Below are 144,179 nucleotides of genomic sequence, written 5' to 3' on the forward strand. Positions count from 1 at the left end.
CTTAGCAAGTGTGGCCCTTAGGACATCAGGGTAGGTGTTGGCGCAATTGAAAAATAGAAGGATGGCAAACTAAGGCATAGGTAGATGGGAGACTCACTCTGGAATAATGTTTATATGAGGTAAGGAATATCCCCATTCCCACACCCATCCCCAGTGTTAGAGTAATCTCTGCGAAATCATTGATTTACAGTATCTTGGATCTCTCGAAGTATACAAACTTGTATTTTCCCCTTGACTTGACCAACTGTAATGTCATATAAATAATTTACTGTCTTATCTGCTATAAACTTTTAAAAATACTAATTCATAATATTGACAGAATTTTGTGCCATACTTCAGGATGTATTTAATTTATAGGTAAACAAAGAAACAAACAATCTAACCCTCAGGAAGATAGCTTTCCTCTACCTGGTGATAAGGAGAGAATTAGGGTAGAGCATGGGACCATAAATCTATGCTCAAAGTCAGCTCCTTATCTCATATTCAAAGCTTGATTGAAGGATGTTAATCCTTAAAAAAAATTTTGCTAGAAATTATAAATTGAAACCTTGGATGGATTTTGCTAAACAACCCAATGATCTGTGAACATCAAAGCAGTAGAAAATAAAAACAAATATTGTTTTCAGAACTTAGCTAACCTCATGTGAGTTCAAAAGGGACAAGCTTAACAAGAATTATAATGTATAATTGTACATTATAAATATCCCTACTATCTTAGAACTACAAAAAGCCTTCTTGAATATCATTATCACTAATTAGCTTATAATATTATCAATTTAACACTGATTATCAGTAAAACACTATAATACTTCCATGGAATGGAGATGAATATAAAATTTGCCCTTCTAACTTTTTAAAGACACAGTAAGCTTGATTGAGTCACACACTACTTGGGAATATTTTGAAAGTTATGCATTTCTTCTTAGAAAACATACATTTGAGCAGTCACTCAAAATTTTACATTCAGTTTCTGGGTTGTGGAGGTTTTCCAGAAACCTTTTCATAGATCCTCTTGGGGTGAGTCATGCACTTCAATTGCCCATCTTCTACGTGGGAAGAAACTAAGTAGGAGTTAAATATGCCTTAATTTCCCATTTGATCTTGATGAAATCCACTCAGTACCTTCAGGACTCATTTTCCCCATCTGTAAAAAAAGAAGCATGGACTAGAGAACCTCCTAGATATACCCTCCCTGTCCTTCAGGGCAGAGAAGATAAAATGAATAATTATGGAAAATACTCAAGGCAATATTTTTTCCAACATTTATTATGAAAAATCTCAAAGAGAGGAATGGAAAGAATTTGAAAGTGACCACCCATATTTCCATCACTTAAATTCTACCTTTCAGTTGTATCAGCTTTTTATCCTTTTAGTCATGCCTCTATTTGACCATTAATTCATCTATAAAAAAAAGGCATTTCAAAATAATTTACATATATTCCTACTTTCTCCCTAAGTTCTCAGTACACATACCATTAAATGGAGTTTAGTATTTGTTTACATTTTCTTTTGGTGCACGACTTACAAAGGAATATACAAGTTTTAAACTCACATTTGCTGATTTTTGACAAACTGCACAGTCATTCTGGGACTCCATCCCTTGCTGTTCCCAGCTTTCATGCTCCTTCTGTCTTTACTGTACTCACCTGGAGAAACTAAACTGGGCTTAAATACAACTCTCCATCCAATAAAAATTTATTTGTGCTGTTGAATAAGAGAAGACATAAACAGCTAGGATTCCTCTGTGTGACTTAAATCATGATTACTAACATCAAGTTCTGTGAGGTAGGCCCTAAAGCTTCCAGCTCTACTTGCTTAGTTCAGTCTCTCTCCCACATTTTAAACTATCTGTGGTACAGAGCCAGTTTCTTATTTTAAATCCATTCTTGAGATAATACTTTAAGAAAAAAAGAACAAATGAGTTATAAGATCAATAAAATAAAACAAAGACATGTAAATTGCGAGTCCCAAATTTTTATTATTAAATTTATCAGTCATAAAATTACTGTTGAATCACTACAAAATTTTTAAAATGCTTACTCTCAATTTCTGTACCTTTCACAGACAACGAATAATTTACAAAAGAGGACTGGTTTCTAGGATACTCTTTGAAAGTAGGACTGCTCTAAACCACTAGACTATTTTGTAGGTTCTCTCTCCTCAAACCTCCATAACTTTGCTCCTCCCTCCTAGAGGATGACTTTGCCTTGCCACAACATGGGAAGAAATCAGAGAACAATTTTTTTTTTAATTTTTATGTAGAAGAACTGGGGTACAGGCCAGAGGCACGGGGGACAGGGTGAGCAGTGAGAGGATTCACCAGAGACAGAGTGGGGAACAGAACAGACAGACTGACTGATTTACACTGCTGAGGGGAGCAGCGGGCAAGACAGGAGAGGTCTGCTTGCCTTGTGGGTCAGCTCCCTGGCTGGGGATGGAACTCATGCCATAGTGGTGATAGTACTGAAACTTAACCTCTCCGCCACCAAAGAGGCCCCTGTATTTTCTGTGTGCTCCCTACACAACACTGAAATAGGTGAGATATAAACTCTGCTTTAAAAAAATCCCAAAGGGCCTCCCCGGTGGCGCAGCGGTTGAGCGCTGGGTTGTGAAGCTGCCCGCAGCCTTTGCAGCACCGGTTCGATCCCCGGCTGCTCCCCGGCCACCGGAGGAGGGTCCCACATGGCGCGCAGACCTCTCCTGCCGCCCGCTGCTCCCCTCAGCAGTGTACTTCGGTCCTTCTGCCTGCTCTGCTCCCTGCTCTGGCTCTGGTGAATTCTCTCACCCTCCTGCGCTTCCGACTGACCCAGTGCTTGCATAAATAAATAAATAAATCCTAAAATAAATAAATAAATAAAAGTTACGCTATATTAAAAAAAAAATCCCAAAGTTCACATTTTAAGTATGTAATGGAGGAGTAGGCCACAAACACTAGCAACAAGATGGCTGAGACAGCTCCATTTATTTTATTTCATTTTTTGAAAATTTTACTGATTTGCCAAAAGTTTACATAACTATATAATTTCAGGAGTGCAATTTCACCCCTCCGTATGTGCACAAGCTTCACTCACCCACCACCAAAGCTCCAGTGCCGATACCTTATCACCTTCTCTATCCCCTCCTCGCCCCCCCACCTCTGTCTGGTAATCACTTTATTATTTCACAGTCTAAGAGTTACTTTTGTCATCTTTTAAGATAGTACTTTTTAAACAAAGCTAGACTGTTCAAGTTGAAAGACCAGTGATTTAAACAGGAGCAAGCACCATGAGAAATGACTCAGGCTTTGAGGGGGAGGACGGTGTCAGGAGGAACATTCTGGAAGCACTCATCACCCTACCTTGGACCCCTCAGCCATCTCCACACACACAGACAGTAACTGCTATCATGGGGCATCACCCTCTGCTAATGTACAGTCAAAATATGACATGCTCAAAGAAAAAAATTAAATATTTATATCTGTACTTTAGAAATATGAGTGTTTCATAAATACAAGGCATTAAAATGATTTATATTCTACAAGGCAGGCAGGGAACAGGAACACTTGACCAGACAGGTACCATAAAGCTCATCGATGCCAAAACAGTGCCAAAAAGGAATTAGGTACAGACCACTCAGGGAAGATTTTATAAGGCTAGCTTGAATTTTTCTTTTCTTTTGTTACCACCAAAGCATGTTTTGGAAAATCTATGTATGTATCCTATTGTATAGAGAACTTCAAAAGACTAAAGTGGACCACTGCAGAAACCTCAGAATACTGTCTTGAGAATACTTCAAATAGTTCCAAAACACATCAGTATAAAACATCTGCACTATAAATTAAAGATGCCAATTGGGTTGCCAGTAAAGGCAAAGTTTAATATTCCCAGATGTTATTATACAGTATCTATGATATGTGGGCTGAGTAGGGTATGCACATTTGTGCACCATGGTGTTTTTTTCAAGATGTAAATCTAGTCCCTGGAGATATAACAATAGCAAGACCGAATAAATTGTCTGAAAAGTAAAATTCACATTTCTTTTTTGTTAGTTTAAAAGATAGGAGAGGGAAAGAGCAAGAAGCTAATTATCCTATTGTATTTTTTCTTATTGAGATAGTTGTCTCAAATTGTTGGTAAGCATAGAGCTGAGATGAGTAGTTTTAAATTTTGGCATTGATTTTTTACCATTGCTATAGTTTTCAGAGGAAGCAGCAGAAGTAAACTGCTCAATTACTTAATACACTCTCTTTTTGAGTGTCATAATGTCATAGCCTACTTTTAAAACATCTTATTTAAAAACATTTTTTTTTTGCATGGAAGAACAGGGGTGTAGGCCGTAAGTGGGGTGGGGAATGACAGGATTCTCCAGAGACAGAGTGAGGAGTAGAACGTGTGGATTTACTGAAATGTACTGCTGAGGGGAGCAGCAGGCGAGACAGGAGAGGTCTGCTATCTGTATGTGGGTTAGTTCCCTGGCTGGGGATGAAACTCAGGCTATAGAGGTGATAGTGCTGAGACTTAACCCCTAGGCCAACAGGGAGGCCCAGCATCCTATATTTTAAGATGATTGGATTCTATCTAGGGTGTTCAGAACAAAAAGAAATGTGACAATTTCACGGCATCAAGAAACCATACCTACATTGTAGGGTTATTTTGGAAGAGTTAGTAATTCATAGTATCCTTTTCCTTGTTAGATTTGGTAATAAGGATAGAATAGTGGGAGCTGTTTCATTCTGGAAACTTTCTTCACTTTACTCCATCTGCAGTAGAGTTTAATGATGATAGTCATAAAAAACATTTTTAAGTGCAAAGTTATTTTGGTTAACCCAAGGACAGTTTTTATTCAGTCACTGTCTAGTTCAATTATTCAAAAGATTTTAAGCTCAAAATATCATTATTAAAGCAGAAAGGGGAGGTTATCAAGTATGTATATCCTTTGTGTAGGTAATACAGCTAAGGTATCAATCTCCAAATACTTTGGCAGCAGGCAAAAACCTTCAAGGTAGGGGTCAGTAAACTATGTGTCTACATCTATTATTAACCAGTTACGTGACCTTGGAAAAATAATTTAGTCTTTTTGGGTATGCTTCTTCATTTTCAAAATAAAGAATTGGGGTGAGATCAGTTATTTGACCTGGTTCACAACCAGAGGACCTCATTTCTGCGGTTGTCTGGTGACTCCTCATTAGGACTGCCCAAGTAGGGGATTATACAATTTGGGGGCAAATTCACAATGTCTGGGATCACTGACATCCCAAAATTTCCTTCCAATTCTACCTAACAACTAATGATCCCATGACTTATTTGGTACCTATCCTTTAATCCTCATCAACAACATTGATTTATGGGGTACCTTTTACTTTGCCATATTGCCCTAGGAAAGAGATATTCTAAAATCTTTAAAACATTCCTTTTCAATCTGCCTGGGAAGATAGGTTAAAGAGCTTAAATTAAGGAAAAAAGATAATGTGCACTCGCTGGGAATGATAGCCCGGAAGCAGTGTTTAGGAAGGTCTTTCCAGATGGGACTTAAGAGAGGCTACCAAAATTGGAGAGGGTGGGCCTGTGGAAAGGTATCGTCAGGTGAGTAAATGGAGTCATCAGTAAGCTGGATGCAGAAACATTTCATTCCTGTCCTGGAATAATGGGTAGATCAGTTTGGTTGGAAAGAGTTGCATTATTATTTAATGAGTCTTTAATTCCAAATTGTGTATAGCAGTTTAACTGTTATTTTAGCGAATGTGGTAGCTATTATTGCTATGTTTAGCCAGCCTGTGGTACATCAGAGTGTCCAACTGCTTACAATTACTTTTATTAACCCTAGGGAAATTATTGATGTGTCTTAGAATCTAACATTGACACAGTGGAACAATCAACAAATATTTATTGAATCCATATAGTGTGCCTATCTTCCTGGGGTGTAAAGCTGGACTGGAAAGGGTCTTGCCCTAAGGGAGCAGACTTTGTTGCTGTTATAAAAGGCCCTCAACAAAGAAACTACATGAACTACAAACCATAAGCCAACTTAGTACTTTAAAAAATAACGCTTCAGTAAACTATACTTACAAAAATTATCTTATTCAGATCTTTGATGAAAATGATTAACTTGGTATACTGAGGATGTCATTTTGGATATCCAGTACCTCTTTTCACCATAAGCTCTAAAATAATATCTCCATTTATGGATCTCTACCTACTTTCCCAGAAGCATGTCAAATATTAAGTCCTAACATAATACAAAATCTCCCAAATATACCATCTCTACTCCAAACAAAATACAAGAAAAACAGGAATATGACGCTGGAAGGGATCATGCTCAGTGAAAAAGAAAAATACCGGATGGTCTCACTCATAGCAGGGATCTAGAAAACTTAAATAAGGGACCAGGAAAATGAATAACTATAAGAAAGTGAAAATCAAAATCAACAAAAACTATGAACCAGAGACACTTTTTGGGGGGTGGGGGGCGGGAGGGGAGGGATTGGGGTCAGAATGGGGGGATTGCAATTGAATGGGGAATATAAAAATAAAATTTATTAATTAAAAAAAAATAAAAATAAATAAAAAACATTAAAAAAATAAATAAAAAAAAAAAGAAAAACAGGAATCACCTGCGTCGCCACTACCATCACAAAAATCAGTCACCAAGATATTCCAAACTAAACCCAACGCAACCCATCCTTTTTCTGGCAATTTTTGGTATTACTTCTTGGTGAATGGCATTACTCTAACCATTTTGGTGAATGACATTACTTCTATCATCTAACCAGTGATCAGAAACTTTGGGCCCTGGGAGAAGGGACAATGAGATAGGGGAGCATTGCAAACAAGAAGTTGGTAGGAATAAAGGATAGGAGGCCAAGGGTTATTTCTGTTTTGTTTAATGTATTTCTACGGGACCGAAGGAAGTAAGCACTTAGTAATTACACAATAAATATTTGTTAACTTAGAGAGACATTTTCCCCATACACAAAAATTACTGCTTTCTCAAAATGGGGGTAGAGATATAGAAATATTCTTCCTTTTGCTTTTTTCTGGACAGCATAAAGTTTGACCCACAAAGGAAGTGCTTCTCTTAACAAATGTCTTAACAGAAATAATGATGGTAGAAGCCAGATAATAGAGAGAGATGGATTTATTATAATTCTGCTCATTGAGATTTAGCATTCATTTAAATAGACGTCATGTGTACAAAAAGATCTTGCATGATATTTTGTAGTAAATAAAAGGAGATGACAATTGCTTTATTACCAATATTAATGAAAATTCTTCATTTTTTTATGTGCTAGTGGCATTACAGTCGAGACATAAGTGGATATGTAAATATAGTCTTTTACATTGGTCCCTCCATCATGGAACTCCACCCAATTTAGGTCCTAACTTTATTTGCTCAAGTTCTGAGCAAGTTCTAACCTAGCCTGGCAGCATATTGCAAATCTCTTTCCTATCAGTATGTAGGGTCTGGAATTAATCTTGTTAATCTAAGACTGGTATCTGGGCACTCTAGTTCAAACCCTGAGCTGTGTCTTCTTTGCTTCCTATCTTCTTCATGCCTGCCTTCCTTCCCTTTGGTATTTGCCATGGAAGCCCACTTTACCTCTTTGGATCTGTCTTCTTTCTAAGCCTTTGTGACTTCCCTTATACTGGTTTTCCTCCTACCTCCTCTCTCTTTCCTAATGTGAATGTTCTCCAAGACCAATCATTTTGCTGGTTTTTGTTTGTTTGTTTGTTTGCATTTAAATATCTTTCTTCCTGGGTTCTCCCTGGTGGCGCAAGAGGTTAAGAAGCAGCACTGTGAAGCTATCCACAGCCACTGCAGCACGAATTCGATCCCCTGGCCAGACAGGGAGCAACCCACATGGCACAGCAGACCTCTCCTGACTCACCTGTACTTCTGTCAATCTGCCTGTTCTGTTCCCCACTGTCTTTGTTGAATCCTCTCACCCCCCCCCACCTCTGGCCTGTACCCCAGTTCTTGTATGCATAAATAAATCAATCTTTAAAAAATAAAAAATAAATAAATATCTTTCTTCCTTTGGGATCACATTCTCTCTCCTAGTTTCAAAGATCACCCATATACTGACTTTAAAAAGGTCAATCCCTACTATCTCTTCTAGCTCTGGTTTTGCATCTCAAAATGTCTCCAGAATATTTTCATTTTTATATTGATGTGACACTTATCTTTTCTCAGTGTGCACCCCTTTCCATGTAAGTATACAAACAATACCTAGTTACAGTCTTTTTTTTTATAGAGGCATGTTATTTATTTATTTATTTGTTTGTTTGTTTGTTTATACAAGTGCTGGGTACAGTCAGAAGCGTGGGAGGGTGAGAGAATCCACCAGAGCCAGAGCGGGGAGCAGAGCAGGCAAAAGGACCGAAGTACACTGCTGAGGGGAGCAGCGGGCGGCAGGAGAGGTCTGCGCGCCATGTGGGACCCTCCTCCGGTGGCCGGTGGCCAGGGAGCAGCCAGGGCTTGAACCGGCGCCGCAGAGGCCGAGGGCAGCTTCACAACCCAGCGCTCAACAGCTGTGCCACTGGGGAGCCCCCAGTTATAGTTTTTAAAGGTAGTAAAAAACCCAGTTTAGTAGCAATAAAGAAGACTAAACATTGAGGAAAAAACAAAACAAGAAATTTGCAAAACCTGGATGTGAAAATTTTAAAACATTCCTGAAAGCCAAAAAAGTAGACTTGAGCAAATGGAAAGACAACCCTTATTCTTGGATAGGGACATCTCCTGTTCTTGGATAGGATGAGTCAACTATATAAATATGTCAGATCTCCCTGAATCATCTTATAGATTTAATGCAATTCCCATAAAAATACCAACGAGCATTTTTTCTAATGGAGTTATCTATATAATTTGATACTTAAGTTTATGTGGAAAAGTAAACATGCAAGAATATCCAGGATAACATTTGACAAGTATGAGAAAAGAAAGACACTGAAGAAGATAAACTACCTTGTCCAAAAAGAAGATGTTAAGAAAATAAACATCTACCTGCTCTTTTGTGTAAAAGAAATGCAGAAAGGATAAACCAGAAATAATGAGAGTGATTACCTGTAGGGAGTGGATGGGAATGAGGTAGAAAGAATGTCCAGCAGGAATGCATGCGGGGGAGCTACACTTCTCTGAGTTTGTCTTTTTATATTGCTTTCACTCTTATAACCATGTTAATGCTTTACACGCTCCCCTCCCACATAAATACTTAAAATCAGCCACGACTTGGGGGAAACTCATATGGAATATGAGGAGTAATAAATGAATCTAAGTTTATTAAATAAATACCATAATTACACTAAAGTGGGTGGGGAAGAAAATAACTAATGTTGAAAAATTAGTTTGACTATAAATGGTAATACCAAAGCAAAAAATCCTGGACAGAAATACTGTTGTTTCTCTTGGGAATATGGGTTTGCAATTCTGAAACTACTTACTGTTTATCTATGATTGAACAAATAAGAAAGTACATTTTGGGTAATGAGAGCCAGGTCTTTCACTGTCAGAAAAAGAAGCTACAAATAGAGAAAGGGGAAGGTTACAATGAAGTTTGTGGTTCAAATTTGAACATAATGGCACAAATTCATGATATATATATATATATATATATATATATATATATAGTATTCAATCTGGAGGTGAGAACATCGAGGTAATTGTCATTCTCCTCTGGGACTAATATATGGAAGTTGGGCTTGCTAAGGTAGGAAGTTGTCAAGATTGTGCTGCTGGAAGTTATTTTTCCTGCCACTTGGGAGAGGGTGAGTCTTGAAGAGAATGAAGTCGAATTGAGATGGGAGGTGGAGAATGGCAGTGCTGAAGAAGTGAGGTCTGGTTCTTAAATTTAGTTTTTCTGGTCTCTGAGTTACACTGGTACCTTTTCTGTTCCTATGAGCCAATACACTTAAACTTGCTTAAGTTAGGTTTAACTGTTTTTATGACTTGCAACAAAAAAGTCCTAACCAATACAGTTCTTGTAACTGTAGATAAGACATTTATCACCCACAAGTAAATGACACCCTAAGCAGTTAAAAGACTCAGCTCACGGTAATACTGTAGCGCTCTGAAAGTAAGGCAGCATACAGACCCCAAGATGGCAGACTATTTTGGAAATATAACATTTTGATATCTTTTAGTTTTCTTTGGAAAATGAATTAATATTTGATGACCCTAGGACAACTACAATCACTCATGTAGATACTTCTCAAAGTGTGGTCAAATATGTTTATCGCTCATGTGGGAGTGTGCAAGTCTAAAGTTCAAGGGGATTGGATTAGAAAGTGTGAAAAAAGTAAGAACTTAGTTGTCTTGAACTGATCATCCAGAACAAAATGGAGGACAGAGGAGTTGAGAGATATAAGAACTAATAGCTACCACATTTCTGTATTCTTAAAAAAATGCTTTTGCAAACCCCATATATTATATCACTCATAGCTGTTTCTAAAGAAGTAAAAATTGTGAACAGAAAAGTTCTGTGGCATAACTTGGTTATCTCAGTTTTTTAAAACTGTATCAATAGTATTTGAGTTGACTGAATTAATCACAATTAATTCTGTTGATTGGCAAGGGTTAGGGATGTGGCTGGGACCAACTTGATAAAAGGCCTGCATTTATTATATCATTGTCACATAAATAGTATTATTTTGAAGGAATCCCAGTCCCAAATTTTCTCTCACAGGCACTTTATTAAAAGAAAACATTTACATTTAAAGTATTAACTTTCTGTCAGAGAAAAATGAAATGCAGATAAAATGCCTTAGTATTTTAATCTTAATAAAGTCTATATCCATCATGATAGCTGCATATTTTCTATTTAATATAGTAATACAAAATCCAGATTAGTGAAAATAAAATATTCTTATGACAGAACATTTTTGCAAGAAAAGTGCTTTTATTAGGACAAACAATAAGGCTGTTAATGGCATTCATTAATATTTTATTTTAAGTAATTGCGTGATTATCCTTTTAGTAACATATGGATCCCCTAGCACTTTTGTTTTATAACCTCATTCTTAAAAATTCCAGTGGCTTGTTTTCTTGTATTTTCCTTAATTGTGGTGATCTTAAACAGATCTTCAGTTTTAAAACTGCCAGTTGTTCTAATACAGATGCATAAATATATTTTCTCCAGTTGGCAATTTATTATAAAGACAGCTTGTTTGTGGGCACCGTCAGGACATCTGCATTTTATTGGATTTAATTTTTGGTAATAAAGACCTCCCACATTATAGATTCTTTCCAGCCTAAATTAGCCTGTGTGGGAAGCAAAGGAACTGTCAGTCAGGGAGCAAAAGTGAATCCATATGGTGCTGATGATTCTGTTACCCTGACTACAATGAAGAAAGGGTTGAGGAGAGCAGTGCCCCCAACAGATCCCTGTTTTTTCTAAAAAACTTGCTAGTACTGGGTGGATGTCAGTTCCAGTCCAAGCCCTTTGAGGCAGCCCTGTTCATCTATGTACCATGCATCAAACCACAGATACTGAACTAAAATTTCCAGGGCACATTCTCCTTTGCCTCTATTCTTGCCCTGTTTCTCTTGCATGTATGTGCAGTCCTTGACTCTGGCCAATCTCCTTTTTGGCCTTTGGACATGTTTGATTTTGTTTTCCTGTCCAATCCTCAGTAATCTCTAAGGATTATTCTTAGGTTCTCACACAGGTTCTGCGATATGGAAATATCTTTAAAAATCCAACATGTGTCGAAAAAGTAGTCAAAACATTTTATCTTCAGCTTTTTAAAGGTGGCAAACCAAAGTTGTAACTGAACTCTAATAGATGACTGATTTTCTTCACTTTGACAAAATACATATACTTCTCTGTGCAGAAAAGATAGGAATTGAAGGCCTCCCTGGTGGCTTAAGGGGTTAAGACACAACCTATGAAGCTATCGTTGCCTCTGCAGCATGTGCTGGATCCCGGTGGGCCAGGGAGGAGACCCACCTTGCGCAGCAGACCTCTCCTGACTCCCCCGCTGCTCCCCTCAGCAGTGTATTGCAGTCAGTCTGCCTGTTTTGTTCCCCACTCTGTCTCTGGTGGATCCTCTCACCCCCCACATCTCTGGCCTGTTCTCCAGTTCTTGTATGCATAAATAAATAAATATATATATTTTTTAAAAGATAGGAAATGAAAGCTTTTCTTTTGGTTGACACCAAAACACCAGAACAGTTCATTTTTCTTGGTCAGTATCACCCATGGGATGAGGAGGTGGAAACTGGCCACAATATAAATTCTTTACTATCAGTGTTAACTCCCTTAGCAAGAACAAGAAAAAGCCAATCCTCCATGAATTTGTGCAATCCCATAGCCTCTTGTCACCTCTGAGTCTTAGCTAGTGAGAAGATGCTACTTCCTAAAACACTGCTATGTTTATGTTCACATAAATTTTGGGGTAAATTTAAACTTAAAAAAGTTTCCTATGTTCTGAGGCTGATGCAAATTCTGAAGGGACTTACCTTAAAAATACTTACGATCTGGCAGAGTGGGTAGAATTAGTCTCCCCCAGGCCCAAGGTATGTTCAAGTTCCTAACAACTATGAAAGTGACCTTATTTAGAAATATGTCTTTGAAGATGAAACCAAGTCGAGTTAAAAATGAACTAGAGTGGACCCCAATCCAATAGCTGGTGGCCATACAAGAAGAAATTTGGACAAATACATGCATAAGGACAATGCCACGAGTGATGGAGGCAGAGATTTGAGTGATGCATCCACAAGGCAAGGAAGGCTAAAGATTGTTGGCAAGCTCCAGAAGCTACAAAGAGAGAGTTTGTTCCTACAGCATACCCCTGTCCACCTTCACTTTGGATTGTTAGCCTCTAGAACTATGAGATAGTAAATTTCTGTTGTTGTAAGGCACGTAGTTTGTACTAAACTGTTATGAAACTAACACTAGTCAAGGCAGCAGACATATGAACAATAAACTTAGGCTTAGAAAGAGATGGAAGCACACAGAAAGGAGACATAGCTTCCTAACTGTCATGGGCAGTAGTTCTTAGAACACCAGGTTTTCTTTTCAAAAACTTAGTAAGCTATCATTTTGATTTACTGTGTGATTGAAAAAGAGTCACCATCTCTCTGAGCCTGTTTCTCATTACCAGATGATCTCTGAAGTCTGTATCACTGCTACTTCTTTGTGCCTCTATAACATAGTCTGGTTTTTCTTTAATTGTGTATATAGGTACACAATATACACAACTGTGTATATAGGTACACAATTTTCTTTAATTGTGTATATGTAATTTAAGAAATTATTAGGGTAAGTGATTAAAAAGTCACTTATAGGATTTAGTGTCTCCTTTTCCTGCTCCTCTCATGCCTCAAAGGGGAGAAGTATGTGAAACTCAAGTATCTTACGCCCCGAGGTAAGCTTCAGTGCGGGTCTACAGAGTCAAACGGTAAACCATCCCTGCTTCAGCGACGCTCACGCCTCCTTCCCGGGGTAAGCTTGTCTGAATAAAGTAAACACTAAACACTGAGTTCCAATCAACCTAGCAGAGTAGTGGGACAGAGGAAATGAACCCAAGTTTGAATGGGGGCCTGAGTGACTCCCGAAGCGCCAGATGAAACTCTTTAACCCTGTTTCCTTTATGTAAAAGGGCAGTGACAAAATCATCTCTTTGGGTTGTTGAATATATCTTGTGTGTATACAAGGCTGTATATATCTTGAAAAGTGCCAGGTATCCAGAACGCACTTAGAAATGTTACGTGTTTACAACATCCCCGCTTACAGAAAGGGTGCGAAAACCTTCGGACTTGCAACCGCCCGCCCTGGAGCCTGGAGGCTGGAGGCTGGAGGCTGGCGGGGCGAACCAGGCACCCCAACCCCGCACACCCCAGCCCTCCGCCAATAGCGCCCCACGGCGCGGAACGCCGAGGCCGGCGCGCCGGGAGGCGGGGGCGGGGCCGGCGGAAGGGCCTGTGCGCCGCGGCGGCTGCGCCGGAAGTTCCTGCCCAGGCCTGGCGGTAACCTTGGGGTCCTCGCCGCCGCCGCCGTGGCCGGGGAGTGGGCTTTGCAAGTGTGAGTCTCAGCCAAGTCCAAGCCTGTTCGGATCCCGGAGCCGCCGGGGTCGCGGAGGAGCCCGCTGAGAAGCGCCGGCAGCGGCAGCCGCGGGCCAGGGCCGCCCCGCCGACATGTCTCTGGTGGCGGAAGCCTTCGTCTCCCAGATCGCAGGTAGCGCGCTTGGTGGCTGCGCGCGGCGGGCCGGGGCCGGGGCCGGGGGCGGCGCGGGGCGGGCGGCAGGAGCAGCCTGGGGTCCAGGGTTGCTGCTCCTTCCAGCCTCCCTAACCTTGTGGCCTTAGGTGCCGAACGCAGGCCTCGGGATGGAGGCCGGCACAGTAGGAGGCTCAGTTGAGAGTTGGACTCTTGGCCAAGGTCATGCCGCAGCGGCGGGAGTCTCCTGGGTTGGGGCGCTAGGGACTGTGGTGCGTGGAGGAGGCGGTGGGTTGGAATTGAGGGGGGCGTGGCCGCAGGAAGCTTCAGAGCTAGAGTGAGGCCGCTTCTGTCGCGGGACTTGAAGTTTAAGGTGACTTGTCGGTAATGAGTCGCCCCTGTTAGCTGTTGTCATTGAGGGGCCACCGAAGTTTTTGCTTCCAAGTAATACAATACTGCTAAGTCTCTAGGGTTTATTGAAATCTTTAACACTGCATGTCCTTTTTCTTTCTTTTTTAAAGATTTATTTATTCATGCATACAAGAACTGGGGTACAGACCAGAGGTGTGGGGGGAAAGAGGATTCACCAGAGACAAAGTGGGGAGCAGAACAGGAAGACTGACTGAAATACACTGCTGAGGGGAGCAGCGGGCGACACAGGAGAGGTCTGCTGCGCCATGTGGGTAGCTCTCTGGCAGGTTGGGGATTGAACTCATGCTGTAGAGGCTGCAGATAGCTTCATAGTTCTGTGCTTTAACCCCTTGCGCCACCAGGGAGGCCCTGCATGCCCTTTTTCGAAGCAGCTTTTATTTTTTTATTTTTGGTGTAAACTCTGTGTTATTCAGAGGTGGAGGATCACACCCTTTCAGAGTATGTTACCACACCACATTCACCACCAAAACACCCATAGTTCTTTATCATAGTTCATTGTGCTTCCTTCACTTTGCTCTCCACCAAACCTCTGTCCCCCTGCTAGCCTTGCTTCTACAGTCAGATTTCTAGGGTTTGTTATAGGTTTAGTTATATATGACCCTTTGTTTCATTTCTCTACATTCCGTATGTACTTGAAACTATTCAGCATTTGTGGTTTTTTTATTTTGTTTTTGTTTTCCTTCTCACTTAATTCGCTTAGCTTTATCCCCTCCAGTTCTATCTTTGCTGTGGCAAGTGGCAAGTTTTTTCATAGCTGAGTAGTATTCCATTGTGTATATATACCATATCTTAATCCAGTCATCTGTCCTTGGGCACTTGGGTTGTCGAAACACCTTTGATCTGATGGACGGACTGTGTGATTGATCGTTAAGTTTATAATATGTTTTGCTATTGAGGTTCCTATTTACTGTAGTGAAATAATTGAGAAAGTGAGACTACAATACATATTTTAGGTATAGGTCATGATGGATAATAAGTTAGTCTGTGAATAGTCTTAACTTTCTGGCAGTGTTTTCTGTATGAGTACAGTAAAGAGACAGTCACTTGGATAAATAGGTGCATTGGAAATAAGGTAGTATTTTGGAAATGGAAAGTACTGAATGTATCATAAATTTTACTAGAATGTTTTTCATTACATTGTCTTGGTGTGAACACTCATTTCTCTCGTTCCTAGATACATTGTTTTCTAGAAGCTTCATGAAAGCTAGACTACAAGCTTCATGACAGCAGGGAGCCCTTGTCAGTTGGTGCTCAATAAATGTTTGTGATCTCACTCAATGAGTAATTTTGATATTTCAAACTGTGGTTAATTCTATTTTTACCTTTTTTTTTTAAGATTTATTTTTTATTTATTTATACAAGCACTTGGTACAGTCAGAAGCGCGGGATGGTGAGAGAATTCACCAGAGCCAGAGCGGGGAGCAGAGCAGGCAGAAGGACCGAAGTACACTGCTGAGGGGAGCAGCGGGAGGCAGGAGAGGTCTGCGCACCATGTGCAACCCTCCTCCGGTGTCGGGGAGCAGCAGCCGGGGATCGAACTGGCACTGCAGAGGCTGCGGGCAGCTTCGCAACCCAGCGCTCAACCGCTGCGCCACCGGGGAGGCCCTCTATTTTTACCTTTTATGTTGGGAAAAAAAAGGCTTAGGCTTATATAGTTAGATCATTGATTTAATTTAGGTTTCTGCTATGTTTAAGAAAAACAACCATTTTACATTATATTGGTATAGTTGATGCTTGTGTCCCAATGTATGAATTTTAAAATTCATGTATATATTTTTAAAGATTTATTTAATTATGCATATAAGAACTGGGGTACAGGCTAGAGGTGTGTATGGGGCGGGGGTTGGTGAGAGGATTCACCAGAGAGAGTGGAGAGCAGAACAGGCAGATTTACTCATACACAGCTGAGGGGAGCAGCAGGCAAAGTAGGAGAGGTCTGCTGAGCTGTGTTAATTGCTTCCTGGCTGGGGATAGCTTCATAGCACTGTCTTTAACACCCTGTGCCACCAAGGAGGCCCCAAAAATTCATATATTGAATAATATTCAGTATTCCTATATTTAATAATGAGTAAACATTGAATAAATTTGGAATTTTACCTGTCATCTTAGCTATCTAAGGAGGAGGCATTTAAAAATGGATAATTCAATAAATGGTGTTGGGATACTAAGTTATACATTTCAAATGAATTAAAGATCTGGATATAATGTCAGAACAAAATCCAAATTATAGTAATTAGGAGAAAATACAGATATTATTTTAATAATCTTAATTATCAGATGAGGCCTAAGCAAGTTATAGAATCCAGAATTCATGGGAGGAAAAATTGAATGATTTAATTGGAGATTGGAGACAAATATAAAAAACTTTCTATGATGAAAGGCCCAAATTTCTGCAAATTAATTAGAAAAGACAACTGAACAGAATCAAGGGAAGAGATAGGAACAGGCAGTCCACGAAAGGGAAAATGCAAATGGACAAAGAACATGTACAATAGATTACTTTCCCACCTAGTCAGATAAGCAAAAATGAATATGATAATTTATCATACCATAAAGGGCCTGGGGGAAAACACTCTCAAACTATAGATGAGGCTGTAAGCTATTATTACTTTTTGGAAACAATATAGCAATATTTTTTATTTTTTATTTATTTTTTAAATACCATTCTTTCATCCAGAAATTGTTCTTCAGGGGATTTATTTGATAGATCTGTAAGGAACAATATCTAAAGAAATATATAACAATATAACAATATTAACTATAGCATTATTTGTAAGAGCAAAAAACAGAAATGTCCCCAAATATATCAAATTATGACATGTCCACATTATTGCAAATACTAAAAATGAAGATATTGAAACCTGTTAATCTATGATCACAAGTTATAGAGTGATATATATATTTAATATGAACCCACTGTTGTTAAATAAACCTTATGTAGGCATGTTTATATAAACAAAGAAAAGCAGGGATTCAAAAATTTTTAATAATTACAGGGTAAAGAGGATAGGATTTTGATGGAGGGTAGAGGAACTACATTTCTGAATTGTGTGAAATGTTATAATGAGCATATGTAATTTAAATGATTGTAATTTAAAAAATTTAAAAGATTGCATTTTGGAAAGCAGCGATAAGAGGGCAGCTAGAATAATCTGTATGAAACTATGTGTATTTGACTTGTAAGTGACTTTTAAGTGTGACTGAAATCCAACACTGTTTAGAGTATTCTATTTCTGGCAGTAGTATGCTTTTCTTGGACGAAGTCAACCGCAAGAGATATGTGTCTACATAGTCCTATTATTACTTAATAGTTGTGAGTCTGTTTTGTAGCTGAAAACTCTGATTTTTAGTATACTAACCAGTGTCGTCGTTATTTGTCTTTTCTTTGGGCATGAACAAATATACTTTGATATTTCTCTTGGAAACATTTAAAGGAATCTTGCATTTGTCTTTGATATTCATGAAGGTCTCTTCTTGAGAGTCTTACTCACAAGGACGCCCTTTTTGGAAGCCTTCTCTGAACTCCCTAGTTTAGGTAAACCACTTCTGTGTCTAGTACTATTGTATTCCCCCATCAAGTTCAATGGCATATTCTCTCCATCTCTGCTGCTATTACCTTCAATCCAGGACTTTGTATTAGTGTAGTAGTCTCTGAATTGGTTTTCTTGCTTCCAGCCTGGCTGCCTTCCAATAGTGTTGCCTTCACACTGCAAGCCTCCTTGGGTTTTGTATTATTTTTATTTTTCTAAAATGCTCATGTGACCATGTGACTCCTTTTGTTTTAACACCTTTATTGGTTACCCACAGTCAATAGATAGCATGAGGGATAAGACCCACCATAAGTTAGTCCAAGTTTCTCTCTCCAGCCTCTCTTGTCACATATTTTCTTGAACTCTTGCCTTTTTAAACTTCTTGTGGTGTCCATCTTTGTCTCATGTTGCTTTCTGCCTGAAATACCCACTTTTCTTGGATTGTATCTCTTTGTCCTTTAAAAAACCCTGGGCACAATTTTAACCTGGAGATCAACCAGACATTTTTCCTGTCAAATGAGAAAGGTTTATTTATTTTTTCCTGATTAATGAGAATATATGTCATTGTAGAAGATGAAAATAGCCTATAAGAATATAAGGAATAAAGTAAAAATCACCTAAAATCATAATGGTCAGATTAAAACTTTAAACTCATATTAGTAACTTTGGTGAACAATGCTATCGTTTTCTCATCCTAAATTAAAAAAAGAAGTTGGCGTACATATGCTATATGCATTTTTTTTTTTTTTTTTTTTGGTAATCTTTTGTCATATAACATTGGGGTCTTTTTCCATGTTTATGAATGGAGTTCTACATCATCAGTTTTAAATGGCTGCATTGTTTTCCTTGTAATGAAGAAACTATAATTTACTTTTATAGTTCTGATGGATACTTAAGGTGCTGGATTAATCAGTTCAAACAAACAGAAGCTGTAGCATCTGTATTCTAGTGCTCTCTCTTATCTGTGCGCACATTCACATACACATGAACTTGACTTATACTGTGGGGGTTGGCCAGGTAAGTGCCAAGTCCACAGAAGGCAGAGAGCCAGCAAGGGTGGTCCAGGAGGAAGAGAGAACGTGTGCAGCAGGGGCTCCTTGCAGTGTCTGATTTCAGGCTCTCTGGGAAAGGATTATCAACTGATTGTCAGACCCATCAGGATTATTTCCCTTTTGATTAATGTAAAGTCAACTGATTACATACTTCATTACATCAGCAGATTTCCTTCTGAGCATTGCCTAGATTGGTGTTTTGAATAACTGGGAGAAGGTGTTTATATGCTACAAAATAGCTATTACCACAGTTGCCTGCTACAGACTATCCCTTGTACCTCCCCCTACTCCTATGGGGTAGAAAAGGAATTCTAGTAGTTGTAGTTTGTGATTTTTCTGATGTAAACAGTGCTTGCATATACATATTTTTGTAGCTATTGAGTACTTACCTTTGGATGAATTTCTTAAAATGGAAGATTTTGAACTGTTCTTTTTACTTGGTAATATGGAAGGGAATGGTAAATTATGAGTTTGAATTAATGTCTTTAATCTTTAGATAATAATATGCTGGATTTAAACTTTCCAAGGAGGATAAAAATAGTTATGGCTAATAAATATTTTCAAAATCTTTTATAACAGCTGATGTATTTTAAGTTTTCACTTGCTTTTTTTTTTTTTTTTAAGATTGATTTATGCATACAAGAGCTGGGGTACAGGCCAGAGATGCTGGGGATGAGAGGATTCACCAGAGACAGAGTGGGGAACAGAACAGGCAGACTGACTGAAATACACTGCTGAGGGGAGCAGCGGGCGAGACAGGAGAGGTCTGCTGCGCCATGCGGATTGCTCTCTTGCCGGCCAGGGATCGAACTCATGTTGCAGAGGCTGTGGATTGCTTCATAGTGCGGTGCTTAACCCCTCAGCCACCAGGGAGGCCTCACTTGCTATTTTTTTAATGACAAGATTTTCTATTAAATTACTTGAGTTTTTGGTTAAACTTTTTTTAACCGTCATTTGGTTATAAATATATATTTATAATCTATAAATAAATAGGGGAGGATTGAGTAACCCCATTTGGGTCATGTGACCACATTTGGAGCAGTCACTCTAGTCCAAAGAATGGAATTCTGTGATGGACACCTGACTCATTGGCCCATCCCTGTCCCAGGAGTGGCTTCAGGCTTGAGAGCTCCACAGTGTTGCCAGATACACACAAAAGGAGAGAGAGGTGCACTTGCATTGCTTAGCAGGAATCTGCAGTCTTTTTTTTTTTTTAAAGATTTATTTATTTAGGACCTCCCTGGTGGCACAGCGCTGGGCGGCCTCTGCGGCGCTGGTTCGATCCCCGGCTGCTCCCCGGCCTCCGGAGGAGGGTCCCACATGGCGCGCAGACCTCTCCTGCCACCCGCTGCTCCCCTCAGCAGTGTACTTCGGTCCTTCTGCCTGCTCTGCTCCCAGCTCTGGCTCTGGCGAATTCTCTCACCCTCCCGCGCTTCTGACTGTACCCAGTGCATGTATAAACAAACGAACAAACAAACAAATAAAACGTGCCTCTATTAAAAAAAATTCTATTTATTTGTTTATACAAGCACTGGGTAGAGTCAGAAGTGCGGAAGGGTGAGAGAATTCACCAGAGCCAGAGCAGGGGGCAGAACAGGCAGAAGGACCGAAGTACACTGCTGAGGGGAGCAGTGGGCGGCAGGAGAGGTCTGTGCGCCATTTGGGACCCTCCTCCGGTGGCCGGGAGCAGCCAGGGATTGAACTGGCACTGCAGAGGCTGTGCGCAGCTTCGCAGCCCAGCACTCAACCGCTGCGCCACCAGGGATGCCCAGGAATCTGCAGTCTTTATCACTTCCTTTACCATGTTTTAGAAAATTCTGTGAACATTGATGTGAGAGTCTAATTGTATGATCTTGGGCAAATTACTGGCCTTTTAAAAATCACTTGCAAAATGGTAAAGATAATTATAGAGTATTTAAAGATTAAATGAAAAAAAGATAAAATGCTTGTCATTGTGTCTTGTGCATAGTAAGCACTCAGCAATATTTATTATTAATTTTAACTGTTTACCTCTCAGTTTTTTTCTTGTACTGAATTTTGACTCTAATTTCCTGTGTACAGATACAAGTTTGGTAAAGCTTTTTAAAGCTCCTTATAAATATGATATATAAGTCAATAATACAAAACATCAATAAATAGTTATTGCAATATTAAAATTATTTCTATAACTTTTTTATAAGATTTTTTTTTTCAAGATTATGTATTTGGGAAGCTCTAGCGATATGTATCTTTATATCCCTTGTCTTTTCAGGGGAGTACTATTTATTAGGTATCACTGAAAAATTTTAGCCTTAAAATCTTAGCTGATAAATATCGGGTTACTTATAATGATTAAGTATTTCTAAGCCATGTACTTGATGATTACTTACATAATTACTGATATTAACACTGAACTTTTTAGATATGTGTTACTGTTTTATGTAGAAGAAATTGAAGCTCCATAGGTGATAGAGTATAAAGGTTAGGAATGAGACAGTAAGTTGGAGTCAGAAAAAACTGAGTTCTAAGTTCAGCTCTGCCTTACTTTTTCTGCGATCTTGTGTAGACTTTTCTAGGCCACAGTTTCCTTACTTGTAAAATTATAATGTGAAATATGTATTAAGTACCTAGTGTAGGGTGGTACATAATAAATGTTCAAGTTTCTATAATTACTTTTATTGCCTAAGAGCCTTTAAGGATGTTACATTTGTAATTTATCCCATTACCATTTTGGACAGCAGAAAATGTCCAAAGTGTCTTTATTTTTATTAGCTCCTATACCATCTTTTCTGAATGATCTTATTCACCAATGCCTTGGTGTATTTTAAGCATATTGGTTAATTTCATCATACTGTAATTATTAATCTTTTGAAATCAGGACAATATCTTTTCTGTTCTTTATTTAGCAGCTCAGTAAACTATATAAAGGCTTAAAAAAGAAGACTTAGAATATTTCATTTATCTCATTTTGGGCATATGGGTGCTTAATTATTTAAATTTATTAATAACTTAATTCTAGGAGTAGCATTAATTTATAATACATTCTAGGAAAGTAATTTTAGAGGATTCCATGAGACCCATGTGTAAGCATCTTAAAAGTAAGTATAAACAGTAAACTGTCAATGTTAAAAAACTTTGTTTTTATGTCAGTAAGAGTGGTTTTTTTTTTTTTTTAAAGATTTATTTATGCATACAAGAGCTGGGGTGTAGGCCTGGGGTGTAGCCTGTAGGCTGGGAGGGGGGTGGGATTCACCAGAGACAGAGAGGGGAACAGGCAGATAGAATGAAATACACTGCTGAGAGGAGCAGTGGGTGAGACAGGAGAGGTCTTCTGTGTCATATGTGGGTTAACTCCCTAGCTAGGGAGCTGCAGGGGTTGCCCATAGCTTTATAGAGCTGAGACTTACCCCTTGTGCCACTTGGGAGACCCAGCAAGAGTGCTTTTTTAATTCCATTTCTTCCACATGGGTAATGGGGAATCTGGACTTTAAAGGCATTTCAGAAGGGTTCTAGAGGCTCAAATAAGTGGAAAATACAGATTTAATTCTTATAAAATAGATGTTATACTGCTGCTGATAAGGTTTATTGAGAATGAGAATGATCCAGCTCATACATCTGCATAATTAAATATATCTATTGGTAATAATTGCCATAGGTAATTGAAAAAATACAATATATTCAATTCTTTTGTTCTTGAAAATAAAAGATATTCTGATTTTATACTCAGTATTGTGCGAATTTGCCTGTACTGAGGATGATACTAAAGAAATGCTAAGAAGTTAGTGAACTGGAAATTCTTTTTTCATTCATATTAGTCCTATGATTTGTCTCATATTTAAGTGCACATGTGAAGTTGATATTGAAGTGGCAGATGGAGAAGCAAAACAAAAACAAAATTATACTTCAGATTATAGGCAAAGTGTTGTGGTTAGAGGCAATGTTCTGTTGCTTTTTAGGAAACTTAAAATATGATGTTAGGACCATTTGAAAGGCTTGCTTTCTGAATTTGAAACAATCCAGAGTTAAGCATAATGTGAGATTTAATTTTCTTGTATGCTTTATTAACATGTCATACTCTGAAATTAATTGCTTTTTAATTTTGAACTGGAAAGATTTTGGTGGCAACTGCACCATAACATTTGTCAGTCTTATTTCTCTGAAGACTTTTGAGTTATTAATGTTAGCTCAAGCCTTCCATATTTGAGTGAAAATTAAACATCTTCAAACTTCCGAACATTTTTCAGGCTCCTTGATAAGCAGTTATCAGATAGATGGAAGCTATCAAGTAGAGATGAGATATTAAATTCAAACTTCACATTTTTTGTTCAAAGACAGAAGTTATAAGATTCAGCAAATCCAGCTGCAGACACTTCTGTGTAGAAATATTTGCCTTGCCAGTAAGAGAAATTCGAGTTTTAATTTTTTATTGCTTTGTAAATGATCTACTCTATTCTCGAACACTTTTCTTATTTTTGTATGCTCTATAAATGAATCATGGTTTTGAACTTTCCAACATCTGTAATAAAAATGAAATTTGATTGGTTAGTAATAAAGAAGGTTCTTTTCATGGAAGCAATCATTTTGTGCAGCAATTCCCATTAACTATAACCACGTTAGCAAAATAGAAGCCATAAAAAAGCTTTCCATTGTGCTTACACACTTAGCTATGTTTTTGTGCTGATTGTATATTTTTACCTCTAGGAACTTTCATAAGTGTAAGAAGTTTCTTTAACAGTTTGCCTTAAAAAAGTTGTTTGTATTTACTCTAGTGGATACAGGTATTATGACCTCCTTTTCTTTTGATTGTGAGTCTTTATGTTAAAGGAAAATGTTTTGGCATCATGAATTATAAGAAATGTTCCTAATTTTCTTGTTTTATAAATTTAAAAAAGATTACTTATCAATGAGAAATTGTGTAAAAGTAAAATTTACTGTGCTTTTATTAGACCTTATTATCATGTTTTTATTACTTCTCAATTTAATGTTCTGGTTTAGCTAGTGGATGTGAACTAGTTATGTTAATTGTTTAAAGGTAATTTTAGTTGAGATTGTGAATTATTCTTGATGTATTTTCTCATCAAACAGATTTCTTCTTGCCATATCTTTTACTGATTTTCCTATATTGTCATTGGGTTGCTGTTTTGAGAAGGTAACATAATTTAGATAAAAAATTGAGTCTTTAGAAAGGGAAATATGTTTTAGAAATCATGGAGTGTGGTTTCAAGACATATAAAGTAAGTTTCGTTATTTATTATTTTGGATTTTCTATCATAAGTAATTGACCTCACTGGTCTGTTCTTTTGTAAAAAGATTGTAGTAATATTTGAATTTTACTAGCATAATTGAGTCATTTTTCTCTTAGATTTTCGTTTTTCTCATTTGCTCAATTCTTAGCAACTACCATCAGATTGGAGTTTAAGTGATGAGGGCTAAGCCATTGTAATCACTAGGTTCTGAATTCTGGGGACTAGAAGCCAGGGAGCAGTGATGTGGTTAGGAAGTTGGAGAGTGAGATTTCAGGAAGGTAAAGTTTCAGGGTAATGGGTTTATAAAAAGAAACTGTCTGGAGGGAAGGTGACAATGTCATATTTTATGCATGAAGCAGGAGAGTAGAATTGATAAATGCAACTTGATCAGGGACCAGTTGGTAGCTGATGTAGATGAACAGAGGGAATTCTGTGACTTCAGATGAATCCACATTTAATTCTGACTTTAATGATAAATCTGTAACTAGTAACTTTTAAAACTAAAGCTGTTCAATTACTGTTGAGTGTAAAAAGACTACCTTACAACTCAGGGGTGTAAAACATCCATTTTGTCATGTTAATGTCCTGTGGGTCAGTAGTTCAGACAGGCTGCAGAAGAGATAGCTTGACTCTACCTCATGGTGTCAGAATCCTCAGCTGGAAAGACTCAAAGTCTAGGAATGATCCAATAGTTGAGGGCTGGAAACATCTGGAATCATTTTTACTCACATGTCTTGACAATTGATTCTGGCTAGGAATATAGCCAGGAACATAGCTGGAATACTTAAACTTGACTTCTCCTTGTGGTCTGGGCTTCTTAAGAACCTGGTCGCCTCAGGGTAGTTAGGCTTTATATATGGTGGCTCAGTGCTCCAAAGGTATGTGTCCGGGCTGACAGAAGAAGCTGCATGGCCTTGAATGAGCTTGCCTTGAAAGTCTCACAGCATTACTTCCATTATATTCTGTTGGTCACAGGCATTACAAGTCTGAGCAAATACAAGGGGAGGGGAATTAGGCTTCACCTCTTTATTGGGGTGAAGGGGCAAGTTGTAGTTCTAAAAGAATTTCTAGGACAGGAGATATTGTGACCATCTTTAAGAAATATAATCTGCCACCATAACCAAGGTGGTAATATTCTGGTCTTAACTGAATAAGTTTTTTTTTTTTTTAAGATTTATTTATTTATGCATACAAGAGCTGGGGTACAGGCCAGAGGTGTGGAGGGTGAGAGGATTCACCAGAGGCAGAGCAGGGAGCAAAACAGACAGACTGACTGAAACACACTGCTGAGGGGAGCAGCGGGTGAGTCAGGAGAGGTCTGCTGTGCCATGTGGGTTGCTCCCTGGGCTGCCGGGGATTGAACTGGTGCCGCAGAGGCTGCAGATTGCTTCATAGTGCGGTGCTTAACCCCTTGCGCCACCAGGGAGGCCCCTGAGTAAGTTTTAATTAGAGCTGAGAACTTATTAGCCCCATTCATGACTTAATAGAGGTTCTAAAATGGGATGGGGTAGAGGGAGAGGGGGGTGGAGGGAGATGAGGGTAAGTAGAATAGTGTAAGATTGGTGGGGTTGTTTGCACATTGCAGGCAGTTATGTGTGAAGTGCTCAAATCAGCCATGCCTGCCTTGCGTTGCCCTTCCCAGTTTGCGTACAAATACTTGCACACGTTCCTTGTCTTTTTATTTTCCCTTACAAATGCCTGTATTGTGAAGTTGAGGGTAATTATAAGGCAAATGTATTTAAAAAAAAATCATTGGTCTATGCATTATGGTTAAGAACCACTGGACCATTTGGAGAGAAAGTGAGTCCATGAGTTTACACTGTTCAGTTTATTGAGATTTACCATTAATTTGTTTTGGCCATTTTATTTTCAGTTATACTTTTTTTTTTTTCCGTCAGATGTCTTTCACACTTTAGACAGCGGAAGTACCTGCTTGTATTTTCCACAGAATATTTTTTGTTAGGTTGAGCACCTAATTTGTGCTTGGTACATTTTTGGGTGCTGGAATATAAAAAGGAGTAACATAGTTACTGCCTTTATGAACTTATATTTTGCATCCATTCTGCACAGTGAATGTGTGGGACATATTCATGGAAACAGAACATTGAATATGAAGTCATGTACCCTGTATTAGAGATAGTAATTTAGGCGGCCTTAACTGTGTACATTCAGAATTTTTTTTTTTTTCAATTAGATTTTTAGCTTTTCAGTTCCTCTCCCTTCTCACCTTTTGTTTGGCACAATTGAGATTATTTTTCAAATCTAGTTTAGATTTCATCTCATCTTGTGACTCTTTCATATCCTCCAAAGGAAGCGACTTGACCAAGGTCACTCAGTAAGTTGTAGAGTCAGGAAGGTAACTCAGGGGTGTCTAACTTCAAGACTTGTTTTTTCCCTTTGCTACCTTTATTTACTTATTGAAATAAGTAAATATTGGATATAATCAATGATTATGTGTTTCTGTCTCTCCCCTGTATGCTCCCCTTAACAAAATTAGAGAGCAGTGAGTTTTGTATTCACCTTTGTCTTTTTCTTATAGTTCCTAGTACATTTTGAAAGTTTATTAACCTATGTTCAGTTAAATGCCTTTCAGATAAATATTTTCTATATCTCTGAGGATTTTCTGCCCCGGCACTCCTATTGTGAAGAGGTTCTGTGATGATTAGGCTGTTATGTTAGTTCTTGTGTTTTTTGTTTTTTTGGATCTTGGGGAACCTTGCAGTTTTTTGAGGAGCTGTAACCAAGCTTTGAAGAGATGTAGCAACACATCTGATCCTCTGTAGGGACTCATTTGTTCTGTGGTTAGCTTGGAGGAGTGAGGAAGGAGAGAATTCTTTGGTTATATGGCTTGATGTGAGAGAGCCAGTATGTGTAATTTGAATAGTGAACGCATAGAAGATACAAAAAAAGATAGTTGCTGTTATTGCACATACTGTATTTGGTTTAGAGGAGTAGGGAGGCATCTATTTTCCAGGATTAGATTTAGAGAACTGTTAAACCGTAATTAAGGTAGGTTAATGTTAACATTGTTGAGGTCTGAGGCTTGTGTGGGATTGTTTGTCTTCTGTTGTTTTTTGGCCAGAAATTGCACTTTTAATCTTATCCCGCTGTTTTTGTATAGTTCTGCTGCTGATCTCCTATTTATTTCTGTTTCTCAGAGACACTCAGACATGGTATGAATGTTGTCTCTTCTTTATGAATTTCAGATTACCATTTTAAAAAGAGAATTCAAATTTTGAGTCCTAGCTACAAGGTTCATATCTATTCAGTCATATATATTTGACCTGCTTTTTATTGGAAAATAATGAAAAATGGTACATCATTTTTATAATGATAAAGAGTCTAAACATTATTGTTTGAGAACATGACACACACATGCTTACTAAGAGAGAATGGAAGATTTTAAATTTTGCTTGTATTCACTTTAGCCTGAGTTACTGACACTGTGAATTTGTTTTCTCAACCCTTGTTAGCCTCCAGTAATTTGTCAGTTTTATGAAATTGATCTCTAGTTTCACATAGGTTTGGATGGCTTGTGTTCAAGTCTCATAATTACTTAATTTTACTTTCCATATTGATTACATTTAATGGAAAAACTATTATTTAACTACTTTGGTTCCAAAATAAGTGAGGCTTCAGTTCATTAATCGTAAAGGCTTGAGAACATAATAAAATTGCAACATGTTACTGCTAAAACATGGCTTTAAGCCATATCCACAACTACTTAAGTAGAATAAGATAGGCAGAAATCTTCTTGAATAAATGGAGTCCACACAGAAACTCACTACATATTCTCTGAGGCAAATGAATGAAGAAGTGAAAAGAACTTAATCTTATTTCAAATACGTTCTGTGTTCCAGGAACACGTGTGTGTGTGTGTGTGTGTGTGTGCACTCACAGACCTTCTGTGTCACATTTACTGAGAGTGCTTGTGACGTGTTTGGATTCTTGGTCCTTATCTGTACTATGTCAGAACCTCTCAGTTTAGAGTTTGGAGAGTGTATTTAATTTTATGAAGTCCTGAGTTGATTCTCATAACACTAAATGTTGAGAACCACTTTTATAAGATGATTATAATTGTTTTATTTTTAGTTACTTATTGTTACCCAAGAATTTTATTTGTGGACTCTGTAAGAGGGTTAGCTAATATGGTTGTCTGTTCACTGACTCTGGAGCCAGACTCCCTGGGTTCAGACCTCAAGATTTAACATTTACTTGCACTATAACTTTGGGTAAATTACTTAGGTTTATGCCTCAATTATCTTATTATGAAATAGGGATAATAATAGTGACTTAATTCATAAAGTTTTGAGATAGTTACTGTGGCAAGCACTTTAGTGCACAGTAAAATGTATGAGTCTTAAAATTTTTTACTTATCTCAGATTTACTAAGGTATAATTTATGCACCTTTTTTAATGATACAATTCAGTGTTTTTTTGTGGTATGTTTAGAGAGTTGTGACTGGCTTTTTCAAACATTGAGCATAATGCTTTTAAAGTTCATCCATGTGAAAGCATGTATCAATATTTGGTTCTTTTTTTATTGCCAAATAATACTGTTTTGTATGGATATACCACATTTTGTTTATTCATTTACCAGTTGATGGTCATTTGGTTGCTTCCATTTTTTGACTGTTGTGAATAGTGTTGCTGTGAACATTCATGGTAGATACCTTCAAGTGGAATTGTTGGGTAAGATTGGTAATTCTGTGTTTAACAATTTAAGAAACTGCCAGACTTTTTACATTTCTACGAGTAGGTGTGTGAAAGTTCCGCTCTCTCCTCATTCTTGAAACATTTGTTGTTATCTGTCTTATTGATTAGTCATTCTAGTGGATGAGAAGAGATATCTCATTTTGGTTTTCATTTTCATTTTCCTAAAGACCAATGGTATTGAGTATCTTTTTCATGTGCTTATTGACCATTCTTATATCTTCCTTCAGAGAAATGTCTGTTTAAATCCTCTACCCATTGAAAAGATTGAGTTATTTGTCCTCCTTTTTATTGAACTGTAAGAGTTCTTTATATATTTTGGAAATAAGCTGTATGAGTCTTGGGGACTTTTAAGTGCTCTATCATGACAGAAGTTTTGATAGAATTTGACCATCAGGAGATGGACTCTCATTCTTCTCTAGTTATGTTTGGGCCCCAACTGAGGGGAAAGCTCTACCCTCTTCTAGTTATTCCTAAATTTTCAATCTGCTTTGTTCTTTGTGTGCTTCCTGAATGATGAGAGTATTAGAACTCATTTGCCTGGGACATTAATTCTTTATCATTCACTCATGTGCCCCTCTTTGGGTCACTTTAATCTTTAGTTTACACTTTGTTACAAATGAATGGGTGATTGCAAATATTGAAGAGGTATTTGTGGGTTATGATTTGTTTGCCATGGGCTCAGTAAATTGGCATTCATTTGGCATTTTGGAGATTGCACACTGTTGCTCATAATTTTTCCTCAGTTCTATGTAACATAGATCAAGTGTAACAAGATCAAGTTATGGATATATCAAAAAAAATTTATTGTCATAGTCATGTAGAATCCAGTATTTGTCAGAGTTCTTCACTTGAAATGTAAAGGTAACAAATATGGAGACAGGCTACATGATACTACCAAAGTCTGTACCTTGAAGGTAGGCACTTGCTTTTCTTTATAATTTTATCTGTAGTGCTTTGAATAGTGTGCCTGGTATATTATATTCTGTGGGAAAAATCTCACTATATATTCTGTGAGTATTTATTGAGTGAATAATAAAACAGATTTGTAGATTGTGGCTAAGTTTACTTTCTAAAAATGGGAACCATGTACAGTTTATATATTTGTATACAACAAGCAATAAAGACTACTGTGGATTTTGATGTCAGTCAGCACGCTTCTCCATGAAGACTGATAATAACTTGTAGCCAGGCAAATCATTTTGGTCTGAATCTTCTTCCACAGTCCAGAATTCCTTTGTATTTGTGTCTTATGTTTATCTAGTCTGTCTTAGCATGTCTGCTTCTTGCTTCAGGGCTTTTATTTCTAGCTAAGGTAGGTAGTCTTTACTCTTTGTATCTGCTCTTGCTTGTGGTATATTCTTTAGGTATCTGCTGATTTGAATGTTTGTTGCCCTTCTTTCCTCTAAATTCATGTATTGAAATCCTAATTCCCAAAGTGATAATATTAAAAGGTGGAGCCTTTGGGAGGTGATTAGAGTATGAAAGCTAAGGAATTAGTGCCCTTCTAACAGATTCCAAAGAGCTCCCTAGTGTCTTCCACCACGTGAGTACATTGCAAAAATTTGGCAGTAAGTGAAATCCTTTAAGGGAACTTTATCATTCTGGCACCCTGAGTCACACACTACAACTATAAGAAATAAACTTCTGTTGTTTATAAGCAAACCAGCCGTGGTATTTTTTTGTTTTAGCAGTCCAGTGTACTAAGAAAATAGCCTTCCCAATGTATTACTAAATACTACCTTCCATTTATTATTTTAGGTTTATGGAAATGACAATGTGAGTCTGCATTTCTACATTTTCCCACCTGAGCCACTTTCTGACATGAACATGATATCTGACAGTTGAGGTGGGGGGAATGGTTTTATTTTTATTGATTTTTTTTTTTAAGTCAGCTTGCTTGTTTTCTTTTTTTAAAAGATTTTTATTTATTTATTTATACAAACACTGGGTACAGTCAGAAGCGCAGGAGGGTGAGAGAATTCACCAGAGCAGGGAGCAGGGCAGGCAGACTGACCAGGTACACTGCTGAGGGGAGCAGCGAGCGGCAGGTGAGGTTTGTGCGCCATGTGGGACCCTCGCTGGCGGCCCGGGATCAAACCAGCGCTGCAGAGGCTGCGGGCAGTTTCGCAACCCAGCGCTCAACCACTGCGCCACAGGGGAGGCCCGGGGAATGATTTTAAATTCCTTTTGTGGGAAGAGATACTTTCTGCTTAAACATCCTATGTAATACAATTGAGCATCCCTGTGAAACAGTAGCGCGGGGCCATTGCTGTTTAATCATGTCATAATCAATATTATCTGGGCTATTGTGTTATTTTTTTAATTGTACTATAGTTTGCAGATTAAATTGCTTTTAAATCTGATACATAGTCCCGTATCATATTTTAAGTCTAAACATCTTAAAAATATGTTTTAAATTAAGCCTTCATATCATAACAGCCTAAAACTTGATAGGTTTTGAACTTAGTGTCTGTGTTGATATCATTGAGATCATCAGTATAGTATTTATGTCAAGCTGGTAAATTTATTTCCTTCTTTTTTCTGAGTGTTTTGCAGTAACTTGTCTATGTTTAAGAACTGCCAAATGCTCTTTGAGCATTTTGTTATATCAGTAGTATTTGCATTTACACCTTTGGCAGGAAGCCATCCAAATTTGGAGATAGTCTACACATGTTTCTTACTCCTTTTGTGTAACACTGTCTAAATAGTCTTTGGAAACTGAAGAGATGACATCTATGAGCTTTTGGAATCAAGCTGCCTAAGGATAAACTGGGTTTGACTTCATTAGTGCACAAATGATAGGTTTGTGTAGAGTTATTATCGCATTAATCAATTTGATGGATTGGAAATATGACAGTACTGAGCAGTGTGTAATATTAGTGCCTATTATTCTGCAAATTATGTCTTCACCTACATTCTTATGCCAGAGGAGTCATGTTATACATTAAGAATGCAGAACTTAAACACACAAATACACACACACATGTACACACACAGAGCACTTCTTTTCATGGCCTTTTCTTGTCCTCTTAGATTAGATCATCAAGAGATGGACTTTGGAATTAGACTTGTTTATTATTAGGTCATAGCAATTTCATACTGTGAAATACCTTGAATGGAATAAATAAATCATCTGCCACCAGAATGACTAATCACTTGATACTTGAGGGACTTTTCAGGCAAAGTATAGGGTCTTTAAGAGACCTAGGGATATCTATATGTGAATTTACTGACCAGTAATCATTTCTGTAAGTCATTTCATCTCTAATGGATTAATAGTAAAGAATATTGATTTTCTTCTTGCATTGGTTGATAAAACTTAAAACTAGTAGGAACCTTAAAGATAAGTATGCAAATAGTGTATTTTTTGGGCTGTGGGTATTATTTTATTTACCATGTGTGCCTTTCTAACACTATGTATTTTTATTTTATCTCATGGCTTTTGAAAGTACAAACATGTATCCTTTCTCATTTTTTTAAAAAACTTTGATCTCTTCCAACATAAATACTTAAGGTAATGGAGAATGTTTCTTTGAAAAATTTAAAAGCACTCATTTGGATAAAACAAAACAACCACCTCTCCATTCCCCTAAAGACTAAAACTTTTTAAGAGGTAGTTCCTGTGCTCCTGGTAAAAGAAACATTAAATGTAAAATATTCAGGGAAGTTTTGTCTGGACAAAACTGGACAGTAGGTAAAGAACTTAGTGGATAAGAGACTTATAATAACATTAATTGGATAGAAAGTTATCAGGTGCTTTGATATTTGTTTTTATTTCTAGATGTTCTTTATACCTACAAAATATAAATGTATTTCTTTATAAAAGTCATGAAAATTTTATAGATCTTTTGCTAGGACATAAGAAGTAATTCTAATGTTAGAGAATGAATTATACTCAGTGAGACTATCCTAGGGTAAGTTATCATTTGATATGAAAATAATGTAATTTCTTACTGTGAAAGAATTTCTGAAAGGTGGGTAGCTTTACTTTGAAACTCTTATAATAAAGATATTAGTTTAAATGGTATTTGGACAAAGAACATTTAAATTTCACACTTTTGACCTATATTATAAGGACTATATTTGGTTTGGAAAAATTGGAAGGCAGCTATGCTAACCACTATACCACCAACGCCCCGGCTGGTTTGGAAAAATTGGGAAGCCAAGTCAATAAATAATCTCATGACCCTGGAAAATTTTCATATTCTAGGAACTTACTGCCTAGAAAGAGAGATAAGAAATTGACATAATAGTAGAATAGAGTAGAAAGTACAAACTGCTATGGATAGCATGGGTAAAGGAGAAATTAATTTTTTTTTAAGTTTTTTTTTTTTAAAAGATTTATTTATTTATTTATACAAACAGTGGGTATAGTCAGAAGTGCGGGAGGGTGAGAGAATTCACCAGAGCCAGAGCCGGGAGCAGAGCAGGCAGAAGGACCCAAATACACTGCTGAGGGGAGCAGCGGGCGGCAGGAGAGGTCTGCGCACCATGTGGGACCCTCTTCCAGTGGCCGGGGAGCAGCTGGGGATCGAACTAGCGCTGCAGAGGCTGCAGGCAGCTTCGCAACCCAGCGCTCAACTGCTGCGCCACCGGGGAGGCCCAGGAGAAATTAATTTTAATTACAAATCTTCTGGATGGAGTTGGCATTTAATGTTGGTCTTGAAAAGGCTATAAGATTTGTGTATGTTGCAGTGAAGTAATATCCTGGACAGAGGGGAACAGTTTGAGCAAAGTTACAAAGGTGAGAATGTATGAAGTATATGGGAACAATAGAAATTACTCTGGTACGATTAGAACATCCTGTTGTTTGGTAGATGCTATTCCTAAGTGCTGTTCCTGCTGCTTCTCACTAATTGGTATGTTCTTTTCTAGCTTTTTTCTGTGGTGAAAAAGATGTTTTCATTAGAATAAAGGAGGAAGACTCCTTGTTCACTGGTACATGAATGACTGGATTCCCTGGTAAAACTTTGAATAAATAGTTATTTAATTAGAACAGCGTGTCCCAAAGTGAGATGGGGTGCATATATCCTGCACCATGTAAGATCATTCTTTTAGGGATAGGGAGACAGTAGAAGAACTCAGGTTTCAATTTATTTTTTTAACTCTACATCTTCTTTAGTATGTTTTATAATGTGCATGATTTATTAGCTCAATAGCACCAACCATGTGATAGCTGAATCTATTTGGCGTTCATACTAAAACATTTTATTGGTTGATCATTGGGGTAGAACCATTGGATGTGGACAGGGGAATAGTGAGATGGCTTTCCAGATATTTGAGGGACTTATGCTAGACCTAGGAGGATTACAGCAGTAGTATCTCATAAGATCTATGTTTGATGAAAGCATAGAAACACATTTTCATTTTCAGGGTCAGTGCATAGCTAAGTTTATAGAGTTAGATTCTGCCATATATTTCAGGCACTGTTTAATATTTTCACAGTTGTGTTATTCGTTGTGTATTGAAGTTCTCTGGCCACAGTTTTCTTTTTTGGGCCATGTTGTGTAATTTGTTTCTCTTCCTTGCTGCAGTCTTAGCCTAAATAGTACAAAATAACAACAATAATAGTGGTAATAATAAACATTTATTCAGCTAACATTTACTGATTGCCTACTAAGTGCTAGGTTCTAGGGATGAAGTGGCAAGAAAAACTCAGACATGAATACTGGATTTCATGGTGTTTCTGTTTTAGTGGGGGAATAAATAATCAAAAAGTTCTGAAATTATAAAAATGTTGACTGTGATAGATGGTACGAAGGCGTATGTGTGCCATTCAAGCTTGTAAAGGAGTGTTTTAACTATTTAGGAGGGTCAATGAAGACTTCCCTGAGGACAGGACTTGCTATATATAATTTGTAGTATCCAGTGCAAAATGAATATGTAGTGTTTGTGTTCAAAAGAACTTTAGGGGCCTTCCCGGTGGTGCAAAGGTTGAGCGCTGGGTTGCGGAGCTGCCCGCGGCCTCTGCAGCGCCGGTTCTATCCCTGGCTGCTCCCCGGCCACTGGAGGAGGGTCCCGCATGGCGTGCAGACCTCTCTTGCTGCCCGCTGCTCCCCTCAGCAGTGTACTTCGGTCCTTCTGCCTGTTCTGCTCCCCGCTCTGGCTCTGGTGAATTCTCTCACCCTCCCGTGCTTCTGACTGTACCCAGTACTCATATAAATAAATAAATAAATAAATAAATAAATAAATAAATAAATAAATAAATCTTAAAAAAATTATAAAAAAACAAAACAAAACAACAACAAAAAAGAACTTTAGGACTGTGACAGCAGAACATTTAATCAAGACCAAAGCCCTTAGTGTAGGCTCTGTGCGTGCCGCTGCTCAGGTTGTAGGTCCATGAAGTTGGTACAACCTGAGGAAGTGATGTTTGAGCTGAGATGTGAGAACACAGTAGGAGGGGAAGGTTATTCCATGCCAGAGGAAGCAGCATAAATGAGTCTCTGGGGAGGAAGGAACATGGCGCATTCAGAAGCTGGATGAAGGCTAGGGTGGCTGGAATACAGCGAGTATGGGGTGGAAGAATGATGTAGCCAGAGAGGTAGAGAGAGTGTTTGGCCAGTGTTTGGTAGAGAGATGTAAAAGGCCAAGTTGAGGATTATGATTTTTATTCCATAGCTGTGAACTATTGTTGTGTATTAGACATGGTGGTTACTTTTGTTATGCTAATAATACCACTAACTTGTACCTTTATTCTTTTAAAGATTTATTTTTATTTATGCATGCAAGAACTGGGGTATAGGTCAGAGGTGTGTGTGGGGGGTGAGAGGATTCACCAGAGACAGTGGGGAGCAAAACGGGTAGATCTACTGTAATACACTGCTGAGGGAAGCAGCCGGCAAGACGACAGGTTTGCTATGCTTTGTGGGTTAGCTCCCTGGCTGGGGATTAAACTCATGCTGTAGTGGCTGGTGATAGATAGTGGTGAAACTTTACCCTGTGCCACCAGGGAGGCACTGTGTGTGTGTGTGTGTGTGTGTGCGCGCGTGCGCGCCGGCACACACAAGAACTGGGGGGCACAGGCCAGAGGTCAGGGGAGTGAGAGGATTCACCAGAGACAGAGTGGGGAACGGAACAGGAGGACCGACTGAAATACACTGCTGAGGGGAGCAGCGGGTGAGACAGGAGAGGTCTGCTCGCTGGCCGGGGATTGAACTCGTGCTGTAGTGGCTGCAGATAGCTTCATAAGCTGCGTCTCAACCCTTTGTGCCACCAGGGAGACCCTGCACCTATATTTTTTTTAAGGATAATAAAGTATCTTATTCCTTGGAAAACATCAATGTGATGTACAGCAGTGGAAGCAGTGAAGTCTGGAACCTATGTACTTAGGGTTCTCTGGATTAAAGTCTCTGATAGACTACCTCTCATCTTTAAATTTCCCTAATGATAAACTTGAATTTTGAATTTAAATTTTTTTTTCCCCTACCACCATCCCTATACCCCTTCTCTCTCTTTACTCCTTCTTAATGGTAGAAACCTTACTTCCTTTATTAGTATCTGTTAGGTTTTTTAAAAATATTTTGCTTTGTTGAATTGTCTTATATAAATGGTGCTATTTTTCTTTGTTGTTCTGACTTGTTGTACTACACATAATTCCCTCAAACACCTTTCATTTTCCTGTAAATGGCAACGTTTCATCTTTCCTTCTGGCTGAATAGTATTCCATTGTACACATAAACCACATCTTCTTAATCCAGTCCTCTATCAGTGTACACTTAGGTTGCTTCCAGGTCCTAGAGATTATAAATTGTTACTTGTTCTTTAGATAGGTACTCAAGATTGGAATTGCTAGGTCATTAAGATTTCCGTTTTTAGGGCCTCCCCGGTGGCGAAGTGGTTGAGCGCTGGGTTGTGAAGCTTCCCGCAGCCTCTGCAGTGCTAGTTCAATCCCCGGCTGCTCCCTGGCCACCAGAGGAGGGTCCCACATGGTGCGCAGACCTCTCCTGCCGCCCTGCTGCTCCCCTCAGCAGTGTATTTCGGTCCTTCTGCCTGCTTTGCTCCCTGCTCTGGCTCTGGTGAATTTTCTCACCCTCCCGCACTTCTGACTTCACTCAGTGCTTGTATAAATAAATAAAAATCAATCAATCAATCAATCTTTAAAAAAAAATTCCATTTTTAGTTTTTTAAAGTAAATATAAATTGCTTTCCAAAATGGCTACACCAATTTTGATTCCCACCAACAATGTGATAGAGTATCTCTTTTCTTTACATTCTGTATAGCACATGTTGTTGGGGGTCTTTTTAATATGTTTCATTCTCATGGGTATGAGATGATTTCTCATTGTGGTTTTAACTTTCATCTTCTTTATTAAAAGCAGTGATGAACATTTTTCCATGTATCTGTTGGCCTTATGGATATCCTCTTTGGTGAATTATCTGTTCAGATCTCCTACTCATTTATTAATTATGTTTTAAAAAATTGAATAAATTTTTTGTATATCTTGGTTATTAACCCCTTATCAGTTGTGTAATGTGTGAATATTGTCTCCCATTGAGTAGGCTATCTTTTTAATTTACTTATATTTTCTTTTGCTGTATAAAAGCTTTGTAACTTGAGGTAATCCCAATTGTTAATTTTGCTTTTATTTCCCTTGCCATAGAGATAAAGTCTCCCAAAACATCTTTGTCATTGATGTCATGGAACATATCATTACTGTTTTTGTCTATATATTTAATTATTGTAGGTCTTATATTTAAATCTTTAATCCAGTTTGAATTTTATGTATGGAGTTAGTGATTCAACTTTATACTTTTATTTATGATCATTTAATTTTCCCAGCACTATAGTTAATAGACTCTCCTTTTCTCGTTGTATGGTTGTGGCTCATTTTCGTGAGTTAAATATTTATGTATATGTGAATTAATGTCTGGGCTTTTGATTCTGTTACACTGAGCTGTGTGTCTATTTTTATTCCAATACTGTACTATTCAAATTACTGTCGCTTTACAGTATATTTAAAGATCCTGTACCATAACATGATGCCTTAATTTCTCTCCTTTGTTCTCAGGATTGCTTTAATTATTCAAGGTCTCTTTTGGTTCCATATAGATCTTAATTTTTTTCTATTTCTTTGAAGAATGTTTTTAGTATTTAGTAAGGATTGCATTAAATTTATAAATTGCTCTTGGCTGAATCATGATTTTGACTATATTGATTCATCCCATCCATGAGCATGGTATGTTTTTCCGTATGCTTTTGTCATAATCTGTATCCTTTAATGACATTTTGTAATTTTCATTGTAAAAGTTCTTCTTGGTTAGGTTAATTCCTGGTTATTTGGTTCTTCTTGATATGATAATGAGTGGAATTATCTTCCTAATTTCTTTTCCTTTACTTTTTATATAAAAATGCAACTGATTTTTATTATTTATTGTTTTTGACCTGCTACTTTGCTGTATTCATTTAATTTGTGGAGTCTTCGGGGTTTCTCTATAGTTTCGTCTGCAAATAGTGATATTTAATTTCTTTTCCCACCTGTATTTCTTTTTTCTGCTGTTGTTGTTTGATTGCTCTAGTTAAGACTTATAATACTAAATAAAATAAGAGTGATGACAGTGGGCATCCTTGTCTTTTTCCTGGTCTTCAGGGGAAAGCTTGCAGTTTTCTACTATTATATTATATTGGTTGTAGGTTTGTGATATGTGGACCTTATTACATTGAGGTAGGTTCCTTCTATTCCCATCTTGTTTGGAGATTTTATCATAAACATGGGTACTGAATCTTATCAAATGCTTACTCTGGTAACTTGCATCTTGACAGGCGAACAATGTCCTCACTCAAAGTAACCTCCATTTTCTACTAAGCACCTCTTCAGAAACTTTTAGTCTCACCTTGTGAATTTATTCTAAGCCTGGCTCTTCCTTAGATAGGTTTAAAAAGATACTTTATATCAGGGAGTGCTTTTGGTGGTAGAAATTGAAAAATAGGATAGGTGAGTCATTGTATTTTACTCACTATTGAATTAGTAGTCTGTGGTCTACAACATTTTGGGTTGACTGCAGTAAAATTAGTAAGAGATGAAAATGTTTTGTTTTTGTTATAGAGAAAGTTTTCTTTTTAAATGCCTCATATATTTAAGGTCTATTGTCAGTACTATGATTTTAAATTCTTAATCTCCACCTCTTTTATGCATGGTCAGGATCAAGGGGAGGGTGTTGATTTGCCTGATCTTGGGAAAGAGGCGTGGGGAAGAAGTATTTCTGGATTTTTGTCTTGCACATAATAGGTATCCTTATAGAAAGACTTTAATATTACCTTAACCAGGAAATAGGTTTTGTACTTTTTAATGTTATGTTAATGTTCTGTGATTCCTGGACTTACTAAAATAGCAGGGTTATATAAATTTATATCAGCCTACTTGCATTCTCTCTCTCTCTCTTTTTAAAGATTTATTTATTTATTTATTTATTTATTTGCTTGCTTGCTTGCTCGCTTATTTATGTATGTATGTATGTATGTATGTATGTATGTATGTATGTATGTATGTATGTATACAAGCACTGGGTACAGTCAGAAGCGCTGGAGGGTGAGAGAAGTCACCAGAGCCAGAGCAGGGAGCAGAGCAGGCAGAAGGGCGAAGTACACTGCTGAGGGGAGCAGCGGGCGGCAGGATAGGTCTGCGCGCCATGTGGGACCCTCCTCCAGTGGCCGGGGAGCAGCCAGGGATCGAACTGGCGCTGCAGAGGCTGCAGGCAGCTTCGCAACCCAGCACTCAACTGCTGCACCACCGGGAAGGCCCGCATTCTCTTTTTTAATGATATGTTCTATATACAAAAGTAACATCGGTGTTTTTTGAGGAGTTACTGCTTGAGAATTTATTTTCAGTAATTCTGAGTTCAACATGTTTGTATCTTGGATCAAGGAAAAGTATCCCCACTTTATTTCCAGTTTAGAGTTCTGAATAATAGAACTTGGAGTATCTGTAGGCAACTTCTATATTCTTATTTGGGGTCAAGTAATATGTTGCAGAATTTCTTCTACTTTCATGTATGTCTTTTGTATTACATCTTGAAGGTGATCATAAAGTAACTTTTAACAGGAATTACCAAACACATAAATTGCTGCTTATATGAGAATTCTGTGGTAGAGTAGTGAAGTAGCTTTTGAGTTATCAAAACCACTTAAATTGTATTCCTCGTATATTTAATGTTAAGTACATGTTACTTCATTGTTTTGAAAATTTGTAATACGTATCTAGTGTATATACAAAAACAGATTACCAAAAGTTGAAATGACCAGAATATTTAATTAGAATACTTCATTACTTTAACATAGTTGATAATACTAATTCAGTAAAAGTTTAATTAGCCAAAAGGTTTTGGGAATAGGATTTAATCATATACCCCTTTTCTTTCTACACACAACTAATGAACACCAAGTATATGTGAAACAGTACAGTGTGGGCTACATGGATGCATAAGGTACATTTGTGCCTTCAAGGAACTTAGCTTCAGTATCTTTGGAATTTCTGTGAATTTCATTCCTGTATTTTATTCTTTAATAAGAATAATATAATGCATATAGTTGAATCTTTGATGATGGAGGATCTTCTAATAAATGAACCTTATATAGCTAAAAAGGTGTAGCTGTGCTGATGATACAGTTTATCCTGAGAGGTTATTTTTGACTAATTTGCTGTTGTTAGCTTTTGTTGTTTCCCTGACTTTTCTTTTTAAAATTGTGTTACATGGGTTAATTGGATTCTTTTTGAAATTTTACTTTGTTGAAAAGTTTATAGTAGCATATAATACATATTTAGTTTTACTGCCTTTTTGATATGTGAATTGAAATTCAGTAACCTTTATGTATAAAATTGTGGGTAACAGCATACAATGCTATGCATGGTCCATGATGATTTCTTGCTATTACCTGTAAGTTTGAGTTTAGTTTTGTAGTCCAAAGGTAGCATTTGTAATTTATAGTAATACTGCTGTGCTTTTCTTTTCATTCTAAAAGGTTATTAAAAGCAAATTAGGGGTCTCTCCCTCACTGTGGGGCCTGTTTTAGTGTATCTTTAATGATCAGTGTTAAGGATTACAGTGCTTCACATACATAACTTTTTTAAATTAGCTATTATTTTTAAAAATTTTGCTGCTATGTCATAGAGACTGATTTAAAGAGTAAAAAAAGAAGAATTATCAAGTTTTCACCTAATTTGTTTTTTTTCTGAGAGAAATTGTAGTTAATGTATTGGAATTGCTGATTCTGATATTTTATGGCTTTTACAAAGTATTTAACTAATTATATCCCTGTCAGTGGAGACATTGTTTCTTAAGTGCAGTTGATTAGACAAAATTCAAATTAGTGCACTAACAGGTTGTTGATATTCTCTTTGTAGCTAGATGAAACCTCAAAAGTCAGGCTCAAGCTTTCAGGCCTAAAAGTAGCTTTACCAGCTTTAGGTTAGTCCCCATTGTTTTTGTGAGGTGGTGGGGTCAAGGCAAGGCAATGATCTAAAAGTACAACAGGATTCCTCTGTATGTTTAAATGCTACCGGTTTATAAGGAAAAATGCACAGCCCAATGCAGATATATTTGATTCTTTTATATAGTGTTGCCTATTTGAAAATTTAGTTTGTTAAAAATGTATGTGAAATATTATAAAGTTTCACTATTTTGGGGGCTTCCCTGGTGGCGCAAGGGGTTAAGTCTCAGCACTGTGAAGCTCTGTGCAGCCACTGCAGCACAAGTTTATCCCTAGCCAGGGAGCTAACCTACTATGGAGCAGCAGATTTCTCATATCTTGCCCACTGCTTCCCACTCTATCTCTGGTGAATCCTTTTGCCCCACCCCCACCCCCACCTCTGGCTCATATCCCAGCTCTTGTATGCATAAATAAATAAAATAAAAAAATAAAGTTTCACTATTTTTTTGGTACTGAGTTGAAGTTCTGTATCTTTCTATATGTATTATTAATACTTTGGTTATGTATGTGTTTGAAGGAGACCAAGGAAAATTAGCATATAGGCTGTTTTGTTTCTTAAATTCTCACTTTTGATTGGGCAGTGTGTCTTCTACATTCTTATAAAAAACTACAACCACCAAACAATGAACCACATATGCTTTTAAAACAATTCTCTTATACAGGTTACTATATAATTTCAGACAGTGTTATTAGTTGCCATATTTAAGGCAATCTTGGCAATTTTAAATGCTCTAGGCAAGTATTGATGCTTATTAATTTAGTCGGTTAATGATGTTTTTGCCCCGTGTGCCTAATTATCACTGCCCTGTTTCCACAGCTGCAGAACCTTGGCCTGAAAATGCTACGTTATATCAACAACTGAAAGGTAGGTACTTGTTCACAATTAAAAATGATTTTTATATCAAAATATATTTATATTAAAACATCCCCTGAATAATATAATTTATTGCAAAGAGAACATAAAACATAGAGAAGAGATCCCCTTGTATAGTTTGTCTAGGAGATTTTACCTAAACTTTTATCTGCTAGTGTAAACCAACTATTCATGGCCCATAAGGTCCTTAGTTTATTATTGACTCATTATATTGGCTGCTGTAGGCAGTATAAAATGATGTGGTTGCAGGAGCAGTTGGCAGATTTACTGTATGAATAGCTGACACAGCAGATTTTTGAAGTCCTGTGGTAAAGTGGGCTCTCAGTAAAAAGGAACTGTTAAAATGTATAGGCTAGGATGGTTCAGGCTCCCTTTAGCAGCTCTTCATATATCATCAGATCACATTATGGACCCCATTTGGGGCTCAGCAGCCTGCTACAGTTGTCAGAAGACTGCAAAGTAATGAAGACTAATAGGCAGCAGCCCCAGTCTTCTAAGCATGGAATTTTTATTGCAGCGAACTTGTCATCTTTCTTTTGTGTGACAGACCTAGACACACTGTGCAATATTAACTGCAAGCTGTTTTTATATGATTTTGAATGCTTTTGCTTTTAACTAGAGAGGTTTGAACAGATACTATTTTACTTAATTTTAATGAAGAGGGTTATTTCTTGAAAACTTGAAAAATGGATGTTTTTAATGAGTGAGTGTAATTGCTTATTACTGACAAAATGCAATAATTGATCTTTCCCTACTATGATAATGTAATCAAAATTATAATACCACAATAGTATTGATCTAGAATTTTCATAACTATGTTAGTGAAAGGTTATACTTAAAGTTTTTTAGCTAAAAATATAACTAGTAATATGACAATATACTTTTGATGCATACCTTTCATTGTATTTCTACAGGGGAGCAAATTTTGCTTTCTGACAATGCAGCTTCTCTTGCTGTGCAGGTAAATGTGTAAATGTATTTATTTTCACTTTGAGTTACAATTGTTTTTTTCCTCTCAAACAGTGTGATATTGTATGTTTAGAATTTATCTGTGTGATGTACTGTATCGATGTGATATCTTCTCTTTGGAATGCAATTTATTGTGTAATATTCAATTAATTATTGTCAGTATATAAAATAAACCCTTTTTATAAATAAACCCCTTAAATAAACCCCTAGATGTTTCTGTTTCTTAGTAGGTATTCTTCTGGCTAGATAGGATGGTATGTTTATTTGGAATGATCAGTTCTGTTATGGACACAGAATTCTTTTCTAACTTATTTGAAAAGATTTACTCACTTCAAACATTTAAGCATCACTGTCTCATTGTACTCATTCTAGCCTTTCTCCATTGGTTATCTTGAAGTGGACATTTTCTTTTCTTAACCACGCCTTTTATATTTATTGATTACATTAACATTAACTACCCCCAAAGCATTTATTGAATGCAACAGTTCTTCAGGTTGTATAATCCAAAAAAGATTAGTCACCCTACGAACTTTAAACTGTACAATATATTGGAAAATAGGATACTGGGGGCTTGTGCTTTAAAAAAGAGAGAATGTTTACGTCGATTATAGAATCTTAATTCACATTTTACATATTTACCTGCTATTTACTTAATAGTTATATGGTTTGAGTCACAAAAAGTATTTTATTAAGGAATACCTAAAAGATAGCTTTAAAGAGAATTCTAAGACATGACATTTATTGGAAATAAAACTGTGAACTTAAGGACAGAAATAAAGGAACCAAGAGCTTTTATCGTGTTCTGGGAATGATGGGAAGTGCTTCATTTGATGATCTCATTATATTTTTTTAATTTAACTTGTTATTCTTTGGGCTTAATCATTATATCTGATGCAAAATATGTCATTCAGTACATTTTCATTTTATTTAAGGCAGGACAGGAAGGAAAGGTGGGAAGAAATGTACAATATTTTGTAAAAGTATTTTTAAGTTTCTTTTTTAATTTTTAATTTTTATTTATTTATTTTAAGAAAGGATTTATTTATTTATTTATACAAGCACTGGGTACAGTCAGAAGCGCGGGAGGGCGAGAGAATTCACCAGAGCCAGAGTGGGGAGCAGAGCAGGCAGAAGGACCTAAGTACACTGCTGAGGGGAGCAGCGGGCGGCAGGAGAGGTCTGCGTGCCCTGCGGAACCCTCCTCCAGTGGCCGGGGAGCAGCCGGGGATCAAGCTGGCGCAGCAGAGGCTACGGGCAGCTTCGCAACCCAGCACTCAACGGCTGTGCCACTGGGGAGGCCCTATTTTTAAGTTTCTTTTAAAAGATTCATTTTATAGCCTTTTATCAAGAATATAAATTATGCGTATTTTAGTTAACTTTGGCACTAGTAGTCTAACCAAGTGTACTTTCTTTTTTATGTTAATTTTTGAGAAGCAGAAATTGTCAATTGGCTATATACTTAAGGACTTTATATTGCTATTTGTTAAATTTTTTTGTGAGGCAGATGTGATTTAAGTTTAGCTTCCAAATACTAATAACTTAGTGTCTGCATATAGATGATACTTAGTAAATGTTAAATGAAGATTTCTAAGTGTGATGAAAGTAGCTTTATCTATAACTAATAGCACAAGTAAATTATTTGTGGTGTGTAAAATGGTATTTTCAGTGTTTATACCTTTGAAAAGATAGCTTCCGGGCACAGTGAATATTTTAGATCATAACTATTTTAATTGCCATTTTTGGGTTATGAAAGCTGTAAACGTATCTCCAGAAGAGATTCTAGTGCACACAGAGAGATAAAAACACACCCAGGCTATTCTGAACATGGTTTCAAGTTTAATAATGTCCCTGCTGAAATTACCTGGGGGCCCCTTATAAGGCCCCTAAAACTTAAGAATGGTAATTTGGGAAGTACTAAAGTAATTTTCACTAAATTGGAAGGTATTTTGGGTAGCAGTAGACCAGTGGTTCTTAACTGTGGGACATTTCTGCCCCACAGAAGACGTTTGACAGTGTCCAGACAGTTTAGGTTTTCTCATTTTTGGGGAGGTTGCTATTGACATCTGTGGGGTAGATTAAACATCTTACAATGCATAGCACAGTAAACATTAAACATTAAACATCTTACAATGCATAGGACAGTCCTTCCACAACAGAGAATTACCCAGCTCCAAATGTAAATGGTGTTCATGTTGAGAAACCCTGCAATAGATGGTTTAACTAGCTTTTAATACCAAAATAATGGCATATTACTTGTTAAACAATGTTAAAATTGTTTAAAATAGTCTGGGGTAGAAATCTTAACAAATGTTTTATTTGCTAAGCAACTCTTTTTTTTTTTCCCAACGGTACTTACTAATTTGCTTACTCACCATGGCTTCTCAAATCATAGTTGCACTTAAAAATAAAACCAGAAAAAAGGATCTTAAAATGTAGAATTTTGCTCACTATTTCAATTTTTTTGTTATCCTACATATGTCACTTAGATGATAAATTAACCAGCATTTATTAAAAATTCTTGGATTTCTTCAATATTCTTTGGCTTGACAGCTGATAGTAGCCATGACTATAAATGTGACTTTTCCAGATTATCTGATATAAACTTTATAGAGTAATATTCTTCTATATAGTGAACCAGTATCCATTTAGAAGACTCAGTTAAATGTATAAAATTGATTAAAACAATGTGATAGGTATCCATAAACTGGATATTTTCTAGAGGATACCAGAACCCTAAACCCAGATATTTCAACTGTCTGTTAGTTTAGCCATCATGAAATTTAAATTTTACTTAACATATAGATTTGATATTTATTATATTTCTGGAACTAAGTGGTTAGATCTTTTTTGATTAAAGAAACCTTTATGATTTCAGTTTAAATTAAATTTTCTTCTCAAAGCTGTTATTTCCTTTAGATTTGCTTTCCTTCCCTCATCCACTACGTAGTGGTATGACCTGAATCATTTGCCTGATCACAAGTAAGATTGTATATTGACTATAGTCAAGTGTTAGTGTAGTGTAATATGTCCTCTATTTCTGTGTGTGTGTGTGTATACATGGGCGGGGCAGGGAGGGAGAGAGAGAGAATATAGATGTATCACTTGGAAGGACTTAAGCTTATATTGATTGGGAAAAGAACTTTTATAATAATTCTGATCTACCCGCTCATCCCACAGTTAAACCAGCTGTCCAGTAGGTATCTGGTCACATATGTGGTTAAAATTTTCTAGATGCAGCAGACCTCTCTTGTCTTGCCCACTGCTTCTCTTAGCAGTATATTTTAGTAATCTGCCTGTTCTCAGAAAAATTTCTGGTAGCTCCATTTAAAAAAGTAAAATGAAACAGGTGAAATTTATTTGATAATACATTTTATTTAACCAAATGTATCTACATATTATTTTAACATATCAGTACAAAATTTAAATGGGTTACTTTAGTTTTTTATATTTAGTCAAAAATCTGATGTTTTATACTTATGGCACATCTCAATTTGTGAGTCACATTTAAGTGCTCAATAGCTCGATGTAGTTGGTGTTTCTTGTATTGGACAGCACATGTCTAGAAGAACTCCACAATTCTCTGAGAAGTTTTATTTGATTTTCTCTAAGAATCTTGTCTTTACTGACTCAGTATATGCTGTTTTTCATAGCAGATTTCACAAATGAAATGGGCAGTTGGTTTTGGTTCCAAATTCAGCATACCATAAAGAGTAATTTTTTGTTGCAAGTTTCCTCATCTGTAAAATGGGGATATAATAGAAACTGTTCTTTTGGGTATTGTGAGGATTGAATATATTAACTTATGTAAAACATTTAGAAAAGTCCCTGTCATATTGTAACTATACAATGAATTTGATAGTTATTTCCTTCTCTCCTGATTATTTGTCATAAGCATGCCTAATAAATGTCAGCAGGAAGTATAGATGCTTGAAGCTTTTTGATGCCTGAACTAATTAAATATTTTTTAGATGTTTTTGAATTTGCATGAACATTAATTATATTTTAAAATTATTTTTTCATTCTATACCTAAGGAAATGTTAAGCAAATGCTTTATTTATTTATTTTTTTAAAGATTTATTTATGTATGCATACAAGAGCTGGGGTACATGCCAGAGGTGTGAGGAGGTGAGGGGATTCACCAGAGACACAGTGGGAAACAGAACAGGCAGATTGACGGAAGTAAGTTGCTGAGAGGAAGAGCGGGCGAGTAGGAGAGGTCAGCTGTGCCATGTGGATAGCTCCTTAGCCAGCTGGGGAATCGAATTCGTGCCGCAGTGGCTTTGGACAGCTTCATAGGTTGTGTCTTAACCTCTTGCACCACCAGGGAGACACGTGAATGCTTTAAATCAAACAAAATATTACTTTAATAATACCGAGTAAGACTTGTTTTAAAAGTATTTATTGAGTACTTTACTTTTTTTTAATTTTCTTTTTTTAATTTAAATTTTATTTTTTATATTCCCCATACAATTACAACCCCCTTATTTTGACCCCAAGCCCTCATTTCCCCGCCCCCTGCCCTCCATAGAGTATCTCTGGTTCATAGTTGTTTGTTGATTTTGATATTTTCTTTCTTATAGTTATTCTTTTTCCTGGTCCCTTATTTAAGTTTTCTAGATTCCAGCTGTGAATGAGACCATCCGGTATTTTTCTTTTTCTTTTTCTTTTTCTTTCTGGCTTATTTCATTGAGCATGATCCCTTCCAGCGCCATCCATGTTGCTGCAAATTGCATGTGTTTATCTTTTTTGAATGCTGAGTAATATTCCATGGTGTATATGTACCACATCTTCTTGATCCAGTCATCTATTTTGGAGCATTTGGGTTGTTTCCAAAGCTTAGCTATTGTAAACAGTGCTGCTATAAACATAGGGGTGCAGGTGCTCTTTGGAATTGATGTTTCTGTGTCCTTTGGGTAAATACCTAGGAGTGGAATTGCTGGATCATATGGAAGCTCTATGTTTAGGAGGTCAAGAAATTATTGAGTACTTTTCTTAATAAGGGTCTCTACTGACAACTTTTACGTGAAAAATATCCTTCAGTCTTTGTCATAATTCTAGTGTAGGGCACTATTATTAATCTCATTACATAGACGTAGAATCTAAAGCTCAGAAAAGCTCTTCTCTGGTCATAGTACTCAAAAATTGTGGCGGTAGGGCCTTCCCGGTGGCGCAGCGGTTGAGCACTGGGTTGCGAAGCTACCCGCAGCCTCTGCAGCGCTGGTTGGATCCCCGGCTGCTCCCTGGCCACCGAATGAGGGTCCCACATGGCGCGCAGACCTCTCCTGCCGCCCGCTGCTCCCCTCAGCAGTGTACCTTGGTCCTGCTGCCTGTTCTGCTCCCTGCTCTGGCTCTGGTGAATTCTCTCACCCTCCCGTGCTTCTGACTGTACCCAGTTCCTGTATAAATAAATAAATAAATAAATAAATAAATAAATAAATAAATAAATAAATAAATCTTAAAAAAAAATTTGTGGTGGTAAACAGAAAACAATAGGATTGATTGAGAACCTTCTTGTGTTCATCACTGTGCTGAGCACTTAATTCTCACTAAGTTACTTAATACTACTGTATATGGTAGGTGCTATTACAATCCTCAATCAGATAACGTTAGTAAAAACAGTAATAATAGGGACTCCCCTGGTGGCGCAGTGGTTGAGCGCTGGGCTGTGAAGCTGCCCATGCCTCTGCAGCCCCAGTTCGATCCCCAGCCACGGGTGAGGGTCCCACATGGTGCGCAGACTTCTCCTGCCGCTCCCGCTGCTCCCCTCAGCAGTGTGTTTCCTCGGTCTGCCTGTTCTGTTTCCCGCTCTGGCTCTGGTGAATTCTCTCACCCTCCCATGCTTCTGACTGTACCCACTGCTTATATAAATAAATAAATAAATCTTAAAAAAAACCAAAACAGTAATAATAATAATTGTAGCTAAAATTTACACAGCACTGAATTAGTGTACCAGACTTTGTTATAAATATTGAATTTCATAGGTAGTCCTCATGCACATCAACATTATGAGGTGTAGGTAGTATTATCCCCATTTTACAGATTAGGAAGTTGCAGCAGAGAGGTTAAACAGTTGACCTCTAAGAAGAGCAGGTTGCCCAAAATTATATAAATAGTTCTTAGCAGGACTGAAAGGCAAACCCAGGGGAGTCTGAGTAGAGAATCTAAATTCATAACATTTTGCTGTTCGTCAGTACAGTTCAGTGATATATTTTTAGATTTTTATCCAGAAATAGTGGAAATTTAATTCAAAATTCATTTCTCATGTTTTCTATCAAGTTATGTCTAAAATACAAGTTACGTTAAAGTGTGAAAGATATACTTGTTTCAGTTTGTGAGTCAACTGTGTGATTATGAGTGTGATAATGGTAGTTTTAGCTTTATGTTGTGTTACTGTGAACCACAAGTTAGGTAATAAATGGAAAATTCTTTTGAAAAAAGTAAAAGCAATAGAAATACAAGGTGGTCTTGTTACCTTCTCTTAAGTTTGAGAAAGGGTTTTTGTAGTATTTGACACCAATTTAAAAGAAATCTGTTTTTCCTTTTTTATATGGCTTAATCTAAATGTTGCAAACACTTGAATTTAATTTTAGAGAATGCCTCAAACTGTTGAATATTAAATACTGCATGAGGACCTCCCTGGTGGTGCAGGGGTTAAAGTCTCAGCACTGTCTATCTGTTGCCAGCCACTGCAGCATAAGTTAGATCCCTGGCTAGGGAGCTGACCCACATGGGGCGGCAGACCTCTCTGGTGTCGCCCTGCTTGCTCCCCTCAGCAGTGTGTTTCAGTAGATCTGCCTGTTCTGCTCCGCACTCTGTCTCTGGTGAATACTCTCACCCCCCACACCTCTAGCCTGCACCCAGTTCTTGTAGGCATAAATAAATAATGTGAATCTTAAAAAATTAAGTGCTGCATGAAAGAGAAATCTTACCTTTTACTTTTTACTTTAAGAATAATATTTAAGTTCAGGGTAAGAGAAATATCTTTTTTCTGTTTAGTGTTCTCAGTTCTTCCTACACTTTATGAATAAATACTTATATCTCTAAAAGTAAATGGGAAGAGAACAAGAAAAAAAGACCATTTTCTTTGTTGAATATGTTGTATCATTGAAAAAAAATCAGCATTTTTATAGGTCCCATTAATCCTGGGTCATGAACAAGAACATGTCAAATCTGCTGATAGTTAACCCTTTCTTTTTCCTATTAGCAAATGATGCTTTTCAAGTGAATCTATTAACTAGCAGTTAGATAGTAATGTTCTAGTGATAGGAGAAGAGCAGGAAGAGTATCTCCCTCCTTTGGGATTGCAGGTCAGTTGCACCAGCGAAACAACTGTGATGATGAAAGTAGCCCCTGTAAACTAGTTCTGTCATTCAGGAGGCCACAGTCAACAGCTTACATCAGTATTTTAGGGGAAATGATTTTGAATTTTCAGTTTGGTTGGATATAATTTTGTTTTAAACAAGTTGTTCATAGTTATACACAATATTTTAAGTGTCAGTTTAAACCTGGTACAAATTCAAGTAGGATGACTTCAGGGGATATATCCTAACAGAGAATTGATAAAATACTATTTTGTGAAGGGCATTTAAAATATTGATATAAATTCCTTAAAGTGTCATAGGTATATAATTATAGCTTTTAGAATTTCTTCATCATGCCCACTTTTATCACCCTCTGCAAAATGAGACATAGGTAAAGGAGTAGAGTAAGGAAAAGAAAGCTAAGAGGTAGAGAGAATTTATTGAACATTTATTACTTAAGGGGGTTGTAAAATTCTTCTGGTATTCTAAAATGAGCAAAATAGAGGCTACAGATGTTTCCTTGTTATTACTGAATTTAAATTCTTTGGATTGAATGTCTTTTATTAAATCACCTTTTATATACCAGAATTATTAAAGCACTTTGGTGATTTTTGCTCCTAACTCCTGGAATGATGTAAATATATAAAATGTGATCTTTAGAAAAGGTAACCATGAACTTAAATTGCAAACAGAATTAGCAGATTAAAAAATTGTTTGAATTCTTCAACACATTAATGGTATAGTATATATAAAACATTTAAATTGGTCTTAGAGGATTTGTGAAAATAAAGTACATTCAGAATAGAAGTAAGTGGCTGTTAGAGTTGTCATTTTTAGTAATTAGTGAAATAATGTAAAATGGTTTCACAGAGTAAAGGTTTTGTAATATAAATATCAATTTAACTTAGCAAAAATTCACATTCCTGTAGTTCTGAGAAATTGTGAGTTATAATTTCAACTATATACTTTACTGTTTAAAAAGTAAATAGCAAGCAGGATTTTAAAATTGTTGCTGTTAAACAGTACAATAAAGACATAGCGATAAGATGAAAAATGAGTCTATTTTTTAAACAAAAAAAGTCTAGAATTCTTCATTATTAGATATACAGTATCAACATAATTGATCTAACAACATTATATTTAAACTGAAAATATGCTTAAATTTGAGGCCAAACACTATCGTGTGAGTGAAACATCTTTCATATAGTTCTAAGATGGAATTACCCTTGAATGAACAGCATCTTCATTTATCTTCCAACCTTTTCTGTGCTTTTAGTGAGTCTACTCTTTCAACATTCTACAGGAATTACATTATACCATTATACCAGAGTACTTCTGCAGTGTGAAATAGATTGATTTGGAAAATGAACCTGGCTTTGCTATAAATTACATTTCCAGGTACAAAGGAATTTGTTATTTTGTTTAAAATAGTCACAAATATAATTAAGGTCTTAATTTATGTTAAACCACAAATATGGGTATTACTTTAACTGGATTAGGAACTTAATCTGTCACTTCAAGAATGATACCTAACACTTTTCATTTGTAACCTTAGATACATTATTTCAATTACAGGGTCTGCAGCTGTTTGATATAAAAAATGAATTATTTTGTAGATAGATTTGTTCATGGTTTTTAATTTTACAACATGCCTCTTCAGTAAGGTAGAAAATAACTTCAGTTGTCACAGATTTTCCTTTGTGTCCTGGTAGAACAAGATATGAATTAAAATTCTCAGAACCATTTTTATTTTGTCTCCTGAAAGTGGCATTGGATGCTTTAGAATTTTAGTATATGTGCTGCCGAAGCAAACACAACATTGGATGCTTTAGAATAGTCTTTAGTGAATTCTTACAAAAATACTTCAAATTTAATTACAAAATGAATGCAAGCTTTTTTCTAAAGAAGAAACCTGAGATCTACTGTTGAAGGATAACTTTATCTGGTTGGACTGAAAATGTGTTCCCTGCCTAGATACTGGATACCTTTTGTTAATGTGATTTATATACATTTAGAAACTGTTTATAATCCCTTAAATTCTACAGAATTAATCATTGTAAAACACCTAATCTTTTAAAAATTTATTAAGGTCAATTCTTTAAATTTTGAATTGTTTTTATGTTTTTATTGGTAAGCAGTGTTTTTATTAAGTGCAATTAAAGAGTATTATGTATTTCATTTAAACAAATGTTCATTTTCATTTTGGAATAAAGATGAGGAAAGAAGGTGTAAATGGGTAAATAATTAAATAATGAGTTATTAAAATGCAATGAATACATTTCTATCTCCACCATCTGCTATTTAGTTTATCCTAAGAATTTTGAATTTGGTGGATTTTTTCCCCTCACTTAGGATTTTTTTTTTATATATAGATAACAAAACATTATGGGAACTAAAAAAAAAATGTAGTTTCTTTACTCTCATAGTATTAAGTGTCAGCTACATAACTGGTATTGGATTGGGTTCTTGGGTTACAATAATTATTCTTTCTGTGCCTTTGACTATATTATCTCTTTTGCTTAATTTTGACCCTACAACTTAATTTTGTATATATTTAATTCTAACAAGGGGAAGCTTGAGTTTTTTCCTATTGTGGTTTTTTGTAGTTGTTGTTGTTGCTTTCTTTCTGCACTTGATTTTCCCCTGTAGTTACCAGATATTGATGTAACTAAAATTGAGTCAAATATTTCAACAGTAGTTTTCAAGGTCAGAGTTATGTTCAAGAAGTTCCTGTTCTTTGATGTGATATTTCTTCATTTGTGCTTTCAATAGCATTTCATGTTTTTGGTAACTTTTTTTTTGTTTAAAACTTTTTTATGCTTACTGAATTGTAGTTTCTGAATAACTAACTTTATTTTTTTATTTATTTTTATTTATTTATTTTAAAAATTTTAATTATTATTATTTTTGTGGGACCCTCGCCGGCGGCCGGGGAACGAACCGGCACTGCAGAGGCTGCGGGCAGCCTCTCAGCCCAGCGTTCAACCACTGCACCAACAGGGGAGGCCCTAACTAACTTTTAAAAGTTGAATTCCTGTTACTGTTTTTGAAAATACTATCTGCTTGTTTTTTTTAACTTTATTAATTTTTAAAAATACCAATAAATTTAGTAGGAGTTACATCTTTTTTTTAAAGCAGTGACCTTTTGTCCCATTAAATAACAAAATGATAATCTTTCATCTAAGTTACCTAATTTTCTATGAATTTAAGTATGTTGTGCTTGTTATTATGAATATCTGATGCTTATTCATTAAACAAATGTTTGTTGAGAACCCATTGTGTGCTGAGGATAAAGTGGTAGGCAAGGTAGATATGGTATGTACTAACACAGCATACAGTCTGAAGGGGAGGCCTTTTTATCAGTTCATATCAAGATATATTTATTCTCTTGGTTTTGATTTGTTGAAAATATTTTATGTATTAGAAACATTTAATACTCTATTCTTAAAAAAAGCACTTTTGGCTATGTTTCCTTTATCCTTGTAATATATATTCAGAAATTTCTCTTGGTGTGCAGTTTTGCTATTTTGCTAATAATCACAGTATATAATTATTTACCTTTTTCTCTTAAGGATGCATTAAAAGGGGAAATAAGTGAAATCAGCTTTCTTTTGAAGTCACCACGTTTCGTCTTTCTTCTGTTGTGTATGGATAAATGAATATTTTCCAATATCATCATTACTAATTTTAATAATACCTTATATTTATTGAACCACTGTGTTGCAAATGGTGTGTAAAGTGTTTTATATATGCTCAGTTTTCAGAAGGTATGGTTCACAAGTACTCACTGAAGAAATAGAATTTAGAATCCTCATAGAGTATTGTGTCATCTTCTAGGACTATTGCTATAATTTCTCCAATTAATAGTTCTCAATGTTAGTTCTAAAGAATTTAGTCAAGAAAATTGTTTTAAATCTTTTATATTTACTTTTTCCTTTCTCAATAATAGCAGTTGGTGATATATCCTTTATAGTATTGGATTAGGAATTTTAGAGTCAAATTTGTTGAAGTTAATAGACCTTTTAGTTGTTACCATTATTTGATAATGCAGCTCAAGCTGCTGTAGCATTCTTGTACATATATATTAGTGGCTACATACTCATTTATTTCTGGGAGTGGAATTGTTGAATGCTAGGTTAAGCATATGCTTAGTAATAGATATTACTAAATAATTTCAAAGTGTTGGAGTATAGTCCAACCAGCAATATATGAGACATAAAAACCAATCTACTGTCCTACCTCCTAATCTTGATACCCAGAGATTATTTTAACTTATTTTCCCAGGTACTTAACTCTGTATTTCTAATATGCTAATATGTATCTCTGTATTCTAAGATGCTTGTGTTGCTATTTCATTTTTTAATTTTAAATTTGTCTTTTGAATTCCATGATGAAATTTACCTGTTAGAGCTTTCCTTCTCCATCTTTCCAACAGTTCCCTCACTCTTTTGGTTAAATTATTATTCATTGTTTACATTATAATTAGAATGTACTTTGGCTGAGTTACTCAGTATACTATGAACATAGTATCTCCATATGATTTTATCCCCTCAGATAAATAATTGTCTTATTTAATTCAATCAAGTCGTTTCCTCTTCTAAACTCTTAAAGCTGAACTGTGAGATTTCTCCAGGTCAAACACAGCAGGTTCCTTTTTTGTTTCATTTTGGAGATATGACCTTTGAAACCACTGTTTTGTTTCTTTTATTTAGAATAGTTCCTTTCTCTGATAGTTCCAGAGCTATTTTCTTGTGACTTACTCATTGTCATCCAGGGAATTTTTTTTTGCTTTTCTTTTTATGTTGAATCTTTTACTTTCTGGGTTCTGTGTTCTTCTTAATTTTTTTTATTTTGTGCAGTACATTCTTTATTAGCTTTCTGAGAGAGGGTACATGGGAAATAAAATTTTATTTATTTTTAAAATTTTTTTAAAAGATATTCATGCATACAAGAACTGGGTGTAGGTCAGATGTGTGGGAGGGTAAGAGGATTCACCAGAGACAGAGTGGGGAACAGAACAGGCAGACTGACTGAAATATACTGCCGAGGGGACCAGCTGGCAAGACAGGAGAGGTCTGCTGCACCATGTGGCTATCTCGCCATCCGGCCTGGACTCAAACAGGCGCTGCAGAGGATGTGGACAGCTTCTCAGCACTGTGCTCCACCACCTGTGCCACCAGGGGAGGCCTGAAATAAAAATTTAAAGACCTTGCTTGTGTGGCACTGTTTTGTCTTTGAGTGATACCTTGGCCACATGTAAAACTAGGTTAGTAAGATTTTTCTATAGCATTTTGAAGGTCTTGGGCCTCCCTGGTGGTGCAAGGGGTTAAGCACCACACTGTGAAGCAATCCACAGCCTCTGCAGCACGAGTTTGATCCCCTGCCGGCCAGGGAGAAACCCACATGGTGAGGCAGACGTCTCCTGTCTTGCCCGCTGCTTCCCTCAGCAGTGTGTTTCAGTCAGTCTGCCTGTTCTGTTCCCCACTCTGTCTCTGGTGAATCCTCTCACCCCCCGCACCTCTAGCCTGTACCCTAGCTCTTGTATGCATAAATAAATAAATCTTTTTTTTAAAACAAAAGGAGTTTTGAAGGCCTTGTGTTATCTTCAAGTTTTGGAGTTGCTGTTGAGAAATTCAGTCTCATCTATTTTCTGTCTTTTGTTTACTTCACTTTGTTCACTTTTCTTTTTTCTTTTCTCTCCTTTTCCCCCTTCTTTCTTATATGCCTTTATCAGAATCCTTAACCTCTTTGTTACTTCTGTTTTCTCATCTTAAAATTGGAATTTGTTGTACCTACCTCATAGGGTCAAACTTTTGTGTAAGTACCTGGCACATGGTTGGTATTCAGTAAATATTAGCCATTATATTTTTCTTTGAAGTTGTCTTCTCTGCATTTTCTGTTCTCAGTTGCTTTTTTGTGGTTTGTTTGGCTCTATATTTTATATTTGAGGCTTTCTTCAAATATCTATTGATTTTTGCTAACATTTTATATTTAAGAGTGAGGCACTAAAAAGCTGATGGGGAGATGAGGGACTTTTTGACATGTGGCCTTACTGTAGACTGATTATACAGGTGAGCTGCCATTTTTGTTGGCTCCTATTCCAATCCACCCTTAATAGAACCATCAGTATTTGTAGGTCTTTTCTCCAGAGAACTATCCTAGAATGACTTGTTAGCTGCCAGTTTTGGGTAGCTGAGAGGGAGAAGAGTACACTGGTTCTCTTCCGTTAGTGTGTACACTTTCCTTTAACTTTGTTCTTTTCAGTGAGACACCCCATCCGGTTACCTTTGCTCAGCATGGGTCAGGAGTCTTGCTGGTTGGGTTTTTCTTGAGAATAAATCTGTTTTCTTCCAGGTTAGGGGCAGGATAGTTATCTGATGTTTAAAGGCTTTTGTCCAGTTTTCCTATTTTTAGTTTTTTACCTCTGCCTTCTGTGGTACGTGGTGCCTCCAATTTTGGAATCTTGTTTTCTCTGATGCAAATGTATTGATTTTCTCCTGTGTATGCTCTTAGGTTTCAGCTTCCTCTCTGCCTTGCTAAGTCTGCTTTCCATCTTACAAAAATGGAATGACATTTCTGGCCTGCTTTGGTCTCCTTTCCCATTCTTTGTGTTTTTCTGGATTTATAAATTTCTTATTTCTTTATTGTTATTTTAGTATTTTTTTGAAAGGTTGCAGAGATAAACATGTAAGTTAAGTTCTTCATGTTTAACCAGTTACCAATGATCTGGCATTTTCTTTTTCCTTTGAAAAAAATTTTTTTAGGAAATAAAAATATACAGGCACCTTACCTCTTCAATTAATTTTTTTATGTTATAAATTTAATTTATTCAGTACACTGAAACCATATAGGCTTATTAAATTTTAAGGCTTTACCAGTCAGGTACTGGGTATTATGTTCTGTGTGCATGCATGTGTGTGTGTTAAAAAAAAAAAATTCCTACCATTTCTTGTGCTTAGGTACTCAGTAAATTTGTTTTCAAACAATGACTATATTTATAGGCTGTAGTTTCAATTTGTTCATACTTTAGTTCTTAGTTTTCACATGGTAATAAATCTAATTTGCCTGACTATTTTAGCAATTGGAGTTGCTCAGCAAATGAATAAATCCTATATTAGTTCCTTCTGAAATTAAAAATATTATGATATTTAATGTATCACTGTCATCAAAGGTTGATTGATCACTTGCAAGGTTTGTGGACACTGCTATTATTATGCAGATTGTTTTTATAATATTTAGCCTAATCACTTTCAGGTGATAGCAGCTTCTCTTGCTAAGATAGATTTCTTTTATGCACTGATAACCATTGTTGTAGACACATGCTGTCCTATAAAACTTTCTGTCATGGAAAATACTCTTGTGCTAGTCATTAAGTGGAGAACTGAGTTTGCATTTTACTCAATTTTAGTTAATTTAAGTTAAATAGCCATAAGTGACTAGTGACTACCATATTGGACAGCACGGTTTATAGATTACTATGATAGGATCGGTCAAGCTTTTGTTTCTATTTTTTTGTGTTGTCAACCACTTGAATTAGTTGGGAATAAAATATATATCTAGCTGGAGAATGGAAGTTAGATGATTTCCTAAGTTAATGTTATAATTAGAACTACATTTTTCTTTGCATTTATAGAATCCAAAGGTTGATGTTTCAGAATTAAAAACAAAAATGTGCTTTAGGTTGGTCTATTATGCTCGTTTTATTTGGAGGATTCGGGGTGCTGATAAGATATTGAAAGTACAAGCAAAAGGTTGAAAGTGCTATTTTTAGAACTTTGAGGGTTTTTTTTTCCATTTTACAAAAGAATGGGAAAATAGTGCTTGACTCAAAGCCTGGTTTTGTTTAGAATTTTTATATTCTCGAAAAAGTCATGGTAGAGTATTGTTTTGCATTTTTACTATTTGGATGAAGATACTGTCTTTTTTTTGTGTGTGTGTGGGACCCTCGCCCGCGGCCGGGGAATCAGCGCTGCAGAGGCTGGTGGGCAGTCCCCGCAGCCCAGCGCTCAACCACTGCGCCACCAGGGGAGGCCCTGAAGATACCGTCTATGTTTGTGACTTCAGACTTATTTGTGAACTACAGATTCAGAAAATTTCTCTTTAATCAGGGTTGAAGAGTAATTGGGATAAATGCTGTAAAATTAATCTGCCATACTAGGATTATGCTACGAGTTGAGTTCTGTCGTAGGTTGAATGTTAAATTGATGAAAATTCAGTCAGTTATTTTTTTAATAAAGAAGGAAAAGTATGGCTTTGCCAAACCATCTTGCTTGATTTTTTTTTTACTGAAATAATGACTTTTTGGGATTACTGATTAATATAGTTGTATCATTTTACATGTAATTTAGCCAAAAAAAGCTAAACTTAGCTTTATATAGTGTTATGATTGTTAACTAACTGCTTATTATTTAGGCCTTTGAGAAGATATATTAAAAAGTCACTTCAAATTCTGTTTTTCTCAAGGCCTTACTACACTTTTAATCATTCATTCTCAGCAAATGAGTTCTTCTCCCGTTTCACAGAATATGAACATTTTTTCATTTTTGTCCTTCAGCTTCTAAGTTTTCAAATATCATCACTGATTTTGACCACCCCTTGCATGTCAGTGGAAAAACTATCCTGTTTCGTGATAAAAATAGACCACTCCATCTGTGCTCTTTATTTCATCTGTTTTCACTTTCTTTATGGCACTTGTATGTCAGTTATTGTGTTTGTCATTTCAGCCTATTTCCAGTTTTTCCCCCCTTTTTATTTTGTTTTAACAAGCTCAACCATCCTCATTGTGGTTGGTGTAGATATATATGTGAATAAAAGAGCTCACCCTGCTAATCCCTTCTTTTTTTCTCATCCAGTCTTGAAGGAATTGTTTACACTTATTCTAATTCTTCCCTTCTTACCAATCTGTATTTTAACAAGCTTTCCACATGATTTCGATGCATGCTGAAGTTTGAGAACTATTACCTAGTGTATACTTGGTCATTCAAGAAGTTCCGTATTGTTATAAAATACTGTTACAGCATATAGTATATGTTAGTGTATACTTATAAATTTTGGTTGGGCAAGGTGCTGTTTAAACATAGAAACAGTAATTGTTGGTGAATTGGTTAGGATTAGGTTTGGCTATGAGTTATTAGAAAATCCCAAATCGCAGTGGTTTAAAAGATAGAAGTTTGTTTATTTTTCTTACAGACACAGGTAATCCATGTTTGGTGACTACATGATTATCAAGGACCTAAGTTTCTTTTTTCTTGTTCTACTATCTCCAACACTCACCTTCTTCCTTTTTCATTTGGCTGCTGTGCTGTTACCGTCCTTTTCAGATTCTAGTCAACAGATAGGGAACAAAAAAAAAAAAAAAAAAAAAGAGGAGAGGTCATACTTCTTTCTTGTAAAATAAAAGAAGATATCCAGAACTTTAAGCCACATTGACCACAATAAAAACATTGGTCACACCCAGTTTTAAGAGAGCTTGGAAAATAAAGTTTTTATTTCAGGTAGCTGTCTGTGAAGATAGATCCATGGGTTCTACCCTTACAGAAAAAGGGAAGAACATAAATGAGTGTATAAGAGCTCTTGGCACAATAAACTCTTGGGAGCTCAGTCACTAAACATTGAATGCTTATAATTAGTGTACTATCTTATGTAAACTGTGGAAAAATAAGGGAGATTGGGAGGGGACAGAATTACAGAAAAATAAGACCTATTCCTTGGTTTTCTAAGATACTGCATTTACCTGGGGACATCAGACATACATGTATACATATGTGATAGTAATGCGGGTCGTATAAGTTGAGAGGGATCAGATTCTTAGGGTTTTAGAGAGAAATATGCCCAGAGGACTGGAGTTTTGGGAAGATAGATTTGAAAAGAAAATTGATGTGCTTTTAGGTAAATGGACTTCTTTATATAAGATACCAATCATTTCAGTATTCTTACTACTTAAGAATTTTAAGACTGATGTCCAATTTAGAACTGAGGAAGGAATTATAATAGGCATCCCTGTGAGAAATCTCTTTTGGGTATGAGTAGGCTGTTCTATTTATAATTTTAATATGATAAATAATACTTGTATTAATTTATCAATTTATCTGAACTTCTATTTGTTTATAATTATAGTAGTTTCTTCAGTTTCACAAACAAAAGATTTGTTTTCGATTGTCTGTGTGGTAATTAGAACATTGCAGTCTATGATCTCACCAATTAGGATAACTTTAGAAAGAAGATAGATTTTGAGTGGAGAAAAGAAACATGGAAGTCATATAAGAAGACAACAAGGGTAGTAAACTTTGCATGCTACAAAACATAATTTAGAGAACCAGGTAGAACTTTGTCAAAGAGTTCACTTTGTCTTAAAGACATTTAAAAATGACTTCATATGATACAGTCAATACCATTTTGTATTTTATCATTCAGTATTATAATGTAGACATTTTTCCTTGTCATAAAAAGTTCTTTAAAAGCTGATTTTTAAAATTGATTGTATAACATTTCTTGGTTTGGATGATTTGCCCATTTCCTATGGTTAGACACTTAGTTGCTTATAAAATTTTTATTACTATGAACAAAGTGAAAACAGTTACACATGTTTAGATATTGAGTGTTAGTGGCAAGAACTTTGTAGTAGCAGAAGTGCATTAAAAACTTTTTTGAGCTAGCATTAGTTTGTAACATTAAGTATCAGGTGTATAGTATTACAATTTGACATCTGAATACACTACATTGTGATCACTATCTGATAGTCTTAATCATAATTTTTTGAGGGATCTCCATATCGTTTTCCATCTTGGCTGCACCAAACTTATATTCCTATTAATATTCCCTTTTCACCAATACTTACTGTAAGTATCATGTTGGCATTTTCCCTTAAGAAAGATGTTTATCTTGGGCCTCCCCGGTGGCGCAGCTGTTGAGCGCTGGGTTGCGAAGCTGCCCGCAGCCTCTACAGCCCCAGTTCGATCCCCGGCTGCTCCCCGGCCACCGAAGGAGGGTCCCACATGGCGCACAGACCTCTCTTGCTGCCCACTGCTCCCCTCAGCAGTGTACTTCGGTCCTTCTGCCTGGTCTGCTCCCCGCTCTGGCTCTGGTGAATTCTCTCACCCTCCCGCATTTCTGACTGTACCCAGTGCTTGTGTAAATTAAAAAAAAAAAAAGAAAGATGTTTATCTTATGAAGGGTAGTATAATTAAGCAATAGCTTATAAAATTTGGACATTAGTCATCTGGTGAAGAAAATTAAAATTGATATACAGTATTGTCTTACATAAACTAATGTAATAAGTGGATAGTTTAAGTGTGTGGGAAATGCTTTGTTTCATGTATTTACTGTTATCTAACAAGTCATACTGATCTTTTTTAGTAGTGAAATGAATTGTGTTTGTAATACAAATTTTTCACATTAAATTGATTTATTCCTTTCCAATCAAGTTTGAATGTATTAACTATTAAGTTTATAAAGAAAAAGTTGTGTTCTAATATGCATATATACTTTCACCAGTTTTTCTGTACTTCTCTTGATTTATAGGCCTTTCTGCAAATGTGTAATCTGCCTATCAAAGTGGTTTGTAGGGCAAATGCAGAATATATGTCCCCATCTGGTAAGTGTTGGGTTTTTTTTTGTTCCTTTGTTAATATCTTGCATTGATGAAATTAGTAATAGTCTTATTTGTACTTAATTTTAAAAATTGCCTATTTTTTTTGTTTACCTCTTGAAGAATTTTCATGTGATTTATTTAATAAACAATCACAAACTTGACAGTCTTGGGGTGGACATGGCTCCTCATTTCAACTTTGTGGTCAGAATTGGTTACTATCATGTTACAGGATTTGTTTTTAAATAGTACATAGTAGGAAAATATATAGTCTCAGATTCCTTCAGTTTTATATAATCTTTCAGAAAAAAAGATTATAATATTAATGAATCCATTCATTATTAAACACACTTCCCTAAATTATATTCTCCCATTATATAGAAGAAGCAAGACTGTGGAGTATATTGTCATAGGTCTGAAAGTCATCTTTTAATGTTTTTGATTTCTAGTTCTTTTTTCTGTTTTCTCTTGACTTGTTTAAGATACTGTTTATTAAAGTATTAACTTTTCTGTGGTTTTTTTTTTTGTCCTTTCTGTGTGTTACCATGTATTAGTAGATCGAAGTACACTTTTAAGTAAACAAGATTCAGATAATTTTTAATATAAAAATACAGTGCCACAAAGCTGATAAAAATGTTAATTAGAATTGATCTGAATAATTATAATTACAGTTTTGCTGGATCAATTTCAAAACATGATATGACTCCTTTATGAGTGAATCCAATGAGTATCACTGAGTGCCGTTAGTGTATTCCATCAATTTTTAGAGAGACAGTTCTGTGTCTCTTCATTGTCATTGTCATGATAATTTAGGAATAACTTGTGTTAGACCTTTTCTAAAAAAATCTTAATTTCTCAAGGGTGGTAGTAATTATCAGAAATCTGTGAATACACCCTTTCCATATACACCAAAATTTTTACATGAATACATATATACTTGCAGGTTTACAAATGTACATTTAAAAGGATTTCCATAAAGGAATGTCTAGACTTAATGACATATTTTAGATTCTTAAAGGTCATTCATTGATTCTTTTTTGACTTAATTTTGTTTAGTTTTTATAAACTTTACTGAATGATGATGAAGTGAATTATATTGCATTCTATTCATCTTTTCTTTCTATGTAGTCATATAAAAGGAGTGTAGATGCACATCAAAACAATAATCTAAAACTAATATCTTTGGCATGTGAAGATAAGCTATATGTTATAGTTTATCTCCTTGTTTTCTAGGTATATAGCTGTCTTTTCATAGACTGAAGACATAACTATTGAAGAGACTGTTATATATACATACTTATATTCATAGAATTCTCCTATTGGAAGATAAAAATGACTATTCAAGTATTTAAATTTTATCATATCTCTGGTTATTATTCTCTTTCATAACAGGATTTGAGGTGATCAGGAGAATATACTTTATTTTATTTGCTTTTTTGATTTTGTAGTACATTTTTGAAACCAGGAGTAGCATGGAATAGTCTTGGTTAAGTTAGGAATTTTTACCTTAAACCTGTGACTTTGTCATGTGCTAACAGTTTCCTTGGGAAACTCCTCTTCTTTGAACCTTGGTGACCTTCTCTGTAATGGAAGATAGCTAGATTAGATGTCATCCAGTGTCCTCTCTATTTCTAATATTTTCTGAATCTACAAATTTGCTTGGCAACATTGTTTTACTTTCTCTAGAAATAAAATTTCTGGAAAGGTTTATTCTGCCTAAAATGAGAAAGTGGGCCCTCAGTTTTTCTTTCATGACCTCTGTTGCCTGAGATAACTGTTGTTCCACTCTGCTTTTGCCTGATGTCCAAAAAAATGAGGATATAACATTGGCTCCACTTTGTCAGGCTAGTGACAGAAACATTATTCACTTCTAATTTGTTGCTTTAATATTTATATCTTTTTATACTTAGAGATATATGATTACTCAGTACCCATTCTGCTTCACTGCTTCAGAATCTACAATGCACAAAGTATTTCTAAGAAAAGAAATAAAAGAGAAAATCTATTTTTCAAGAGCTCCAAACTGGTTATTATTAAAAATGATAAGCACTCTTTTCTCTAAAAATGCCACACTTCAAAAATATCCTTCCCTCTAGGCACAAATAATTTTATCTAGGAGAACCTGTACTATATCAAGCTGTATAGAAGTTACAAATCCCAAGTTAAAAAACAGTATTACCTTAATGCTTACCCAGATAAATATTTTTCTTTTTTGCAAGATTTATTACATAGTAGGAGAAAGTAATGCACAATTCAGTGTTTTTAATTTGCTAACAGGGATGTCTTCTAAATATACCTATTGAGTTGTTGAGTTCCAGAAGGTCTGCCTTTCCTTTGTAATGCATGTTGTCCTATGGATGCAGTTGATGCTTTATTGGCACTGTGCACCTCATCTATTACCCTCAGACTGACTGAGCTAGAGTGGAGTGAATCCATTGAAAAGGAGCCTGCTGTTAGTGTGAACTCTGTTTGAACTAGTTCTGACTGCAAGTTTCATCCTCTAGCATTGGGGTAGACTTTACTGCTGTTTGAAGACCATTTGTTTTCATCATCTATTATAATTTCATTACGGCTTACTTAGATTTGTAAAATGAAATTTTTTTTTCAATGTGGCATTTATTTAGAGAATCAGGTTTATTTACTTTTTTTTAAATAAGCATGCTACTTGTTCTTTTTTCCCCACATGTGATGGGAACTTACTTTATATTATAATTTATAAACTGGCATATCTTCAAAGATTGTTAATTCTATTAATTCCTGATATATTTGAGTCAAAGAGATTTATTAATTCACCATCCTGTGCTTACAGTGTTCACCTTAATGGGTATCTTAGATTTAAAATTGGTAAAAAGAAGACTTCTTAAGTATAGTTTAAAATGTAGATCGATTCATTGTACGCTGACAAGAAAGCCCAGTTATATTTCATTGAAATCTAACAGTGGTTGTAAACCATGCCTGGGCTTGATTCCTGTAATAATGATAATTAGAATGCATTGCTTTGTAGTGATTTGTTTGTATTAATTCTGAATATCAGTATTGTGATCTGATTATTATATCCAAATGAGAACTCTAGACATGAATCTTCTTGTTCTGTTGCTCCGAAAGTAGTAATCAGTGTTTAAAAATGTATAGAATTTAATATGTACATTTAACCATAATTTTCAAGAATGGTTTTATGATATCTCCGTATTAAAGCATATCCCAATTTTAATTTTATTAGACAAATCAATTTACTGAAAGTGTTTTGACAGTTCTTTTTTCCTCAACAGGTAAAGTACCCTTTATTCATGTGGGAAATCAAGTAGTATCCGAACTTGGTCCAATAGTCCAATTCGTTAAAGCAAAGGTAATACAACAATGTTAAATGTATTTGATCACAGTTACTCTTTAAGTCATTCATCATTCTTTAGCTTGTCTTAACATTTACATTGATTTTAATCTAGTTTTATAAAATGCCAATAGAAACTACTGGAAAAATATTTCTCAAGTGTTTTTTATCATGATGTAAATCAATGAGAAAGATGTAATTTGGTATTTATAAAATGGTAGATAATTTTCTAATACTTATGAGAATTTTGGTCATAAATGAAAACTGTTAAGTTTTTAAAAAATGTCAAGTTAACCTTTGTGAAGGGAGGTAATGGGATATGTTTCTAAGTTGAATGTATTAATTTATTTACTTGAATTATTCTTCTTTTCATTTACTTAGTCTGGATTTTAATAGTTACCAAGGGACAACATCCATTAACATTTTGGGGAACATCCTTCTAGACATTTTCTTTGCAAATATAGAAAAATGTAGATAATATAGTTTTGTTACTTTGCAACCTGCCTTTTAAAATCAACAGTGGGTTTGAAAATTCTTCCATGTTAATGATTACAGCTATATAGATACATATCATCTTTTTAAATTGTTGTATAGTATTCTAGTCTATAGTTGTATAATTATTTACTTAAATCTTTATTGATGGGCACTTAATTTGTTGCCAAATTTTTGCTGTTGAGTTAATATTGTTGTACACATACCTTTGTATACCTGTCAGATAAATTTCCTAAGGATAATATTGCAGTGTTATATAAAATGCATTTTTTAATCTCTTACAACAGATTTCCAGATAGAAGTAAAGCTTTTGCCATTTTGTGCTTCCACTTTTTACTAAATTAAGTAATTTAAAAATATATTAGAATTTTAAGATAGTGTTTATTTCACTATATCTTTTTTTTTCATCTTTGTCTTCTTTCTAAGCAACACATATTAATCTTTTGGCATTGAAATTTTATTACTAAAAGGTTAGTCTCTTAAAATACAAAATGTACTGGCCATTTTTGTTTTCATTTGTGAATTAATTGATAGTGCACTTTTGTGTGTTGAAACGTTTTTATAATAATGTATTAATATTTTGTAGCAATTAATGGTATTGCACTTTCACATAAAATAATTTTGCTTTAGGTGGCATTTTGGAAATTGATTGGACATTTGTAGTGCAAACATTGATGTTATATTACTTGTTGGTAGTGAGATAACTGAACGTTTTTGTATATTTAATATGATGCTCTTGTATATCTTTAAATTCCCTTTAGGGCCATTCTCTTAGTGATGGGCTTGATGAAGTCCAAAAAGCAGAAATGAAGGCCTACATGGAATTAGTCAACAATATGCTCTTGACTGCCGAGGTACAGTAGAAGATAATAAGGCTTGAATATAGGTTTTTCTCTTTCATAAAATATAAATAAAAACAATATATTTTAAAATTCTTAAGGATGGGAAAATAGTTGAGTAATTGTAGGCCTAGCATGATTACCTAAATTAATTGATTATTATCTTTGAATGAGTTGCCTGACATTTTCAGTTCTAGTTTCTCTGTTTAAGAAAAGGAATGATTATTGCCTACTCATTATTTTGCTTTGGCTTTGTAAAGTTTCCCTAAATAATATCTATAAAATACCTTAATGGTATATAGAGGTGTACTGTATGAATAAGAAATAATTTTATAAAGTACCTCTATTAAGTTTAATAATTCTATATAGCAACATTAGCCAAGAAAAATAATCAATCCTCACACATTGACTTTTATAAACTTTGCTTGTAAAAAATTACCATGCCAAGAAATAACTTTATCCATTTTCTTTTTGGTATTCTGAAATTTTAGTGATTCTTCTTTTGTTCCTAGTTGTATCTTCAGTGGTGTGATGAAGCTACAGTAGGGGAGGTGAGTGGTTCAGCAGCATTTATCTTAATTAAAATTTAATGAGAAAACACTTTTGCTCAGAATCGTAAGTCCCTGCTCATAAATGAAACATTGTGGTTTATACCATTAGTGATATAGTTTTTCACTTACTTTAATTTTGCTTGCACATACATTTTAGGAAGCTATGTGTCATTGTTTGATATAACTGGTTGCAAAGTACATAAAAGTTTATATATTTTTAAAGGGACTGGTTTAAAATTTTAATTTTTTGGATTGCAAGCTATGGTTTTTTTTAGATTGCTGTATTTGTTTTCTCTGGTAGTATATTTCACTTAGAATTCTACTTGTAAAAACAGACTTTGTTTTTAGAAAGACTCACATTTTTAACAAAATCTTTTTACTTTAGATCACACATGCTAGGTATGGATCTCCTTATCCTTGGCCTCTGAATCATATTTTGGCTTATCAGAAACAGTGGGAAGTCAAACGTAAGATGAAAGCTATTGGATGGGGGAAGAAGACTCTGGATCAGGTCTGTTCAGACTGAAGTTGACAAAACCCTCAGTTGTAATGCATTAATAAATTCTTTTTTATATTAAAAAGTCTTCAAAAAATTCCACATAACAAAATATTAATAAATCATTCACTCGTATTTCCTTTGACATGTAGTGGGTTGTCAGAAAAGTCATGATGTAACATAGAAAAGAGTGTTAATGACTTTTCCGGCAACCCAGTAGTTTTATAAAATTCACAGATGCTTAGCTTATTGTAAAAAACATTATATAATACAAAAAAAGTTCATAAAGGACATAAAAAGTGCCTGAAATCCTATCACCTAAAAATTGCCTATCACCTAAAAATTGGAGAATATTCTTCTAGATGTCTCTTACATTTAGGATCTTCTTATACCTGCCACTCTATAACCTGATATTTTTTTTTCCCATTCAATACATTGTGGGCATCTTTTATGCCGGTAAATATAGATTGGCAGTATCAGGGCTTTTAAAAATCCCTATTAAATACAGTGCTTAATATGTCTCTTTTTCTTTGGTATTAAATTTACTGAAGTAGCAAATATAAAAACTATCTTGTCAAGGTCATAAGTTTGAGGATGATTAAGTTAATTAATGTCTCTTTTCCATGGCTAGCCATAGTTCTAGCTAGCCAGCTTACTGATGTGTGCCATTGGCCACAAGGGGGATTGGTTCAATGAGTAGGGTTAGAGCAAATAAGATCCATTTCTGCCAGTGGGAAAACACTTCAAATGCTTTTATTCATGGAGAGTGAGCAGTATCATCTTTATATAGCACAATTTTTTGTATGTATGATGTTACTTACATATAGATATATATGGATTTAGGAAAACATTTTTATAAGGAGTAGTGTTTTGAGAAAAAAACTTTCTTAGTAAATAAGTAAGTTAAATCCAGTTGGATTTAAAGGAGATTTGTTCTTAAATTTTCTTCTTGATTTTTATGTAGAGATTATAAAAAAATTACAGATACACACAAATAGTGAGAAAAAAAGTGTATATTATAAAGTCTGATTGAAGAATATTTTTAAAAGGTACCTAAATTTATATTTTTGGTATAAACTGGTACAAAGTAAGTTTTAGACACCTTTTATTGTTTCGCTAATTGAAGTATTTTTCTTTGGGGTTTATTACCTGTGTTAGGTCTTAGAAGATGTAGACCAGTGCTGTCAAGCTCTTTCTCAGAGACTGGGGACGCAACCATATTTCTTCAACAAACAGTAAGAAATTTTTTTTTTTTTTAGTGTCTATATTGTTAGTTCACAAATTTATTTTATCAGATAATTGTTTTATGAGGAAATATTCATGAAAAGATTTAGTTATACTTAACACTTATTTTTCCCCTAGTAAAACATTTGCTTAACAATTCTGAGTGTCAGACAAAACACTAGGTTATGGGAGACTAAAATTTCTAACATGCGGTTCTTACCATTAAGAATTTCTCTTAACTATAATGGAGAACTGTGGGTGCCTTAGTAGTGGGATTGATGTGGTGACATACATCTGAAGGGTATGATTCTGTATCTCTATATCACATATGGTTTTGTAAGCCAATATTAACTCAATTTAAAAAAAGAATTTCTCTTAAATGCATGCATGTAAGCCAATCATTATTGTTTGAGGTCATACATGTATTAATAAGAGGTAGTTCAAAGTGCTACATATGAAACCATGACATACTAACAAAATTCTGAACTTGCAAAGTATTACTAAAACATAAAGAGTAATGATGCTTGTGTATGTAGGGTGTAATTATACTTGTGTATATAAGGGTGTTATTCTGGTGGTAGAAAAGTAAAAACAGTGAAAAAATGTTATTGAATGGACAGGTACTATTATGAACTTACTTTTTAAAAGATGTGTGCATATATGTAAATAGAGTAATTTGTGTTTTATTAAGACAGATTTTTTTGTAATTTGGTAAAGAATCTCTAATGTAGTCAAAGAATTAATTTTCCTTTTTTTTAAAAAAAAGCTATAATCGTAATATATCAGAATCAATTTTCCCATGAACCAGTCAAGATGGGCTTAAATTACTACTCTCATTGGTTTGCTTAGAAATTCTAACTTTTAATTATTAGCTTTTTAATAAAATGTCTTGCTTTTTTGGTTATGTAAAAAAATTTATTTGCTGCTATTGTATCTTAATCATTCATCTTTTATAGCCATATCAATACCTTTTGGTGAGATACTAATATTTGTATCAAAAATGACTCTGATGGTAGCTTAGAAATATTTGTTACATTAATGTATATTATATGTAACTGATATTAAAATAAAATTTGTGGTGTGTTGATCTTTGAATCAGAAAGGTCATAGAGTTCAAACCATGAAATCCTGGTAGGTAAAGCTCCTACTGCTATGTTCCTGGTTTGCTACTGTCAGATTTCTAGGGTTTGTTTTGGCTTAGTTTTGTTTGTTCCTTTATATCACACATATAAGTGAAGTCATCTCGTATTTGTCTTTCTCCTCTGACATTTAACTTAGCATAATCTCCTCCAGTTCCATCCGTGTTGTTGCAGATATCAAGACTTTTTATCTTTTTTTTAATAGCTGAGTAGCATTCTATTGTGTATGTATACCAGCACCTTTATCCACGTATCTATCCTTGCGCACTTAAGACTGTTTCTATAACTTGGCTATTCTAAATAGTGCTACAGTATAGGGTGCATATATCCCTATCTCTTTGAATTAGTGTCTGTGCATTCTTTGGGTTAGCTAACCTAGAAATGGAATTACTCAATTATATGGTAGATGCGTTGTTAGTATTTGAGAAATCGCCAAACTGTTTTCCATAGAGGATGGACTAGTCTACATTCCTATCAGCAGCGTACTAGGGTTTCTTTTTCTCTACGTCCTCACCAACACTTGTTTCTGGGCTTTTGATATGGGCCATTCTCACAAGTATGAGGTGTAGTATATTATTGTGGTCTTGATTTGCATTTCCCTGATAAGTGATTTCTTTTCATATGCCTGATGGCCATTTATATATCTTCTTTGGAAAACATCTATTTAGCATCTCTGCCTATTTTTTTAATTGGATTTTTGTTTTCTTGTTGATGAGTTGTATGAGTTCTTTGTAGATTTTGGATATTAGCTCCTTTTCTGATATCTGATGTACAACTCTCTTCTCTTGTTTGGAATGGTGTCTTTTCATTTTACTGATAGTTTCTTTTGCTGTGCCTTTTAGTTTGATGTAGTGCCATTTGTTTATATTGTTTTTGTTTCTCTTGTCAAAGAAGATGAGTCCCTAAAGATGTAACTGAATCCAATGTTGCAAAATGTTTTGCCTCTCTTTTCTTCTACGTATTTTATAGTTTCGGTATTAAATTTAAGTCATTAATCCATTTTGAGTTAATTTTTGTGTTTGGTGTGAGTAGTGTCTAGTTTCATTCTTCTCCAAAACTGGACATATGGTTGTCCGGTTTCTCCAACATCATTTGATGACGAGACTCCTTCATCCATTGTGTACTCTTGGTCCCTTCACTGTAAACTAACTGTCCTTGTAAGTGTGGATTTATTTCTGGGCTCTCAATTCTTTTCTGTTGATCTTTGTATCTTGCTTTATAAAAGGATTCCAGTTGGGAAAGAAGTGAAATTATCACTCTTTGTAGGTGATGTGAAAATATGCATAGAAAAATCCTGAAGACTACACTAAAAAACTACTAGAAACAATAAATCGGTATAGTAAAGTGGCAGGCTACAAAGTTAATAAACAGAAATCAGTTGTGTTCCTCTATGCCAACAGTGAACTAGAAGAGAAAGAAAGTAATCCTATCTACAATTGCATCAAAAAGAATTAAGTACCTGGGAATAAACTTAACAAAGGAAGTGAGAGATCTTTACTATTAAAACAGAAAGACATTGTTAAAAAGAAAACACAAAGATATGGAAAGATATACTGTATTACTGATAGATTGGAAGGATTAACATTGTGAAAATGATCATCTTACCCAAAGCAGTATACAGAATTCAACACAATCTGTATCAAAGTTTCAATGACATTCTTCAAGGAAGAGCAAACATTACTGAAATTTATATGGAACCACAAAAGACCCAAATAACCAAAGCAATCCTGACAAAAAAAGAAGAAAAATAGAAATATACTCCCAGACCTCAAACCATACTGTTAATATAAAGCTATAGTAATCAAAGCAGTGTGATGTTGGAATAAAAGTAGGCACATAGATCAGTATTATTTCTTGAGACACATTATACCTCAATGAACAGGGCACGGGCTTAAGTCAAGATACAATATTGGATTCCAAGGTAGAGATCCTAATTTTTTTTCTTGATTATGACATATACCTAACTTGTGCATGTTACTTTATTTCCTTATATATCATCCCTTTACTCTCTAAAACTCAAACAAACTTTTCTCCTAGCTTACCTACGGAGGATGTTGAGAAGACTTAGGAAAAAACCCAGTGGCTTTTCTTGATGAGAGAATGAAAAGTGTAGTTAAGGGAGATCCTGCAGCACTAACAGTAATTGGAGAAAGAGGACAAAGAAGTTAGATGGTAGAAAGGAAAAAGGAAAGTGAATTTGAAAATAAAACAATACAAAGTACATAGTAATCTAGATGGCTTTTTTATTATTCATAATATATAATATTGGTGGCTTTTAAATATTCGACATATTTGAAATGCAACTAAAACAAAATCTGTACTATCTGTTGCATTTGTGCTGGCTTCTGATGTGATTTCTGTTAAGATGCTGACACAAATCCTACTAAGTCATTTGTTCAGTTTTTATCTGATAAGTGTTAACTTGAAATGAAAAACTAAAACCTTTCTTAAAGTGATGTTTTTATGTGAACCTTAACAAAGGGGAAGAAAAAATAGAGAATTTCCCTCCCTAACCATAACAGCCATAGTGTAGAGGTATACTCCTTGCAGATCTCTTTTCTTTTCCAAACAAAATCTTTCAACTAGAAGGAGCTCAATAAATGTTGGTTATAAGTAGATTAAATTGAATGAGAAATTAGAAAAGGGGTTAGATTTGAAAGAGGAAAAAATACTACCATTACCCATTAGATGGTAAACTTTGACAATTTGCATTTGTATACTGATGAGACTACTACAAATACTGCAGACATTTTCTTGGGAATCTTGAGATGAAATATTTTAGGAAGAAATAGAGTTTTACTGACCTTTGTCAAGAAATCACCAGTTAAGAAAATAAGGGGAAATTGTTTTAAAATATATAAATACAAAATATAGGAAAGGTTAATTGGCAGGGAGCTTGATTTACAAAATTGAATGACAGTCTTAAAAAGATTAGCATATAAAGAAGAGATTATATTTATGAGATTATATTTATGAGCTATATAAGAGATATGTTGATAGATATAGTAATAACAAGACATAGCAAGTGAATATAAAAAAGTAGGGAACACTCATAGAGTAAAAGTGACATTTTCATGTATATGGTTTTTAGAGTTTTAGCAATGGTATATAGTTGTGTAACCACTACCAGAAGTGTGCTTTTTAAAAAGAAAGAATTGTTGGAATTGGTAACTTAATATAGACGAGTCAATTAATATAACCTGAAATTTTGTAAGGATCACGAAAATTGTGTTAAAAGTTAATGTGTGTGTTTTGTCAATTTAGTGTATTTTATTCCACTTCCTGTCAGATGTTCTAAAGTAACTTGCCACAAAGTTGCTATCTTATGTAACCTCAGATCAATTTTTGTATGCTCTTTTCCATATATAATTCAGGACCTTTTGAGTTATGTGGATGTATATATGCAGCAAATAACATTTTGACTACTCCATGGGTACTTCTAGACCACTCTAATTTGAACATACATTTATATTTTAAGTCATTCAGAGCCTTTACTTATTGATAAAGGATGCCCATATATACTACTGGAAGTTGCATCAGGGATATATACTCACCTTTTTTAGATTTTAATACAAGAAGTAAAGGTTAGTTAACCCTAAATAAGGATTAGGAAAATACATACTACATTGATGAAAAATGACATTCCTTGTAAGATAATATGTTTAGGAATGTGGAAGAGATTATTTGATATTATATTACAAAGTACCTCAACTCTACTTTTATATACCTTCTACATCCTTGTTTTTTCTCAGGGATCCATTTGTTATTGATTCTTCATCTGAACAATAGGATCATGGTGCTTTAAGTCCAAGGACTTATTTTTTTTTTTTAAGATTTATTTATTTTTATACAAGAACCAGGGTACAGGCTAGAAGCGCGGGAGGGTGAGAGGATTCACTGGAGACAGAGCGGGGAACAGAACAGGCAGACTGACGAAACACACTGCTGAGGGAAGCAGCGGGTGAAACAGGAGAGGTCTGCTTAGCCATGTCACTGGCCGCCTGGGATTAAACCTGTGCTGCAGAGGCTGCAGACAGCTTCACAGCGGAGCGCTCAACTGCCTACGCCACCAGGGAGGCCCCCAAGGACATTTTTAAATAAACTCTCCTATTGGTTACCCTCTTACTCCTGGTATACACTGCACATCTGACTTTAGTACTATTTCATGAATGTGAAGCTGTCGCAGTGGTCTAAGTGAGAGATGATACTGGGTCAGGGTAGCAGATAGTAATGGAGAGATTAGTGGTGGTACTTGCTAATATCAGAGAGTAGGAGAAAAGGAACTTGAGTAATTCTGAGATTTTTGACTCAAGCATCTGGGTGGATAGTGATGCCTTTCATTTTAGGAAGATGGGGGGGATGAGCAGGGATGCTTATTCAACATGCCAGTGGAGATGTTATGTAGGCACTAAGTGTACAATTCTGGAATTTAAGGGGGAGACTGACTGGAGATAAACAGGAATTAGTGTCATGAAGAGGTATATAAAGCTAACAACTGCCTGAGGTTGTAACGAAGACCACATAGGCTAGTTAAGTAATCCTTGTTAAGAAACTAGGATTCATCCTTAGATTTGGTGGACCCCTAAATTCTGTCAAATTAAGTCACTGTAACATTTTCACATTTAAGTGGGTTAACATGTTTTCTCAAAAGCTTTATCCTGTGGGACTCAACAACAATAATTCATAATTATAATGGTATTTTCTCTATTGAGTAATAATGTACTAGTAATCATTTAAATGTAATACAGATTGGTGCTCTATTTAGAGACCATTAGTAGCAAGGTAGATCAGTTTCTTTTTTTGTTAGTGTTTTATATAAATAAAGGGAAAAAAACTTTAGAAAACTTTGTTGAGGCCGTTTTTGTCACCTTCAGGAAACTGTTACTTTAAAAGTAGCAAAATAAAGGTTAAATCATGTTTTATTATGTGATTGGTAATCTATCAGGTACATTTTGTTATCCCAGTACTACACTGAAATTCTCTGTGATTTGACAGTATTTTGTTTATTCAACTATTAAGTACTTACTAAATTGTGTTGTAATTTGTGTTTTGTGTCCTGTCTCAGAATATCTTTCTCATTTTTGTGTCCTTAACATCTGGCAGATTCTCACACATTTTGACCTAAGGAATAAAAACTAATGAATAAAATGAATATGATCACTTACAACAACGTTATTTATTTAAACATTTAAATACTGCTACTTGAAAAAACAAGTCATACAACTAGCAAACCCTAGTTTTAGAGGGATTTCCCCCCTGTAACTTTATCACAGAAACTTCAAGTTAAAATAGAATAAATCCCATCAAGTTGTGATAGGATTGAATTATGTGACTTCTTTAAGTAGATGAATGACATGTTTTTAAAAATAGAAAATTTCCTACCATCCAAGTTAAATGCTATTTATGTTGCTCTCATTTCTATTTTTGTTTTAGGCCTACTGAACTAGATGCACTGGTATTTGGCCATCTGTACACCATTATTACCACACAGTTGACCAATGATGAACTTTCTGAGAGAGTGAAACACTATACCAACCTCATTGCTTTTTGTAGAAGAATTGAACAGCATTATTTTGAAGACCGTGGTAGAGGCGGCTCGTCAATCAGAATGTCTTAAGAGTTATGTGTTAATGTAGTTATTATTTTAAAAAATTCAGAATTTAAAATTTGTTACTTGAATGTTGAAATAGATAATAGTATCAGAATTTTAAAGTCAGAAACACTGCATTTTGAAACCTCAAAAATTATATATAATGTATCCTATACATGTACTTTATACTGTTGTTTGTGTACACATCAAAATAATTCTGAATGACTACATTTGATATGTTCTACTATGTATCACTAAGTGTTTGGGTCCTTGGAACATGTATGCACATAAAAATAAAGGTTAAACAGTTGTATGGATGGCATATTTCTTTTCTTTAAAGCTTTCTGAAAGCTACACTCTGACCTTTACACATGGAATAAATTGTGTCTTTTCTAAAGCAAGTTCCATATTCCTCAGATTACTCTGCAGATACATGAAGTGGACCTGGCCAGGGGAAAATGTTTTTAACAAGTATGCACTTAGAAAATGTGAATTAGGGGGCCTCCCTGGTGGCGCAAGGGGTTAAGACACAGCACTATGAAGCTGTCCACAGCCACTGCAGCACGACTTCCAACCCTGGTCAGGAGGTGACCCACATGGCACAGCAGATCTCTCCTATCTCTCTTGCTGCTCAGTCAATCCGCCTGTTCTGCTCCCCACTCAATCTCTGGTGAATCCTCTCAACACCACACCCCTCTGGCCTATACCCCAGTTCTTGTATGCATAAATAAATAAATCATTAAAAAAAAAAGAAAAAGTTAGAAGACAGTTAAATCCTGGAACAGATTAAGAACATTCTTGATATCTAAACTTAATTGAATTAAAACATAATTAGGTCAGCTATAAAATTTACATTGATAATGCCATGGATCATAGTTTTTTGAGACTTTAGGAAAAAAACAAGAACATTTTAGTAATGTGATTTCTTATTCCTTTTGTAGGGGAGGGAGGATAGCTTTGTTTTTTCTTCTTTTGCCTAGAAGAACTGGTGTATAGCTAGGAGTGTGGGGGTGTAAGAGGATTCACTAGAGTCAGAGTGGGGAGCAGAACAGATGGATTTACTGAAATACACTGTTAAAGGAATCAGCGGGTAAGACTGGTCAGAGTTAATAAGTGGTAGACTTGGAATTCAAACTCAAACCTAGTCTGGCATTCATTTGGCTTTTAATTATCACTATGCTGTTGTTTTTTTTTTTTTTTTTCTAAGAAAAAAGATTATAGATTTATATATAATATAAAGACTATATTAGGTTCTCCTTAGTCTGAATTCCATACAAACTTTGGGTACCCTCTTTGGATTAGAGTGCTATTTATTGTAGCTATCCTGAACTAGTTTTGTCATGTGTATTATTACTGAAATAAAAAATACCAAGTGTTACCTGTGTTTTGCACAAATTTTGTGACAGGCTTTTTTGTTTTTATTTTTGTAGACTTGATTCATTTTCTTTCGATGTTAGCATTTAATTTATTTGTAGCTTATATTACATTTTTACTTTTTTCTTTGGATTTTGCATATCAATATATTATATCAACGTAGCCTGATATTTTAATCTTAATCATTAAATCTGGCTGTTTACTTAATATCAGGAACATTGGGAGAGTGTGGTTTATTCCAAGTTAGGATATTTACTCTTCTTTAAGATTTAATGTCTGGGGCCTCCCCGGTGGCGCAGCGGTTGAGCGCTGGGTTGCGAAGCTGCCCGCGGCCTCTGCGGCGCCGGTTCGATCCCCGGCTGCTCCCCGGCCACCAGAGGAGGGTCCCACATGGCGCGCAGACCTCTCCTGCCGCCCGCTGCTCCCCTCAGCAGTGTACTTCGGTCCTTCTGCCTGCTCTGCTCCCCGCTCTGGCTCTGGTGAATTCTCTCACCTTCCCGTGCTTCTGACTGTACCCAGTGCATGTATAAACAAAACAAACAAATAAATAAATAAATAAATAAAACATGCCTCTATTTAAAAAAAAAAAAAAAAAAGATTTAATGTCTGTGGGTCATTTTTAAAAGCTTGTATTGTTAAGTGGATCACTATCAAAACAGTACATTAGAAAATGGAAACCATGACATTCCATTATGGTGATTAGGTTATCTGCTTTTATTTTTTAAGTTTGGGTCCATAAAGCAGATCACAGTATCTAAAAATTACCACTGTAAAGTCAGTGCAAAGACACTTTGCTAACAAAAGAAATGTTTTACCGCCAAATATGTGGATGCTTTCTGTATTTTTAATGAATAGCTATAGTATTAATTCATTAGCTGTCCTAAGTTCAAAAAAAGTAGAGATTATAAAATATGTTAATCTGAGAGATTAATAATGTTTTGATGCTTCTGACAGATAAATGGTAATATTTTAATGTTGTGTATGGTTGTCATTTAATGAGAAATGGATAAAATAGGGCTGGATACGGAGGTATATTACAAAGTGAAGTTGAAGATGATACAATAACTTGAATTTAAGTTTTTGTTTTAAAATATCAAATCAAGTTGTTTCTTATGGTTTAATTTGTAAACTTTATTGTGTCTTAAATAAAAGACAATTTTAAAGTTTGATATTTGGACTGATATACTACCCTATTTATTTTTAATTTAAAATTTTTAATGAAGTACCATTGTTTTGACACTATAGGATTGCTCCCCTCAGGTGTGGTTGCTGTCTCTCTCTCACCACCAAGGCACCCATAGTCCTCCACCATAGTCCACTGTGCTTTCCCCTTCTGCTCAGCCCTCCCCCTATACCTCTGGATGCCTCAGATGTAGGGTAAGCTTCCAAGGGTTGGTTTAACGTTTGTTTTTGATCCTTTGTTTGGTTTCTCTGTATTCCACATATAAGTAACACCATCTGGTATTTATCTTTCTCCTTCTGGCTAATTTCATTTAGCATAATCCCTTTCAGCTCCATCCATGTTGTCATGGGATGAGTTTTATCTTTTTTGATCACTAAGTTGTATTCCATTTGTGTATATATATATCACATCTTGATCCACTCATCTGATTTTGGGCACTTAGTTTATTTCAATATCTTGGCTATTGGAAATAGCGCTGTAACAAGTGCAGGTTTCTTTTCGAATTAGTGTTTTTGTGTTTTTTGGGTAGATAACCTGGAATTGCTGGGTCTAATGGTAAATCCTTTTTAATCTTTTGAGGAACTTCCCTAGGCGCTGGACCACTCTTCATTCCTCCATCAACAGTGTAGGAGGATGTTTATAAATTGTTACTCTAGTTGGTTGATAGTATTGTTCAGGTCTTCTATATCCTTAGTAATTTTCTGTCTACTTGTTCTATATTACTGGGAGGAGAGTATTAATAGTTGCTGAGATTGGCATGTTGAATTGTGTCTTTTCTCCTGTCCATTTTTATCAATTTGCTTCATGTATTTTGAAGATCTGTTAAGTGTATGTAAGTTAGGATTGTTTTTTCCTCTTGGAAAATTTTTACCTTTATTGCTAGGTATTTGAGAGGTATTGACCTTTAACCTGATAGTATTTCTTGTTCAGAGGTTATTTATCTGATGTTAATATAGCTAGCTATTTAGCTAATTTAGTTATTTATCTGATACAGCTACCCAAAGCCTCTTTAGATTAATATTTGCAAGGCCTGTATATTTTTATTATTTTGGTTTATATTTTTTATTTAATATTTTTCTTATAAATAGTTTAGAATTGTATCTTGGATTACCTGGATATCTCTGTCTTTTGATTGGTGTATTTAGGTTGTTTACACTGAATATAATTATGATGTGCATAGATTAAAATACATTATTTTGCTGAGTATTTTTTATTTGTTTTATTGTATGTTTCTCTTCACCCTATCTTTGGATTGAGCTTTTTAAAAAAGACTTATTTATGCATACAAGAACTGGGAGGCCAGAAGTGTATGTAGGGGAGGGGGGGTGAGAGGATTCACCAGAGACAGAGTAGGGAGCAGAACAGGCAGATCAACTGAAATACACTGCTGAGGGGCGCAGCGGGTGAGTCAGGAGAGGTAGCGCCATGTGGGTAGCTCCCTGGCTGGGGATCAAAGTCGTGCTACAGTGGCTGCAGATTGCTTCATAGGTTGTGTCTTAACCCCTTGTGCCACCAGGGAGGCCCTCGATTGAGTTTTTTAGTGAGGTCATTTTATCTCTACTGTTGGCTTATTCTTTATACCTTTAAAATTTTTTTTTAAATACAGCTTACTTAAGGTTTGCAATATATATCCTTAATCTGAGCTTATGTGCAAATAATATGCAATGCTCTACTCCCGGTCTATGGCTTGTCATTTCATTTTCTCAGTGGTGTCTTTGGAAGAACAGTGGCTTTTAATTTTGATGTGGTTCAATTTATTGAGTTGTCTTTTTTTGGAGTATGCCTTTGTTGTCATATATAAGACGTCTTTGTCTAATTCAAAGTCATAAAGATTTTCTGTGTTTTAGAAGTTTCTTTGTTTTAGTTCTTATTTCATCTAAGCCTGTAATTCTTATTGATCTAATTTTATTGTTGAGGGTGAGGTAAAAATCTTAATTTTTTTTTGGTATAGATATACAATTGATTTTTCTTTGGTACCTTTTGTTCTATGTGAGAGTGAGGGGAGAAGGATGCAGATGTGACTTTCCTGCAGTTGCTTCTGTTTTCCTCTCCAAGGGGCCACAGGCACTGTCTTTTAGATTCTTGCCACTTCTCCAATTTTGTTTTGTTTAGCTTCCCGTGAGGTCTTATGAGAAGAGCCTGTGGGTGAGTAGGAATTCCCTTTGTGTTTATGGTTCCCCCAGAGTTTATAGACTGTTAGCCCACACTCAGCCTCAGTGATGGCTTAAGAAAGCCAAGTTCTCATTACCATTGTCCAATAGTACATGTTTTAGGTAAGCAAGTGTTCGTGTACCTTCTCTCTCGGGACTTTGGGTTAGCTGGACTTGCAACCTCTTTTCTCTGATGGGTTTAAGAACTGGGGTGAATTTACAGATTTACGTTCATCATTGAAGAGTTTTAATTATGAAAGATTGCAAACATGCAAAATATGGAGAATATATAGAAACTACTTTTACCTAGTAACTGTTACTTTGCTTCAACAGTTAGCAGTTCAAGGCAGTCTATATGTTCCTTTTTTTTTTAAAGATTTATTTATTCATACAAGAACTGGGGTACAGGCCAGAGGTGTGGGAGGGTGAGACTGACTGAAATATACTGCTGAGGGGAGCAGCAGCCGAGTCAGGAGAGGTCTGGTGCACCATGTGGGTTGTTCCCTGGCCGGCCAGGGATCGAACTTAACCCCTTGCGCCACCAGGGAGGCCCCTGTGCTACTTCTCTTTTATGTTTTCTTTATTTACTTAACTATATATGTTGCACATACTTTGTTGCACTTAGCAGTGGTGCATTGACTTTCACTATTATAGTATTTTATGTGCAAATACAGCACTTTATTTTTCCTGTTAGTGGACACTTGGGTTAAAAAATGATGCTTATAACTAATCCTATGCATGTCTCATGGTACAAATATGCAATAATTTCTTCCTTAGCATAATTGTTGGATTGTCAGAGAGAAACCCACATGGCGAAGCAGACCTCTCCTGTCTCGCCCGCTGCTCCCCTCAGCAGTGTATTTCAGTCAGTCTGCCTGTTCTGTTCCCCACTCTGTCTCTGGTGGATCCTCTCACCCCACCCCCTGCACCTCTAGCCTGTACCCCAGCTCTTGTGTGCATAAATAAATAAATCTTTTTTTTAAAAAGCATGAGAATTTATTCTAGGTAAATGGGAAGGAATTTCTTATGAGGTATTAAGTGGCTTATAGAAACTGAGACCTTGAGGAAGCACTTAGAAGGTGCTTTCTGATGATGCCACAAGCTGGACACCAGTGACTCTCCTACCTCTTCAATGGCCAGGACGTCGTGAGCTCAGCAACCATCCCAGCACTGCTGTGGGCAAGAAGCTGCCATGATTTAGCATTCTGAGCAAAAATCAGCACCAGTGTTTAAGTAAAATGAAAAAAGTAAAGCATGGGCCCCCCCGGTGGCGCAGCTGTTGAGCGCTGGGTTGCGAAGCTGCCTGCGGCCTCTGCAGCGCCGGTTCGATCCCCGGCTGCTCCCCGGCCACCGGAGGAGGGTCCCACATGGCGCGCAGACCTCTCCTGCCGCCCGCTGCTCCCCTCAGCAGTGTACTTCGGTCCTTCTGCCTGCTCTGCTCCCTGCTCTGGCTCTGGTGAATTCTCTCACCCTTCCGCGCTTCTGACTCTACCCAGTGCTTGTATAAATAAGTAAAAATAAATAATTAAAAAAAAAAAAGAAAAAAGTAAAGCAACTTGCCTAGCAATCTGTCTGTAGGCCATATTCAACTAGTTGACATCCATTAGGAATCCATCGACTTACGACTGAAACCATTTAAAAACATTTCTCTGTTAGGAGTCAAGGCATATCAAACCGGGCATTTTCCCTTTACTGTCTGCCTACTTGAGGAGATATGGGCATTCTGCTCTCGCAGTCCACCTTGCTATCAAGTGCCAAATATTAATCAAGTTGATGGCACTATGTGACTTTCATTACTGGATATTACTTATAGTTTCCTTCTTACTGGCAAAGAATGTTAATTTTGCTATGGATTTTAGCAAAACCACATATGTGCACAATTGGATTATTAGAGAAATGACAAGAGATAACTGTGTAGCTCTCAAATGACCTGTATTACAATGTTGAGGACTTGGATTCCATTTTCTCATTTGTTATTTATTCATTCATACATCCATCCAGTCAATGAATACTTAAATGTATGTGAAAATGAGTTAGTGGTTTCTTTTCTCTGAAGATACTTAAAACTTAGTGTTGGGAAGGAGAAAGTCTAGCTCTGCAATTCAAATGGCGAATGTCGCTTAGATGGGCTTAATGAAGCCTCTTAGGATCAGCTGGACTGCAAGCAAACGCTTCATTTCCTGTGGATTTCTTTCCTCACAAGCTGAGCAGAGCTTCAACAGTTCTCCCAACAATTATCACCCACTTGTTCCTTAGGTCTCAAGTTTTTTTGCATTAATCAGGTTGAAGGATTCATGGTATTAATCACGACTGAAGTTGTTATTTATCACCTGCTGGGTGAGAAATAATAATTTTGGCACTAGTGGGGCAGAAGGCCAGAGGTACCAAATTAAGTAAAACATCTAAACACTAGCAAGGATCATTTCTCTGATTAATGAATTGTTACAAAGAAAAAGTGCTACTCATTATCTGGTCTTACCAATACAAAGTGGGGCATGTAAGAAAAAAAATACCAGCTTGCTCAGACCATTTTTTCTGTTTATTTTGCTCCTTTTTTTTTTCTTTTTCTTTTTTTTTTGGACTATGAACATATTTGTGTTGTCAATCACACCAAATAACGAACACAAATGAAGACATAACCAATGCTTTATCATACATCAGAAAATATTTCTGGCTATTAAAAATAATAATAATCTTTAAGAATTTAAAGTGGTTTTGAAAAAAGTTTAGGTAAATTATTCTTTGAAGTGTATAAAGATTTTACTCAAAAGAGTCCATGTATTTTACTTTTTCTACTTTCAACTGAATACCATTACTGAAGGGCTTCCTCCACGCACCTCCCTGTTTTTCTAGGTTTTTTGACAATTGCAAATAAGCTCATTCTTACTCTGATGCTTAGAGCAATCTTTACCTTTCATAATGCTACGTAAGAACCTCTGTGTCCAGTCATGATGGGAGTAACAGAGGCTGGATCTATTCTCTTACTGTAAACAACTGAAGGAAACAGACATGAAACAATGGCTCTCAGACATGCAGCAGCAGCTCAGGGCTGTGATCCTTGCATGAGGAGAAATAAAGTGAGCCCTTCAATTGCCCTGGCTTCTGCTTAGAACATTTACAGGCAGCAGAGGAGAGGGGCACCCAAACCGAGCCCAGAAGTTCTGAGTTAGGAAGGTAAGAGTTCAGAGTTCAGGAAAGCCTAGGTGGCTGGAACTCATGAAGCAGAGGACTGAAGAGGAGCCAATTGCACAGAGTGGTAGAAGGATCGTTTTTGCACTAAATGAATGTCAGTCATCAAATGCACATAGGGAACTACCAAGACTCAAAAAAGAGCAAGCAGGATGATCTCTGCAGTACACATAGGCTGGGAATAGTTTTTGTTCCTACTGCTCAGTGGAAAGATCACCAGATATTTGTGGCATCAAATGGACTCCTAGGGAAGGCTTTGCCTGCAAAGGGGATGAGGTCAAAATTAGACCTAGAATGAAGGCTCTCTGGGCCCACCTAACAAAGCTGCAAACTGACCTCTAAAGGATTGAATTGTATCCCAGAACAAAAACTTAAAATTTGTAAGGATATGAAAATATCCAGCACCCAATAATGTTAAATTCACAGTGTTTGACAGCCAAGAAAAATTTGCCAGGTGTGCAAAGAAACATATGAGGAGAAAAGTCATTCAGTAGAAACAGACCCAGAAATGACGCAGATGAAAGAATTTGTAGACACAGATGTTACAATGGCTATGAAAAACAGACTCCAGATGTCCACAAAGGTTGATTGGAGCATGGTGTAATTCTAGATATTAAATTGATGTAAGGTCTGAATAGCTGCAAATAAGCCAGGATTAGTATGATTGGTTTTTCAGAAGATGCAATTCAACAAGTAATAGAAAGTTAAAAAAATTGTCATTTGTATTTTCAAACCATAGGAAAATAATTTTGAATGGCAAATTAAAATGTTGAACTTTATCTTATTTATGCTTGAGTTAGAAATTATTTTAAGATGATTAAAATATATAAAGAAAGAAGTACAGACTTAGTCCTCTTTATTTGGTAGGTTGGCAAATCTTTATATTTAATAATTGCTATTGATTAATGACATTTCTGCTGTAGATGTTTCAAGTGATTTTCAAATAGGAGTTACTGAGCACCCTCTCTGTGTATACCTAATAAGAGAACAATGTATCAAATGACAAACTGACTTTCAAAGTAGCCCAAGAGAAAAGTTACTTTATTTTAAATCCTGTATTTGATGATACATATAGTATTTATATGTATATGTAGTATTTAGAGCGAGTACAATTTTAGAAATATATCAGTTTAAATAGACCATATCTAACAGAGGATAGTCAGGATACCTGTGTAGGTCTCCTATTTTAAGACTGGGATAGAAATTCTAAAAATAGGGGCCTCCCTGGTGGCGCAAGGGGTTAAGTCTCAGCATTATGAAGCAATTCCGCAGCCACTGCAACACAAGAGTTCAATCCCCAGCCAGGGAGCTAACCCACATGGAGTAGCAGACGTTTCCTGTCTTGCCCGCTGCTCCTCTCAGCAGTGTATTTCAGTAGATCTGACTGTTCTGTTACCCACTCTGTCTCTGGTGAATCCTCTTACCCTCCCCACCCCTCACCCCACCTCTGGCTCAATTCTTGTTTGTATAAATAAATAAAAATAAATCTTTAAAAAAAATTCTAAATATAAAGCCATCTGCTAACACAACTCAAAATTAATTCAAGTATTTACTGAACATATTTTATATTGCACATGTTAGATTCTAAAGAATATACATAGACACAACCCCTGCTCTCAAGAAGATCATTATCTGTAAGAGTAAATACTTATTGAATAAATTTTCATTGAGTTTTGTTAGCAGATGGCTTTATATTTAAAATTTCTATCCCAGTCTTAAAATAGGAGACCTACATAGATCGCTTGACTATTCTCTATTAGATATGATCTATTTAAACTGCTATATTTCTAAAATTGTACTTGCTGTAAATACTACATATTTACATATCTATTATACATATAAAAGTTTACAATAGAGAAGGTAAAATTTTTAAATATGTATCATCATTTATGGGATTTAAAATTGATAGGTGAAAAGTTCACGAGAGTGCAGAAAAAGCAACAGTTTAAAAGGACATGTGGTCATATGAAGTTATTTCAAAATGACAGTTTTACATACATGAGCAATTATTGACTTTTCAAAAAAATATTTATACATATAAGAACTGGGGTACAGGCCAGAAGTGTGGGGGGGGGTGAGAGGATTCACCAGGGACAGAGTAGGGAGCAGAACAGGCAGATCTACTGAAATACACTGCTGAGGGGAGCAGCTGGCAAGATAGGAGAGGTCTGCTGCGTCATGTGGGTAGCTCTCTGCCTGAGGATAGCTTCACAGTGCTTTGCTTAACCCACACACAGGGAAGCCTGATTACTTCCTGACATTTGATGGAATGCTTACAGAACACTTCACAGAAGATAGCGTCTCAAAAGGGAAGACTTATTGGAAGGTCACAGTATGAGTAAAAAGTACCCAGCAAATTTATCGAGAGTAGGTGAATCAAGAAGGTTGGATCAGGTTTCTGTAGGGTAGCCATGGAAGGTGAAGTTATATGTGTACATTTGGACTAGTTTACAAAAGACCTTGGGTGCACTTAACCAATTTCAACATTTAGGCAACATGTAGTCACCCTGGACATGGGGTATAATAGAAATGGTTCTGAACTGGGGCTCCAAAGACTTGACTCGGGCTTTTGGCTCCATGTACGTGGTCTCAAGCAAGTCTCTTTCCAAAAAGGAAAAACTAATGTCTCTTTTGCCCACCTCGATGACTTGGTGTGAGGACCCAACAAATTAATTAATGTGAAAGTGCTTTGCGGGTCACGATACATTCCACAAATCAAAGTGTGTCTTTGATTGGTGAGGAGAATAAGACATGAATAAATTGGCTGGTGAGGCAAGACTGATCAGAAAGTGATGTGTCCCAGGCCTCTGGTAGTTAAGAAATCAAAATGAAAGGCCTTTTCAGTAACTTAAGTTGAGGTCCTGAGTACTTGGATTAGGAGGTTTGCCTAAAAAGAAGAATTAGAGGAGGTATATCTGAGAAAAATTTGGAAAGAAGAACTTAGAAGACGGAGAACTAATCAGATATAGTGGGAGGGAAAAAAGAGTCAAAGATTTCAAGACTCCATGGTTGAAGTTAGTTGATAGAAAAGCAAATTGGGCCTACCAGGTGGGCAGTTGAGCGCAGCGCTGTGAAGCTGTCCACAGCCTCTGCAGCACCAGTTCGATCCCCACCGGCCTTGGAGCAACCCATATGGTGAGCAGACTCTCTCCTGTCTCGCCCGCTGCTCCCCTCAGCAGTGTGTTTTGTCAGTCTGCCTGGTCTGCTCCCCGCTCTGTCTCCTGTGAATCCTCTCACCCTCCCACGCATCTGGCCTGTACTCCGGCTCTTGTATAAATTAAAAAAAAAAAGAAAACAAATTAATGAGACATTGATAGTTTGGATGCCAGTGTGGGACACTGGGTTGGACATCCAAATAGAAATGTCTAGTTTAAAAAGTTTAAAGACATTCATTTTCACAGTAAGTTAATGAATGTCCCAAAAGATCTTCTGTTTGTAAGAGTTCAGAAGCATCTTTACTAGCCATGTCTTTGGTATTTTTAGTGTCAAGGGGAACATGAAGCTTGGGGGGTGGGATAAACTGGGTGTAATTTAGCTCTGCCAACCTGGAAAATGCTCATTTTAAAACTTATAAATTAAACTTGTCAGGATAAACTCCTATGGGGCTATGGGCCAAATCTTAAGAACTCCCCAAATGAAAATTCACAAACTCCATCATACTTATTTCTCTATAATTTTATTATTAACATATGTATATTTCCATTTTCTTCCCTTTTGCCATTAAGTGAAAGAATTGCAGATAATCAGAGGTGGCAAATATTGATGGAAATTCTATTAGCTGCCTGTTATTTTCAATTGAGAGCATTCAATTTCTGGAAACCATATCATATTTCAGTAACTACTAAAATAATGTTGGTGGCTTCAATTTCACTAAATCCTGCGAGCATAGTGGGTCCTCAGTGGGATATGTTTTCATTTTGGTAAGTATATGGATTTTTGTTTTATAAGTTAATTTTGGAGAAATTATTTCTTTTTATTAAAATTAGGTATTTTTGTAGAATTTTCAAGTCCATATTTTAAAACTCTTGCTTATGTCCAAATATAGTAAATAGTAGGAGACAAGGACTGAATATCACATGTCTTCCTTTAGTCCCCCACCCACCAGTCATGGAAAAAGGAGGTCGGGAGATATTTTATGTCCTTGTGAATGTTATAGGAAAATAAGTCCACATGTTTCTGATAAATTTACAGTTAACTCATTAAAATGTGTGGTTTTGTAAAAACTATTTGATGTCTCAAAAGATCCTTTTGGGACAATCTTTAAACTTCTTAGTTCTCCTTTTTTACTGCTCTCTCCCTCATATTAAAAAAAAAACAAAACAGAGAAAAAGACTGTATTCTGTCTTGAATCAAGTGTCTGGATTCCGGAGACCTCTTAGAAGAAAAAAAAGCTATCTTAAATCTTTTTAAATTGAGGTAACATTGCATTATAACATGCAAGTTTTTATTGTACATCATTAAAAACCAGCATCTAGATAACCTACATTAAGTTCACCACTAACAGTTCCCATTTTGTCCTTTACCAAACACTTGTCCCCTTTACCCATTTATTCACCCTGCTTCCTCCTTCACTTCCGATAATCACTGTTTTGGTTTTATTGCCTGGAAGTTTATTTTTCTTTTATTTGGTTCATTCATTTGGTTTCTCTAGGTCCCCCCATTAGTGATCTCAGTTTTGTCTTTCTTTAGCTGACTTATTACACTAAGCATGGTCTTGATAGTTTAGAAATTATGTTTTAGGCTCTCGCTCCTCTGTGTAGGCCTGTGTGTGTACATAAATGTAATTACAAGAAATCTTACTTGCTTCCCTGAAACCTTCTCTAGCTTTGTAGGACAGCTGCCTCGTCATGCCATTTTGTAGGGATGACAATTCTCTCTACTTCTAATCTGTAGAAATGGCAACTCCTTAAAACTACACCTTCTGGTTGTAGGTGTCACTTATTCTGTGCAAAACTGGTGATAACAAGCAGGCCTAGAACCACCTTCTCTCTCCCAGGAACAAAACACGGGCCATTTCTAAGGCATTTGGCACAGCAGTTAACCAGGGGATAGCAAGACTGCCCTTTGCTTTCCCCTTATCAAAATATATTCATTCCCATTTTCAAATTGCTGTTTTTGAGTCCTAAATCCCTACCCACACTAATTTCTGCGGGTCAGACTTTGACCCTGAATGGAACAAAATTTGAAGGCGCATATTCACACCAGAATGCCTTGGCTTCCCTGCATGTCAGAAGCCATATTGCTGCAAATGCCTCACACACCTTGCCGTGTAGCTTGTGGAACTGATGAGGGGAGAGCGCGGCACAGCGGCGCGGGCCTGGTAATCACAGGGCTGAGGAAACACATACATCATCTGCCACACAGGTTGGCATTTCAAGTAAAGAACCTTCACACTGTGTAAGATGTTGGACAAATGATGGCCATATGCATGTTTGTCTGGGTGCAGATGGCTCTGCCTTCTCAGAGAGGAGAAAGCTGAGCTCCGCTCTTTTTGCAGACAGTTTAATATTGGTGACACAGTTTATGTCCTCTGCAAAAACAATAATGGAGGGGAAGGTGACATAAATTATTTGCAAATCGTTTGACATATGCAGGGCATTGTCCTTGCAATAATCACCATCAGTCTGTCAGTTTAAGATATGAACAGTGCCACTGCCATTTTATATCACCGTGTTAAGCTTTCACATGCTGTAATTTTACAGATTTGTTCTTTGGAGAACCACTGCAACACAAATCAAATTGGATTATGTTTAGTCATGTACTGTATCATGCACATTGCTTAGATAAAAATAAGAATGTGCGTTCTATAAGGTAGGGATCTTGAGCGACTTCCCATTTCCTGCTGAGGTGGTAGTTAAATAAACCTGTCCCCCTCTACCATTACCCAACTCTAGTTCATTTTTCAACTTGGTGATGTTATTTTTGAGAATATTGACTTCCTTTTCTCACTTACAAGTATTTAGGATGTGTAGAAGGTGAAAATGACCCGTCATAAGAGTTTTCCTAAGTATGTTCTCTAATACATTTAAAAACTTAATATGCAAATGTTCTATGATCATGTGTAGCCTCCTTTACTTTTATCTGATTTTATTGGATTTCTTTCTGAAACCAAGAAAATGACCATAACTGGTGACTGAATAGTAATAGCTGTGTTTTCTGTTCTGTTGTATGAATTTAATGCCATATGGCACTTGGCTTATTGAGTTCCTGATGCCAATTGGTGCTGAAAACTGTGTTTTACAGATTAGTCACACACAGCAAATGTGTAAACACTTCTGAGTCATTGCTCTGGTGCAGCTATTTGGACCTATTGATAAAGAACTTTAGAGACACTTTCTCAATTTTCCAAAGTTTCCAAGGAAACTATAAATTCTAAAAAAAAGGATTCAGAAATTGGGTATGAAAATTTCTAAAGAGAACTGTGATTTGTTTTCATTTGGAAAAGTTACTTCCACTCAGTTACATCAGCAGAGCTGCATATGTCTCCCCTCTGTACAGAGGAGCCCTTAAAACAAAGATTTATCACATTTCCATCTTTCAAAGAACATTTTTTCTCACAGAACATAGCCATTATCATTATGCAATTTTATATCTGTATTGGTAGTACAGTGAGGCAAGCATTTATAACTAAATTGTTTTAATCTATCTTAAATGATGCCCTTCAATGGTGCATCAGGGAATTGGAAATTAGGTCTAGTTACTTTCAGAAAATCTTTAAAGTAGCATTGAATTGGAATATTCTTTACTTGGCACTCAGGAAAGATTTAAGTAAAAGTTTAAACTTGGTGAAGATGAGGATATAATCAAATATTGTACTTGTGAGATCAAACTGAAGATGACCATTTTTTTAAAACAAATTTAGCTAATCCCTTTCTTTTGGAAGTTGTCGCCTGTATGCTGATATATGACCTCTGTGTCTCCCCTCCTTGTATAACACGTTCAACTGTATGTCCCCTATGCACCTCAGATTTAGTGCTTTCTAAACTGCTGTTCCTCCAGTATTTCCCCATCTTAGTTACCATTACCATCCTTTATCTGTGTTCTACAACTTTTATGCTAATTTCTGTTAGAAAGCATTTGTATATATTAAAGGTAGTTGTTCTAATTATTCATCTCTTCAATTAATCTTTGGGACTATGACAGGCTCACAGGTGCTTGGTAAATATTTGTCTAATTGAATAATCTTTGGCTCCTCTTTCTTCCTCATCTCAATATCAAGCACTGTCGATTTTTCATATATGATTGTTTGTAGAATTCATCCCCGTCATCTTTATTCTATTGCCTTGTTCCTGCTTTCAGATCCTCATTGTCGCTCTACTTTTTACTACCTGTTCCCCCCAGACTGAGGGGCCCATTCTGCTTCTGCTGTGCTTGGGTACATGGTCCATGTCCATGGTCCATATACTGCTTGCCTCATGGTCCATGTACTGCTTTCTTTTTCCTGCTCCAGGGAGTTTGTGACTTTATTATTTGATGGATTGATTATTTATATTTCACCAAGTAAGATAATCAAATATTATCTTATTGTTAACTTTTTGCATAGATTGAGCTTTTAGAATGTAATTCTTCACATTGAGTTGAACTTTCACCAAGCCTGAACTTTCCTGTTCAAGATGTCTGTTTTTTGTTCATATGTCCAGATCTAGATTTCTATTTTCCTTTCAACTGTGCACATCTGTTATTTAAAAATATTTTTTATTGTGACAAATTTTAACCATAGGAAAATCCTGAGAGAATAGTATATGATGATCTCACTGTACCCATCTCCCTGTTTTAGCCACAGTGAACTCATGGACAGTCATGATTCACTTAAGCATCCATTCCATTGCTTCGGTGTGCTGTTGTGTCGAATCAGATACTAGATGACATATATCATCTTTAAATACAGTGTGCATTTCTAAATACACTTTTTTGAAACTTTATTAAATGCCATTATAACAGCAAAATTGACAATAACACCTTAACGATGACCTAAATACAGCCAATGTTCATATTCCTTGGTTGTTTCATAAATGTATTAAACTTCTGTTCATTTGAATAAAGAGCCAAATAAGGTGCACACATTGCTATCATGTTGAGTGAATTGCTTAAGTCTTGAGTAATCTGTAGAGAATTTCTCCATATCTTTAAAAAATTATTTTGGAGTTTAGTTAGTGAAAAAGCTAGGTGTTTGTCCTGTGACTGCAGGCTTGGTCTGTGGATGGCATCTTTTTTCCTTTTATTTAACAGTTTTCAAATTAATGTATTTATCCTCTAGTCTCCTTCAATGACCAGTGAATATACTTGTATTTTCGTTATCTTATGAAAGCATGAATTAAATTTTTTTTATATTCAATTTATAAAACTATCATCTTCAGTGTTGCTCAAATTGTCCTATCTTTGACCAGTGGGGGGTTTTTCAGGTTGGCTTCTAAGTCCTTTGACTGGAATAGTATTTGGTAGCTTCCTTAATGTTCACTGTGCCCACTTATGCACTTCCTTCCTGAGATCAGCTATGTCTCTTAAAAACTTTGGCTTTTTTAAGTGGGAAGTACCTTTTAGAGACCACAGTAGAGATCTCGTTGTTACTGTTTTGATGGCTATAGCTTTGTAGTAAGTCTTGAAATCAGGCAGAGTAAGTCCTCCTATGTCATACTTTATTGATTTAGTTTAGGTGATTCTATGTCCTTTGCATTGCTATATAAATTTAGGATACTTTTGTCAATTTTTACCAAAATACTTGCTGAGATTTTTACTAGGATATCTTTAAATTTAAGGAGAATTGACATCTAGACAATATTGCTTCCTTCTTCTAATGATGGTTTTTTTCTTTCACACAGGCTGCTGCAAAATTTGAAGTGTCACGTTTTTGTTTATATTCATTCAAGGGAATTTAACAGGAGTAAAGGCATTATCACAATATGCAATGCCCTTCTACTAGAGGCAAGAATTGGATTACCACTGAAATTTTCCTTTGTACCATACCTATTGCTTTCTGCCTAAGCACTCATGGTCTTTAGGCAAATTAGTTCGAATTTAATTTCAAACTAAATGTGGTCTCCGTTAGCAGTAGTGAGCCGGTAGAATTCCACACAAAATATAGGATGCTCAGTTAAATTTGAATTTCAGGTAAATGATAAATATATTTTCAGTGTAAGTATGTCCTATGTATTGTATGGGGCATACTTATACTAAGAAATTATTTATCATTTATCTGAAATTCAAATTTAATTGGTGTTCAGTATTTTTATTTGCTAACCTTGACAGCCCTAGTTGCTGGGCTTTTTAGAAAGAAACCATTCTTTCATATTTACAGATCTATGAAGTTTAGCACAAATGTGTGTAAAATAAGCCCAAACCTATGTGTTTACATTGTTTTTTAGACATCTGTCTGTAAACTCTGTGCAGAGCCCCTGGCACAAGTAAAAGTGGTTCAGCATCTAGATTCTTTAGCATGATTAAATAATAAGATAAAATGTTACGGGAATGAAAACACCTTCAGGATGCTTGCCTTGTCTCACCCCAGTCCTCAGAGAGTGGGATTTCTGCTAATTCACACATTTCTGTAATGCATCACAGGCCATTTTCTGTGTCATAATATGAGACTGTGTGTTTTCATTTCACCTCCAACAGGTCACAATAGGAACAAAGTTTTCTTTCCCAAGTCCAAGTTCAATATTTGGTTTTTATTAAAAATTTCACAACTACTGATTTTTTCATGTCCAGATTTCCTCTTATTGAGTTTTGAAGTCTGATTCTGTCTTCTTCATAGGAATTGAATCTTCTTGCACAGAGATTCAATTTGAAACTTGTTATAAGGAATTCCCCTGCTTGCTTACATCTGGGCACCCAGGGCCACCAGCAGTGGTATTGTTCTCCTCTGTTACTCCCAGTGTAATGAGTTTACAATCCTGAATTTTTAGATCTCCTCCAAGTTTAATAGAAAGAATCATTTCAGTGGTAAGACCTGTTAGTCAGTGAATTGAAGGGGAAATAAGAAAACAATATTGATGTGTGTCTAGTGTCTACAAAACATACCAGATGAGCAAAGACATTTGTTTATCGTTTATTTTGGAAGGCCTTGTAATACAAAATGTTGAATAATGAAAATTGGTTGATAGGTACCTGTCACCAGGGCTGACATCTTCAGAGAACTATTCACAGCACAAGTGGCCAGTCCTTAATTATATGGAGAAATGGGAGTAATAGAATGAGCACATCCCATTCCCTGGAAATCACCTGAGCAAGCGAATTATCAAAGGTCTACATGCTCATCACATGAAGGTGATCTATGTTTTAAGAACAACAGGTTGAACATGGAAGTGCTTGTGTCTGGCAATGATTTCCCCTCACCTCCTCACCCCCCAAATGAAATTCATGTACCTCTCCTAAAACGTCACTAGACTGTTTTGTGGGCTCAGCTGGCAACCTTTATTAAGTTGTAAACATAATTTCTATGTTAAGTACACAAGAAATTTTTGCCCAGAAGAAAAGTCTCTTGGTCATCTGTATTTTCCAGAAAGGGGTTCTTCAGACTTTTCTGACCATAGATGTCACTCAATAGTGAATCACTGTCATGAATTAACTTGTGATTTTCCTTCTGCCTTTCATTGAAAGTTTTAACAAGCAGTGAAATGACCAAAAAACAAGGGATCAAATGTGACGCAGATGAATAAAGATCTTACCCTTGTCGTATACCTTTGAAGTTTTGGAATTAGGCTGTGAAATACTTGTATTTGTGATTCTAGTTAATTAGCTCTTACTTAGGACATATTGACCTAAGACAAGCTATTGAAATGAAGTATGCTTTAGAAGCCTCTAGGTGCCATATTCATGAAGCTGCATATGTTGTCCACATGCTGGCTACTTATGCAAATCCCAGGAAAGGCATTCTCTTTTCCCAGTGGTTCCTAGGATGCAGAAACCCCATAATTTTTATTGATTCTGACTTTAAGTATTTCAAATGCCATTGGGTTGAAATTTGGCAAAACAATTTCTACTCTAGAAGTGCTTTTGAAAAAAAAATGCTTGCTTTCATGTGCTTGGGAATGCTACCTAAAATGATAGTCATGAATGTGAAAATCCCCTTTTTGACAAGCAGGTGAAAATCATGCCTTTTTAGGAGGATTGCCTTAGAGCAACAAAGTCCTGGATAAATTGAAGCCAGGAATGGGAATGTAGCACAAATCCCAGCCCTCCCCTCCAGCCATTTATTGTCTGGAAGGTTGAAGGAAGGAATGGGGATGTAGACAAGAGCACTTTGGGGAAAGAGGAGGACACAGGACTGAAGCTGACACTACCTGAAGCTGCCAGGTGGAGTCTTTGACTGATCTGGGGATTGACTGATCCTTGAGAGGAAGACCTTGACTTGTTCCTGGGGGACCACAGGGGATGTTTTGAAGAATGGTGAGGTTCTGCTTAAGACCTAGGATACTGAGCTACTCACAGTCAAATATTGTTACTTGGACCTTTCTGGTCTTCACAGGCTGGTAGAGTTGGCGAGGTCTAGGGTAAGTGAAATATCTGCAGATTGCAGAAACACCCCGTATCACTGAACACCATCTGTAATTTTCATTAGTACTGGGGGATCCAAGTTAGAGGGTGTAGACCTAATTGGGATATGCGAAACAGCTGCTGGTCAAGTGAGAGTCTTTTTGTTTTAATATTATTGATCTTAGGTGTTTCTAGCCTATACTTTTAAAATAGTGTTTAACAAAAAAATGAAAAATGATGTAAAAATACATAAAATAATTTAAAAAAGTGTTTCCCAAATTTGCCAAAGAGTAAGAATCATGGTTAAAATACAAATTCCAAGGCCCATCTTTTGGGGATTCTGATTCAGGAGGTAGGTAGGAAGGTGGGATAGTGTGGTGGGGCATGGAATGAAGTCTGCGGGTCTGCATTTTTCACAAGCACCTCAAGTGCTCTTTATGATTAGCAAGTTCAGGAGACATAGATGTTGACAGGCTTGATGTATGAAATACCTGGTTGGTTGGCTTTCCTCTAGAATTTGACCTGTGGGATTTGATGAGCAAACACATCTTGTTATCCTACTCATTATTTCCTTTTTCTTCTTTTTAATGGAAAGCAAAAGAGTATGCAATTTATTTTACCATTTATTTTATGTACTACTCATATATATTAAATTTTTATTCCAGTTTTTACTTTATTTTAATTTCCTAGACCTTGGTACATTTCTCTCTTAGCCTTTATTGGGTAGGAAGAGCTAATCTTTTTAAAAGTCTGTCTTTCTGTGAAAACTGTTTTACCCACATGATCATGTCAATGGCCACACCTGGATATTGAGTATGGAGACCAGAGTACACTCTTCCAGATGTGAATAAAATATTGTGTCCAGGCAGGTAAGAGCAAGTAGATACATCATGCCACTCATTCCCAGACCCCATTTTCTCTCACTAAACACCAGCCACTCAGAACAGCTTCATCAGTACCCTAAAGGCTCCCCAGGCACCTTTTTACTTGTGGTTTTTTCTTTCTGGTACACTAAACCTTTCAGCCCATTTACATCCAGGTAACTCCACCACTTCTTTTACCCGAATTGACCCTGGCCATCTAAGCTGTGTGTTATTTTTCCATAGAGCACCATGTGATAACATTGGGGAGAGCGCGCCTCTCATTCCACCAATTGGTCACCCTATATGAGCAGGAGCTTGGCATTTCCAACAGCAGCACTGTGCTTAGCACATAGTGTTTGGGACATAAATGAAGAATATTTATTTGTTACATTTTCTGATACCCCCACATTTATTCCCTTCTTTGCTTGCAGGAGTTGGCAGGGCGCTGTGCAAATAGAGAAAGCCCTTGGACTCTTCAGCAAAAATGAAAGCAGCCCACATTCTGGAGTTTCATTGGTACATTTCCTAAAAGCTGACCCTCATCTCTCCATTTTAAATGAACTCAGAGTTTTGAGAGATCCTCCTGGTATTTTGTTTCTGTCAGCATTCCATATTTTAGTTCTTTTAGTGTTTTCTATAATCTGGGAACTTTCTCTGATGCTCTCTTGCAGGAAACATAAAACATCAGGCAGTGCCAATTTTCATCCAAGGGAACCTGTTTTTGTGCCCAGGGAAATGTTTACTTCTTTTTGTTTTTCATTTTTAGCTTTTATATTTCTCTCTCCCAGCAAAACAACAAAGCTTTTTTTTTTTAAATAAATTTTATTTTTATATTCCCCATACAATTGCAACCCCCTTATTTTGACCCCAATCCCTCCCCTCCCTGCCCCCCACCCCCAAAAAACAACAAAGCTTTTAAGAACAAAACTCTTCAACTCATGAATATCCATTTGGATAAGACATATTAGGGGATTAGAATGGGGAGACACTATAAAAATACAACCACTAGAATTCATACCAAGTGATGTTCTTTTGGGAACCATCCTTTAAAATGAGGCAGATAGAGGCCTCCCTGGTGGCGCAGGGGGTTAAGATGCAACCTATGAAGCTGTCCACAGCCACTGGAGCACTGAGTTCGATCTCTGGCCAGGGAGCTACCCATATGGTGCAGCAGACCTCTCCTGACTCGCCTGCTGCTCCCTTCAGCAGTGTATTTCAGTCAATCTGCCCGTTCTGTTCCCCACTCTGTCTCTGGTGAGTCCTCTCACCACCGCCCACACACCTCTGGCTTGTACCCCAGTTCTTGTATGCATACATAAATAAATCTTTAAAAAAAAATGAGGCAGATACTTCCAGATTGTATGTGAAACATCTAAAAAATCTTACATCTGGAGGGAAAAGAGCAAAATGAAAATCAAGACAAAAACCGCCATTGTCACTTCACCACGGGTCTCTCACCCACATCTGTGTCAACCAGTCCATAACCAAAAGGCAAGCGCAGTTTCTTCATGTGTCTCTTGGCTCCATGTGCCTCCTCCAGGTCTCCTTCTGGCTCTCCATCCTGCTTCCTTCCTCAGTCTCCTCTGCAGCTTCTCTCTGCTCCTTTTTGGGTAGGGCAGGAAACCTGGAACCTCCCCCTTTCCTGGGGACCACCCTGTTACAAATCTGCCTGTTCTGTTCCCCACTGTGTCTCTGGTGAATCCTCTCACCATCCCCCCCCCCCACCTCTGACTTGTACCCCAGTTCTTGTATGCATACATAAATAAATCTTTAAAAAAAATAAAATGAGGCAGTTACTTTCGGATTGTATGTGAAACATCTAAAAATATCACATCTACCAACTCCACTAGTGTCCTTAACAAAGACCTTCCAGTTCTACAGGATTTGGTTTGCTCCATCTCTGAGCACATCTCCTACCGGGTCCCCTCACTCTCTCAGCTCCAGCCAAATGGGCCTGCAGGCTACTTCCTGTTCACCAGCCTGGACAACTTCCCCAACTCCTTTTCCTAGTGTCAGCTTCTGAATGAGTCATTCCTCGGCTTCTCTATGAAACAATAACACCTCCTCTGTCCCTCCAGGCACTACCTGTCTCCTTTACAAGATTTTCCTCTGTAGTACTCACCCTCTTCTGATGTTTATTGGTGCCATTTGTTTATCTATCCTCCACCTCCACCCCTCGCCCTTCCTCTAGGAAGTAAACTCCTTGAAGGCTGAGGTAGTTCTGTCTTGTTTACTGCTTGTAATCTCAGCACCCAGATCAATGCCTGACAATAAGCTAGGAGGTTGATCAATACTTACTGTTCAATTTTGAATTTAGTTTCTATTGTACAGTGTTTGTAAAATCTACATTATTATAAAAATTGTAATAGAATAGAATAATTACTTCCTAAACTGGGTTTCAGACAATTTCTTTGAGATTTAAAAAGCTCTCATGGAATATTTCAATTTAATTCTGTTAAGCTGTTTTAGAACAGAAGAAAAAATTGTTAATAACAGTTGATGGTAGTGAAAACTAGAAAGAATGTAAATGTACAGCAATAAGGAGTTGCTCAATAAGTTAATATATATTCACACGTTGTATTTTTATTTAGTCCTGGAAATTATATTGACATGAAAACAGACTTCTGAGAGATGCTTATGTGTATAAAATAAGATATCAATATGCAAAATATATTTTTTCAATACTGTTCTATGTTTCTCAGAGAACTGGACGGAAACACATCAAAGTACTAATGAAACTTCCATACAGATGATTTAAGTAAACTGTCAAGGTCTCATTCCACACTGCGTGGAGGAGCTGAGTCAAACTGGCTTGGCCTTGGCATCTTGTCACCTGCCTGCCATCCTCTGCTGGTTCTGCGTCAGTGCCCTGCTCTCTGCAGCCTCACCAGCCCCACTCCCTCTAACAAATGGGAAACTTTTTCAGGGCAGGACTGGGAGATGTGACCCAGCCCCTAGCCCAGATGCTAGCTCATCTCATATTGCAGCGCTGCATTACAGTCCAATATAACTGTGGATCTTCTTGGGTTAGATTTCAGCAAACATAAATCAGTCCTTTAATTTTACCTGGAAGATAATATTGAATAGCAGTACTCTATAGGCTAATACAGAGCACTTTCTGTAACGACAATAAAAGACCCTACCAGTATTGAGTTGATTTCTTTCCCTTTTCAGGACTAGCACGACTGTTGATCAATGCAAAAAGAATTGAGCTAAAAAGATGATCCTTTAAAAATAGACCCAGTTGCTCAGTTCCAAGTATATGACGAACACCTCGGGCACCTCCGAAGTTAGGACATCAGTTTTTTTGAGGTCGAGCCCAGACAAAGTATCTTTTAAAGAATCATCCTTGGTAAGATCTATTTGTATATTTAATTAAAATAGAATGTCAGTAAATACAGCCCTAAACTAGTGTTTATAATCTCAGGGAAGCAACTTACAAGATGGTCACCATTTGTTCTTCTGTTTCCTTAAGCAGCTATCTTGATATCCAAGATGTCCTGTTTATAAACTGTCATCTACAAGGCCAGGGAGCAGAGTGAGCCATGTGATGGATCACCCTCTGCAGGCTGACTCCGCCTGTCGTTCTCCCTGGCTCTAATTAAAAGACGACTAAGTCAGGGGTCTAAGGCAGGGATGACAATAGGGCGGCAGTCCCCAAAATAGCAGCAAAGGAAAATGGATGCCTTTGAGTGATTGCATGATGTCTGAATTAATGGCCAGGAAATGAGCGATTATTGCAGACTTAAAGCTGGGCTGTTTTATAAAGCTTGTGGTGTGCTCAAAGCCATATACTTGAACTTGGGGAAATTTAAGAGAGGGATTTGTTCAGTTATTGCTTGGCTGGATATATGCATATCCAAGCAGTGCTTAAACTAAGAAGAAAAACACTTTCTGCTACTGCTCTTTTAGTATTGACGTTTCTAAAATAAGCATGATCTTATGAAACTCATTTTGTAGACACATGTAGTCTCTAGCCAGTTGTTGACTTAGAGAAACAGTTTTTATTACTACTGTTTCTGTGCCTGACTTATAATAATATTAGTTGGTATTTAAATAGCTGTTTTACTGTGGAAGCAAAGCTTCTAAGAGCTCATTCCCATCCTTTTTTTTTTATTACTAACATATTTCCACTGCATTCTGTTTGGCAAGTTGGTGATAAGCATCCTTATTTTTCTGTGGCCTGTAAGTTCAGTAGGTTAAAGCATCACACAAAGAGGCTGAGGTCCAGCATTTGATTCCCCCATGGGGGTGAGCTCCCCCAGGCTGCACTCCTAACCCCAGCCACCATCTTGTAACGGTGTCCATTCATCATGGGTGGAAACAGGAAAGGGGATGAGGGTGGATCAGAGCAAATCCATCACCATTACTGGGAACCCAGCTGATCATGCTGGCCTCACAGATTGGGGCCTAGGAGGGTCAGGGGAGGTGTTTTATGCAAACAGTATGGTGTGCAAATGGAAAAATTAAGATGCAGATACATTATATTGTTGAATTTTAAAATTCGATCATTTTAACAAACTTCAAATCTGTATTTTTTTCACTATTTTTCAGTCATTTTGAATTTTTAATCCTAAAACATTTGCTACCATCTAGCCTGTATCAAATATAGGCACTTAAACTATCTTTTGTTCTAAAAATAACCACCACAAATTTAATAGTTGGAAAACAGATGTCAAATGAAACCTTGCTCACATATATCTTCTCACAGAGAATGGCCTACCTTAGGAGGACCTAATGGGAATAAAGGAGAAAAAAATACCGGAACATAACACTGACTTCAAAAGGCAGATGATTTGGGCTGAGGTAGGAGACGTTATATTTGGCCTGGTTTTGTTTTTGCAGGACAGTTATTCTTAGAGTGGTTGACCTTCCTACAGTGGCTTTCTTTTATCTTGACTAATATTGGCTCATCTGTTTTTTTTTCCCCATTTCTTTCTTTTTTCCCCTTTCCAACTGGTGGTGCTTCCAAGAAGTCCTGCTGCTCTCAGCTGCAGATTGTACTGCTGGGCGCTCTCGAGTGCCTTTGGTGGCCGAGGTCCCCACAAAACATATCATACATATCCTACAATCAAGTTAAATGTAAAAACTCCATGGAATTGAGAACAATCTGGGCTATCTATAGTCCTTATTTCATTCTGTTGAATGGTATGCGATTCTCAGAGTAAACCTTCCATGAACATTCACTGAGTTGAATGGGAAAAGAAGCCAAGGTCTGTAAATGCTATTTATATGCTCTCTGCTGAGAGTGATTCAGCTTCATTTTCCATTGTGCTACATCCACAGATAGCCAAGATGTCTCTTACCAGTTCAGGCAGCCTTTATCCTATACTTCTGGCACATTTCCTATTTATAAGTGGCTTCTGGGCCTGGAGTCACCTCCCCTTACCTTGGCCACCAGCATTATCCGCCCCCATGCATGTTCTAGGCAGGGACCACCCAGTTCTCACTGTCTAAAGATCTGTCCTTAAAACCCCTTTCCCTCACTCCCTTGTTCTTGCTTCTGGCCCTCTGCTTGACTGGGAAGGTACATTCTGGGCTTATCCAGACAGTTTCCTCACCTGCATTCTCTCTTCCTTCTGATAGACAAAGCAGCTTATTAATTACCCTGGGAATTAGAAGCATAGAGAGTGGGCCTCCTACCCAAGATGGAGGTTGTACCGATTTATAATTAAGAGCACAAACTCTAGAGCCACATTGCTTGGATCAAATCCATCACTTTGTAGCTGTGTGACCTTAGACAATTTACTTAACGTCTCTGACCTCCATCCTTTTATCTTATCCAATGTGAATAATATCTTCTTCACAGATTAGTGTTTGTAAGGCTCTTAGTCTAGACCTAGCAAAGAGTAAGTGTTCTGTAAGAGGTACTCAAATAATGAGTTACACAAATAATGAGTGACTAGTGATATATGCCACATTGTCTTGATTCACTCATCTGTTTTTGGGTGCTTAAGTTGTGTCCATAGTTTGGCTATTGTAAATAGTGCTGCAGTGAACATGGGAGTGCAAATTTACCTTTGAATTAGTGTTTTTGTGTCCTTTGGGTAGATACCCAGGAGTGGAATTGCTGGGTCAGCTCCCTGGCCTGGGATTGAACTCATGTTGCAGTGGCTGGTGACAGCTTCATAGTGCTGAGACTTAACCCCCTGTGCCACCAGGGAGGCCCCTAACTTTCGTCTTTTTAATTGAAGTCATTACATCATAACATCATAGACGGTTCATGTACATAACCTCTACAAATCAATGTGTCTTTACTACATTAAGTTCACCACTAAAAGTCCAGTTCTATCCTTAACCATTCAACTGACCCCCTTTACCCAATTTATCCATGCCCCCTTCTTAAAGATTAACATTAGTGGGCCTCCCCTGGTGGCGCAGCGGTTGAGCGCTGGATTGTGAGGCTGCCCACGGCCTCTGCAGCGCCAGTTCGATCCCTGGCCAGATGAGCTAGGATTATGCTCAGTGAAATAAGCCACAATGAAAAAGAAAAATATCGGATGGTTTCACTTATCGGAGGAATGTAGGGGAACCAAATAAGGGATCAGGAAGAAAAAAATACTTATAATAAATTAAAAAACAAAATTAACAGGCAACTATCAATCAGAGATTTTCTGCAGGGGAGGGGGAAGGAAAGGGATCAAAACGGGTTGGAAGAGCACGAGGGACTATGGTGATGGTGCACCGGTGAACTGGTGGTGGGAGTTTTATGGGGACTACACATGAGAGGAGAAAGCATACATTGCACAAAAACGGAGAATGATGCAAAAAAAAAATACATATATAATTTAAAAAAATGAGTACTATAGTTTCCTACAAAGTGCCTCCATTCTTTACAAAGTAAATGATAATGTTCGTGTTAAACATTTGATATTAGAAGGCAAAGGAACTCTTCCCATCCTACCCTTTCACCACAGCTCTTCCATATGTATATTTTATTTTATTCCAACTCTGTTTCACCTACATTTATGTCTCACTGCTCTAGCACATGGTGCTTCCTACTTCTGAGGCTTTCTGGAGTGTTAGATTCTGTTGACTGGGTTCTCCTCGGCATGTCCCTCTGAACATACACAGCTTCTATCCTTTCCACTCAAGTAAGTGACCCCTCTCCACCTGATTTCCACAGGTGGAGAGCATGGCTAGGGATTTCAGATGACAACTAGTCCCATCAAAAAAGGAGCTTGTATTTTTTTCTTTGTGGAGAACAGAAAAGTCAATCTCAACATCTTAAAACAAGAAGTATGCCATTTTTAAAATGCAATTCTGATAAGGGTCTGCAAAAGATGTGCTAGTAGAGTTTCTAACAGAGGGACCTGCCAGGGTTTGTCCTCCTGAGCCAGAAGGAAAGGTCCTGAGGAAAAAGTTTAGATGTTACCCAGGAAGCAAATTCATCACGTTGATTGTTTTAGCTTTCCTTGAGACTTGGAGGACTTTGCTTGGCATTTTATCTTTAAGATATGTTACCTTCTGAGAATGTAAATTTTTTAAAAGCAAAGACTGTTTAAATGCAATATTCATTGGCAGTGAGCACTGGAATCCTTTAAAATGAAGGTACTTTTTTTGAGGCTAGAGATTTGTCCTTATTTTTGAAATGCTAAGTCATCTAGATCTTTACAAATAATTTTTCCAAATCCTTAAATAGTAGTTTGTGTTACTCTTTCTTTCTTTCAACATCCTGAAGCTTGGAAACAGAATCAAGATTTCTCAGAGACCGCCCCATCCTTTCCATTAAACAATCATTCAGGCAACTTATACTCAAAAGAGGAAACACTGACACTTAATCAACAAAAGAAAGTCACACTTGATGTCCTGTTTGTATAGAGACAAAAATAGCTCTTCAAAAATAGCAGATTGAAGTTTATATTGAAAAATGTCCATTATGATAGTGAGCATTTCTCTATCTCTGTTCCTGAGATAATCTGTGCTACCACAATAAATAATGCACTGAACAGAGCATGATTGTATCAGTCGCTCTGTTTTGTATTAACCCAAATACACATATTTTACAGTGACGTTTGATAATAAAGATTAGCACAGGACCCAGCTGTTGGTGCTTTTGTTATAACCACATTGTTAGTGATGCACAGTAGCACCTTTTTTTTAATGAAAGAAAAAAGGGCAGGGTACAATAACAGAAGATCCAACAGGTTGAGCTACTATTAATCAGATTCTTCTAAGGAATTCCTTCATGGACTAAGATTTAGAACAATTTCCAGGTCCGGCCATCTCTCAGCAACTGAACAAGTCTGTGTCTCAGGTCCATTGTGTTTCTGGATTTTTTTTTGTGGAGCCTGTTCTGAGTTAAACAGACCCTATTTTTTCTCTACCAGTGATGTTGAGACTTCTAGGTGAAAATTAGACAAACTGACTTGATAATTTGGCAAACTACAAAGAAATAGGGGGCATCCGCTGGTCATGACAACAGACCTCCATGTTATGGTCTTTGGTCTGAAGATGTAAGAGATAGACAAATGGATTTAAGAGCCAGACCCCAAAGTTTCTCCACTAATAACCTAACCTCAGCCCATTTCCCTGGCTGTTCCTTTATTTTTAAAATTTTTAATTAAAGTTATTTTGTTGAGGTAATGTTGCTTTATATTATTGCTTGTATTTTGGAAGTATATGACCCTCCCTTTCAGGTTTTGTTACCTAGCTCTCCTACCACCAAAGCACCCACAGTTCATCACAATAGTCTTTGTGCTGCCCTTCCTTATCCCCTCCCCCTCTAAATGCCTCATTTCTGTTATCAGCTTTCAGGGTTAGTATTTGAGTTTGGCTTTATCTGACCCTTTGTCTGGTTTCTCTATATTGCACAGTTAAGTGGTACTATCTGATAATTATCTTTCTCCTTCTGTCTTATTTTGTTTAGTATAATAACTTCAGCTCCATCCATGTTGCTGCAAATGACAGGAGTTTTTTTTTTTTTTTGTCACTGAGTAGTATTCCACTGTGCATATATGCCACATCATCTTGATCCACTCATTTGTTTTTGGGTACTTAAGTTATGTCCAAAGTTTGGCTATCGTAAATAGTGCTGCAGTGAACATGGGAGTGCAAATTTACCTTTGAATTAGTGTTTTTGTGTCCTTTGGGTAGACACCCAGGAGTGGAATTGCTGGGTCCCTTGATAGATCCATTTCAATCTTTTGAGAAGCCTCCATTCTGCTTTCCATGGGGGCTAGACCAGCCTACATTCCCACCAGCAGTGTAAGAAGGCTTCCTTTTCTCCAAATTCTCACCAGCTTTGGTTGTTTCTGGTCCTTTTTATATAGACCATTCTTATAGCAGTGATGTGGTATCTCATTGTGGGTTTGATTTGCATTTCCTTGATGATAAATGATGATGAATGTTTTTTCATGTGCCTGTTGGCCATCTGCATGTCTTTTTTGGAGAACTGCCTATTTAGCTCTTCTGCCCAATTTTTAATTGGGTTATTTATTTTCTTTTTGTTGAGTTGTCTGAGTTCTTTGTAGATCTTTGATATCAGCCCCTTGACAGATGTATGGTGTGCAAATATTTCCTCACATTCTGGAGGGTGTCTTTTCACTTTGGTTACAGTTTCTTTTGCTGTAGAGAAGCTTTTTTGTTTCATGTACTCACAAATGTTTATATTCCCTTTTGTTTTCCTTGCTGTTGGAAACATATCCCCAAAGATTTCACTAAGGCTAATGTAGTGTAGTGATTTGTCTTTCTTCTTCTATGTATTTTATGATTTCAGGTTTTACATCCAAGTCTTTTATCTGTTTTCAGTTTATTTTTGCATGTGGTATGAGATAGTGATCCAGTTTTGTTCTTTTGTATATAGCTGTCCAGTTTTCCTAACATCATTTATTGAAGAGGTTTTCCTTGCTCTGATGTATGTTCTGGCTCCCTTGTCATATATTAACTGTCCATATAGGTATGGGTTTATTTCTGTGTCTCAGTTCTATCCCATTGCTCTGTGTGTCTGTTTTTGTTCCAGTACCATGCTGTTTTAATTATTATAGCTTTATAATGTAATTAAGTCTGTAAGTGTGATATTTCCATTTTTCCTTTTCTTTTTTTGGTCAGGATTGCTTTGACTAGTTGGGAGTCCTTTGTGGTTTCATTTAAATTTCATTAATGTTTGCTCTGTTTCTTTGAAGAATGCCATTAGAACTTTGATAGGGATTGCATCAAACCCATTGACTGCTTTAGGTAGGATGGCCATTTTGACAATGTTGATTCTTCTAATCCATAAGTAGGGAATATCTTGCCATTTCTTTGTGTCTTCTATTTCTTTTAACAATGTCTTATAGTTTTCTTTGTACAGGTCCTTCACTTTCTTTGTTAGGGTTACTCCTTGGTATTTATATTCTCTTGGTGTGATTGTAAATGAGATCACTTTCTTCATTTCTTCCCTGTCTAGTTCATTTGTTACATATAGAAGGTAACTGACTTTTGTGTATTGATTTTATAACCTGCCATTTTGCTGAACCAATTTATTATTTCAATTAGATTTTCATGGGACTCCCCTGGTGGCGCAGGGGTTGAGCGCTGGGTTGCAAGGCTGCCTGCAGCCTCTGCAGTGCCAGTTCGATCCCTGGCTACTAGTGAGGGTCCCACAAAAACAAACAAACAAACAAACAAAAAAAACATTCAATTAGATTTTCAGTGGTGTCTTTAGGGCTTTCTATGTATATTATGAATTTATCAGCAAATCATGATAGCTTTATTTCTTCTTTCCAGTTTGGATTCCATTTATAGATGTCTCTTACATAATTGCTCTAGCTAGGACTTCTAATACCATGTTGAATAGCAGTGGTAAGAGTGAACAACCTTGTCTTTTACCAGATCTTAGTGGAAAATTGCTCAGTTTTTCACCATTGAGAAAGATATTAGTTGTAGGTTTGTCATATTTGGCTTTTATTGTGTTAAGATAATTCCATTTATCCCTAGTTTTTTGAGGATTTTCATCATAAGTGGATATTGAATCTTATCACATGCTTTCTTGGTATCTATTGTCATGATTCTTTAAAAGTCCCTTCTGATCCTACCCTGACACAACACAGTTTGGGACTGCCCCATGGTCATGATGCATGATTTATATTCTTGAATAAACATGTTTTGATTATATTATAATTTGATTATTTTGTGGTTACATTTTAATAGAGTATCCCAGAATAGGTACTTTTTGTTTACTTATAAACCTGCTGCAGGTATATAACATACACCAAACAGAATAGTAAAGAAAATATTCTAACTAGTGCACATAAATAAAAAATTAAGTTTTCTATCTGTATTTAGCATATCATTCCTATTTTGGAACCCACTGGAAATAAGAGCTCCATTTTATGCATAAAATGAAAGGTCATAGCATTTGTGTCTGTAAGTGAATTACTTGGTGAGAATAAACAGAGGCTAAACACATTTTGTTGGTTATTTCTTTTTCTTCTCAATGTCCATCTAAACCTATCTACATTATAAGTCACTCTTCACTAAAGGAAAATTTTCTTAACTAGGCATTGGTATAGAAACACAGCTCCCAGTGATCATATTCTCCCCTATATGATTTGAAAGCATTGTGCTGGCTATTTTTATGTCCTCAAAGTCCAGGATCAGAAATGGAATTTTCAGATTAGTTGCAGATGCCCTCCCCTCCCCCTTTGTAACTGGATGTGCTTTAATTCAAAAAGAAACTTTTCAGGCCATTAAGCTTCAATACAGTTTAATGCCTTAGGGCTGTGGGGCTTGAAATCATAGAGAAGCCCGAATAAATGTTTTAAAAGAAAATCTGGAACCAAAGTATGCATTTTTTTCCTTACAGCAATTTTTTTGTTTTTTTGAATTTCTGCCTTGTTCAAATTGAAAATCTAACTCGTTCCAGCTTGCCAAAGCCCCAGTGGATGGCCCAACTGGACTCAGGAATGGACCTGCCAAGTCTGAGGACGTTTGGCTTGTGATAGGACGATGACCCCTGCCTCCTCCTGCTTGCAGTTTTAAAATAGTCCCAAGTGACCAGTTTGCATTCTAGGCCGTAGTAACTCTTTTGCAGAATGAATAATATTTTCTTAGGCACTTTTAAGTTCTTACTCATAGCCTATTTAAAAAATGATTTAATGAATCAAAATACGCTGTTTATAAGTCCCTAAGTGCACATTTTTTACAATGGCCTGAAAGAGTAGCTTTGTTTACACACATTTAAGTACAATGGCCAAGTGGGATGATGTTGTGGTCAGAACTCCCTCAAAATGATTTATGGAGAAAACTACTATCTGCCTGGTCATCTTTTTTTAGGATTGAATTAGATTTTAACACTTGATTCACTTGAACTTGCACAGATCTCAACCCTACTTTTCAAGTAGTGAAATGAAGGTTTGCTGAGACACAAATAACTAACTCCAGACAAAGACAGTAGGGTAATCAAGAGCAAACTCAGGTTCCTTGAAAATCTAACCAATGTACTGCCTATAAACTATCAGGAAACCTCCATAGTTAGAAGAATTCACAATAGGACTCCTACCTCTAGACTGGAGAAAGAATTTGGTAAGCAAACTAATTACCTACAAAGGACAATTTAGTGTCCATGTGATTTAATTTGTGGGGAAGCACTAGTCATATGCAATTGGCATGCTAGTGAAGAATTATTTCTCAATTTGTTAATTAGGCCCCTAGACAATCTCTTACAGCCTTGCAAGCTATACTAGTTATTGTGTGTGACTTCAAAAATAAAACAATATTGTACTAAAATCTTCCCTAATTTAGGTTAGACTGAATTAGAAGTGCTACCATAGTGGATGCCGTGTTTTATGTAGCAAAGTGCCAACTTTTAGTGCCCCAGCTTTTCAAGTTGCTTTTATTCACAAATTTGCTGTCATCTATTCTATGTGAAGATCTGAACACTTTTATTATTTAAAATAATCATTCTAATTTTTAATTAAGAAATACTTTTTTAAAAATTATTTCCTGGCAAGAAGAAAATCTTTATCTCCATGAGCTGCTCCATTAGGCAGGCACAGTCTAAGATGAAATTTAGCTGAAAAGTAAATAATCTTGTAATTTTTAAGAGACAGTATTAACATTCTATTGTCTTTTTGGTTGCACGTCCTAAGAATAAGTTATGACATTTTAATAAGCTTTTAAAAAGCTACTTCTGTCAATATAGGACATCTGTAATTCAGGTAAAATGAAAGACACTAGTTCAGTATTTGGCAGTAAGAAAGAGAACTAAATGTTATCATTCTGTATTATGATGTCCCCAAATAAAAATGACAAAAAAATAGCTTTGTGTTATATACTTATACAACCCTATAAGTACAAAGTTACAAATTGACTTGAGTTGTTTTAATAAATCTTCTAGTCCAAATGAATCCAAGTTGAGCAGACGCAGGCCACCAAAACCTATCTCGAGTGATTGAGGAGGTACAAAGCCCAGGCCAATCGTGAGAGAATCACAACTCTTTTCCAGGACTAAAGCTTTAAATTGTTAAATGTTTAAAGTGGGGAAATTTAAATTGTTAAATGTTTAAACCGGTGACGCAGCGGTTGAGCGCTGGGTTGCGAAGCTGCCCGCAGCCTCTGCAGCGCCGGCCGGTTCGATCCCCGGCTGCTCCCCGGCCACCGGAGGAGGGTCCCACATGGCGAGCAGACCTCTCCTGCCGCCCGCTGCTCCCCTCAGCAGTGTGCTTCGGTCCTTCTACCTGCTCTGCTCCCCGTTCTGGCTCTGGTGGATTCTCTCACCCTCCCGCACTTCTGACTGTACCCAGAGCTTGTATAAATAAATAAATAAATAAATAAATCTTTAAAAAAAAAAAAAGGTGGGGAAATTTATCTTTTTTTTAAATTGGAAAATCGAGGTCAGGCTGGAATAATAGCATCTTCTCATCAGAGCATAATATTGAATGATTTGAGGGTGGGCATTCTTGATGATTAGTTTCCAAATACGGATGCCATTCTGTAGGATTCTGCCATAAACCCAGTTTCAGTTTCCCCTGGAAACGGAGTTATTTTTATCCAGCAAGAAGCATTTCCTGTGTGGTGGTAATAACACAATGAAATTTTATCAGGTGCCTCAATAATGTATAGTCATCAATGAATCTAACAAGGATGCATTTTATAAGAAAATCAATAAGAGAAAATGATTATATTGTTGACTGGAGCCAGCATCCAGAAATGAAAAATAGAAAGGAAAATATCACTTTGCATCGGACGGGGTTTCAGTGTATATAATGTGCTGGGATCTTCTCTTCAAAGTTATTAGGTATCTAGCAAAACAACAGGCAGCAAAGGGATAAAAATACTTCAACCCTCTTTAAATGTCAAAAACAACCTTAAAAGCACTATTTCATCCCTAATCTATTGTTTGAATAAAGTGCAGTTTTCTGTCCCATGGAAATGTTTGTGTTTAAGTTGAAATGTGTTGTGAGCCACTGTTTGGAGACACTTGGATTTACAAATGGGAAAAACAATTCAAACTGTGAATTGGAAAAAAAAAATCAATGAAGGATTCTGCCAGATAGACATCTGGAAAATATGGGAAATGAAATTTTTAAACTTGTAAGCACTGGAGATGGTGTACGAACACGACATCAACCTGGTGTTGTTTTAAAATACTCTCAAGAATGAACACATATTTGGGAAAGAGCAATTGATCTCTTATTAATAAGAATACAAAATGGTTAAGTTTTTTTTTAAAGATTTATTTATTTATTTATTTATTTATTTATTTATTTATTTATTTATTTATTTATTTATTTATTTATTTATACAAGCACTGGGTGCAGTCAGAAGCCCGGGAGGGTGAGAGAATCCACCAGAGCCAGAACGGGGAGCAGAGCAGGCAGAAGGACCGAGGTACACTGCTGAGGGGAGCAGCGGGCGGCAGGAGAGGTCTGCACGCCTTGTGGAACCCTCCTCTGGTGGCCGGGGAGCAGCCGGGGATCGAACCGGCGCCACAGAGGTTTTGGGCAGCCTCGCAACCCAGCGCTCAACCACTGTGCCACCGGGGAGACCCAAAATGGCTAAAATTTTTGTGTGTACTTAACATAAGCAAAATTATCTTAAAAACCAGTTTTTATTATTGTAGCCATATATAGCCATCAAAACTGTCACTTTTTCTTCCCTAAAATGTATATTAACTTGGCCAACAGGCATATGAAAAAGTGTTCAACATCACTTGTAATGAGGGAAATGCAAACAAAACTACAACGAGATACCATCTTACACCAGTGAGAATGGCATATATTAAAAAAAACTAGCAACAACAAATGTTGGTGAGGGTGTGGAGAAAAAGGAACTCTCCTGCACTGTTGGTGGGAGTGCAAACTGGTCCAACCACTATGGAGAGCTGTGTGGAGATTTCTTGACCTACTAAACATAGAGCTTCCATGTGATCCAGCAATTCCACTCCTAAGTATTTACCCAAAGGACACAGAAACATCAATTCCAAAGAGCACCTGCACCCCTATGTTTATAGCAGCACTATTTACAATAGCTAAGCTTTGGAAACAACCCAAATGCCCAAAAATAGATGACTGGATCAAGAAGATGCGGTACATATACACCATGGAATATTACTCAGCATTCAAAAAAGATAAACACATGCAATTTGCAGCAACATGGAAGGAGCTGGAAGGGATCATGCTCAGCGAAATAAGCCAGAAAGAAAAAGAAAAATACCGGATGGTCTCACTCATAGCAGGAATCTAGAAAACTTAAATAAGGGACCAGGAAAAAGGACAACTATAAGAAAGAAAATATCAAAATCAACAAACAACTATGAAGCAGAGATACTCTAGGGGTGCTGGGGGGCAGGGAAAGGAGGACTTGGGGTCAAAATAAGGGGGTTGTAATTGTATGGGGAATATAAAAACAAAATTTAAATTTAAAAAAGTATATTAACTTGAAATGATAATACATGTAAGATTGATTAACAAGTTTTGTCATTAAATTGGAAAGATACATTCACTATCACAGATGCATCCGTTACCAAAATACGGATTTATTTTGATATCTTGACTCTGCTTATATTTGACACTCTATTGTTAAAGCTTTATAAAGGTGTCCATAGATAGAATTCTTAAAGATGTCAAGTGAAGATTCCTCTAACTTTTCCCCTCTGCAGTGGCAACCACTTTTAAATCTTCTGACTTGTTCTTCTGATGTTTGTGATTGTATTTCTGAATAACAGCCTTATGCTGCTATTCTGTTCTTTTTTTCAGCTTTCGGTATTAATGATTTATTTCCTACCTTTAATGGTGAGGTTTGCCTTCCACACTCTTCCTCCTTCCAGACACCGTCACTCATTTCAGTTGGATCATGATTCAGAGCGTCTATGCACGTTCTTTGCACGGCAGAGCCCTATGATGTGCACCATTTCCTTTAGTGTCTTCTTGATCACTTTCCCTGGAATTGATTCCTCTTTTTCATTTGCTTAGTTTTCTGTTATTGTTCCAGTTTATTCCCAAGTCTGGACAATGGGGAAACATTTTCTCTTACTACAGTTAAACGCATCAGGAAGCTTTTCTTAGATACAACCTGGGCTGGGTCTAGAAGGGCCCAGGGCTGCCCTGCTAGAAGTAACCATGGCCACCTTCATGCGGATCCCTGTGCTTGGCTCTTTGTTGGATCCTTTGTTTCCTGGATTCCAAACCTTCCTCTTTCTCATCACTCCATTGGGTAATAAGCCTCCAGTTTAATAGTTTCCTTAGAAAAAAATGCAGAGGCGGTCATTTTCTTCTTTTTGGTTTTTGTTTTCCCAAAGATGTTTTAATTCTATCCTTACATTTGATCAGTGGCTTAGCTGAAAATAGATTTCTGGTATGGAAATGTTTTTAATTTTTTTTTTTAATGGTAAAAGTGTTGCAGACCTACTGAGTTGCCCTGTGTAGAATTACCTTGATCTCTTACTGATATTTTCAGACTCATGATTGTGCTGTATTTCCATGGCTGAGTATCCCAGTGGGTACCTTGTTCTAATGTCAGAGAAGGTCAACACCACAAACAGATCTGTGTTTCCCTTGAACTCACTATCAGGGCTGTTGGGAAGCCAAGGGTGCCATTCACAGCCCCACGGGGTCTTGATCGCTTGGGAGCTTTGGGTTATTTCTTAGCTTCAAAGCTAAGTACTTTTCTAAAAGTACTTAGCTTTGAAGACTATTCAAGGTTCCCACTATTGGCTAGGAGGGCTGCGTGTAGATTGCAGGAATCTCTGATTTATGGGGTTTCTCCCCTCTCTATTCAATAGGGAGTCACTTCCCAGATACTCAAACAGAAATATGACTCTTGGTGGTGATAAACATTCTGAGAAGAGACCATGAAATGTGACTGGGAAAGGAACTGAAGAAGAAAATAATGTTTTATTCACCAAGCTACCCTCGGCTTCTATCTCTGTAAGATGGTGGGTGTTCTTCCTTCAGGTGGCAGATACAGAAATATGAAGCTTTGGGTTACCACATGTAGGTGGAGCAGGGCATTTCACAAAGGCCACATTTGCCTGGTGTTTCAGGATTGATTAAATGCAGATTGGCTATCTTCCTTTGCAAATTCATTTTAACTCATCTATTTATTTATTTTCCATGACTGGATGCAGTGCCTATTTGCTTAAGCTGAAAGACATTTTATCTGAACTGATACTTGTTTATGTTTGTCTATCTGAGAGATCTATTTGAAATGATAACTCAGATTAATTTCTGCATCTCTCTAACACTAGATTAAAGGACCGCTTTAAGCACAACCTAAACCAGCAAGGACTGAAGTGATTTCCTATTTCTTTTAATCAATGGTTCTCAAAGCATGGGTTCCAGACCATCAGTTCACCTCAAAACCAACTAGAGATACAAATTCTTCAACCCCACTAGCCCTATTTTATCAGAAATTCTAGGAGTGGAGCCCAGTAAGCTATGTGTTCCTCTTCTCCTCCCCAAGGTCTGCATTTTAATTTATGTTCACCTCAAGCAAATATAGAAGTGCACAAGGTCAAAAGTGACAGATCCCACCCAAACCCTCAACCTCACTCTCTGAGTACTTCTATCTTTTAAAAAATATGGTTGAGTTTATTTTCTTTCTTTAACTTTTATTTTTAAAAATATTGTAGGTTCATAGGAAGTTGCATAAAACAGTTACACAGGAAATCCTTTATACCAAACCCCGAGCTGCTCCCAATGCTCTCATCTTTTATAACTAGAGTACAGTGTCAAAATTAGGAAACTGCATATTTGTAGGTTCCTTTTTTTGGTGCTATTTTTTGATTTTGGATTAGGGTAATATTAGCTCCCTAATATGCGTTGTTCCTGCCTCTTCTATTCTCTGAGAAAGGTTGTATAAAATTAGTGGTATTTCTTCTTTGAATGTATTGTAGATTTCTCCAGTGAAATATTTAGACCTGGAAATTTTGGGATGGGAAGAAAATTTCTAAATTATGAATTTAATTTCTTTAATGGCTATAAGACTATATCAAACCAAACCTGTTGATACCTTTATCTTAGCTTCCAGATTCCAGAACTGTTTAAAGGTAAATTTTTGTTATGTAAGCCACCCAGTCTGTGCTCTTTTGTTATGCAGCCCTGGCTGGCTAATACAGCTAACTGTCAGAGCCTTTGGAGTCCTGCAAATTGTGATACTTGAGAAAACTCTTTAGTTAGTAAAGGATTCTTTGTTTAGTAAATATTCGGTTTTACATAGAGCTATTAGTTAAAAGAATTGTCCAATTCAAGATACAGTGACCCTCTGTGTGCAAGACATTTTCCTTTATTGTAAGTTCAATTTAAATTTCCCTGGGAAGGGCCCAGGAAAGATATCCTCATTCTTGTTCACTCTTCCAATTACCTGCTTCCTTAAATCCAGGGCAGATGTAATAACCAGAGGAACACTGACTACCCTCCTGGCTGCCCATGTCTTTAGCAAATTCTAGATTGAAATATAACAATATGGTGAAAAGAGGAGGGGGTTCTGGCTTAACCATTGGCCTTGTGATAGTCAATAGTTAAGTCATTTTATCTTGACGTTGTGTACATTAAGGGCAATTTCTGTTCTTTAGCACTTGGTGAGCATAAATATTTTTTAAAAGAAGACAAATATGCTTTAGAAAAAAGGGCTTTGAAAGTGAATTCTAGCAATTATGGGGGTATGGAGATAAGGAGAGAAAATAGAGTTATGCATGTGATGAGAATCTAAAATGGAGCTAGAGAGAACATAAAGAAGATGTAGCTTATACAAGTCTCTCCCTGGATGTGGTAAATAGGAACTGGGACTACAGAAGTATGTCCTGGCAACTTGGCACATAGTCCCGGGCTTCAGGGCCTGTTGAGAGCGACTAAGCAATGGAGCAGTCTCACAGAGACAGCTATTTCTTGCTTGACTCAGCGTCATTTGTAAGTGCTCAAAACACTTGTGTGAGACTGCCTGTGAAGTCTTCCAATATCACAAGCACCCACTTGGTGCTATTTGGGGAGCATAGTTCCATTTTGTATTGATTCTATGTTCCCCCATTTGCATTTCCAAAGATCCCAGATAAACTGTTTTTATTCACAGTTTTGCCTTTATTTGTTGACAAAAGTCGTCAAAATACTGTGTTCAATGTCCCACAGTGACTTTGTACTTGCTGAGCACCACTGCATTGGAGCTGATGACTCAGTAACTTGCTCTAGAAAGGTCCATATCCCCCAAGCTTTGCCCTCTACTTGATTTGTTGCTCTTAGTGATTTTCTTTTCTTTTCTTTTCTTTCTTTCTTTTTTTTTTTTAAGATTTATTTATTTATTTATATAAGAACCAGGGTACAGTCAGAGGCATGGGAGGGTGAGAGGATTCGCCAGAGACAGAGCGGGGAACAGAACAGGCAGACTGAAGAAATACACTGCTGAGGGGAGCAGCAGGCGAGACAGGAGAGGTCTGCTGCGCCATGTGGGATCCTTCCCAGCCAGTTGGGATTGAACCCATGCTGCAGAGGCTGTGGACAGCTTCACAGTGCCGTGCTCAACTGCCTGCACCACTAGGGAGGCCCATTGCTCTTAGTGTTTTACATCATTTTCAACATTCAACACCTCCACTTCAAGCATTCTATTGAGGAAGAAAGGGGCCATGCCAAGTGTTCTTAGGAAAAAGATGCTTTGGAAGGTTACCTTTCTATCTGGAACTTTCAAATTGAAGATGTTACTAGAATGTTCACATTATTTGCCAGTTCATTTTACAACTACTCACTGAAAGTATACCCCCAAACTCAAAGGAATATTAAAAATTTTTGGCATCATTTTCTTTTACTTCTTTTGCAAAATATCATGAGCAAGAACATCGCTTTTGTTTTGCAATGAAATGTGTGATGTGTGAACAGGTGTGTGGGTACCTACCTGCACATTCATGTTCCAGTCTTGTCATAAATATCAGTCTGTAAGATAAAAAACAATGCTGTTGAACACTTACCACCAGAGAATTCCTCAAGCAGAGTTATACTGGGGCAAAGCGGGTTGTCAATTTTGATAGAACGTAAAAGATTTTAATGCTTTTAGATCCATAAAACACCAGGAAGTGGCAAAAATACAACCAAAAGGAAAACAAATTCAATTCTGACATGCTCCAGGATTTCTAATTGCATCAGATTTATTTATTTATTTATTTATTTATTTATTTATTTATTTATTTATTTAATTGGTTTGCAATGGCGTCATCACCACACCACCCCCACCACCAAGGCACCCTTTGTCCTCCACCATAGTCCTTTGGGCTCCCTCCCCACTTGTTCTTGCCCCCACTTCCCTTCTCCCTCTGGAATTCTCTGTTCTAGTCAGATTTCTAGTGCTTGCTATTCGTTTGGCTTAATCTGACCCTTTGTTTTGTTTCCCTATATTCCACATACAAGTGACACCATCTGGTATTTATCTTTCTCCTTCTGTGTATCGGATTTTAGATAAGTTTTGTTATCTTTAAATCCATAAAGAATAGGAAGTGGTAAAAATACTTTATGATCTTTAAAAAAAGCTCTGCCAATTCTGAAGTGGTCCAGGAGTTTAACCATGAGAAGTTTTATATAAATTTTGGTTTTCTTTAGCAGATAATATATACTTTAGAAGCATACATATGAGTCACCAAATGTTTATGATCACATGTTGTTCAGATAGAAGACTAAGAAGGAAATGCATATCTGAAAGCATATTACTCTAGTTACCAATTTCCAGGGGCATGCATTGAAATGCAATATTATTCATGAAGCAAAAATAAGATAATTTTTTTTGCCAGCTGGTTTTGTATTAAATAAGTGCTGCTCACAGTAATACTGTTGTGAACATAAAGCTTTCTTTGTCTAACATTCCTGACAAACGCTTGATTGTCCAGGGGACCCCAGCTGTATGTTTCTGAAATCTTCTAACAAGCTGTGTCACTATTTCCCGTGAACAATTGTCTGCATCAGGGTGTAGGTGTTCTCTAATGCATTTTTCAAGTGTTGATTTCTCTATAGAAAATCAGCATATAGATCTTAACAAAGAGCAAAGTGGTGCTGAATCCTTAAACCCGGGGCATTCCTGCTCTCTATAGGTGGGTGAGCTGTGAAATAGAAGGTAGAGGGCAGAAGTAGCAAACGGGATATACTCAGGGTCTGCTTTCTCCCTCAATTATACCCTTGAAGTGGAGGCTCCACATGTTGAAAATGATGTGAAACATTAAGAGCAACAAGTCAAATAGAGGGCAAAGCTCGGAGGATATGTAAAGGGATATGGACCTTTCTGGAGCAGGTTACTGGGCCATCAGCTCCAGTGCAGCTGTGCTCAGCCATTACTATAACTTTTGCACATGATGGCTTTTAGGCATTATGTGGAGTGGAGTGGGTGCTCTTGTTTCCCTTGTGAACAGCTGAGCAGCTGCAACCCAGCTAGGAGGCCCACAGGGTCAGCTGGCACTCGCTGAAACTCGATGTTGCCAGGACCTCTCAGGTCTGCTGAGTCCTGCTGCCTTCTTTACTGGTGACCCCGGGGCTCTGCAGGCCCCCTGATGTGTGCTGGGGGAAATAAAGCATGTTCCCACGATGAAATATGTGCCAGTTCTGCCAGCCCAGAGGGTGACCTCTCAGGCATGAATCCAGCTGCTGAGAATTGTGCTGGTAGAGAGAGCTCTTGGCTCTGGGGTTGACTCCACATCCGTCAAAAAGCTCTGAGTTTCCACTGGGCTCCTATGTAACCCCAAAATACCAAGAGGTACCTCAGGGAGCCATTTTCAGCAGAGTCAAATGACAGGCCTGTGATCTAGCTCAGGTGCTATACAATTCACATGAAAACACATCCCACGTTCACAGACTCCAGGTCTCCAATACAATGTTTTGAACTTCAGCTGTGCTGGGGCCAAGTACTGGAGCCAGGCTAACTATAGATGAAGACCCATTTTCAAAGACAGAAAAGTAATCACATTCTGGGCAGTCAAGTTATGAGGATGCTATTTAAACAAGCCCTATGGAGAGATGGGCTGCCTGGGCCAATGAGCAGGAAGCTATCTTTTGGTGACAACCCCCCCCCCCCCCAGTACTGTTCAGTGATGCCGGGTGCTGACAGGTGGCAGTTATGATTGGGCAGAAAGCTGGAGATGGGTCTGGGGCTCTGGGAACTCTTTAGAACCTGTTTCCCCACCTATAAAAATGAAACAGTGCGCAAGGAGAGTGTCTGGGCTGGGATGCGGTTTCCGAGGTGCTATTTTTTTTTATTTTTATTTATACAAGAGCTGGGGTACAGGCCAGAGTCGCGGGAGGGTGAGAGGATTCACCAGAGACAGAGCGGACTGAACGGGCAGAGGTACTGAAATACAGGCAGACGGGCTGAAATACACTGCTGAGGGGAGCAGCGGGCGAGACAGGAGAGGTCTGCCGCGCCATGTGGGCTTCTCCCTGGCCAGCCGGGAATCGAACCTGCGCTATGGATGCGGACTACTTCACTGCGTGGCGCTCAACCCACTGTACGACCGGGGAGGCCCTGGGGAGGTCCCTGAGGTGCTGTTTTTAAAACATTTTGAATTCTTCAGAAGAAAGGGATTATCAAAATATAGGCATTATATTAAAGGCATTAACAGTATTTAAATTACATAGGCTCACTGTCAATGAGCATTTGTTTGTTCTGTAGAAAACTGGGGATATGTTTATATGTATAGAAGGAAAAAACCACTGTAGTGTTTAGATTGCTTGTAAGATGCATGTATTTGACCAAGACTGCACAGAAAATAGTGAACGTAGCTGTGTGAGTGCGAGAAATACAGGTGTGGGTTTATTTTATTTATATATATATATATATGTGTGTGTGTGTGTGTATATATATATGTTTTCTAACATTTTATTTACTGCATCCATTTTTTTTTTTTTTTTTAGCAACTAAAAGCCGACTTCCAAACAGCTTTTATCTTTAAATTTACTTTATGGAAGTAGTCACACTGCCTTTTGAAAACTTTATTAGACTGCACTTACTACATTACCTGGAAAATGGGGCATTTATACATCCATAGACCCACCTTTCCCCAGAACCACACAAAACAAAAAAATATAGATGTCTGGTTTTGCCAGACTCTGTAAATAAAAGGAGGCAGACAGTAAATAGAAAAAGGTGGCATGTACATTTCCATAATGCACCCGAAACTCAAGGTGAGGCTAGAAGCGCTATTTATCAACCTGCAGAGAGCTCTGATTCTGTGGATTTTCGTGTCTTCAGTGTTACTGGAGTTTATATAATCCTGAATCTGACTCTATCTTAGAACTTCATCTTTGGAAAGCTTTTTGTAAAACTTAGAGGTAGAGTCTGGAAGATCTGGTGGGGGAACAAAGATAAATGAGTGGGACATGTGGGTGTCACTCTGAATGGCTCAGAAGGTGGGGAATGTTCAGAGCTCAAGGGAGTCCTGTGTGAGGATTCTCATCATTTCCACGTCTGTTGACTTGTTTGCAATCCTTAGTGCTGACAACACTACTCAATTTCTGTTTAGAGTCTTCTTTTTTTTTTTTTTTAAAGATTTATTTATTTATACATACATACAAGAGCTGGGGTGTAGGCCAGAGGTGTAGAGGGGTGAGAGGATTCATCAGAGACAGAGTAGGGAGCAGAACAGGTAGGCTGACTGAAATATACTGCTGAGAGGAACAGCAGGCGCAGCAGGTGTGAGTCACCTCCCTGGCTGAGGATCGAACTCGTGCTGCAGAGGCTGTGGATAGCTTCATAGTACTGAGACTTAACCCCTTGCACTACCAGGGAGGTCCTGTTTAGAATCTTCTTAAAAATACCACTTTAGGTCAGCAGTATTTGTCCATTTTAAGCTACAGATTTAGTAGAAAACAAGATGCATTGATGTTTCTTCTCTTCTCAAAGGAAGGCCTTCCTGGAGCATCTCTCTGGGCTCTCTCTTCTGGCTGCATGCATATGTTTATTATCAGGCATCTGTCTTTAAAGAATACATAATCCTGGCTTTTTAGTATTAAAGTGACACCAGAGAGTAAGGAATAGAGCATTTCTTCTTTTTTTTATGTTTAAAGAAGTATTTTATTTTCTTTATATTTTCTTTTATATAATACTTACATCATTTTTCATTTTTGCACAATGTATGCATTTTCATTTTGGTTATATTCCCATTACAATTTCCACCCCCCTTATTTTGGCCCTAATCCCTCCTTTCCTTCCCCCCTCCCTCTTAGTGTGTCTCTGGTTTATAGTTACTAGTTGATTTTGATTTTTTCTTTATTATAATTAGTCTTTTTCCTGGTCCCTTATTTAGGTTTTCTAGATTCTTGCTATGAGTGAGACCATCCGGTATTTTTCTTTTTCTTTTTGGCTTATTTCGCTGAGCATGATCGCTTCCAGCTCCATCCATGTTGCTGCAAATTGCATGAGTTTATCTTTTTTGATTTTGCATTTCTTTTTTTAATTCAAAATTTTTCCAAAATCAGTTTGAGTTTCTATGGTTACTGGGAGGACAGAGAAATATGGCTAATGTGTATGAAATCCCACCCTGTCCAGGCTCTGTGTTACGTGCTTTAAGTGCTTTCTCTCCTTACCACTCATGCTCACAGTCTGAGATAGTGATCTTCCCCATACATAGATGAAGTAACTTGTTTAAGGTCATAGAGATGGGGGGGGGGGTCAAGTTTAATTAGTAATGGCTAGCAAGGTGGGGATTTCACACTCTACAGTTTATGAGAAAACAAATAGCTTTTTTATGTAAAAAAAGAGAATTTGATCTCTTGCTCTTAAGACACTACTCAGCTTCTAATGGAAGAAAAACGTTTATTTGTTTATTAAGAGGTACTTGAAAGAAAATGAATTAGGCTGCATAAAACTGCTTGGTATTGGAAGAGACAAAATTACCTTAGCACATCAGACTTATGCATAATAAAGTTACAATTATTCCACACTGAGTTATAGTGTATAAATTTTGGGAATGGTGGGTAGAAACTGAACTTCCTTAGAGAAAGCATTCCTATTTTTCTCCATTAGCCCCCACTCAAGCCTGGTTTGTCACCCGCGCCACCCCCCACCCCCCTTAAGAAGCTCCCAAAACATCCGGAGCTTATTTGTAGAACCCATCATCCTTCTAATTACTCCTTGCCCATCTGCCTTCCCAGCTGGGTTGGAGACTCCAGGAGTGCTGGGACGTCTCTCTCCTTCACCACCCAACACCGGACATGTAGGGATATGGCAAAGCTGCAGATGAAGGCCCAGGGCCTTAATCCATCCCCCTTTCTCTTCCTAAGCTGGGGCCCCAGTCTTGATGTGCAGGTTCCATCCTCCTCCATTCCATTGCAACTGGTGTATTTCTTCCTCCTCCTCAGAGCCTTTTGGATTCTGGAGCATGGGGTTTCTGCTCTAGAGCCAGGGGATTCTTGACCATGGCCTGGGAAGGGGAAAATCAGCCAGGACAAGCTTTCTAGGTTGTGGGGCCCAGCAGCAGTAGCTGGGGCAGTGGTTGTCAAAGAGTAAGAAGATGTTTTCAATATTTGAGAAACACTGTTGAATGAATGATTAACAATATGCTGAAGCAATGCCACAGAGAGAGAGCATCAAGCCAGCCTCTGGGGGTCCCCAGATAGCAGGAGGTTTGTCTGGAAGAGGAGGTAGTAGGAGCAATGGTAGACTCCAGGTGAAACCTATTGGAGCTTATTGTGCGCCTGCTATTATTTTTAATTATTTTCTTTCTCTTTTCAGGGTATTTTTTTCAGAGAAAATTCCATCAACATGGATGTCTAATAAAGAGATAATTTCAGGCTTTCTCAGAATTGATTCAAACCAAATAGAAGGTGGACAGTCTGAGAAATAACCTAGAGCATCAAGTTCTTTCCTTTGCTGTCCCAGTGATTACTAGATCCGTGTGGCAGTTCTGAATCATTATTGATGTGTACATGAAATTTGGATTACAAGTGAAATTATAAAGCAAGGGTAATTCCTGCCTATGTTATGTGTCCCCAACAGATCTATGGGGTAGAGGCCAATTGAACTGTGTTATCCTAACAAAAAAAAAATACAACCCAAACAGAAATATATGCTATGTGAAAACAACATCATCTCTCATACAGCTAGACCAATGCTGTATGCAGTTTTAAAGTTAGAGTTCAGGCATAGCATGAAAATAGAAAGTGCTGAGAGAATGAATATTCTGGAGATGGATCAGAATTCCACTTGTTTTCTTAAATTCTTTAAAATTTAAATTCTTTAAATTTTTTAAAAATTGAAGTATAATTGCCATACAATATTATTCCAGTTTTTGATATACAACACAATGATTCAACATTTGTATACATTGTGAAATATTTACCTTCTTTTCTTAGCAACTTTCCAATTTGCAGTACCATATCTTTCATCTTAGGAATACAAGAATGATTCTGAGAGATTCACTTATACCTCACTTCTAGGAGAAAAACAAAAAGGGAGTGTATATTCAGTAGACAGGAACTCCATTAAAAAAGGAATTGACAATTACTTAGAAGTCAGGAAGCCAATTTTAAAATCAATACCTTGCTTGAGAAGGATAACGTGATGTAGTGTCAAAGTAGGAAGCATTATCAAAGCTACATTTACTTTGCATCAATCCTTAAGTAGTCCTGGTCAATGCAAAACATCTAAGAAAGGAAGGCTTGCACTCCCCAACCTGAGTTTTTACACTCTGCTAACCAACTCTTACAATGCAACTTGAAGTGGAAAGCAGATTTGAGTTACTTTTATACTCACATTGGCTTCGTTTTAACCTAATTGTAAAAGCACATCTCCAGCCACACTCTATCCCCAGCCCCAGAATGAACAGCACAACTGGGTCCCTTGCGTCCTGCTCAAATTCTTGGTGGCATTGCAAAATGCAATCTGAATGTAATTAAAGGGGAAGTGGAAAACAAAGGGAGATTTAAAATAAATTATGTGAAACAAATTGTCATCATTTCTGCTTTAGTGTATGAGAAATTCAATGTCATCCACATTTGTGTGTCACTGAAGAATAATTTCAGTTTATTCAGCTGAATGGGCAGAAGCAGAAATATATCTTATTTGTGCAAGAATTAGCCATGATTTGCCACACGGCTATCATTTTGAAGAGGTGCTCAGCAAAGAGTACTCAGAGATGAGGTAAAGACCGACTGCTGGGATGAACCATGAAGAGGGAACCAAGTTTCTTTTTTCAGTGTTTGGTACAAAGCATTTCCCCATTCGTTTTAAATTCCAAAGAAAAGTAAACATTTTGGTAAATGCTTCAGAGAGATTTATAGGTGACCCTAAATACAATCCACTTGGTGACTGACTCAATTTTAATTCCTTTGGTCCTTGGTTTCAGAAAGGGCAACATTGTTACCACTTGCCTGGTCAAAGGTTATACTTCCTGCTCTCCATCAACCTAGCTAGGACATCTGAGTGTTTTTAGATACTAGTCAGGTCACCTTCCAAGAGGAATCACTCATGCTAACCATCTGATTAAGGGGCTTCTGTAATGAATGCTGCTGCCAGGTATGCAATTAGCTGGACCCTAGCTCTCCTTGCTTGATGAAATGTGACAGCAAAAGCATGGGAACTAGAAAGTTCAATAGCCATTCTTCTGCTTTAAAGTGTTCATGTTAGTTATATTTTAATTATATATTTTCTATGTATTTATTTACTTAGTTCCTTATTGAGGTAACTTTGGTTTACAGCACTGTGTATGTTTTAGGGGTATAGGTTCACACCTCTTTAAATGTGTGTCACCACACCATGACCACCATAAAAGGTCCTTTAATTCTCCATTATAGTCCACTGGGCTCCCTTCTCCTTTCCAGCCTTCCTATCTTCCCCCTCGGGAGCCTCAGTTTTACATTCACATTTCAAGGGTTTCTTCTGGTTTGCTTTTGTCTGTTTATTCTCATGTTTCTTTATATTCTATATATGAGTGAAATCATCTGGTATTTGTCTCTCTCCTTTTGACTTATTTCATTTAGTATTTTCCCTCCATTTCCATCTGTGGGGTCACAATGGCAAGATTTCATTTTTCACAGCTGAGTAGTATTCCATTGTGTATGTGTACTGCATCTTCCTTATCCACTCATCTGTCATTTAGGTTGTTTTCACCCATTGGGCCTAGGTTGTTTCCATAGTTTGGCTATTGTAAATAGTGCTGCAATGAACACAACAATGCTTATGTCCCTCCAAATTAGTGTTTTTATATTCTTTCGATAAATACCTAGGAGTGGAATTTCTGCATCATATGGCATATCTATTTTTAATATTTTGAGAAACCTCCATACTGTTTCCCATCTAAGTGTGTGAGGGTTCCTTTCTTCTGTATCTTTACCCATATCTGTTGTTTCTGGTCGTTTTGATATGGGCCATTCCCGTAGGTGTGAGGTGGCCTCTTATCATGGTCTCGATTTGCATTTCCCTGATGATAAGTGATGATGAGCATTTTTCCTTGTGCGTGGTGGTCATCTGTATTTCTTCTTTGGAGAAGTGTCTATTTAGCTCTTCTGCCCATTTATTTGATTGGGTTGTTTTCTTTTTTGTTGAGTTTATTAAGTTCTTTGCAGAGTTTGGATATTAGCTTTTGTCAGATGTATGGTGTGCAAATGCCTTCTCCCACTTGGTAGGGTATATTTTCATCTTAGTGACAGTTTCTTTCCCTGTGTATATGACTTTGAAGTTTTGTGCTCACATCTCAGGAAATCTGGAAAGTCAGAGTCACTTTTGGGTCATTGTTACTTCTAAGGATTTCCACATATATGGTCTTTTTTTGAATTTTTTATTTTTATTTTTATTTATTTGTTTGTTTGTTTGTTTGTTTATACAAGCACTGGGTACAGTCAGAAGCGCGGGAGGGTGAGAGAATTCACCAGAGCCAGAGCGGGGAGCAGAGCGGGCAGAAGGACCGAAGTACACTGCTGAGGGGAGCAGCGGGCGGCAGGAGAGGTCTGCGCGCCATGTGGGACCCTCCTCCTGTGGCGGGGAGCAGCCGGGGATTGAACCGGCGCTGCAGAGGCTGTGGGCAGCTTCGCAACCCAGCGCTCAACTGCTGCGCCACCGGGGAGGCCCTTGAATTTTTTTTTTTTAAGATTTATTTATGCATATAAGAACTGGGGTACAGGCCAGAGGTGTGGGGGGTGGGTGAGAGGATTCACCAGAGACAGAGTGGGGAACATAACAGGCAGACAGAGTGGGGAACAGAACAGGCAGACACTGCTGAGGGGAGCAGGAGAGACAGGAGAGGGCTGCTGTGCCATGTGGGTAGCTCCCTGGCCAACCAGGGATCGAACTCATTGTCTCAGTGCTGCAGTGGCTGCGGAAGCTTCATAGGTTGCGTCTTAACCCCTTGCGCCACCAGGGAGGCCCCACATATACAGTCTTAATCATCCACTCACAGTTTCAACATTCACGCCCATGGTGGTATTGGGGCCACTCTCTCCCTAAGATGTGACAGAGAAGACTTACTGACTGCTTACAAGAGCCAAGCACTGTCTTAAGCACTGCACTTTCTAAAGACTCATAATTTTTCCTTTTTCATACACAAGGACATAGAAGCACAGAGAGGTAACTTGTCTTAGCTAAGGAAGTATCAGAGCTAGGATTTGGACCCAGGTAGTCTAGGACTTGGGTCTTTAACCATGATCCAGATCAACAAAATTGGGCCAGAGTAAAATAGTGAAGCCCTTAAAAGTCCTTCTGGCACCTCCAAAATCTTTCTTCTGCTCTTTGTGCAGAAGTCCACTTCTCTTATTCCTCAGACACTGACAATCTGGATTCAAACCACCACCCCAACTCAAAGCAGAGGCCCAAGATCTCCTCATGTGCACTGGTGTGGGTCCTTCTGTAACAGGGTGGTCCCAGGAAAGGGGGAGGTTCCAGGTTTCCTGTCCACCCAAAAGAAGGGTGGAGCTGAGAGAAGAAGCTGCAGAGGAGACTGAGGAAGGACGGAAGCAGGCTGGAGCCAGAAGGAGACCTGGAGGAGGCACATGGAGCCAAGAGACACTCGAAGAAACTACACTTGCTGTTTGGTCGTGGACTGGGTGACACAGATGTGGGTGAGAGACCCGTGGGGAGGTGACAATGGAGGTTTTTGTCTTGATTTTGATTTTGCTCTTTTCCTTCCAGACTTGTCTGGTGATCCTTTTCTGTAGGTCCCCACTGGAAGATGCTTTAGACTTGGGGCAGGCTTTGGGGCCTTGCTCTGGGCCAATCCTGCTTGGGTGGACTTTTACCCACGAGGGGATGGGTAACTTTGGGTGCTTGATTTAGAAACTATATTCTTTGCCTTTCCTGTATTGTTTCCTAATTGTATTAAAGTTCCTTCCCATTAAAGTCTCATATGTTTTGTGTTGATGCGGCAGATGGCAGAACCTATTTAGAGCAGGCAGGTTTGTGGGGTCTTGGGTGCCCCTCTTCCTGCCCTGTAACACTCTTGTGGCTGTTTGTTAGCCTGGACATCCATTCAGATCTCCTGAGTGCAGTTATTGGCTCAGGGATGGGCCCATGATCCAACCTAGTCTGATCAGACTACTTCTAAGCTGTATTTTTGAAGCCAAGATTAAAAAGTCTAATTCTTCTGGCTGGACTTGATCCTGGAAGGCACAAACAGCTGCACCATTATGGACCATGGGAACCCCAAGAAGGGCATCTATAATCAGAGAAGAACAGAGCCCAGTCAAGACTCAGAGAGGGCCATGTCCAGAGATACCCCGTACCCCAGTTCAGCCAGGTCTGATGCAGATTCTACCTTAGACTTCTCAGCTGTGACCCCATTACTGTCCTTTCTGCTGAAGGAGTCTGGATTTGGCTTTTGACACTTGCCTCAGAAAGGAATCCTTCTTTCTGTCACTGGGCATCATTTTAATTTTAATCAAAATCATTTTATTTTTGCTCTGATGACAATAAAAATGTTGTCCAGAGGCAGATAGAAACCACCGTGACCCTTCAGAGGAGTAGGGGTGAGGTAGGAGATACGGCAGAGGAGACGGGACAGGGAGGGAATGATGTGGAATAGCTACAGCATTGCACATATTGTCTCACTGAATGTCCCCAGGGACCTTGCAAGAGAAGGTGGATTTTCTCCAGTCCACATGTGGGAAAGCGAGGCACAGGATGGTGAGCAGCTCACATTGCTTCTAAGTGGCTGATCTGGTTCTCAACCCTGGGCTCATCTGGCTCCAAGGCCACAGGTGACGCGCTGCCATGTCAAGGCTGGTCCAGGAGTGCTGGGGAAAGCGGACACGGGGAATGAAACCGTCCACGTGTGCCACTCGCACAGACAGGATTGGGGCCAGCACTTGCTGTAGAGATTGGGAGGAAGGAGATGAACATGTAACTGTGATGTCTTCAAAGCAGTAGTGTTTTGCTGGGGTCATAGAGGATGTGTGGAAGACAGTGTGGGTTTGACATGACTTTTGGCTCTTTTGGTTTTGATTTTTGGTCTAAAATGCCCCTGCTTCCATGGTAATGAGTAAGGAGAGCACTGTGGCACGTTGGGGAGGGAAGAGGAAAATTAGCTTTCTGTAGTGAGTTAATGGTGAGGCAAATATTTGTTGAACATCATGTTAAATGTCGTACCACAAGTAAAGTACTCTTTAGGGTGCTTTGAGAATATAAGGTAAAAGGGAAATTTTTTGAGGAAGCCAAAGTACACACAGCCATGGATTGATGAAATAGCCGCATAAACAAAGGGAACTAGACATGTGTCATGGAAGTGTTCATGCACATGTTTGGAGGCTATTGTGGATGAAAGGGGTGATGATGAGTTAAATGGAACTGGCCAGAGGCAACCTTAAATTTTGAGCCTTTTAAAAGATGTTTTTGGGGCCTCCCTGGTGGCGCAGCGGTTGAGAGCTGGGTTGTGAGGCTGCCCGCAGCCTCTACAGCGCTGGTTTGATCCCCGGCTGCTCCCCGGCCACCAGAGGAGGGTCCCACATGGCGCGCAGACCTCTCCTGCCGCCCGCTGCTCCCCTCAGCAGTGTACTTCGGTCCTTCTGCCTGCTCTGCTCCCCGCTCTGGCTCTGGTGAATTTTCAACCTCCTGCGCTTCTGACTGTACCCAGTACTTGTATAAATAAATAAATATATCTTTTAAAAAAAATAGAAGATGTTTTTGGGTCAGAGCAACAATGGCCAAATTGATGTGTCATTTGGTTTTGAAGAGCAGTGAATGGCAGAGCTGGGTCTCCAGTGAGGGCAATGGAAACGGGGGTTGGAGCCAGATTTCTGCTGTGCCTGTATGAAGAACAGAACAGGAAAAGGGGCCTCCTGAGGTTGCTGACCTCACCCTATAGTGACATTTGGAGCACCTTGCCTAGGAAGGCAGCTGGGGCACATGGAAAATGTAGACTCAAAGAAAGGGGGAATGATCTTTTTGGCTCTGTTGCCCAAGGGGGAGTAGTTCCACTGGGATGTGAGTCAGATTGGGTCTTACTAATTTGTCTGACATTCTGGAGACCATTGATAATGTATTTATTGAAGGAAGAAAGAAAGGAATGAAGGAAGTCCTTTCCCTGGCTTAACGGGGAGGATGCTTCAGAAGCAGGAGCAAGATAATAGCTATTGATCAATGGCTGGAAGCTTTGGAGAGTTCAAGAAGATTCGGAATGGAGATGGTCCATTTTTCTTTTTCTTTTCACTTTCACGTTGCAAAAGTGAAGAAGTCATTAACTAGATGGGAATTGTGTGGGTTTTTTTTTTTTTGGTGGTGGCGCAGGTGGAAGTTAGGTTGGAGAAGATGGATCTTTTTGACTCAATCAGACAGTCTGTTTATAACAGGCCTTTGGCTTCCCCACCAATCAATATTCATATCCTTAATGCTCCCTGGCTTCCCCTCTTATAGAGAAAAGATGCAGCAGGAGCTGAATTCCAGGTGCCCGGTTCTCCATAGACACACTTGCTCTAGTATAAATACTGTTTGCATGGAATGCCTAAGCAGTCGTTAACTGCTTTGCAGCTTCAGTAATTTTTTTTTTTACAACCTCCTTAAGTCTTTCATAGACTTGTCTTCTCTCTTCAAAGAACATTCCACTTTTCTCCAAGCCTTTTCTAATATACCCGAACAAATCAATTAACAGAAAAAGTCATCTAGTAGTTTCCAACAGATTTTGTGACTTCATAGGACACCCTATAGACACCCTAAGTCAACAGACTCTCCCTTCACCCTCCTGATGCAGGAAATTGTCCTGGTAAATGGAGTCCCTCCCCCATCAGTGCCCAGGTCAGTGACAAGTCCTCTGATCCTTGTCCAGGCTGATGACTCTGTGCAGGGCTCGCCCTACTCCAGTGACCTCAGGAAATGGAATTCCTTTCCCGAGCTGGAGCCCCTGAACTCACCTCTTTCTTCTTGCATTACTTCATAGATAGATAATCTGAGTTAATTCCTTCAGGGTTCTTTTGCATTTAGCCCCTGCCTCTTACTTCTGTTGCTGTTCTCCACTTAAATACCCAAGGCAAATTCCCTAAGCTCATTCCAGTGCTGAATTGTGTTTTCTTGCATAAAGATAGAGTTGCATTAAAGGTAGAGTTTCTTTGAGAGAGATTCTTTTGCATGTATATTTTCTTTTGTATTCAACTGTTGATTGTTATTCTTTTAAAATACCAAATCCTTTCTAACTGAGTTTTTCAAAATGAACCTTGGCTATTTCTTTTTTGATTTTGAAGAAAGAACTCACAGCTTTTTAGGGGTAAGAATGCTTAGACCACCAGAATGAAAAATACTAGTTTTCCATTTCCCTTGTCCTTGGGGGAATAAAACCATTTGGCATGGGAACATTCTGAGGGCTGCCAAGAAATGTTCTGGGCTACTTCTATAAATCAGTTCATTAGGCCCATGATTTCTGTGATCTCTGTCTTTTCCAATGATTGTAAACTTTTTGAAAGTGGCAACGGGTTCCTTACTTTTCCTTCTCCACACTCTCAGCTCCCTTCAGGACTGGCTTCTTCATAGTGTGAGGGGTCTCCACGGGTGCCGCTGGTGCTGGGACTCAGGGAGCTGCTAATTCCTGTGGTGTTGGCTCTATGTGTGTTGAAATAAATGCCTTAAAATTAAAGCATTAAAAGAATGCAGGGGATGTGTTGGTATGTTCGCAATAATTGGGATGTATTTGGCCATGGTTGTCAGAAAACCCAGTTCACAGGGATTGAATCAATAAGTAAGTTCTTTCCAGGTCATTTTCAATTGACTGTTATTTTTCTGTTACAAGTCTCAACAGTGTCCTTTTCACTCTCAAAAGTGCCCAGATTTGGACCATAAATGATATAGTCATGTATGTTTGTGTTTAGGTTACTGTGACAAATGAGCACAAAATAACTGTCTTAAAACAACACAAATTTGTTGTCTGACAGTTGTGTAGGTTAGAAAATCAACACACGTCTCACTGGGCTAAAGCCAAGGTGTCCATAGGGCTGTGTTCCTTCTGGATGTGTTAGGGGAAAAAGGATGTCCCAAAGCTAATTCCATATAGGCTTTGTGGACTCCACCCCCACCCTAGGTCAAAGTCAAAGACACTGGGAACTCCAAATCCCATCACCACCAAAAGGAAGGTGGCTGGGACCTGAGGGTGGGGTTAAGCAGCCAGGTGGATACAAAAGGCAGACACGTGGGCTTTGGAGGGCCCCCATTTTGGCTCTCCGCCAGCTCGCAGCGTCTGGCCAGCTCTGAGAGTGACTTTGGGTTTCCAGGTCGTCGGATCGGGTAGGACGCATTAAAGACTTTATGCCACCGGTTTGCTCTGATCCTGTATGGAGTATTTCAACAAAGCCAGCTAAAAAAATTGCTGTTATTTTCTGCCCTGTGATTTTATGCAAAAATAGGAAAAATGGTTAAAAAGTAGATTTAGTTTGCAAACTTTTGCTATGCTGTTAAAAGTTTGGGATCAAGGTTGAGAAAATTTGTGTTTTACATCAGTTGAACCATTTTAAGATTTTTTTTTCTGTGATTTTTACATATCTGCTGACTTGTTTTGGCTAACGCCTCCAGATTTTTTTTTTTGGCTTAAACTGATGAACTATTTTTCCTGGAGTGGAGGACTTTTGCTTTCCACAATGGACAAATACCTGGAGAGACTGGTTTTCTTTCACACTGGAACCTGACAAAATGTTCATCTGAGACTGCATCCCAACATCCATATATTCGATCTCCATCACCATGGAAATGGTGGCAAAAAGTGAAAGGGGGGAATTGTTAGGGTAAAAGGATGTCCCAAAGCTAATTCCATATAGGCTTTGTGGACTCCACCCCCACCCCAGGTCAAAGCCAAAGACACTGGGAACTCCAAATCCCATCACCACCAAAGGGAAGGTGGCTGGGACCTGAGGGTGGGGTTAAGCAGCCAGGTGGATACAAAAGGTAGACACGTGGGCTTTGGAGGGCCCCCATTTTGGCTCTCCGCCAGCTCGCAGCGTCTGGCCAGCTCTGAGAGTGACTTTGGGTTTCCAGGTCGTCGGATCGGGTAGGACGCATTAAAGACTTTATTTCCCTATTTTTTTCCCTGAGTTGTACATTTTCCTTATTTCCTTTTCTCTTGTAAATAAACCTTTTATTAACCTTTTGTGTGTGTGTGTAGTAGAGTATTCATAAGTCCCTTTAAAGCGCGCGGGTGAGGACCCACAGCCAGGAACCCGTTTTAATATTGGGGTTGCTCTATAACAGATGCTATGGGGGGGGAAACTCATCCCCTTGCTTTTTTCAGCTTCTAGAGGCTGCCTGCGTTCTTTGGCTTGTGGCTCCTTTCTCTGGCTGAGCCCTCCTCACATTGTCATCTTGTTGGTCCTCTTTCCTGACTCCCTCTTCCACTTTTAGGGCCCTTGTGCTTACAGTTGGCCTACCCATATAATCCAAGAAAATCTTCTTATTTTAAGATTGCTAGCTGATTAGCAACCTTAACTCCCTTTTGCTCAGGAACCTAGTATATTCACAGGAGCCAGAAATGGGCTGTGCACTTTTGGGGGGTATCATCCAGCTTAGCATACTGTTTTATTGATAGAGGTTTTTATTGTCATAGATATCAAGACTTTCAGAAGCGGAATTGCTCCATGGGTGTAAATTCACAGCTGAGTGACATCATCATGGACCCAGGTTCTCGCGTCTTTCAGCTGTGTGCCAGCCTGTCTTGGTTTTGGGTACAAAGGCTGCTGTATATCAGGCATTGTGCAGAGACAACCACATCCAGCTGAAGCAAAAAAGGAATGCCAAGAGGCTGTTTCTTCCCACAGATCTCCCACCCAGTGTGATGGAAATCTTTTCAGAGCCCCCCAAAAGATCCTTCTGTCCCATTAGCCAGGACTGAGACACAGCAACTCATGTGGAGAGGGATGTGGAAGCCAGAGTCACAGAAGACTTTTCTTCAGGAAAGGACAAAGGATCTTGAACAGATGCCCAACACTGTCTGATGCATTCACAGAATGGCTGGAGCAGCGCACTCGGTGACAAACTCCAGACAGCATGCATTGGAACCAGGTGCTTTGGGATATTCAGTGCATCTTCAGCTATTTTCTAGTTTCCACTCATGACATGGTTTGGGATTAGGAGGTGGATTATAATTTTGTTTAGTAGGCTGCTCCAGAATCCTTGGGGCATGGAAAAGTGTTTTTATTTTACAAAGATGAAGAGGTAGACACTGAAACAACATGCATTCAAAGGAGGGTCTAGGCTAGACCTCTCTGTGTCTATCTTCTGCCTGGACCTGAGACTCACGGTGGCTGCTTTGATGTCTTCATCTTGCCTCATGACCTGACCAAGAATACATGAATGTATGTATAATCTTGAGGTCCAAAGCAGAATATGTCAGCATCTTTTTATATTTTATTATAACCTTGCAAGCCTTTTATGTTACCCATGCTTGAAGCTTCAGTAACTATGGAAGCTGATCATCTCATATAAATCTGTGAATTTACACAACAATCTTGATAGTTATGGCTGTGCAATACAGAGTAGAACATTCCAGGAAATGAACATGCTTTGTGGTCCCATTTTTATTACTGGCAGCAGGACTATGTGGTAAAGTACAAGAAGTCACAAGCAATAAAAAGCACATTGCTTCACGCCCCTGTGACATCCAGGTGAAAAGACACAATGGCACAGGTAATTACGCACAGATGGACTGTGGGCAGCTCTTTTTTCCTTAGGGGAGCAGGCTCTTAATACCGTGAGGACACTGCTGCAGAGATGATCAGAACAGAGAAGTGACAACAGGTGTTAGTGCGTGCCATCCCAGTTCTCTCACTGCTGTGGATAAAATGTTTTTTTTTCCTCAGATCATTCTATGGGAAAAAACTAGCTTAAAACTTGAATTACTCAAATTATTATCTGTATGCAAATTCATTCATTTCATCATTAGTGTTCATTGAAGGCCTACTGTGTGTTGGCTAACAATTCAGTTTCTTGCAATAGGCCAGTGAATCATATAATATCTCTTCGTGTCATGGATCTTCCATTCACATGGAGACTGGCAATGGAAGGTAAGTGGAGCAATTCAGTAAATTATACGGTGTGCTAGAAGGTGATAAGTGTCCAGAAATGTTTGTCAAAAGAAATGTTTGAGCAAGTATAAGGGGTTATACCCATGCTTGAAGGAGAGCTAAAGTGTGAGGAGAGGAGAGCTTAAGTTCACAACTTAAAATAAGGTGGTCAGAATCATGTTGTTGAGAGGGTGATGTTTAAGTTAAAAATTGGAGGTAAGGGAGATAATAGGAAAAATATAAATCAGATCATGTTTTTCCCTACATCTCCCTATCACTTAGAGCATTTCAAAGTCTTCCCACAGATCTGACTGAAAAGTCTAACCCCTTTGCTTGAAACTTATAGAAGGTCATTTCTTCTCTTTTAAACCTTTTCTCATTCTCTTTTGCCCCAGGCCTTATGTTACTCCAGCCACACTGGTTAGCCTTCTGTTCCTATGCGATCCCACTCTCCTTGCTGCCTAAGGCCATCTTCCCTGTAGGTTGCTCATTGTGGCTCCTTGGCTTCTTCCCACCCTCCAGTTCTCAGCTAAAATGCCATCCATCAGAGTGTCTTCCTGTACTCAAGAAGTCTAAGGTGGCTGGTCTCCAGTTACTGAGCTTACCCTCCTGCTGACATTTTATCACAATTTGACATTTTCTTGTTTATATATTTGTTTCCTTATGCTGTCTTTAGAATGTAAGTGCTGTGCAAGGACCTTACACATGGAAAGAGAACTTACTGTGTTCTCTATCTTATCTCTATAATGTAGCACATAATAAGCATCCATAATGTAGCACACAGTAAGCATCCATTACATTTGTTATGTAAACAAATGATTACATGCTTGAGTGTATGAAGCTTGAAGGCTTATAGATTTGCAGCAATTCAGGCTTACAAGATTCTCACTAGCTCACCTCACCCACCGTCACACGCACATAGACATAAGCATGATGCTGCAGAGAATATGACCCCCTATGGAGGGGAATTAACCTGCATTAATCTGCTCTCTCCTACCAAGAGACCCTGTTAGGCAGACCTGAGACTGGTAGTGGGTTTACAGATAGAGCAGCCCTACAGCACACTGAAAGTGACTTATATGACAGCTGCTTAATGGAACATCAGCTCCATAGCAGATTAAATTAGAAAGTGAGACGATCACTAATTGTTATTTCAGAGTCAGTCAGTCAGTCAGTCAGTCTGTCTGTCTATCTATCTATCTGAAAGATTCTGAACTAGAATCTTGTCAGAGTTTGAAGATCTTCCCCCAAAAATTTAAAAAAAGCTGGTTATCAATACAACTGGGGGCCTCTTGTAGAGCTTGTAATTACATAACTACAGGTGGTGCCACCTGCTCAGTTTCTACTGTTTTCTAAACAGCTGTTCTTGGTAATATTTTACTCTTATGAAATGAGGTGAGAAAAACAAAGCAAGCAAAGAAGGTCTGTTCCTCTGGTTTACTTTCCTCAAGTTTCTTTAGAAACCAACTCAATGTGAATTGATTTGAAAGCGTTCTACTCGAAGAGAGTTTGTGGGGTTTAAGGATATGAATATTTTAAAGACATGATTTTTTTGTCAAAATGCTTTCCATCAAGGTTGTTTAAGTATTGCATGGATGGGTGACAGAATAAATAGAATAAAGATGGCAGATGCATTTTATTTGAGAAGGCAGTATGTTGTAATAGGAAACTCAAGGATTTATGATTGCTTCATGACATATCTAAAACTGGAATAATTCAAAGGAATTAGCATAACCTCTGAAGAAGAACATTGCTTTTTTACAAAACATGTGAAACAACAACTTCCATCTGTAAGTTCAAAGAAGAATTCCTAATTTTTCACTTATCCATTAGCAAAGGTTAAAAAGTAATCATAGACATGATAAGGGTGTTGTAAGACAAACACTCTCAATCACTGGTGGTGTGAATTGATACAACCTTTCTGGAAAGAAATTTGGTAAAATGGAACAAAAGTTTTAACTCTTCCCATTCCTTTTATTCCAATTCACCTTTTAATTGATTTTCTTGCTGAGCATAATTTGTATAAAAACTGGTTTGTTTTAGTGTTTTTTGTAATAGAGAAAAACTGGCAACATACAAATGCACACTAGTAGAATGGTTCACTAAATGATGGAATATCTACATGAGTATATTATGCCACTGCTAAAACTTACGAGCATGATGTAATATTAGTTGAAAAAGGGGGATATGAAACTATATATGAGCTATGAATTCAACTATGAGAAAGAAAATGTGCAGGAAAACTATTGGAAGGAAATTTTTGAAAATATTGAGTGATTGTCTCTGGATGGTGGAATTATAGATTTTTTTTCTCTAAGTGATATTTTTACCTTTTTATATCTTCCTCAACAAACATTTTGATCCTCATGAAAAAAAATTAATGAAAACTTTGGAGGCAAATCTAGATTCTAATTTAGGCTCTACCAAGTACTTGTGTGGTATCTGGCAAATTACTTATTGACTCTAAATACTTTAGACATGTGTAGCACAAATGATTTTATTATAGCTCTTATTTTTGTCTTTCCCTATTTAAGATAAATTTTGCATTTTTCCTTTAGTGGCTCTCATTTACCTGGTCATGGTTTTCAATTGCTAAAAAGTTCTTTTGTACCACAATTGGGATGAGAATTGCGGTCTTTATATGTTTATATCTTTACCATATGTAAAGTGGGTTTAATTTATTTTCCCTACTGATATCCAGCAAATCTTTCCACTAACAGTTAGATATTTCCTTCCAATTGATTTATTAGTTAAACTTTCTACTCAGCATCATAGATAATTTAGAAACATTGCTTAAATAAGGCAAGAGTATTTTCATAGGAAGTTTTTTTTAGTATTGGTAAGACAACTTTATCATTGGAAGTGTCTATTTTGCATATAAAATAAATTATTTTGCAAGACTCTGATGAGATCATTAGAATGGAGGAACATCAGTTTGGATATAGTACATAGCTAGTTCCAACCAGAATATTCCTAGAGATGGTAAGTACTTATGTTGTTATAGTTTGCATGTAATCTATTTGTACTTCTAAAAATAAATTGTATCATAGATTCTTAATTACGTGGTAACTTTAAGTGAAAGAGTTTGTACTATTGATATGAAAAAAGTCTTTTTATAGCTTCCTATTTCTTATAAAATAAAGTGGCAGCGCCTGAGCTTGGCTTCACCATCTAGCTCCAAGTTCCCATTCAGCTTCCTCTGTGCCCCACTGTAGTTCCCAAGTTCATCATTCCTGGACCCTTAGCGCCTTGCTCTCCAACTCCTTCCAGAGAGTGCTCCCTTGGTTCCCTGGGATGTTGTTTGGATGCCTTAGCAGAGATCTTTTAGTAATTATTGAAACAGGGAGAACGTTTATTTCTATTTCACATAAAAGTCTGAGCTGGTGGACAGGCTGGGATTAGCTGCGCTGTTCCCTTGGGTCATCCCGGGCCCAAGTGCCCTCTACTTCATTGCTCTGCTATCCCTTGGGGTTTTGTCATGGTCGAGAAGTTCTAAATAGGCTATTAACTCCTGCATCTCAGCCCTTGGGACAGGCTCAAATAGGCAATGGAGAACAAGGGACTTCTTTTAAGGGCTGTAATTCAGAAGTTGGAAAATCACATCTGCTTCCTTCAGAATATAGCAACATGGTCCTAATGAGCAGGAAGCGAGGCTGGAAATGGATTCTCTAGTGACCTTGTGCTCAGTAGAGCTAGGGTGTGGGGAGTGTATTCTATTGTGGAGAGAAGGAGAGAATGGGAACATCCCCATTATCTGCCCCACTTTCCTTGCTGAGTCTCTTCTGAGGCAGAACTTGTTTCTCTGTCTTTTGGGCTTGGTATTTAAGGCAAATTATTTTTTTATTTTATTTTATTTTTTTAAGATTTATTTATTTATACAAGGACTGGTACAGTCAGAAGCGCGGGAGGGTGAGAGAATTCACCAGAGCCAGAGTGGGGAGCAGAGCAGGCAGAAGGACCGAAGTACACTGCTGAGGGGAGCAGCGGGCGGCAGGAGGGGTCTGCGCGCCATGTGGGACCCTCCTCCAGTGGCCGGGGAGCAGCCGGGGATCGAACCGGCGCTGCAGAGGCTGCGGGCAGCTTCTCAACCCAGTGCTCAACCACTGTGCCACTGGGGCGGCCCTAAGGCAAATTATTTTTGCACTTATCTCTTGAGGTTTTTTTTTTTTTTTTCTTGAGGGAAAGCAGTGTCCTTCTTGGGATTACCTTTTTCTTCATACTTATAAAAATACTACTTTTATTTTTCAGTGTCAGACACTATCACATTGACTTCTCAATAGGAAACTTTACCTTTCAACTTCCTCCCACAATATACTCTTCCTATATCCTCATCTACTCAATATAGTCATATGGTAATTTTACTGATGTCAATTTTGTGTTGTGTTTAAAAATTATGACCATGTAAATGCTATTCATGTAGTGAACCAAGCATGTAATTTAATAACTTTTTTCCATCTTGTCCAATATTTTGCTTTCCCTAGAGTTTATCGTTGTTTGTTTTAAAAATTACTCTTTTTATTTAACATCTATGTACTTATAACAGAATCAGTAATTTAATCCAAACTTTCCAAAAACTTGTGCCCATATCTTTTCAAAATGTTCAAACCTAATAAGCACAAATTATGTCTTCCCAAACAAAACAAACTCTCTGATATCCTCCCTTTGGGATTGCTAATTTTCTAGGCATTTTTGCTGAGTAGTATGCTTCTGTATTGAGATACTTCTATACATCTTTGATTACTTGTGCATATTTCTAATTTTTTAGCATTTACCATACATTTGCAGTATATTTTTATACAGTGCTAATTATTTTACATACTGTAAAATGACACAAACACCTGGAAGTTAAGAAAAGATGAGATAAAATAAATATAGCTTATTTTCCTCTTCCCTATCAGTGCAGTCGCTGGGGGCACACACTTGGTGCCATTATACTCTGTCCCTAATATGTTCATTGCCACTTGGGAATACCTTAGGATGTCTGCACAGTGACTTCTTATCTTTCCCCAGTATTCAGCTTCTCTTTCTGTTTCCTTACACACAAAGTAAGTCTCATTTAACCAAGCTAGGATAGTAGGAATTAATTTCACTCACCTTTCTTATCCCTTATAAACAATCTCCACCCAAAAATATTCCATGGATTCATCCGAGATGGGCCCATCACTACCAGTCTGTGTACAAGATCTAGTCACATTTACTATGTTGTGGATCAACCATGAGAAATGTGTTGTTTTTTTTTCCCCCAGGAAATCATCTATTTAGCTTTTCAAATGTGTCACTCTGAGCTTTACATACTATTCTATTATAGTCCTTTTAGACTTTCTGTTATTGTGCTCTTTTTTCACACTCCTAATTTTATTGTTTTGTACTTTTTCAAACTTAATTAAGCTTGGGAGGGGTTTACCTATTCTATTGGTCTTTTCAAAGAACCACTTTTCAAATTTATAATGTTTTGTTTTTTATTTAACTATTTTCAGCCTTAATCCCTCCAAGGTATAGTTTAGATCACGTTATACCTTTCTTGGTGAGCCCTCAAGGACACCCCATGGCCCTCTGGTTAAGTACACACTCTGCAGACAGGTACTCGCGGCAGTAAGGAGGTATGTATTGAATGGAACTCTTTCTCCATTGTCAGAGGAGAACTACAGTTGTGTGGAGAAGAAAACTACGTCTACAAACCAGTCCATAATCTGTTTAGCTATGTTATACAATATCTTTTATGTTTAACGTCAGGCGCAGATCCCTGACCTTTGGCAAAGTTGTGAAACAGACCTTGCTTTCCTGCAAGTTGGGGATATAAATAATATTTATATATAAGTTCTGCAATACCATAGGATCAGTTTCATGAGTTGTAATTAAATAGGACTCTTGCCATAAATTCTTTAGTTCTTGACGGCATGCAACAGCTGGTGACCTTAGTTTTTTAATAATGCTTTCAGGGGAGGAGGAAAGAAAAAGAGAGGGTCATTAATTTGGTCTAGCTTCTGAGACTTGCATGAATATTTTGATCTAGCACATACCCCCAATCACTAAGTAAAAGACATCTGTTCATTCTGTCTACAGTAATTGGTATTGGCATTGAAGTAACCTAAATGCATGGATCATCCAGTCATGGTTTACCCATTTGATTGAGAGGCAGTAGTTATCATTTTTGGTGAACATAGACAATAAAATTGATTTTTTTCCCCCAGAGTAAATCCTCAGTAGCTGATTTTATTGATTGGAAATTTCTTTTTACTTTCTCTGAGTAAATAATATCACCTCCTTCCCCCTTCTACGCCCCTGCAAATTGTCATATTCTGAGGAGTGTTACTGGAGCCCTTGTGAGTTTTTGTGAAGGTGTTCCTTGAGAAGGCCATGGCCACGGTCACTTCCTGAAAGTGTCTTACACTGACTGCTCCTGGGCTTGTGGTGGATTGTCAAGTATGGCAGGTGGTCTGAGACATTCAGAAGATTTATTGGCATAAATGTGATAGGGAGCAAATATGTGTTCATGTGTAATTTGTACCTGAGGGTTTTATATGTGATAGATTGCTCTTTGGTGATTTTAGAAGATGGATATGTGGGGAAAAGTCCCTAGCTAATGAAGAATATGGAGATAAAAGATTAAGTGTTCAACTTTTTCAAACTAAATACTTTCATTTGACTTGTTTCTGATCACAAAATTAATATTCATAAACATTCAGGTAAAAAAAAAAGACAAAATAAAACTCATCTAAATTCCAGAAAAATTTTCTCTCAATATTTTATTTACATCCTTTTAATCTTTTTTTTCAAGCCTCATGTCAACAAAAAATGCAGCTCATTAGATAAACACTTTAATAATCTTCTGTGGCTTAAAAGAATGGTGGTAAATGTTAGCTACAAAAGATAAAAATAGGCTCAAAGTTAAAGGATGGAAAACAATCCTACAAGCAAATGGACCAAAAAAGAAAGCAGGAACAGCTATACTTATATCAGATAAAACAGATTTCAAACTCAAAAAGATAAAAAGAGACCCCAATGGTCACTACATTATGATCAAGGGGACAATACTTCAAGAAGAAATAACACTCATTAACATATACTCACCAAACGAAGGAGCACCAAAATATATCAGACAACTGTTGTCCTCTCTGAAAACAGACATCAGAGAAAACACATACGTAGTGGGAGACTTCAACACACCACTATCAACAATGGATAGATCAACAAGACAAAAAATAAGTAAAGAAACCAAAGCTCTAAATAAAGACCTAGAGCAATTGGGCTTAACAGACATCTATAGAACACTAAACCCCAAAAAAACGGAGTACACATTTTTCTCAAGCGCACACGGATCATTCTCCAGGATCGATCACATACTGGGGCACAAGACAAACATCAACAGATACACCAAGATTGAAATCATATCAACCATCTTTTCTGACCATGAAGGCATCAAACTAGAAATAAACCATAAAAAGAAGGCAAGGAACTTTCCTACCTCATGGAGATTAAAAACCACACTACTGGAAGACCATTGGACTAATGAGGAGATCAAAGAAGAAATTAAAAAATTTTTTGAATTGAACGACAAGGAGGACACCAATATCCTAAATGTATGGGATGCAGCAAAAGCAGTAATAAGAGGAAAATATATAGCAATAGAAGCTCACATCAAGAAACAAGAAAGAACGCAAAGAAACAACCTAATCTCGAAGCTCAAAGATCTAGAAAAAGAACAACAAGAAAACCCCAAAACCAGTAGAAGAAAAGAAATAATAAAAACCAAAGCAGAAATAAATGAAATTGAAACTAAAAAAACAATCCAAAAGATCAATGAAACCAAGAGCTGGTTCTTTGAAAAAATCAATAAAATAGACAAACCCCTAGCCAGGCTCACAAAGGAAAAAAGGGAGAAAGCACAAATAAACAGGATCATCAATGAAAGAGGAGAAATCACAACGGACACAGCAGAAATCAAAAGAATAATCAGTAACTACTATGAACAGTTATATGGAAACAAGTTTAACAATCTAGAGGAGATGGACAAATTCCTACAACTCTACAATCACCCAAAGCTAGATAAAGAAGAAATAGAACACCTAAACAGACCAATTACAATTAGCGAAATTGAAATGGTAATCAAAAACCTCCCCAAAAACAAAAGCCCAGGACCTGATGGATTTACAAATGAATTCTACCAAACATTCAGAGACGAATTAGTGCCTATCCTTCACAAACTCTTCCAAAAAATTGAGAAGGAAGGGACAATACCAAACACGTTCTATGAAGCCAACATTACACTAATACCAAAACCGAACAAGGACAACACAAAAAAGGAAAACTACAGGCCAATCTCCCTAATGAACACTGATGCAAAAATCCTCAATAAAATTTTAGCTATCAGAATCCAACAATGTATCCATAAGATAATTCACCACGACCAAGTTGGATTCATTCCAGGGGCACAAGGATGGTTTAACATCCGAAAATCAATCAACGTTATCCAACACATCAACAAAAAGAAATATAAAAACCATATGATAATATCAATAGATGCTGAGAAAGCTTTCGACAAAGTGCAACACCCATTCATGATAAAAGCCCTTGAAGTTCTTGGGATACAAGGAACATACCTCAACATCATAAAGGCCATCTATGACAAGCCAACAGCCAGTATCATTCTCAATGGTGAAAAGCTGAAAGCAATTCCATTAAGATCTGGAACAAGACAAGGATGTCCACTCTCACCATTGCTTTTCAATATAATACTGGAAGTCCTAGCCAGGGCAATAAGACAAGAGAAAGACATCCAAGGAATCCAAATAGGAAAAGAAGAAGTCAAACTATCACTATTTGCAGACGATATGATATTATACATAGAGAACCCCAAAAACTCCACAGAAAAGCTAATTCAACTCATCAATCAGTTCAGTAAAGTGGCAGGATACAAAATCAACACGCAAAAGTCAGTAGCCTTCCTATACACAAACAATAAATCTGAAGAAGAAGAAATCAAAAAGAACATCCCTTTTGTTATTGAAACAAAAAAAATCAATTATTTGGGAATAAATCTAACAAAAGAGGTAAAGGACCTATACAAAGAAAACTATAAAACACTGTTAAAAGAAATAGAAGAAGACACAAAGAAATGGAGAGACATCCCCTGCTCATGGATTGGAAGAATAAACATTATTAAAATGGCCATCCTTCCAAAAGCAATATACAGATTCAATGCTATTCCAATCAAAATTTCAATGTCATTCTTCAAAGAAATAGAACAATTATTGATGAAATTCATATGGAATCACAAAAAACCCCGAATAGCCAAAGCTCTCCTGAAAAAAAAAGAAGGGAATGGAGGCATCAGACTCCCAGACTTCAAACTATACTACAAAGCCATAATCATCAAAACTGCATGGTATTGGAACAAGAACAGACATACAGACCAATGGAATTGAATAGAAAATCCAGAAATAAACCCACAGATTTATGGTCAACTAATCTTTGACAAAGGAGCAAAGACTATGCATTGGAGCAAAGAAAGTTTGTTCAATAAATGGTGCTGGGAAAACTGGGTCGCTACATGCAAAAGAATGAAGCTTGACCACCACCTCACACCATACACAAAAATCAACTCAAAATGGATTAAAGAACTAGACATAAGACCTGAAACCATAAAATATATAGAAGGAAATATAGGCGAAACATTACGTGATTTGCACATCAAAGACATCTTTACAGACACATCACCCAAAGCAGTGATAGTGAAGGCAAAGATAAACAGCTGGGACTATATCAAATTAAAGAGCTTTTGCACAGCAAAAGAGACAATAACAAAAACAAAGAGAAACCCCACCAACTGGGAGAACATTTTTGCACCCAACACTAATGATAAAGGACTGATCACAAAAATCTGCAAAGAGCTGATGAGACTCAACAACAACAAAGAAAATAATCCAGTCAAAAAATGGGCAGAAGAGCTTAAAAGAAACTTCTCTGAAGAGGAAATGCAAATGGCCAACAGGCATATGAAAAAATGTTCAACATCACTTGTCATCAGGGAAATGCAAATCAAAACTACCATGAGATACCATCTTACACCAGTGAGAATGGCACATATTAAAAAAACTAGCAACAACAAATGTTGGCGAGGGTGTGGAGAAAAAGGAACTCTTCTGCACTGTTGGTGGGAGTGCAAACTGGTCCAACCACTGTGGAAAGCTGTGTGGAGATTTCTGGACCTAC

At 37.3% G+C, this 144,179-nt stretch overlaps 1 protein-coding gene across 1 annotated transcript; it reads left to right on the forward strand.

Annotated features, from left to right (window-relative positions):
- Positions 1-14,109: 14,109 nt before the first annotated feature.
- Positions 14,110-75,928, forward strand: MTX2 (metaxin 2; the record flags this gene model as incomplete). Its single annotated transcript, XM_084242550.1, has 10 exons — positions 14,110-14,149; positions 42,328-42,375; positions 43,299-43,345; positions 62,176-62,248; positions 65,512-65,588; positions 66,824-66,916; positions 67,414-67,452; positions 67,838-67,963; positions 69,107-69,183; positions 75,745-75,928. 10 exons carry the CDS (start codon positions 14,110-14,112, stop codon positions 75,926-75,928), a joined length of 804 nt encoding a protein of 267 aa, XP_084098676.1.
- Positions 75,929-144,179: the final 68,251 nt, after the last annotated feature.

This window comes from Talpa europaea (assembly GCF_964194135.1).
Source record: "Talpa europaea genome assembly, chromosome: 1".
In the NCBI taxonomy this organism is placed as follows: domain Eukaryota; kingdom Metazoa; phylum Chordata; class Mammalia; order Eulipotyphla; family Talpidae; genus Talpa; species Talpa europaea.